This window comes from Pleurodeles waltl, chromosome 10, assembly GCF_031143425.1.
Source record: "Pleurodeles waltl isolate 20211129_DDA chromosome 10, aPleWal1.hap1.20221129, whole genome shotgun sequence".
NCBI lineage: Eukaryota > Metazoa > Chordata > Amphibia > Caudata > Salamandridae > Pleurodeles > Pleurodeles waltl.
In genome coordinates, this window is record NC_090449.1 from 156,694,447 (window position 1) to 156,838,625 (window position 144,179).

At 46.5% G+C, this 144,179-nt stretch overlaps 1 protein-coding gene and 1 long non-coding RNA gene across 2 annotated transcripts; both read right to left on the reverse strand.

Moving 5' to 3' along the window:
- Positions 1-14,395: 14,395 nt before the first annotated feature.
- LOC138262395 (vomeronasal type-2 receptor 26-like) lies at positions 14,396-64,941 on the reverse strand. Its single transcript, XM_069212297.1, has 3 exons — positions 64,921-64,941; positions 27,633-27,756; positions 14,396-15,291 (listed from the first exon to the last, which is right to left on the reverse strand). The coding sequence occupies exons 1-3, from the start codon at positions 64,939-64,941 to the stop codon at positions 14,396-14,398; spliced, it is 1,041 nt and encodes a 346-aa protein (XP_069068398.1).
- Positions 64,942-83,820: 18,879 nt separating this feature from the next.
- LOC138260730 (uncharacterized) lies at positions 83,821-101,516 on the reverse strand. The gene is made up of 3 exons (XR_011198946.1): positions 101,394-101,516; positions 85,116-85,212; positions 83,821-83,974 (listed from the first exon to the last, which is right to left on the reverse strand). It is a non-coding gene; the product is annotated as an uncharacterized lncRNA (long non-coding RNA).
- Positions 101,517-144,179: the final 42,663 nt, after the last annotated feature.

Below are 144,179 nucleotides of genomic sequence, written 5' to 3' on the forward strand. Positions count from 1 at the left end.
TAGCCATAGGTAGTTGTGTGTTTCTGTGTAACTGAGTTAGCACTGAGAGAGCGCATCCCTCCCTCTCACTGCAATTCAAAGTAAAACAGTTGTGATCAGGCATACCCAGAGCAGGGGCATGTTAGACCTGACAGCCTTAGGGTGGTCACCCCTAACTTTTTGCCTGTCTCCCTCCACTTTTTAGATACAGGTTTTGCTGGTTTTTAGACTCTGCACACTTTACTACTGCTAACCAGTGCTAAAGTGCATATGCTTTCTCCCTTTAAACATGGTAACATTGGATCATAACCAATTGGACTATTTAATTTACTTATAAGTCCCTAGTAGAGTACACTATGTGTGCCCAGGGCCTGTAGATTAAATGCTACTAATGGGCCTGCAGCACTGATTGTGCCTCCCACTTAAGTAGCCCCTTAACCTTGTCTCAAGCCTGCCATTACAAGGCCTGTGTGTGCAGTTTCACTGCCAATTCCACTTAGCATTTAAAAGTACTTGCCAAGCCTAAATCTTCCCTTTTTCTACATATAAGACACCCCTAAGGTATGCTCTAGGTAACCCATAGGACAGGGTGCTGTGTAGGCAAAAGGCAGGACATGTACCTGGGTAGTTTACATGTACTGTTAGTGTAAAACTCCTAAATTCGTTTTTACACTGCTGTGAGGCCTGCTCCCTTCATAGGCTAACATTGGGGCTGCCCTCATACATTGTTTGAGTGGTAGCTGCTGATCTGAAAGGAATAGGAAGGTCATATTTAGTATGGGCAGAATGGTGATATAAAATCCTGCTGACTGGTGAAGTTGGATTTAATATTACTATTTTAGAAATGCCACTTTTAGAAAGTGAGCATTTCTCTGCACTTAAATCTTTCTATGCTTTACAATCCATGTCTGGCTGGGTTTAGTTGACCGCGCCTTGTGCATTCACTCAGACACACCCCAAACACAGGATACTCAGCCTCACTTGCATACATCTGCATTTTGAATGGGTCTTCCTGGGCTGGGAGAGTGGGGGGTCTGCTCTCACACAAAAGACTGCCACACCCCCTACTGGGACCCTGGCAAGCAGAATTGAGCTGAAAGGGGACCAGGTGCACTTCCAAGCCACCCTTTGAAGTCCCCCTCACTTCAAAGGCACATTTGGGTATTTAAACAGGGCCTCTGCCCCTACCAACTCAGACACTTCCTGGAGAAGAAACCTGTAACCAGAACCTGCATCCTGCCAAGAAGAACTGCCTGGCTGCCCAAAGGACTCACCTGACTGCTTTCTGTGAAGGACTGCTTCCTTGCTGTTGCCCTGCTGCCTTGCTGCTCTGGTGAAGAAGTGCTCTCCAAGGGCTTGGATAGAGCTTGCCTCCTGTTCCCTGAAGTCTCAGGATCAAAAAGACTTCATCTCTTCAAGAAGGACTCCTTGTGCGGCAAAGTTCGCCGCACAGCCTGCCAGAACCGCCGCACAGCCTGCCCCGTGGTGAAAATGTTACCACACGCCGAACTGGAATGACGCAGCCCGACTTTGAAACGAGAAGATCGATGCAGCGCCAGCATAGATAACGGAAATTCGATGCGTGGCCCACTGGATTGACGCACAGCCGACCCAGAACAACGCAGCCCGACTTCCAGAGAGGAATCTACGCAGCGCCTGCTGTGCAGGAGAAAATTCGACGCAACACCCACTGGATCGACGTAGCTCCTGTGACTTTGTCCTGCCAACGCCAGGATTCATGACCGAGCGACGGAAATCAGTGCACAGCCGCCTTGCATGAAAACTAAATGACACATTGCCGTATGCGGCCTGAGAAATCAGCGCACACCCCTTTGTTTCCACGCATCTCCTCCTCTGCGGTTCTTTGCGGATATTTTTTTTTACGTGAACCTGGTACTTTGGTGTTCATGCTGGCAGTCAAAACACTGACCGCCAGCGACCCCGGAACCCCGCCGGTCACATTTTGAACATTTCTGTGGGCCGGCGGGCGGAAACAATGTTTCCGCCCGCTGGCTCACAGAAAGGCCCGGCCGGGACATTGACAGCGGCTCCACATAGAGCCGCCGTCAATGCCTCTGTGCGGCAAGTGCAGTCGCACAGGAAAAGGCTGGCAGCAATGGGAATATTATCCGTAGGGTAGCGCAGCTACCCTGTCGGATAGTGTTTCCACTCTCCGCCAGGCTGCCTGACGGCGGAAGCCTGGCGGTGAGTCGGCGGCCCTCACCCTGTTCCAAATATGGCGGGATGGCCCGCCATGCCGGCTGGTGGATTCAGCCGCCAATGCCGGCATGGTGGACCAACCCGCCATGTTCGTAATGAGGGCTTTTGTGCTTGAAAGAGACTTTGTTTGCTTTTAAAAGACTTAAGACAGTTTATATCACTTTTCAGTGATATCTCAACATATACTTATTGCATTTTAATCATTTTGACCTGCATTTAACCAGATAAATATTATATATTGTTCTAAACACTGTGTGGTGTATTTTTGTGGTGCTTTATGGTGTTATTGTATGATTCATTGCACAAATACTTTACGCATTGCCTTCTAAGTTAAGCCTGACTTGTCAGTGCCAAGCTACCAGAGGGTGGGCACAGGATAATTTGGATTGGGTGTGACTTACCCTGACTAGAGTGAGGGTCCTTGCTTGGACAGGGGGTAACCTGACTGCCAACCAATCACCCCATTTCTAACAGGGCACAACATAGATTTTCTCTCAGCTCTGTGAAGACACACATGCAGTTGTCATCTAATGGTACTGGATCCTTGAGTGTCAGCCTCTGTAAAGGTTGGCCATAAGGGAAAAGTTTGGACTCCACTGACGACAGTAGCCAACCATTCCCAAGAACTTCCTGAGTTTTGGGGGAGATATTTTCAGAATTGCTGAAATTCTCTTTTGTGACACCTTCCTTTCACCTTTCTCAATATGATGTCCAAGGTACAAGACTTATTTCTTACAGTACTGCAATTTGGTTGGGGCGACTTTATGTCCATTCTCAGCTAAGTGGTTTAATGGTGCAATTGTATCATAATTTCAATCTTCTTTAGTGTTTGATGCCACCAGTAGGTCGTCAATGTATTGCACCAAAACTGAATGGAAGGGAATCTCCAGGTACTCCAAATTCTTCTTCAGAGTCTGCTTGAAAATGGAAGGGCTCTCCATATACCCTTGTGGGACTCGTCACCTTGCCAAAACACAACTGTCTAGCTGAAACGCAAAGAGAAACTGTCTCTCCTCATGCAACGGTATGGACAAAAATGCTTGGCATAAGCCAGTCACAGTAAACCACTCTGCTTCACATGGAATCTAAAACAAAATCACTGCTGGATTCGGTACCACAGGACAACAAGGAATTACAATCTCACTCACCTTCCTAAAGTCCTGGAAAATACAGTACTTTCTGTTGGGCTTCCACAGTCCCATAATGGAAGAGTTACATGGATTCCCCACTATCTCCTTTAAAATCCCTTGCTGAACCATTAAATTAATCAATGGGGTAATTTCCACAATTGTCTCAGGAGTCAAATTGTACTGCAGGGTTTTTGGATGCACATCATTTGTTTTCACTGATATCTGTCTGGGCTCAGCACCTTTGATGAGACCTATATATTTCCCAGAGAAATCATAGACACCAGATAACACTGTGACTTTCAGATCTGTGGACAAATCTTCTCAAGTTAACATAGGATAGAATGTGACACCAGGTGTTCAAGTTATCATTGTGAAAACCCATTTGTCTTCATAAGTCTGAATCTTTATGTCGCGTGGGGTGCAACAGTTGAGTTTATATATTAAGTCAAATCCAAGTAGACTCACAGGACTTGAATCACACTCTTAAAATTGGTGCCTGTCTTCAAAGGATCCTATTTTTACAGATACAGCTTCAGTAACCGGGCTAGTTAACTGTTTGTTTGCAACACCTACAACTTGGATTTGTCTTCCCGAGAAAGCACCTTTCTGCATAAGATTATTATTCGGATTAATAGGACACTACCTTTTCCAAAGGGCCAACTTGCTGCATAGGTGACATGGAGTAGTTCTTCTCAAAGTCATCACATCCATATCTGTACTCAGGTCAGTTTGAACAACACGTCCTCTACCCTGCTGCTGGAAACCATTACCTTGAAAACCATTACTTCTTTGCATCATCAGAACTCCCTACTGATACACTCCCTGCATACCACCAGTATTCCCTGAAAACTGTGTATTCTGACTACTTTGTGCAGCATTCATCTGAATTATCATCAGGTTTTCTTTTAACTTTGTGTGCCTTAATTCCAATTTGTTGCTGCGGTATTTTGCATAGTGCAGGATCTCATCAGTTTGTTCTGCCAACAAATCAAATGCTGCTGAATCATGTTATTTTTTTATCTGGTTTCAATCCCTGTAAAAATCTGAACAGAAAATGACCTATATCCTTCGCCTCAATAGTTTCTGTACCATTGAAATCTTTGAAATCCTTCAACAATCTCTCATAATAGACATGAACTGATTCTTTAGTTTCTTGAGTCTTTCTATCACTCTTCAACCAATCATCATCCCTAGGGGACACCTTTTCCTTCAATTATGCAATAACTTTGTGATACTTTGTCATCAACTTGGGAGACTGTCCCATAGTCACTCGATCTCTCCTGGGTTCTTTGTCGGGCAAATCGACAGCGATTTACACTCAGCCCATTAGCCACTTGGAACAACAGTATCAAACAATACATTAAAACTTTCCCACAATACTTTTGAAAGTTTCACAAATCTCTCAACCTGTCCGTACCATTCTGAAGGGTTCTCTCTCAATTTCGGGAAATCACCTCAACTCCATGGGACAAACCCTCCATCAGGAACTTCTCCCATTGGAAGCATGCATACATCTTCCTTACTCTCCTCTGCTCCACCAGGAGGCTTTTCTATTCCCACTTTCCTTTGATCCTTCTTCTTTGCCCATTGACCTTCCCATCTGTCTAAATCACTCCACTTTTCAATGCAACCAAATATTTCTTTAGTCTGTATTTTCATTTCTGGAGCTCTCATGTTGACAATATTTTTATCTGTGAAGCTCAAATGATAATTCCTCTGTAAAGCTTTAGGCTTGCTCAAGTCAACCACATATGTTTGAGCCAAATTAGCTAATTTATCATGAATATGTCCTGCATGTTTAGTAATGTCCCTGTATATGCACCGTAGTTCATCCTCCCTATAAGTGTCTAACTGGAATGAATCAAGCATGCCTAATATCATTTTGTTCAATTTGAATGACAATCTGGAAGCATTTAAGGGTTTTTCTCTTTCTGGGACTTGAAATGTTCTTCCACTAAGTCCTTCTTCACGTCAGTCTTATAAAGCTTTCATCTAACCCTGAACTGAAACCTCACCCCTTTCCTGGTGTGTTAAGTATTATCTCTCTTCCTGAACCGATTGAATTTGCATGATCTGGAGTGTTTGCAATGGACATCTCTTATTCTGACAAATATACTAGTAATCTTCTATTAGAGGTACTACAGCTATCATATGAGGTAGTATCATCTTGGGGCAGGGAAAACGTAGGTGATCCTTCAGGAAGCCTTGCATTGGGAGAAAATCCTATTCAATTAGTGGTCGGGTTTTAATTTTGTGTGTGTAGGGGTTATCTGTCTCAGGACAGTGGAAAGTCTTCTGATTGTGAAGTTACTTGAATAATTTTGATTAACTGGGGTATTGCTTGTCATAGGGACAGCTGAAACTGGTAAACAATGTGTATTAGTTCCTCTTGATCCTTGGTCATATAATGGAACAATGGGACCTATTGTCATTGAATCTGTCAGTGCATCTGGAGTGGACAACGAATCATGAGGAATTGTCATTCCTAAGGCCTGTCCTGTCTGACTTGTATTTGGTTGTACTGGTGCAGTAGATATGTCAGATGTCTCATCTTTAACTGTCACATTTTCTGATCCTGTCTGTATTGTGTTATATGGTAGTGGACAACTCAATGACAATTCATTTATAAATTAATTGTCCGAATTACTCTCCAAATTGTCATTCTTGTTCTCACTATCACCTGTTGTTTCCTTCTCTTTCTTTTCCTTTGGTTTGGGTTTTCCCTCATTTTCCTTTACTAGGGCAGAATATAATCTAGTTCCTTCAACTATGTCAGATCTCTAAGTTTTGCTGAGCATCTCATTTAGCCTCTCCAAAAGTCCTTACTGCTTTCTTCATTCTTCCCTCATGCTTCTATCTCTGTCTCTGGTGTGCCATGGGTTCCCAAGTATTAAGTGCCTCAAACTGTGCAGGGCTAGGAGCTGGTTTCATCTCAAATAAAATTAGTCTCAACCACTCAATTATTCTAAAATTAAAGGTTTCCATGTGGGAATGCTAACGCAACCTCTTTCTCAGTAATCTTATGCCATTGTTCAAGCCATGAACATGCAAGGAGACCTACATGATAACCTGGCACACCCTCTGGGGGAGACTCCACTCCCTCTCTAACCGGAAAAACGCCTCACCTTTCATCAAACTTTTCATTGCATTAAAGAATTTAATTTTTTCAATCCAATTTACCACAGTTGACTTTTCATTTACAAAGCAGGAAGTAATTCTACACCCACAATCCTCTGCTCGATGTTCACAGCCAATGCCAGTGCGGTTTTACACCAACCAACCTAATCAAGCGTGACACAGTGTGACATCAGTCTCACTACTTGCAGCAGCTCACCCTCCTTTAAAATTTCTCTTGTATTCACTTTCTCACTCAAACCTAAATGCAAAATATGAAAAGGCAAGCGTTTTCAACAGCAACCTTCATCTGCTTCACTAAAGGTTCAGGACAGAAAATGTATGGAGCTCACTTTCCGACTTACTCTCTCTCACACTCACTTTTGTTTGGGACTCGACCAGCAGATCTCGCTTGCATTGATCCAGATCTTCCATGTACACTCAGGATTCACTAATACCAACCTCTCAGAATCATACTTAGAAAATACTGATACTGTTGACGACATCTCAAGACCAAGCCCGCATACACAGCAGACAACAATAAATTAGCCAAATGTCTTCTCCACTTGTGCATTATCCCGGGATCCTAGGCCATGTCAGACCCGTTTATCAATTTCTTAGCAGCAAGCGACACATTCACACAAAAGCTTTGAAAACTCTGCAGAACACTTCACAGCAATCTTAAGCACAAGCTATGCAAAGCACAACTGCATTAAAACTCACACATACGCTGCATAGGACTGACGCTGAAACACCATTAATCCTCTGAACTAACAATGGACTCAGAATTTGGTCTGAGACAAAATCTTGATGGGACAACCTAAATTCCCTAGCTTTATCTCCCTAAGGACTGAACCGTCCTCAGCTACCAGCTCTGATGGACCATTTACCTGTTATGCTTTAAACTAGGTTGCCAGTCTTGAAATCCTGCAAAGGGCTAAAACTAGAAATAGGAAACAAATCCATTCAACATTAATCAAATATTAAACAATGCTATCAATTTCGCCACACATTGAAAACCCTAGTAGAAAATCAAGTTAAAGTTTTTTGTTACACTTTAACACTCAGGTTAATGTAAATGATTTTCAAAAAGATCCTGTAAAGGTACACAATGACAATAGGACATCCATAACACCTGGAAGAACTGTAAGTGTGCTAACATAAGGCAGACTAATAGTTCAGAGACAGCAACGTGGAATATCAACAACAAAATCTGGTGCTTGGACAACAAACGCTGGTGCAATCTGTCACACATTAGGGCAACTGTATATCTTCTGATTAAATAAGCTAAGGGGATCAGGAATTTCCTAAAGGAACCTAAGAATACATATATTCCAATCTAATGGACACAAGGATAAAGAGTGAAAAGCCAAATTAGAACAAAAATAATTTGGAAAAATGTCATCAAGAGCAAAAGGAAAATAACTAAAAAAGGCAAAAATTGGGAAACAAGGAAGGTGTCAGCACATCAGAAGCTCGGTCAAGAGCTTTCTTAGGGAATCCAGTGTTAGCCTAAGCCACACTCAGCAGGCATGGGGTAAGGGAATTAGAGGACTATACCTCTCAAAGTCCTGGTAAATCTGTGTTTAGGCTTGTCAGCATAATTCTTCCCTGGGGGTCAGGATGGGTCTGCCCCATTCATAAGTGAAAGTCCTAATTAAAACCAAAAGTTTCATTGCTTATGCCTCCTATGATCAGGAAAATTCCAGTTCCAGCCTCTCATCGCCTTACGGGCGCTCTGTAACATCCACATTCTTTCCCAAGACCATCCTGGGAAGGTAAACGTCCTTGGGTTTCCGTATGACTTTGTAACATGATTGAATCAGGACAGTCACATTTATTTTCAGTCTCTGGGAGTAACTTTTAAGGCTATTTTCTAAAGCTCTCTATGAATGAGACAATAGCATATCTATTTCCAAGCCAACATTTCTCTGTATGAAATACCTAAAAGAAATGTCTTGTTAGCAAAAATAGAAAACTATTTCTTACATTCAGGGGACTATAGTTATTGAGGCCTAGTTCAGCTAAAATAAAGAAATACATTCATAGCACATTTAATTTAAATTACACTAAAATCTGTCAAGATAATGTTTTCAACATAAAATGTTAATCCAACCCTCATCAGTCCAAACTCCATGTTACAGGCAAATGCAAAATGAAATAAATTGTTAACACATGTAAATGAATATCACGAGGAACTACATTTCCTCAATGTTAAGCAATGTTTTCAACATACATGTTAAAAAATCTGTTATTGTTTCAGGGTAAATCACTTTTAAACAAGTAGAGGATAGCTGCAGAACCACCATAAATTATTACAATTTGATCAATTGTGTTATGCCATAGGGCTTTGGTTTTCTACACTACAGTGAATGCACCGCATAAAACGTATCAAATATAACACTTTACAATTAGCAAACTATTAGTTCAAACATTTCATTCGATAATATAATAATATCAATAAATAAAGTCACTGTGGGCATTCATGACTGATCCTCCTTTACACCCCACTGGCAGGGTGAGAACCATAATGATTAGGAACACCTAAGCCTCTTTGGAGAATTTATATATGAAGCGTAACAGGACAGGGGCTTATTGGGCAGAAATATCACAACGTTGTTTTTTTTAAACAGAAGCTGTTTTTCGTGTGCCATAGAACAAGTAGCAAGAAATGTTCTCCTGACCACCCTTCATGGTATGAGTGAATATACATCAGGGTAGTACAGTGTTTCAGGTTTATACATGGGGTTCCCCCCTAGAACTATTGTATGACAACATGATAATCAAGTTTTTTTTTTTTATCAAAAATTATATTTGCTATAGTGATATACAGAAAAAGTTATACAGTGAATAAAATGTTTTGTAAACATCTTTGAAGGATAGGCCGTATTGTGAATACAATCTTAAATTAAAACCAAAGAAAATTGTAATGTAATTCTATTTTATTTGCATTTGGTGTGTCAAAAACAAATAAAATCTAGACAATATTAATGTACGTAACATGCACTGCCTCGTCTGATAACTCACTATGTTTATAAATGGGTCAGGAATCAATAGAGGAATCTGTGAGAAATTTAGTACATGGACATCCTTTCTAGTCCTGAAAAGAAGCTGGTACTCTGAATGATGCTGCTTTTCTCAAGTTTCTCCTCTCCCTCTGGGCCACAGATTTGTTCTTCGAGGAGCCTCCTGATAACTCTGCTGATCAGAATTACACAATGGACAGACCCTTTCCTGGTGACATTCTTTCTTAAGATCTGTGGACAAGCCCTGGTCCCTGGAGCAACTTTGCCTCCTGCCAGTTGAAGGAGTAATCTGTGCTGCCTGGAGCAGAGCAGGCCTCCTGGCCAACATGAAAACCAGCCAAGGCCCAGGTGGCTGTGCCTGTGTTTGGAGGGCATCTCAGTAGAAGGAGATACCCAGGAGTCACAAAACCATTGCTGTCCATATGACAAAAGAGTCCAGGAATGAACAGATCAGCAGAGATTGAGGAGCTGCAGAGACATTCTCTAGGAAGACATCTGTATTGAGCCTACATTGCCCAACCTCACAAGTATCATACAGTGACCCATGTTTTTCTGTCCAGCAGAATACAGACAGTAAAACTCTTCTATTAATCATCATTTTTGGGGTTATGTTCTGAGGAATGCATCCAGTTGTTTTTAAAATCTGGAATCTGTTGTAACCTGTGATATAAGCTAGTAGATGAAAATGTGTTTTCCTTGTTTAGGGGTTTTAAGTTTTTTTTCAAAAGTGAAAAACTTATATTTGTTGGAAAATGCATACATTTCCAGAAACTGTTATGTAGATGCGGGGAAACACAATGGGTGCGTTTTCAAAATATAGTTATGAAAGATGAATTTGTACCCATATATACATATAAAGCAACATACTGCTGTCCTAAAACTAAGATGACAGACAAGACAAGGAACATGGATAAAGGAATCAATATGAGGGGCCCAAGCGGACGAGTTGCTGGTGAAGGACAGACATGGAGGAAAGCTGGACCAGTAAATGGGAGAGATGAGTTTAAGAAATGGAGTGCAAAAGACGTATGCCTCTTGGATGCATGAGGTGCAGGGATAAAGTTGGCGGCAGGAATATAGTCCTGCAAGGTGAGAGAAATAATTGACATTGTAGGAGAATGGAATGATAGACTCCGTTTGGGAAGGGCTAGTGACTAGGTGGTTGCACAGTGGAGTGAAATAGTTAATGAGTAGGTTATATTAGTGAAGTTGGAGGTGTAAGGAGGAAGTGTAGGGACTCCTTTCTTTAGAGTCTGGCCACTAGGAGTTTACACTGTAGCAAGGTGTTGCTTGAAGCCGTAAGCCTTCGCTCTTTCCCCAGTGGATGAGAGCTATTTGAAGCTGAAATGTAAAAATCACCCAAAGTTTGGAAAACTCATTACAGATGTCTTATTGGTGCTAGAGGCCGCTTCCTGCTATTTCCTCTAATGTCATGACTAGTGTATGAGCATTTCATCAACAACTATACTCAATAATAACTATATGACATTATGAGTACTGCTTCCTGAGGCATGAGCGTGTAATATTGGTGTAATCTGTCATGTAAACTGTGAGGTCTGTGTAAACTGAGTGTGACATCATTAGAATGAACATTTAAACTTTGCCTTATTTTGCTGTGTGTGGCTTCAGATTGTGAAATCTGTGCAATTTTTAGGTCGAGCACGCAAGCTCTTGACCTGTTGTAAGTATTGTGGGCTTTTAACCACACCCGCATGCCCATCACTTTCACTCGTTTGTGGGCTTGCCTTTCCAAAATCCTTTGCTATTGGTAAATGTTTAAGTTTGTTCCTCTTTGGGGCGGTTTTGTTACTGCCTTGCATTCTGCCCCTGTTACATGGATAATTGCACGATTGCTGATACTTTGACTGCAAGCAAACTTCTCTTTCTTTTTGTGTCCCTCCTACGCGCTCATGGCGGCCATGGCACTTTGAATCGACTCGCTTATGTCAACTGTTTTACTTTTCATTTTCAATGTAATTGGCAAGAAAATTCCAGTTAGGAATTTACAACGCTAATAGCTGTAACTCAAGCAAATGCGAGACCCATTACATTGCAAATGCTTGTTCATTTTTCCACCCTGATCCCTTCAAGTAGATATTTTGCATAAACTCCTGACTTCAATTCTACTACTTGGGGGAGGTAAGTTGAAAGATGAAAGGAAAAAGGTATGTAGGAAGATGATACTTAAGTTTTAAAAATGCTACGCTATGTGAAATTGCACACACAGATTTTTTTCGAAGTTGGATTGAAGAAGGGAGACATCTAACATCCTTGGAAGGGCAGACCTCTTTGGCACCCCGAGAAAGGATTGCAGTTTTTCAGTAGTGCCACATAAAAACGCATGGTATTGGAGCCGATTTAGTATAAAGAAGGCTCTTAAAATACTCTAATTTGCTCCATTTTTACATTGTTTCCCTAAAGAACAGCCAACAAAACCGCCTTCCAGGAATTCAGGCTTGTCGATTGGCTTAATGCGATTTAGGGCAGTATTTACACCACACAACTTTACAGTTTCATCAACAGCCAATTATGTCCCACCATCTTGAATGCTCAACAGCCACCAGTAACTATGGTCTCCAATTACTAGACCAAAGCCTGCTTCTGCCTCTATATATATAGTGCAACGGTATTTTGGTGAGGGTATATACCAGCACTTCCACCTTTACTAATTGTCACTATGCACTATCAAGTATGAACCCTCTTACAGTCTACAGTCAGACTTGAGCATTCCTATTTTTACCTAATGGCTTGAAACAGGGGATGGGCTCTCATTATCTGTTACCTCAGGTCAAGTCGACCTAAACTCTTGGAACCTATATGTTAACCGACAGAGGAATGCAGGGAATATACAATTTCATAGTAAACTTTTATATTTATATAATAGCGCCTGCATGATGAGTATATCTACAAACGTTTTATTCTATAAAAATGGCAATTTGCACGCACATACGAAATATCATGATTCACTTTAATAAAATACTGCCCGGCCCTGGAGTGGGTGTAAGACATTATGGCCCAGATTTAAGCGGGCCTACAGCCACCTTGCGTCACATTAGCATTATTTATTTTGAGCTAATGTGGCAGAACAAGGCCAAAAATCGCCACACCGTACATTGCGCCACTTTGTAACCCCTTGTGCCACATTATGCCTGTGCCAGGCATAATGTATGCAAGGGGGGTGCCAACAAAAATGGTGCAAAGCAGGCGTTAAAAAGGGGCACACCATTATTTATAATGGGCCCCTATGTATTGTTCAGGGGTTTACGCCAAAATCTTGGCGCTAACCCTGAACAGTACATCAATAGCGTCAAAACTGACGCTATTGCCACCTACCCTGAGCCATGGTGCGCTGTATTTCAAAAACGGCACACGCATGGTGGCGGAAGGGGGGGCGCTAAGGGGTGCAAGAAAAGAGGCACTGCACTGGGTGTAGTGCCACTTTTCTTAAATCTACCCATACGTTTTTTATTTAACTTATAAACAGGTGTTGCATCATTTAGAAAGAAAGATTGTGCTAAACTCCATGTTCTATTACATACTATAGATGTAATGGATTTATGCGTGGCACTATTGGGGTTTATGAATCATTGAAAAGTTATTCCGCTGAAGGTAAAAACATATTGGGTATGTTTAAAAAAAGGAAACCTTCTTGGAATGTAATTCCCTTGCAGTACTGTATTTTATTTAATAAATGATGTTGAGATTCCCTCATTCCATAGATTCACATTCTTTCTGAGCTGCAGTGACTCCTTTTACTCGACCTCCTACATGGCAGTACGTTTTTTTTGGAACCCGCACACTTTTTCTGTTCTCTGAAAGTAAATACACCACCGTCGCACTCGTTCAGTTATTCTTCGCTTTCTCTCTCCTCCCTGATTTGGCTGCCACATCAAGGACAAAGCAGGGAAATACATTTGCTTCTGTTCTGACATTAATTGGAACCTGAGGCCCATATTTATACTTTTTAGCGCCGCGGTTGCGCCGCTTTTTGACGCAAAAACGGCGCAAACCTACAAAACACAATTGTATTTTGCAAGTTTGCACCGCTTTTGCGTCAAAAAATGACGCAAATGCGGCGCTAAAAAAGTATAAATATGGGTGTGAGTTCGTCCTTCAAACTGCAGAGTTTAAACTGGAGAGAGAGGGCGGTCACTGAAACACTGTTTATGGTCTCATCTCAGGTGTGTCTCTAAGGGTAAATCTGAGACAGGTCCTGGGTAGTGCTCTGCTTAAGAGCTGCCCAGCTCCACCTGTAAAGGGGCATCTTCAGGGTCATTGTCAAATTAAACACAGCTCCTGACCTCCACTCCTACTCTCTCCGGCTCTTAACTCCCCGCTGACAAAGCGTTCTCCCTTAGTTCTGCACAGCTCCACATTCCATATGGCAGGAGGCTTCAGCTCTGCTGCCGGCAGAACAGAACAGAAGCCTCTCCCACGTCATGCAGATAAAACAAGCATACAGACCTGTGAAATGTGCTCCCGCTCAGAAACCGTAGAGTGGCGTCATTCTGTCCACGCTAGTAGACTCTAGTATCAGATCTGCTAAAGGACTCCAAGTCAAGGGTGGTTTTCATTAACTTTATATAAGCACTGCACCTTCCTGAAGCAAAGTGATTAATGTCAGATCACGTAAGGTCAGTTAGGACGTGGAAGATCAGGAGCTCTGTGTGTGCATGCTACTGCGTTTCATTGAAGTTTAAGTAAAAAAAAAAGAGAAGGCAAGTTCATTGGGGCACATACACAATGAAGCTACATTTCATTGGCAGTTAGGATGTTAGGGGAATTAATGAACATAGTTTTCATTTTTTGGAGTTAGATTTTATTTATGAGACACTGTTAAAATTTATTTTCTATGGAAGAAGATGCTAATTACCTTATAGGGTAAGAATCAATAGTTAAGGTATATTTTAATGAGTGAAAAACTGTTCACTTTTTGCCAACAAGAAACTCTTTCGTGTTACGATCCGGTCTTAGTAAAATAATGTAGCACTTGGGAATGAATATACAACCCAGGAGTCCTGCAGTGGAGGCCAGGATGGCGAAAATCTCCACAGCCACCATGTATTTGCCCTTGGTGCTCAGGTAGGCAGGGATGAAGGCCACCCACACACTGCAGAAGACCATCATACTAAATGTAATGAGCTGAGCCTCGTTAAAAGAGTCCGGCAACCTTCTGGCAAAGAACGCCAAAAGAAAGCTCAGGAGAGCCAAAACTCCAATGTAGCCAATAACAAGGTATAGAGCAACAGCAGAGCCATCATTGCACTGCAGAATCATCTTCCCCATTTCAGAGGTGTCGACTTCTGGGAAAGGTGGAGCAAGGATGATCCACACGATACATATTATACCTTCCCCCAAAGATAAGAAGATGACTATAGAGTTTCCGAGTTTTGGTCCAACCCACTTCCTCAGCTGGCTGTCTGGCTTTGTGGCATTGAAGGCCAACACTACTGTGACGGTTTTTGCCAGAACAGTAGAAACAGCAATGGTAAAAACAATGGAAAAGCTTGTTTGTCGTAGAAGGCATGTTAGTTTTACAGGACGGCCGATGAATATTAAGCAACAGAGGAAGGAAAGTATTAGAGAAATAAGGAGGATGTAGCTCAGGTCTCGGTTGTTGGCTTTTACAAGAGCTGTGTGATGGTGTTTTATAAAGTTTGCTAGAACAACAACTCCTACTACAGAAAACAAAACTGAGGTGGATGCTAATGTGACACCCAGTGGATCCTCATAAGACAAAAGCTCCAAGGTCCTTGGAATGCAGGTATCCTTCTTCTCATTCGGCCATTGATCTCCGGGGCACCTCAAGCAATTCTCCATGTCTAGTAAGAAAAGAAAAAGAAATTAAAAAGAAAGAACGTCTTGCCACGCTGCCAGAAAATCTAAGTAGGTGAAAAACACCAGTGGACTTAATATTGCTATGGTTCTCATATAGTTTTTGGGGAAGGCACATTCAAAGCATAGGTATTGTGATTTCTCACAGGAGACCCCCAGGAATAACTACAGCATTCCCCATATCCATTTGCCTCCCTCCACCCCACATCAGGTGCTCTCCTCGCCTGTCCCTTAATATGCCCACTATTTTCCCCATGTTGTGGAGTGTTTCTTGGGGCACCCACATGCCACATATATGGGCTCCTTTAATTTCACACAACTGTCCATCCCTGCTCTCCATTCCCACAATCAGGAGGTGAGGGAGTGGACATTGGCACCTTTTAGTATTTAGCAACATACATTTGTGCCAGTTTTGTCCCAAGTCCATCCGTTTGGTCGTCCCTTGGGTCCCCCCAGTTCATCCAGAATGCCCAGTGTGAGAAATTGTGTTGTTGGTTGACTGGGGAGTGAACCCTGGTCAAGCAACAGCCAAAATCCAATCCCTTGCAGAGTGAACTATGAAAAGTCACTAAAGTAACCTATGCTTAACCCTGTGTAGTCTGGCACAAAATGCAGTCAGGCTTAACTTAGAGGCAATGTGTAACGTATTCATGCAGCACACAAACAGTAATACAGTAAAAACATAACAGAAGAAAAAACCCAAACCAATTTAGAAAATAAATTATAATGAATTATTTGACACCAAAACATCCAATCAGTAGAACCAGAGTAATGTTTTTTTTAAAGTTTTAAATGAAGTCTAGTGCCTAAAAGATCAAAGAGGCAACTGCAAACATCTAGTTGAACGAGAATGGCTCAAAGTCAAACGTTAAGGCCGATCGCGATGGAGCACAGTTCAGATACAAGAAGTTGATAGGGCTTAACATAGAAAAATTCTTGAAGAAAAATGTCTGAGAAGGTAAATTTCTATGGGGCAAGGCTGCAGGAGTTGTCAGAGGAGGGAGCGTCATTGTCAGATGTCCTTGGGTCAAAGCAGCGATGACGTTTTCTATGTTCAGACTTAGTGGCAGAAATGGAAGTAAAAAAACTCCAGCGGGACAAAGCAGAGGGTTGTAGCGAAGACAGTTGCACTCTTTGTCAGACATCCGCTTGGTAAAGGACAGCTAAAATGATTTTGCTGCTGCAGAGAAGAACATAGTGGAAGAAACCACAAAGTCAATCTGACCGGCGATGCACCTTAGGCAGATAGGTAAGGAGATTGGTCCCAGTCTTCTCCTGGTTCTCATGGCACTTTTTTGGCCAAATATTGTCATCAGTTTTGGAAATTAGCAAACTGAGCACCTTTAGCACCACAGCCAAGGGTCCAAGAATAGTGGGACACCTCAGAAAGGGGTTCAGGACTCACTTGGGATAAGTGGTAGTATGGTCCATCTGCCTAAGTCTTCCAGGGTTGCAGGGGTGAGTGGCCAAAGGTTCAAGCTCCAGGATCGCCCAGGATCCCAGGCCATGTGGATTCCCAGGTAGCAGGTGCTCAAGGGATGGTTAGGGAGAGTAGGATGCCAGGTTTTGTCCCATCAGTCTCCGATCATGTGGACCAGGAGAGACTTAGGCCAGTTCACTTGCGGACAAGCCACTGACCCAAATGTTTCCTAGGATATGAATGAGACACAGCCCTGTTGCATCTGAAAGGGCTATGAAAAGAAATACATTGTCGGCATAGAGGGCTATCCTGTCCTCTAGTGCCATTCCCCAGTCAAATCCCCAGAACAAGGTGTCGTAATGCACCAAGGTTGCCAATGGTTCTATTGCCAGAGAAAAAGGAGGGTAAGACAAGGAGCACCCCAGCCTTATTCCCCACTGGATTTTAAGTTGAGGAGATATAGCCCCATTTACCCACACTTGTCTTGTGACCAAGTATATAAAATGCGTATGTAGGACAGAAAGTGTGCACCAAGTCCCACTGTATCTAGTACCATGTGTTGGAAAACCCAGTCCAAAGGATCAAAGGCTTTCTCGAAGTCAAGGAACATGAGCACTGTTGAGCAAAGCAGGGTTTGGAGTCAGGCCTGGGCCCAGTGTACTCTTTGGATGCAATGGAGTGTGCATGTTTGGGGCTGAATCCCCGTTGATCTGGGTAGACTAGACAGCACAGCACGCAGATAAGGAGTCTCGCCAGGACCTTAGCAAACAGCTTGACCTCAGTATTGGTAAGGGAGATAGGCTGATGCAAGGCGCATTTGTTAACTGGCTTGTCCAGTTTCGGCTGCACCACTATGGTGGCCAGGTTTATCTTTGCATGAAAGTGGCTTAAGGCATTGATTCGGGATACATATTTAGAATGGGTGGCAGCATAGTTTGGTGAAGTCTGCAATAGTATTCCCTTGAGAATTAATCTGGTCTGAGGGTTTTTTCAGAGTTCAGATCCAAGAGCGCCTCATTGATCTCCTGTATGATCAGTGGCTGATCAAGTTCCTCTCATTTAGTGGGGTCAGTCTGGGCAGTAGGATGTCCGCAACTAGTGATGGCTGGTTTTCAGCTGGTGGGTGTTCATATTCAGCATAAAGAGAGCCATAGTACTGTGCAACGGCTATCTTGGAGGTGATCAAGGCTTGCCGTCTGTTTGTTTTAGTGATGCGGTGCATCTCTTTAGACTCCATATCTTTAGTAGCAAACCAGTGTAGATGCTTGCTGGATTTTTCACCCCATTCATACACTCTCCTAGTCGAGACCTCCCACCACCACTGGGCCTCATTCAGGCACAGCTGGCGCAATGAGGCCCTCTCTCCTACCAGGTGACAGCTCACCATTTCTGGTAAGTTGCCCTGATTCCTGTTCTCTAATATTACAATAGATGTGTCTAATTCTGAAATTCTGGGGTGTGTCTTGCGGGATTTACTTCTAATGTAGGATCAAGCCACCCCATACATGGTGGCTTTACAGGCTTCCCACTGTGTCCCGGGTGAATCCACTGCCCTCTTTTTGGTACGTAGGAAAGCCTTTAGTTGAGCATCGATGGGACCCGAAGGGGGCCAAGATATCATAGAAGTCTCCAACCATGAATGCCTTACCTGGGGGTAGGGACAGTATAAGATCACTAAGTGTCAGTAGTGTAGCTCCCCAGGAAGCCACTGGAGATCTGGGAGTCCACAATTGGCGGGGACGTATTGAACAGAATGGCTACTCCTCTGCTGATGTGCCTTAATCACACATGATACACTTTATTATAGCCATACCTGGCCGAGAATGTGGAGTTGGCCCCTAGAAGGAGGGCCTCTTGTAGTATCACAATTTGCCCAGTATGCAGCGTAGGAATTCCATGACCGCCCAATGTTTAAAGGAGTCTAAGAGACCTTTTGCATTCCATGTCATTACTGTAAAATGAGTCATGGCGATCTGCATGGGGAGCAATGCGGAGGGGTAAGAAATGTAGTGTGGCCTCTCCAAGTCCCTCGGAAAACCCTATGGACTCCTCTGTATCAGCTCCCATCAAATTGGGGCTATGGTCCCTGTGGTAATATAGGTCATTTGGGCTGCGGAATGTGCCTAGTGGACTAATAACAGAAAATGCAACATAACAGTTTAACCAAACCCCCTTCCACCCAACTTCTCCCACTCTAACCTCCCCCCGGCAGAAGCATCTAATTCCCCAACTTTTTACTAGGCAGTAACATTAGCCATCCTTGTCCCCCTCTCCCAGTTTATCCAGCCTTCAAGGGCTCTGTGAAGGCTATATTGGTACAAGTGTGCATTAAATTGTTAATTCATACAGATCATACCCTCTTTATATGCTTAATGGTCCATCTTTGTGGGGAGCGGGCCCTCTACAGTCTCAGTCTTCAGTTGGTCTTGGGTACCTACCCACTCGCTCTCCAAATCCAATATCGCCTGGGCCTCCCAGTGACCCAATTGCCTTTTGCAGACCTCTTCCACAAGTCTGAGGCCCCTTTGTCTATCTCCTGGTGTTCCTCGGCCTCCAGGCCTAGGGTGCCTGTGCCATGATGGTGGATGGTTTGTCTGTAGTGGCTTCCTCTGGGGTCTTGAAAAAGTGTGATTTTCCCTTGTGGATCACTCATAGTCGTGCCACAAATAGGGGCATGTACTGTAGTTCCATGGCCTTCAGTTTTTGTTTGACATGATCATATGTCATTTGGACTTGATGAGTATAGTCCGGGAATATCATCATGCATCCAGATGGGTACATGAGTTGGCCCTTCTCTCTCATTCCACGAAGGGTGAGATCGCAATCTCAATAGTTGTGCATTCTGGCAATCATGGGGCGAGGTGAGGCCCTGGGGGCAGAAGAGGAGTTGTGCAAAAACCACTCTATGTACCTGTGTGATGATAAAGCATGGTGAGAGTAGAATATTATCTATCCATGATTTAATCCACTGCTTCAGGAACTATTTTGGTAATGATCCCTCCACACCCTCTGGGAATCCAATGAAACAGGGGTTACTTCTGTAGACTCTGTTTTTTGCGTCCGCAGCCTGGTCGGTAAGGGACTTAGAACTAGAGGCCAGGGAGGACAACTCAAGGGCTCGCATTGTATCGTCCAGTTTAGAGATGCGACCCTCTGCTTTGGAGACTCTATCTGTGGTATTGCAGAGATCTTGCTGCAGAAGGCCCATATCCACCCATACTTCTCCTATTTCAGATTAGAGGGAGGATAAAGAATCTTGTATCGCTTGCAGGATTACTGTAGTATCTCATGCTCCCTGTATGCTGTCAACTTGGAGCTCTCCTCCAGTTGCCTCTCCCTGGCTTCTGGTCTTCTTAATCTTAGTTTGGGCCAGGTTTGCAGGTGTATTGTTGCATCCTACTTCCACCCCGGGACACCTGATGGGCCGCTGGCTCCGACAATCCCCTGGGTGTCGTAGGCAGCGCACAGCTTTGCTTGCCTGACTGCCTCAAAGAATTCCAGTCACAAGCAGCACGTGGGATCCAAGTTCTGTTTTGAAAATAGGTGGGGTCTTCAGCTATACCAGAGGTGGTCAGGCTCCGGTGTGATTGTGGGGGAAGGGGAGGAGGTGGGGGATGCATCTGTGGGACTAACCGCCAGGTCCCTGCGCTGTGCAGTGTGTTGTCTTTTGTTTGGTGTTACATGTGCCCTCTGGGTCCTACCTCAGAGACATTGTATATTCCTAGGCCCCTTCTGGCTCATCCAGGACCCAGAAGTGGATCTGATTACCTTTGACCTAAATTAGCTGGATGCTAAGAATCACCGGATTGGGGCAGGGTGTGGCCAAAAGAAACAATGCACATCTCTGGAGTGCAGAACAGGTACCCACAACTATTGGAATGGAAGAGGAATATGGACTGGTGTATACAGGCGGAAAAAGGAGTGTACGAGGACCGGGGATGCTCCCAGAAATGGACTAAAATTTGAGGCCACTGGAATAAATATCAAGGTTTTATCTGTGACTTTTTTGATCCAGGCACAGGGGAAAGTTTTGTGTCTGAAAACTTGGGATAGAATTCAACTATTGTCCGTGCAGCGGATAAGGGAAGAGATCATGGCCCTCATTACAACCCTGGCGGTCAAAGACCGCCAGGGCTGTTTTGGCGGTTGCACTGCCAACAGGCTGGCAGTGCAAACCTTGGGATTACTACCGCGGTGGAAGCGCCGCGGTTTACCGCCACATTGGTCCCGGCGGTTTACTGCCACGTTGGTCCCAGCGGTTTTAATCTGCCAGGGCAGCGCTGCAAGCAGCGCTGCCCAGGGGATTACGAGTCCCCCTCCCACCAGCCTTTTCATGGCGGTAATATCTGCCATGAAAAGGCTGGCGGAAAGGGGAGTCGCGGGGCCCCCTGCCACGGCGCCCTGCCACGGCCCCATGGAGCTTTTCACTGTCTGCATAGCAGACAGTGAAAAGTGCAACGGGTGCAACTGCACCCGTCGCACCACCGCAGCACCGCCGGCTCCATTTGGAGCTGGCTCCCATGTTGCGGCCGACATCCCCGCTGGGCCGGCGGGCAGAAACTAGGTTCCCGCCCGCGGCCCAGCGGGGATGTCTTAATGGCCACCGCAGGAGTGCAGCCGCATTGGTGGCCGCATGGCATTTACGACTTGGTGGGCGGCGGTTGCTGCCGCCAATGTCGTAATGAGGGCCCATGTTCTTATTGATGTATGCTGAGATGTTAATATTATTTTCAAATTTGTTGATGCACGACCAGATTCTTTTTGTTTTTCCTACAATAATATTATTATAAAGATATATCAAAAATAAAAAAATAAACTTCTAGGCCCCGGGGACATCCAGGGTCATCCTGCTACAGGCACGTGGTCGAGAGCTGGTTCCCACTGTGGGGCCCTTGACTGATATTCTGCGGGTCTTTCAGTCACTCATCTAATGGTCCCGGGCATACGGGTCCCGTCCATGCACATCAGGCCGATGTGCCCCCTCTAAGGGGTCGCCGGTAGCAGCAATGGTTAGGGGTCCCCTCGGGCAGTAGCATAGTCGGTGTTTGCTGGTCATTGTGGATCAGAAGGCTTTCACTGCCTGTACAGCCAGGAGTCAATGCGCACCTCCACCCGCCTTCCTCTCACTGGCACCGCAGTCCCGCCCCATTAGGTTGTGCTAGGGTCTCTCCACTCCACTGCCAACTCTGTCATTCCAAGGTGTCTTCCGAGAACAATTTGTCCCCACTCCCTGTGGTTCAGACCATAGGCTGCCCTGGGCAGCAAGTCAGGGGAGTTTTCTCCAGCTTCCCCAGTCTCAGTATCCCCAGAGAAAGGAAAGAGTGTGTACCGCAGCTTGTGCAGCCGGGAGTCAATGCCTGGCTATTGCTGCCATCTTAAAGCGAGCGCCAGGCTCCTGGTCCGCGTGGTGAGTGTTTGGGGCAACTGTATGGTGTTCTTGTGACCGGCCACACTTCTCTCTGTGATGGTGATGGGTTTGGAGTGTCCTAGCTCTGCCCCCAGGTTCTCTCAAATTTATGTTTTACAAATGCATATGTTTTATACTGAAACACAAATGTATTTAAAATAATCTGTCTGTAGTGTTGTTTACTCTCTTCCCACTACTGACGGTTCTGATCCTGGTCAATGCACGTGACTCCTTTAACAACACTCTTCAGTCAGCCTTTGAATCCCACTTTCCTATTCACACTATCACTCCTGCTGCATCACATTCCAACTATCAACTCTTTGAGAAGCTGATGTTCATCCATCTATATAGATCCAGAAAATGCCAGACCTCATAGTACCTCAACAATTAAAGCCCTGAGTCCCACCACAACAGCTCTTTAAACAGCTTAGCTTCCCTCTTACTTTGAGCTTATTTTCTGCACAATAAACTTTCGTTTTTCTATCTCTGCAGTAACCTAACCTGTCCACTAACTGTACCTACTACTTCTTTAAAATATACCTTATCAGGGACACACACAACACATTCCTCAATGCCTCCGGTACACTTACACAGGCCACCACAGCCCCCTTCCAGTTAGCCCAAATCACTTATATACCTTCTTCAAAACTTGTCTTTTTATAATTTATATGATTGCAACAAACGTTTTCCCATTATATTTCAAACCTTTTTATTTTAAAAAGTGTTTTCTTGTAGAAAGGTTTCACAAAAACGGGGTTGGTGGCAACATTTCCCCCAACAAGAGAAAATTGGGAAGAGAAGTGAAAATTAGCACAACCTCAAATCTATCCTCGGGCATCAGAGGGGAAGGTGATTTATTACTAGCCAGAGTAGCAAGCATGTCCATGAGCCAAGTGTGTATTGTGTTGTGTTTATGTTTAATTTCGTGTTATTTGGAGATTTTTTGTTTAGTATCCACACCACTTTACAGTCATCTCAGAGGTCATCAAGGAACTATGTAAGGGGACAAGCAGTTGGGTGTTCAGGCAGTCAATGATTCCTTGGTCATATGACTATTGTGGACAAATAGGTCACTGTGAGGAAGCAATGCCTTAGATCAACAAGAGCAGGGGGTTTCGGTCCAAAAATAAACGTAGAGGTCACGTAAATTAGTTGTGCTAAGGAGACTCTAGAGATAAACCTCCTGAGCGGAGGAGTCTACTCCCATTTGGTGCACCTAAATCCACCATACCTTAAACAACTCATTTGCAGGAGTGGGCAGGGCTGGCTTTAGGAGGGTGCGACCGGTGAAGCAGCACTGGGCGCTGTTCTGGGGTGGGGAGTGGTGTTTAGCAATAATGTACGATTTTAAAGCACCTGGTGCAGAGTTCCTTGTGCCATACAGCCTTCAGGCAGCGATAAAAATATCAAGATAACTCTTGTGACTAATGTTCCTGTTAGAGAGAGAGATCGAAGTTTTGTGTGGTGGCAGTTTTGACTCACCATAAAGTAACGCAGAGGGTTAATATGCCCGCTCCAAAGAACAGATTTGAATTTTACATGGCCAGTTGAGTGGAACAATAAACCCAGCCTTTACAAGCACTGTAAATCAAATGAAATGTATGTGAGGGGGCTATGGAGAGATGAGGGGCATTTTTGCAAGGAAGAGGTCAGGGGGATGAGTGGAGCCAAAAAGATTGTTGAACCTGGTGCCACCAGCTCTCAATACGGGGGTGGCCCAACAACTGTTGAACTCTTTCACCAGATGACATAAGACGTGAAAAAGAGTTGAGCCCTTCAAAAAAACATTTTTTAAACTAGCTTTTTCAACCAGGACATAATCTACAAAGCCATCATGACCAGCACTTCACTTATGTAGTTCTTGGCAGACCCCCTGCCAGAACACCTGCAGCAGCAGCAGCAGGTTTATATCATCTAGGCACCCTTAATGTGGAACAACATCCCCATATCCATCAGGACCATCCCAATTGTCAAATATACAGCAACACTGAAAAGAGCTCTAACACCCAATCTGGGTAGAGCAGTGCTACATAAGACCCATAAATAAGCAAAATCACTGAGCTAAAATCAAGTCAGTTGTGGGCCATCAAACCTGGGTGCCTTGGGAGTACGAAGAGTATACACCTTTTCCTAATTTAGTGAAGGCCGCAGCCACGCAGTGATTTTTGATGATGCACTACCTTGAACTGTACCTTGCCTTTTATCAGACATCTGTTTCTGGTTTCCAAGGTTTGTGTGATGTGGTCTGTTTGGTATAATCCGAGGATGGAATTGGCTGCATTGTTCTGGCTTCTTATAATTTCTGGACTCTTGTAGACTCAGCACTTGACACCAGTCACACTGGTGTTCGAGAGCAAACATTATTAATAAAATATGAGTATCTAAATTATAATATATAATGTGTACTAAAAGAGCCTAATTAGAGAAATGTGTGTTAGAAAAATAAAACATGCATGTTTAAAATGTGGTTGACATGATGTCTGCCACTTTGAATTCTATGTGAACAATTAAGTTACTGTGAAAATGTATTTTGATGAATCATAATTACAAGTACTGACACAAGATGATAATATTAATGAGCAAAACTAATTACGTGAAATTTATGTTAAAGTTGTTTTATTTTTCATGTGTTTGCATTAGTGAAAAGGCCTACATTTTAGTATTTTTCCAGAAGTGCAATGTTGAAATGTTATTCTGACTTTAATGAAATGTTTTTGCAAACGTTGTTTATTAGACATCCCATTAAAATCTGACAGTGGAAATCTACTGTCTTCTCATTCTGTACTTCCTTGTGATAAATATGATAAATTTTGAAAGTTTTAACAATGGGCTTCAGTTTCTGGAAGAAAAGTAATGTCAGCTAAATGTCATGTTCTGTGCTCTTTTTTTTACAACGTTAATATTATGAGGAAACTGCAGACCGGAAAGGGGCATCAACATGAGGATATCTTGAAGACGGAATGAAGAAAGATACAACTGAAGCTCATGTGATATTCAATTGGTTGCTCACTATCACACCTCGTAGTGTTGTCCAATAGAAGCTTAGTGATTTTGGGACCTTAATTTATCAACATTTTAGGTGTTGCAAGTCAGTTCCAGTTCTGTTTCTTTCCAGTTCAGTTCTTTGCAGTTTTAATTCTGTGCGGCTGTTATTTCCAGTTATTTATGATTTTAAAAGTTCAGCTACTTTAGGCCCATCATTACTGCACTGTTGCCCTTTCAATGCTCCTGATGCTGACTGCTGAAGACCTAATGTTCCTGTGCTCAGCTGATGAAGACTCCGCTAGCTGCTGTCTCATTTAGTAGAGGTATAACTAATGTGCATTTGTTTTTCTTTGGCACGTTCTCCCTTAGAAATCCAACTGCATTTTTTGTTAGCGCCATAGTTAGATGTTTTCCAAATTAATTTTTGTCATATTGTTAATTAGTGTTTAATGGTATTTGCTCTTATAAGATTGAGATTCTTCAGACTTGGACAGTCTGTGCTGTTTCTGTATTGCTATCATTTGGTTTTAGGCTTCATTTACGTGACCTTAGCATTGTTAATATAAGCGCAATAAATATTAAAACTTTACTAAATTGGTGTGTATAAATTACTGACCCCTCATTGAATGTTGTTGTATATGGCTATTGGTTCTCATTGTTTGATTTGATGATCTTATTACTCCTGTCTGAGTCAAATGATTTGAGTTGACCTCTGAGGGTAGTAGATGCCACTGCCCTATAATGTGTCACATTAGCCTAATTTAGGAGGTCACATGTCCACACTGGTCAGCTTTGGGTGTTGTGTCACATTTGTATGCAGGCGCTTCTACTATTGAAGGAAGTGATTTGGCAGAAACTCACTTTTGCACGTTTTTGTTCCTCTAAACACTAGGATCTTGTTCTTTTACACAATACTCTACCCCTCATTTAAAGGGCAGTAGTAATGTGAGAAATGTGCAATAACTACCCCATTTACTGATTTATTTGTAATTGTTTACTACTGCATAAGAAATGCTGTAATACTCCAAGGTAATTCAGGTAGTATCCCTCCGATACACGGCCCAAACCTCAATGTGCCCACTATGCTCCACAAATTTAGCCCTGTATAATGGAATTCCTTCCATCTGCATCACAGGATTACGCGCACCCTACTGTTTTCAAGACATGTACCTCTTTCATCAGGAATCTCTTCAGCACCGTCAGATTTAATGATGGCCATTGTCGTCTCTCCATCATTTTTGTAGTCATGCGTTATATAAACATAAAATGAACTTCCTCTGTTCGGACACTATGGGGGTCATTTTGACCCTGGCGGTACGAGACCGCCAGGGCTAAAATGACGGAAGCACCGGCAACAGGCTGGCAGTGCTTCCTGGCCTATTACGACGCCGCGGTCGCAGCGCTACCCAGGGGATTACGAGTCCTCTTTCTGCCAACCACCAGGAAAAGGCTGGCGGAAAGGGGAGTCGCGGGTCCCCTGGGGGCCCTTGCACTGCCCATGCCACCAGCATGGGCAGTGCAGTGGCCCCCTGACAGGGCCCCATGGAGCTTTTCTGAAAAGCACAACGGGTGCAACTGCACCCGTCGCACAGCCACAACACCACCAGCTCCATTTGGAGCCGGCTCCTGTGTTGCGGCCGAGATGCCCGCTGGGCCGGCGGACGGAAACCAGGTTTCCGCCCGCCGGCCCAGCGGGGATCTCCAAATGGCCACAGCAGGAGTGTGGCTGCATTGGCGGCTACCCGGCGGTCCGATCTTGGCAGGCGGCTGATGCCGCCCGCCAAGGTCGTAATGACCCCATATATATTGTAATGGTATTTATAGCCTTGTTTCTCTCCAATCACCTCACAATACCTTTTTGGAATATGTGAGGACTTTCTTGGGAGGCCTCAGACAAAAGAGGTCGCTTACCACCGCAAATTTTAAAAGATGACCCCTTTCGTACTCAAATCTCAGGGCAGTGAGGGCACAGCAGTCCAACACTCCTTCAGGGAGGGAATGTGAGTCGGAAACACAGAACTCAGTAACTCATTTAATAACACAAATATATCGTGCAATAAGTGATTTTACTTATAAAAAATTGATTAGTATTTTAATGCACACAAAGCTGAATACCGCACATAGAATCACATATGCACATATGCAATAAGCAGTTGGCAAAACAATATTTGAAATAGTATACAGATTCTTTGGTGACCCTAAAGATTTGCGAAATACCTAGTGAGAAATTCCTGGTCCTAAAATGAAAACCCACTATAGCCCTGCCTAGAAGTATTGCAAAAACCTGGCCCCTTCTTGATCAACATAGTCTTTAAATAAATAAATTAATAAAAAACGAATATGGAATCTTTTCCAAGTTTTACATCATTATTGATCTATGTATTATCGTTGATGCATACAGTGGTACGAGCCAGTGAACCCTTATTTAATGCCAGAACCCCCAAAATGGTAAATCATATCATAAACATTTTCAAAAGACATAGATCGGGCTCTTAGTTTGTGTGAAATGTGCATACCTGTTTGATTTGAAATTTCCCCTTCTCCACACGGGGTGCACGAGTAACAACATATTTGTTTCTGTGGTTCAGGGATTTTTCTGAATCCGGGCAAGCAGCTTGGATTGCAAACTGAGATAGGAGTCTGCGAGGTGAAATGTAAGACATTTCAAGAAGAGTAACACATTAAGGTGGTTTCATGATACGTTCCAGAGTCTCACCAATACGTTGAGCAAAAAGCAGGCTGATGTATTTATTTAATGATTTCCTTTGTTGTCATATTGCAAACATACATGATAATTGTGGCCAAATAGAATATGAAAACACCAAGTCAGGTTAAATACGTTCATCATGGAAAACTAAAACTATCAACGTCAAGCAGAGGAATAACTAAGTTTATCGATCTGCGACAGGCAATAAAATGGAACGTTTATAGAAAAACAGGAAACAAACAATATTGAAAAATAGCAAACTAAACGTATTGCACCTAATATTACAATCGCTTTTGAGAACATAGCCTAAAAAGTCCTCCTAAACATTGTGTCACGATCCTTTCACTTATGTAACACTCCTCCAAAGACATAAGATGTCGATCTCCTAGGTCGAAAGGCCATATCCAATTTAGTCTTGCAGTTATTTGATGCTCTTCCAAACTATGAAAGTGTGCACGGGTCAAAGCTTCTAACCTAGAAGTAGATCCATAACATGAGTGATATCATTAAAAACAACTGCCAATTGCTTTGTTACAGTATTAAAGAAAACCACAACAAACAAGGTAAATCTTAACAAAGAACACTACAACAAACAAGGTAAATCTTAACAAAAATACCCCCCCCCCACTCCAGAAGGTCTCACCACTGCAAATGATGCCAACACATGAAGAAAGACTGTCTGATCCTCTTCATACCAATTGAATCTATATGCAGAAAAGTGTTTTGGATTTTTTTTTTTTTTACTGTGAATACTGGTATTTCAATAGCTGGCGAGTTAGGGCCTGATATGCAAAAAAATGCCATATTTAAGACTTCGATTAGTCAGTTATAAATTGTGCAAAGGTCACATTTTGGGGGCTAAGCCTTCAGGAAAATTCCCCAACTTATACCTGAATCAGAACTGCATCATAGGCATTCAAATGGCCACTGGGCAGCCGGCTAGATTAAACTCTTCTGTCAGTCAACTGTAAGTGTGCATTACAATGTTAAGCACAGACTCTTTTTGTTTGTATCTGGAATTTAGACATTTTTCAGGACTGGCACTGGAATGAGGTCCACAAATTATATAGCCGATATTTCCAATTCACAGCCTGTTTCAACCAAAGTTCAACATTTGGAAGGGGATGAGATAATGGAGGCACTGGTTTGGAAATTATGCCAACAACAGCCAGTGATCGCTTCAATTCCATAATCTTGATTGGACAATGGGACAAAAAATACTTATTAGCATCTTGCAAACAAACTTGTATTAAGAATCAGAGCAAGAACGAGTATGCCATCAGATTACCTATCGCCTGGCTGGGTATTGACGTGCCTGATTCTACCAGATAACAGACTCAAAGCGAGAACACCGAGGAAAGGAAGCTGTCACCTGTGAGCTACCACTTAGTGCCTCTATCCTACCGCTAGTGCTATTCATTTCATTTAGCAGTGTTCTTTAAAAGACAACATTTGTGCGTCCATGAACACTGACTGTGTGCAGGCCTCTCTGGAATGCTGTGGACAGGATGAGAATGCTTACTATGAGTTCTGTCCAACTTTTCGTAATTTGCCTTCAGTGTCCTCGTATGTTCAAAATTACTTCCAATGGTAGCTGTAGGAAGTTGGCTCTGTATATACTATCTCAAAGTGAGAGATAGTGTGCACAGAGTCCAAGGGTTCCCCTTAGAGGTAAGATAGTGGCAAAATTAGATAATTCTAATGCTCTATTTTGTGGTAGTGTGGTCGAGCAGTAGGCTTATCAGAGGGTAGTGTTAAGCATTTGTTGTACACACACAGGCAATAAACGAGGAACACACACTCGAAGACTTAACTCCAGGACAATAGTTTTTATATATAAAATATCTTTCCTTCATTTATTTTTAGAACCAAAAGTTCAGGATTTGAAGTATACACATAAAATGCAGGGTACTCCACACAGGTAAGTTAGGAACTTTGAATTAGAGCAATACCATACACAGTTTTAGTTAAAATGTCAATAAGCTATTTTTAAAGTGGACACAGTGCAAAAATCAACAGTTCCTGGGGGAGCTAAGTAATAGTTAATTTGTTAGGTAAGTAAGGCACTTACAAGTCTAAGTTGCTGGGCATAGGCAGCCCACCGTTGGGAATTCAAGGCAACCCCAAAGTTACCACACCAGCAGCACAGAGCCGGTCAGGTGCAGAGGTCAAAGAGGAGCCCAAAACACATAGGTGCCTATGAAGAACAGGGGTGCTCTGGTTCCAGTCTGCCAGCAGGTAAGTACCCGCGTCCTCGGAGGGCAGACCAGGGGGGTTTGTAGAGCACTGGGGGCGACACAAGTAGGCATACAAAACACACCCTCAGCGGCACAGAGGCGGCCGGGTGCAGTGTGCAAAGCAGGCATCGGGTTTTGTATCACTCGAGGGCAGGGAACAGGGGGGCTTCTCGGGCCAACCACCGACTGGGCTAGGCAGAGGGTCATCTGAGGGTCACTCCTGCACTGAGGTACAGTTCCTTCTGGTCCTGGGGGCTGCGGGTGCAGTGCTTGGTCCAGATATCGGTTTCTTTGTTACAGGCAGTCGCGGTCAGGGGGTGCCTCTGAATTCTCTCTGCATGCGATGCTGTGGGAGTTCAGGGGGGTCGTCTCGGGCTACTCACGAGGTCGCAGTCACCTGGGAGTCCTCCCTGTGGTGTTGGTTCTTTGGAGCTCAAGCCGGGGGCTTCCGGTGCAGAGGGAGAAGTCTCACGCTTCCGGCGGAAAGAGTGAGGTCTTTAAAAGTTTCAAGAAAGTTGCAAAGTTGTTGCTGTTGGTGAACAGAGCCACTGTTCACTGGAGTTTCTTGGTCCTTTGGTTCAGGGCAGTCTGGAAGTGGCAGGCTGGAAGAAACTGGTCAGCCTAACACTAGAAGTCGGACTGGTATTCAGGGGGCATCTCTAAGATGCCCTCTGGGTGCATTTTACAAAAAATCTACACTGGCATCAGTGTGCATTTATTGTGCTGAGAAGTTTGATACCAAACTTCCCAGATTTCAGTGTAGCCATTATGGAACTATGGAGTTCATGTTTGACAAACTCCCAGACCATATACTCTTTATGTCTACCCTGCACTTACAATGTCTAAGGTTTTGCTTAGACACTGTATGGGCATACTGCTCATGCACATATGCCCTCACCTGTGGTATAGTGCACCCTGCCTTAGGGGTGTAAGGCCTGTTAGAGGGGGTGACTTACCTATGCCACAGGCAGTGTGAGGTTGGCATGGCACTGTGAGGGGAGTGCCATGTTGACTAAGTCATTTCCCCCCCACCAGCACACACAAGCTGTGAGGCAGTGTGCATGTGCTGAGTGAGGGGTCCCCAGGGTGGCATAAGAACCTGGAAAGGCCATCAGCATTGGCATGGGCAGTCCCAGGTCTTTTACAACCATTCTAGTGGTAGTAGACAGCCTTACCAACTATGCTCACTTCTTTGCCTGTAAAGGGCCTCCAACTTCCGACACCTTAGCGACTATCATCTTAGAAAATATAGTTTGTGTTCACGGACTTCCAAGAGTTATATTCTCTGATAGAGGGACACAATTTTATGCACGTTTTTGGCAACAATGGTGCAAAGCTTTATGAATTGATTCAACTTTATCTACTAGTTATCATCCACAAACGGATGGTCAAGCAGAGAGACTAACCCAACCTCTGAAACAATATTTACGATGTTACGCAACAAAGTCTCCTAAAACCTGGCTGGATCTTTTGTGGCTTGCAGAACTGGCTTATAATAACTCTCACCACTCTTCAATAAACTCAACTCCTTTCTATGGTCTATATGGGCGTCATCCGCACATTTTGCCAGTTATGTTACCTGCCTCTACTCAAACCACTCCAGCAGTTATGGACATGCTAACATACATGAAAAAGGTACATTCACAATTGCAAACAAATCTTCATCAAGCAAAGAAAAAATATAAAATGCAATATGTCAAAAAACACCAGCCTAGTCCTCACTATACAAACAAAGATAGAGTTTGGTTATCCACGAAAAACGTTGTATTCAAAACTAAAAATATGTTTCATCCAAAATTCATAGGGCCCTATGAAGTACTACGACAAGTAAACGCAGTAACATATAAGCTAAAATTACCATCGTCTTTGAAAAGTCATCCAGTGTTTCACACTTCGCATCTTAAACCTGCTTGGCCCTCAAGCTCCTCTGTTAGTCCAAGGTCATTGGGAGTATGAGGTGCGATCTATTTTAGACTCTAAATATAGGGTGCCTTCCCTTTGGTACTTGGTGTCCTGGAAAGGGTACGGACCAGAAAATGACTCTTGGGAACCTGCAAGAAATGTTCATGCACCACGCTTGGTGCGACAATTTCACCTCCTCCATCCTGGTAAACCGGGACCTGGACCGCGCCTGGGAGAGGGATGTGATATCAGGAATAAGGCCATGCGCTGTCCAGGTCCCGCCCGAAACTCCGCTGTGCGGCTCTGCGGCGCTTTATGTGCACCACTTGTCATCCCCTCATGTTCTAAAAGTGGTCATCAGCGTCGTCTGCCCTGTGGCAAAGCTCATAGAGCTGCAGGTTCAGGACATTGGTGGACAAGATGCACTTATCAGTGCTATTCCATGAAAGGACTACAATTCCCATGTTTTTAGAAGCAGCAGCCATCTTGGGGTGTGGCAGGCCTATAAAGCCCAGCCACACCCAAGTTTATTATTGTTCGATGATGATCATAGTCCAAAGCTCTTGCCATTTCTTGGTTCTGAAGTTGTAGTTTATTCTTGTTCCATGATTCAAAGAAGGGCTTTGCCCTCATTTCAAAAGGGGTCCCCATCTGATATCGGAGCTGCATTTAGTCAAGAGTCTATTGATGAGTTATATTTCTATAAATGAGTAAGTGCATATTTGTTCTAACCTTTTCTTTTCAGATCTCTCTCCCTGCTGTTCCCTACCCTAATTCCCTTCCCCCGACTGGCTTCATCGTAACTCTGTGCTATAATAGCTTTCTGAGTTGGTGATGCCGGAAGGTGGGCCTTTTGTTCAGAAATGTGCAGATCCAGAGGAAAGGACACTGTGACACAGTCAAGCCAAGGAATGCCCTGACTTGAGTCTGGTTTTTTGGAGCTACCCAGTCCAGAATAGTCTGGATCTTGGGTTGGAGAGGCTGAACTTGGCCTCCACCTACAAGGTGTCCCAAGTAAACCACAGTACCCTGCCCTATCTGACATTTAAATGCCTTGATAGAGAGGCCTGCTGATTACAGGGCCTGCAAAACCTTCTTCAGGTGGACCAGGTGATCCTGCCAGTAAGAGCGAAAGACAGCAATATCATCAAGATAAGGTGCACTAAAGGACTCCAAGCCAGGAAGGACTTAATTCACCAACCTTTGGAAGGCGGCAGGGACATTTTTTAAGCAGAAGGGCTTCACAGTAAACTGGTAGTACCCATCAGGTGTAGAGAATGCTGTTTTCTCTTTTGTTCCAGGAGCCATTTTTATTTGCCAGTACCCTGCTGTCAAGTCAAAGGTACTCAAGTATTTGGCAGCACCTAATTTATCTATGAGCTCATCTGCTCTTAGGATGGGGTGAGCATCTGTCTTGGTGACAGAGTTAAGCCTTCTGTAGTCCACACAAAACCTCATCTCTCTCTCTTACCATCTTTTGTGTGAGGTTTAGGGACCAAGACCACTGGGCTAGCCCAGGGAACGTCAGAATGCTCAATCACTCCCAACTCCAGCATATTGTGGACTTCCACTTTGATGCTTTCTTTAACTTGGTCAGACTGTCTAAATATTTTGTGTTTGACAGGCACACTGTCTCCGGTGTCCACATCATGGGTGCACAGGTGTGTCTGACCAGGGGTTAAGGAAAGGAGATCAGCAAACTGCTGGAAGACTTGCCTGCAGTCAGCCTGCTGTTGGCCAGAGAGGGTGTCTGAATAGATCACTCCATCTACTGAGCCATCTTTAGGGTCAGTGGAGAGGAGATCAGGGAGAGGTTCACTCTCAGCTTCCTGGTCCTCACCTGTAACCATTAACATGTTTACATCTGCGCTATCATGAAAGAGTTTGAGGCGGTTCACATGGATCACCGTCTTGAGGGTCCTCCTAGTGCCTAGGTCCACCAGGTAGGTGACCTGACAATTTTTCTCAAGAACTGGGTAAGGGCCACTTCATCTGTCCTAAAGTGCCCTTGGAGCCACAGGCCCCAGAACCAAGACTTCCTGCCCTGGCTGAAACTCAACCATAGCAGCCTTTTGGTCATACCACATCTTCTGGAGCTGTTGGCTGGCCTCAAGGTTTTTGCTTGCCTTTTCCATTTACTCTGCCATCCTTGAACGTAGGCCTAGTACATAGTCTACAACATCTTGTTTAGGCTCATGAAGAGGTCTCTCCCAGCCTTCTTTTACAAGTGCTAGTGGTCCCCTAACAGGATGGCCAAACAAAAGTTTGAAGGGTGAAAACTCTACTCCCTTCTGTGGCACCTCCCTGTAGGCAAAAAGCAGACATGGCAAGAGGACATCCCATCTCCTTTTGAGTTTTTCAGGGAGCCCCATGATCATGCCCTTCAATGTCTTGTTACATCTCTCAAAAGGCCATTGGTTTGTGGATGGTATGGTGTGGTGAATTTGTAAGTCACCCCACACTCATTCCACATATGTTTCAGGTAAGCTGACATGAAGTTGGCACCTCTGTCAGAAACTACCTCCTTAGGAAATGCCAATGAGTGCTTTGCCTACTGCAGGGGCAGTAGTGGACCTAAGGGGAATTGCTTCAGGGTACCTAGTAGCATGATCCACTACTACTAGGGTATACTGGTTCCCTGAGGCTGTGGGAGGTTCAAGTGGACCCACCATGTCCACTCCCACTCTTTCAAAGGGGACCCCCACCACTGGAAGTGGAATGAGGGGGGCCTTTGGATGGCCACCTGTCTTACCACTGGCTTGACACGTGACACAGGAGATGCAAAACTCCTTCACCTTCTGGGACATATTAGGCCAGTAGAAATAGTTGACTAATCTCTCCCATGTCTTGGTTTGTCCCAAATGCCCAGCAAAGGGAAAGTCATGGGCTAAGGTCAGAATGAACTCCCTAAACTCCTGAGCAACTACCACTCTCCTAGTGATACCAGGTTTGGGATCTCTTGCCTCAGTGTAAAGGAGTCCATCTTCCCAATAGACCCTGTGAGTTCCACTGACATTTCCTTTTTCTTGCTCAGCTGTTTGCTGTCTTAGGCCTTCAAAAGAGGGACAAGTTTCTTGCCCCTTACACAGCTGTTCCCTTGAGGGTCCCCCTGGGCCCAAGAGCTCAACCTGGTAAGGCTCCAACTCCATGGACTCAGTTCCCTCAGGGGATAGAACATCTTCCTGGGAAGAGAGGTTCTGTTTCTTGTGCTGTGATGAAGCTGGTTCCCCAGCCTTCTTTCCTTTTCTCTTGGAAGGTTGGGTCATTATTCCAGACTCCAACAACACTTCTTTTTCAGCCTGAGCCCTGCACTGTGCCCTTGTCTTGACACACACCAGTTCAGGGATACCCATCATGGCTACATGGGTCATGAGTTCTACCTCAGCCCCTGCTGAGGACTCCATAGCATTTCCTAGCAGACATTCTACTGGTATTGCAGGAGAGACTACCACCTGTTTCAGGCCAGTGACCTCTCCCCTTTCTAAAGTTACCATTGACATGGGATGGACTTTAGTCTGATTGTCAGCATTTGTGACTGGATATGTCTGTCCAGCCAGGTACTGTCCTGGGGAAGCCAGTTTGTCTATCACCTTAGTGACACTGGCCCCTGTATCCCTCGGGGCTTCTACTCTAGTCCCATTGATTAAGAGCTGCTGGCTGTATTTTTGCATATTAGGCGGCCAGGCAGCAAGTGTGGCTAGGTCCACCCCTCCCTCAGGGACTAATGTAGCTTAAGTGTGAACCCTGATTTGCTCTAGGCACACTGTTGATCCCACCTGGAGACTGGCTATTCCAGTGCTAACTGGAATAGTATTTGTTGTGGGACTTTTCTTGGGACAGGCCTTGTCTCCAGTTTGGTGTCCATGCTGAGTATAGATGCGAAACCAGGCCTTCTTGGGTTCAAATGTTTTACCCTTACACCCATTTGAGGACTGTGAAGAGTTTCTGGGCCCACCCTCCTGAGCAGGTTTTTGGGGCCCTGTAGAAGACTCTTTACCTTTTTCCCTTGGATGTCTCAACACCCTTCCCCAGGGGAGGCTTTGTGACCCCTTTCTTTTGGTCACCCCCTGTGGAAGTCTTGGTCACCCTAGTCTTGACCCAATGGTCTGCCTTCTTTCCCAATTCTTGGGTGAAATTGGACCTAGGTCTGCCAGATGCTGATGCAGTTTGTCATTGAAACAATTACTTAACAGATGTTCTTTCATAAACAAGCTATGCAGCCCATCATAATCATTTACACCACTGCCAGTACTCCAACCATCTAGTGTTTTGCCTGAGAAGTCAACAAAATCAACCCAGGTCTGGCTTGAGGATTTTTGAGCCCCCCTGAAACTAATCCCGTACTCCTCAGTTGAGAATCCAAAACCCTCAATCAGGGTAGCCTTCATGAGGTCATAGGATTCTGCATCTTTACCAGAGAGTGTGAGGAGTCTATCCCTATACTTTCCAGTGAACATTTCCCAAAGGAGAGCACCCCAGTGAGATCTGTTTACTTTTCTGGTTGCACAAGCCCTCTCAAAAGCTGTGAACCATTTGGTGATGTCATCACCATCTTCATATTTTGCTACAATCCCTTTGGGGATTTTTAGGATGTCAGTATCTTCTCTGACCCTAGTTATGTTGCTGTCACCATAGATGGGATCTAAACCCATCTCTTTTCTTTCCCTCTCTACGGCTAGGAGCTGTCTCTCTAAAGCCAATCTTCTGGCCATCCTGGCTAACAGGAGGTCATCTTCATTGAGGCTGCCCTCAATGCTTCCAGAGTTACTGGTCTCCCCTGTGGAAGAACCAGTTTCTTTGACTATTATTTGTGGAGACAGGGTTTGAAGGACCCTGTTCTCCCTAGTTAGGACAAGAGGGAGAGAATCATCCTCCTGGTCACTAACTTCCCCATCTGCAGGATTATCCTCAGAGGGGTGGTCCTTTGCAAACTCTGCCAAAAGCTCCTGGAGCTTTACTTTGGTAGGGTTGGACCCAGTCTTTATATTGTTTAGCTTACAGAGAGTCCTTAACTCTGACATCCCTAGTTGCAGGTAAGGGGTGAGGTTGAGTTCCACCACCATCTCATCTGTGCTAGACATTATGGCCCTCATTACAACATTGGCGGCAAAAGCAGTTTAACGCCGTGCAGAAGACCGCCAACACACGACCGCGGCAGTGGAATTCCGCCACGGTCATTTTGACCCACTGCTTGGAATCCGCCAAAATTCAGACACCCACACAAGTCTGCCACACCAAAGGTCAGTGATAAACTGGTGAAAACAAAACCTTCACCGCCACGCCAACAGAAATACGTCCACACTATCACGACACACGAATCCACGCGGCGGTCTTTCAACCTCGGTATTCCATTGGCGGTACACACCGCCGCGCTCAACGTACACACACTCTTACAAAACACAGACACATTGGGCAAATCGAAATACACACACCTGATACACATACACACACCACTCCCACACACCCATTACAATATAAAACACCCACCCACATCACCCACAAACCCCTATGACAAAATTACAGAGAGAAGGCCAGAGAGAGACACTACAAACAACTACCAAGCATCCACATGCACACAATACCATCACCCACATAACTTCCACACACCTCACACAACACACCACTAAATATCACCCCACTTATCACTACACACCCCACCCCACACACCACCCCATGGCACGGCAAAGACACCCCAGGTTCTCTGAGGAAGAGCTCAGGGTCATGGTGGAGGAAATCGTCCGGGTAGAGCCACAGGTCTTCGCATCACAGGTGCAGCACACCTCCATAGCTAGGAAGATGGAGCTATGGTGCAGAATAGTGGACAGGGTCAACGCAGTGGGACAGCACCCAAAAAATATGGATGACATCAGGAAGAGATGGAATGACCTACAGGGAAGGTGCGTTCCGTGGTCTCTAGACACCACCTTGCAGTACAGAGGACTGGCGGCGGACCCCCACCTCCTCCCCAACAACTAACAACATGGGAGGAGCAAGTCTTGGCAATTCTGCATCCTGAGGGCCTCGCAGGAGTAGATGGAGGAATGGACTCTGGTAAGTCAAATCTTAACTATTACATCCCCCACCCTACTTGCATGCTATCACATACCCCCAGCATCACCCTCACCCCCATCACTCCAACTCCTCACAAATGTCCCAACATCAAAAACCACACATCCTAACACCAAGCCCTGCATGCAACAACAAAGCATGGACACCCATCACCAAAGCATGGCCACTGCACATACACATACATCCCCCTAAACCACCATCACACAAGGACCCACACAGGAATGGAAGCACTGGGGTACACGGTCACCCACCCATTGCACACCATGGCACACACAGATGTAATAAACATCCTTTTATACCCCTGCAGGACCCATTACCCAACGTCACCGGACAGGAGGGTCCACACATGTCCACAACACCAACAGAAGAGGCCCATAGTGATGACAACAGCTCTGTCCAACTGGATCTAGATGGCCAGCCCGGCCCATCTGGGACCTTGGTACAGTTGGTTCCCCTCACACAGTCACAGGCCACCACAGAGCTTTGCCCCCTCTGGAAACACCAGCACAGCACCCACCCAGTGGGCCCATACCTCTGTCCCCAGGACACGTCAATCAGCAGTGTGTCCACCACTCCAGGGAACCCAGGCTAACCCACCACCCCAACAACAACAGGGACCTGGGGGCAGTGGCAGTGGGCACACGGTCCAGGGGACGGAGGCCCAGGAACACAGGGGAACTGGAAGGGCTGCTGTGCGACTGGGGGAGGACAGGCCAAGGGAACCCACTCTCCACGAGGCCCTCTCCAACATCATGCGAGCCTACCACCATTCCCAGGAGATGATGGCAACGGTACTGGCCAAGTTTCAGGAGACCCAGCGCCTGCAGGAGGAACAGTATATGGGCTTCAGGGAGGAACTCAGATCCATCAGTTCCACCCTGGGCACCCTCGTAGGGGTGCTGAAGGAAGTCCTCAACACCAGGAGGGACACTGTGGCACTACAAGGGGCCCCTGACACTAGCCTGGACGATGAACTGCCCACCACCTCCGCCGGCGCTAGTGGACAGGAGGCACCACCACAGGACCACAACACCAGCACCCCTACCCCTGCAGATGGAGAACCACCCGCAAGCGGTCCCTGAGATCCAGGACAAAGACAGAGAACAATGCCAAGACCCCCGCCAAGAAATGGGATCACCATGATTGTCATCCTTTTGTCCCACCTTGTCACCCTGTCCATCCTCAAACTGCCCCAGCTCCACTTCCTGTGCACATTTGGGCAATGCACCTGTGAGACTAATAGACTGGACTCTGCCTTGGACATTCCTCCACCATCACCCCTCACCATTTCACAACCCCCTCCAATATTGAGCACAGAAATAAACACCCTTAAAGTACAAAACAATCTGGAGTCTGTCTGTGATTTCGAAATAGTGTATTAGCAATTACAGTGACAAAATGCTCTTACAATTGTAATGTCAACATTCCTATGTCACACAGCTCTCGTCCATGAGGAAACAAAGCAGATGTCACACAGTGGGACCCACATCTGTGAAATCGTAAGGGAAAGTGAAAACTCAGTGACCATACACTGGGTGAAAAGGACAGACAGTAGAGAGGTAGTAGTGTTAAAGTACATGTAGTAGGCATGTTTGTATTCTTACCTGTGTGTCACTGGAAGTATTGCAGGATAACCGAGTTCCTGTTGTCGATGTCCTCTTCTTCTGCTTCCTCGTCTTCACTGTCCACAGGCTCCACAGCTGCCACAACACCACCATCTGGACCATTCTCCTACAGAAAAGGCACCTGTCGTCGCAAAGTTAAGTTGTGAAGCATACAGCAGGCCACGATGATCTGGCACACCTTCTTTGGTGAGTAGAATAGGGATCCACCTGTCATATGGAGGCCCCGGAACCTGGCATTCAGGAGGCCGAAGGTCCGCTCTATAATCCTCCTAGTTCACCCATGGGCCTCATTGTAGCGTTCCTCTGCCCTTGTCCTGGGATTCCTCACTGGGGTCAGTAGCCATGACAGGTTGGGGTAACCAGAGTCACCTGCAACCTGCAAATGGCGAGGGCAACTGTTAGACACACACTAACCTGTAGGGATATTCCCAGACCCAGAAAACCATTCCCACTGACTTGCTTCCAGGTGCTCAACTAATAGCCACACACAGTGCCTCTGGAGTTGACCCATCACATAAGGGATGCTGCTATTCTTCAGGATGTAAGCGTCATGCACTGAGCCAGGGAATTTGGCATTAACATGGGAGATGTACTGGTCTGCCAAACACACCATCTGCACATTCATGGAATGACAACTCTTCCGGTTTCTGTACACCTGTTCACTTCTGCGGGGGGTACCAAAGCCACATGTATCCCATCAATGGCACCTATGATGTTGGGGATATGTCCCAGGGCATAGAAGTCACCTTCCACTGTAAGCAAATCCTCCACCTGAGGGAAAACGATGTAGCTCCGCATGTGTTTCAGCAGGGCAGACAACACTCTGGACAACACGTTGGAAAACATAGGCTGGGACATCCCTGATGCTATGGCCACTGTTGCTTGAAATTACCCACTTGCAAGGAAATGAAGTACTGACAGCACCTGCACTAGAGGGGGGATTCCTGTGGGATGGCGGATAGCTGACATCAGGTCTGGCTGTAGCTGGGCACACAGTTCCAGGATTGTGGCACAATCAAGCCTGTAGGTGATGATCACATGTCTTTCCTCCATTGTCAACAGGTCCAGCAGCGGTCTGTACACCGGAGGATGCCGCCATCTCCTCACATGTCCCAGCGGACGGTGCCTATGAAGGACAACAGCGAGCACAGAGTCAACCAAGTCAGAGGTACGTACCCACAGCTTACACAGAACACAAATCATAATCCGAAATTTGGCCTGTGTGAGTGTTGAGGCAAGGCCTAGGTATGTGTGACGCAGTTAAAAATTAAGCCATGTGGGCCCCTGAAATGGCTCTGCCTGACCTGTAAAGTGGGACAATGGGATGTGAGGTAACTGCGCTGGCGTTGTACACTGTCGTGGTAGGCGGTCGAAGACCGCAGCACAATTCTGCATTGGTTAACATTGGACCCTATGGGTCCCAGGAGCCAATGACAATGTGCGCCGGCGGTGATGGTACGCACCGCTGCGGACGTGACCGCCATTTTCTATCTGTTCAATCACTCGATATCTGATCTTCGACAGGAGAGGACCTACACTGCAAGTGCTGCTGTGACCTCGGTCTGGAAGAGACAATGGCTCGTGCGTCTGGGGAAAGGGCCCCTGCCTTCACATCGGAGGAGTTGGAGAAACTCGTGGATGGGGTCCTCCCCCAGTACACACTACTCTACGGTCCTCCAGACAAACAGGTAAGTACACTGGGAGCATGCTGTATGGGCTATGCCTGTGTGGAGTGGGGTGGATGAAAGATGGGGGGGGAGATTGAGGCGTGCATCAAACGACGGTGAGTGCATGTGCCACATGGCAAGGGTAGGGATGGTGACCAATGACTGTGACGGTGCAGTTGGTAATAACTTTTCTTTTCCCCCTGTACAATTCATGTAGGTCAGCACCCACCAGAAAAAGGATATTTGGCGTGTCATCGCCAAGGACGTCCGGACCCTGGGGGTCTACCACAGACGGAGCACCCACTGCCGTAAGAGATGGGAGGACATTCGCCGCTGGAGCAAGAAGACGGCAGAGGCCCTTCTGGGTATGGCCTCTCAACGTGGGAGGGGTGCCTGTCGCACCATGACCCCCCTGATTTTCAGGATCCTGGCAGTGGCGTACCCGGAGTTGGATGGGTGCTTGAGGGCATCACAGCAGCCACAAGAGGGTGAGTACAGTCACATTCTGCTGATTTTGCGCACAGTGGAGGTGTCTGGGTGGGGGAGGTGGGCTGTGGGTTTCCCTAGGCCAGGGCGAGTGTGCTAGTTAGGTCCTCTTGTTCTGCCAGACCCTGTGGCTCCCCACCCCACCTGTGTACAGTGCAAAGGACTCCTAGTCAGGCTCCTGTGACATCCATGTGTGCAGATGTCTGCCACAGCCTTGTAGGCCATGTCCCAGGGATTGAACAGTGGAGCCCAAGTGCGCGGCGTAGTGCAGGGGGCTTCTGTGTATGCCGTGTCCGCCAACGGTAGCGGTAATGCATGCACTCAACATGTCTTTCTTCTGTTGTTCCCCCCCTTTCTGTCGTCTCCCTGTTCTTGTGTGCATTAGCATCATCAGGCGGAGGAGCAGTGGCACTGGAGCAGGAGGGAAATGCATCCTACATGGCCCTGGAGGGCGAGACTACGGACTCGGAGTTCACCAGTGGGACGGAGGGCGATGGGAGCTCCACGGCGGGGACAGGAGCTGAGACCAGTGATACGGACTCGTCCTCTGATGGGAGCTTCCTTGTGGTGGCGGCAACATCTGTGCCCTCCGCATCTACATGTACAGCCACCACCCCCCCCACCAGCACCGCCCTCCCAGCAGCCCCTCCGCCTTTGCCCTGTGCCCGCTCACCCAGGAGGGTGGGCATCACCGTTGCCCCAGGCACCTAAGGCCCTACCCCAGTCACCCCTGCTGCCCTCAGTGAGGAGGCCATTGACCTCCTCAGGTCCCTCACTGTTGGGCAGTCTACCATTTTGAATGCCATCCAGGGTGTAGAAAGGCAGTTGCAACAAACAAATGCATTCCTGGAGGGCATTCATTCTGGTCAGGCGGCCCTCAGCGAGCTTTTCAGACTCTGTCCTCAGCACTGATGGCAGCTATTGTCCCTGTCTCTAGCCTCCCCCCTTCAACTTCCTCTACCCAGACCCAATCCCCTTTACCCCAGCCTATCCCAAGCACACCTTCAGACCAGCCCACCCAACAGCCATCCCCCTCACGACAGCCTCCAGCGCATGCACCTTCACCCAAAGTCACCAAGCAAACACCTCCTACAACCACAACCTCTTCCTCCACTCCCAAACCCCCTCCAGCTACCCATCCCAGTGTTCCCAAGAAACGTTTCCTGTCCAACCTTGACCTCTTTCCGTCACCTCCCCATCCCGTCAGTCTCCTAGGGCCCGACTCTCCAGGTCCCAACCTAGCACCTCAGCCACAACATCTCCGGGACTAGTGGTGCCTGTAGTCACCGGAATCTGGAGTGCACCGGGCAGCAGGGCAGCCAGTGTGGCACAGAGCCACAGCAAAGACAGTCCCCCACCTGTGAAGCATCAAAAGTTGGCCAGTGCCCAGCGGGAGAGGGGGAAGACTCCAGCCACCAAAGCCGCTCCCAGGGGTACAGGTGGGAGTGTGGAGTCAGGTGCGACACCATCCAAGGTGGGGAAGGGCCACAAGAAACTCAGCAAATCTGGGAAGAACAGCACGGCGGAGAAGACCACCATCATCCCCGCTGCCCAGGAGCCACCGCCATCATCCCCGCTGCCCACGAGGCCACCACCATCATCCCTGCTGCCCAGGAGGCCACCGCCAGCACCAGCCCTGCTGCCCAGGAGGCCACCGCCAGCACCAGCCCAGCTGCCCAGGAGGCCACCGCCAGCACCAGCCCAGCTGCCCAGGAGGCCACCGCCAGCACCAGCCCTTCTGCCCAGGAGGCCACCGCCAGCCCAGCTGCCCAGGACAGGACCGCCAGCCCTGCTGCCCAGGACAGGACCGCCAGCACCAGCCCCGCTGGGCCATAAAGGACCGCCAGCCCCAGCCCCGCTGGGCCAGACAGGACCACCGGCAGCTGAGTCACTGCTAAGGACCCCGCCACCACAAGCACCGCTGAAAAGGACACTGCCGCCACAAGCACCGCTGAACAGGACACTGCCACCACACAAGCACCGCTGAACAGGACACCGCCGCCACAAGCACCGCTGAACAGGACACTGCCGCCACAAGCACCGCTGGCAAGGACACCACCGTAACAAGCACTGGTGGCCCATGAGCACCAAGGGCACTGACGCTACTGAGTCCGTCACGAGCAGGATGAAGCACTCTGGGCATGAGGCCCCCTCCAGAACCAGTGGAGAGATACAGTCACTACCTCTGTCCTTGGCAGGATGAAGCACTCTGGGCACAAGGCCCCCTCCAGAACCAGTGGAGTAAGGCATCCACTACCTCTGTCCTTGGCAGAATGAAGCACTCTGGGCAATATGCCTCCTCCAGAACCAGTGGAGACTGTTATCCACTTGAGAGACTGTGGCTTTGCACTCCCCAGGATGGAACAGTGGGCAACCCACCCACTGTAGAGACTTGAGAGACTGTGGCTTTGCACTCCCCATGATGGAACAGTGGGCAACCCACCCACTGTAGAGACTTGAGAGACTGTGGTTTTGCACTCCCCAGGATAAAGCAGTGGGAAAACCACCCACTGTAGAGAGTTGAGAGACTGGGGCTTTGCACTCCCCAGGATGGAACAGTGGGCAATCCACCCACTGTAGAGACTTGAGAGACTGTGGCTTTGCACTCCCCAGGATTGAACAGTGGGTATGTGGCCCCCTCGTGGATTTGGCGTCATTCACTCAACCGGCTGAGGTGCCCACCCTTTCCCTTCCCCCTGAGGTGCCTGTTTTATTGCTATACGATGCCCCTGCAGTGTTTCTCTCCGTCATGTTCGGGGATTGAGTGTGGGCCTCGCCCATGCCGTGTAGGGCCAGTGTTCCACGGACTTCAATGGAGCACTACCTGGACTACTATTCTTGGTGTATATATTTGTTTATAGTGGATATATATTTTTGCGTACTGGATTTTAATATATTACAATGGCTACACTCATTTGCTTTTGACTTTGCATTCTTCCGGGGGGTTTAGGGAGTGTAACTGTAATGTATTGTGCTGTATTAGTGTGTGTGTTGTGGTGGGTGAGGGTGAGGGTGGGGGTGGGGGTGTTGCATGTGTGTGTCCCAGTTCTTTCCCTCGCCCCTCCCCTGTGTCGTAGGTGCAGTACTCACCGTGGTCTTCGCCGCCAGTTTCGTGCTCCTGGTAGAGGAGCAAGAAGATAAGGGCTGGCAGGATCTGGAGCTCGGGTTCCATGGCGTCTGGATTCCTCGTGGGATGTGTAGAGGTGAGCGTTTTCCCTTCGAAGTCCTGTTTCCGCCGTGTTTTTGTTCTCGGTGAATCCGCCCCGGAAAAGGTGGCGGATTGGTAGGTTGTGATACTGTGGGCGGTACATTGTCCTCCGCCTGTCTGTTGGTGGTGACCGCTGCGCTGTTTGTTTGTACCGCCGTGGCGGTCGGAGTGTTAAAGTGGCTGTCTTTGTTGGCAGTTTCCGCCACGGTCGTGATTCCATTTTTTTTTTCCGCCGGCCTGTTGGCGGTCTTACCGCCGTTTAACTCCGACCGCCAGGGTTGTAATGACCACCTATTTCTCTAAAAGTTGGGATAACTTTTAAAAAATCTAAAAACTACTTCTAGAACTTAAATCCAAACTTTTACACTTTTTTAGACTCTAAAGGAAATGCTAACAGGGACTTACACAAGGCCCTAACAGGACTTTTAAAAATTTAGAAAAATAGTTCAAATTGCAAAAATCAGTTTCTAATGACAATTTTGGGAATTTAGTTGTGTGATCAGGTATTGGCTGAGTAGTCCAGCAAATGCAGTCTTAGACACCACCGCTGATCCACCAATGTAGGAAGTTGGCTCTGTACATACTATCTCAAAGTGAGAGATAGCGTGCACAGAGTTCCCCCTAGAGGTAAGATAGTGGCAAAATTAGATAATTCTAGTGCTCTATTTTGTGGTAGTGTGGTCGAGCAGTAGGCTTATCAGAGGGTAGTGTTAAGCATTTGTTGTACGCACACAGGCAATAAATGAGGAACACACACTCAAAGACTTAACTCCAAGCCAATAGTTTTTATATAGAAAAATATATTTTCTTAATTTATTTTTAGAACCACAAGTTCAAAATTTGACGTAAATACATAAAATGCAAGTTACTCCACACAGGTAATTTAGAAACTTTGAATTAGAGCAATACCACACACAGTTTCAGTTAAAATGTCAATAAGCTAATTTAAAAGTGGACACAGTGCAAAAATCAACAGTTCCTGGGGGAGGTAAGTAATGGTTAGTTTGTCAGGTAAGTAAGGCACTTACAAGTCTAAGTTCCTGGGCATAGGCAGCCCACCATTGAGAGTTCAAGGAAACCCCAAAGTTACCACACCAGCAGCACAGGGCTGGTCAGGTGCAGAGGTCAAAGAGGAGCCCAAAACAAATAGGCGCCTTTGAAGAACAGGGGTGCTCCGGTTCCAGTCTGCCAGCAGGGCAGGCCAGGGATTTTTGTAGAGCACTTGGGGGGACACAAGTAAGCACAATAAACACACCTTCAGCGGCACAGGGACGGCCAGGTGCAGTGTGCAAAGCAGTCCTCGGGTTTTGTATTGGACTCAATGGAGGGACCCTGGGGACACTCGAGCGGTTCAGGCAGGGCATAGGGGGGCTTCTCTGGCCAGCCAACGACTGGGCTAGGCCGAGGGTAGCTGGAGGGTCACTCCTGCACTGAGGTTTGGTTCCTTCTGGTCCTGGGGGCTGCGGGTGCAGTCCTTGGTCCAGGCGTCAGGTTCCTTGTTACAGGCAGTCGCGGTCAGGGGGAGCCTCTGGATTCTCTCTGCATGCGTCGCTGTGGGGCTCCAGGGGGGCTGTCTCGAGCTACTCACGAGGTTGCAGTTACCTGGGAGTCCTCCCTGTGTTGTTGGTTCTCTGGAGCTCAAGCGTCCAGTGCAGAGGGTGAAGTCTCACGCTTCCGGAGGGAAGAGTGATATTTTTTAAAGTTGCAAGAAAGTTGCAAAGTTGTTGCTGTTGTTGAACAGAGCCGCCGTTCATGGGAGTTTCTTGGTCCTTTGGTTCAGGGCAGTCTTTTGAGGCTTCAGAGGTCACTGGTCCCAGTTGGATGCATCGATGTTGCAGTTTTATTCGAGTCAGGAGACAGGCCGGTAGGGCTGGGGACAAAGCAGTTGTCGTCTCCATATTCTCTGCTGGGCTTTCAGGTCAGCAGTCCTTCTTCTTGGTACAGGTTGCAGGAATCTGATTTCCTGGGTTCTGGGGTGCCTCTAAATACTAAATTTAGAGGTGTGTTTAGGTCTGGGGGGCAGTAGCCAATGGGTACTGTCCTGAAGGGCGGCTACACCCTCTTTGTGCCTCCTCCCTGAGGGGAGGGGGGCACATCCCTAATCCTATTGGGAGAATCCTCCAATCTCAAGATGGAGGATTTCTAAATGCAGGGGTCACCTCAGCTCAGGACACCTTAGGGGCTGTCCTGACTGGTGGGTGACTCCTTGTTTTTCTCATTATCTCCTCCAGCCTTGCCGTCAAAAGTGGAGGCAGTGGCTGGAGGGGTGGGCATCTCCACTAGCTGGAATGCCCTGGGTCGCTGTAACAAAAGGGGTAAGCCTTTGAGGCTCACCGCCAGATGTTACAGTTCCTGCAGGGGGAGGTGAGAAGCACCTCCACCCAGTACATGCTTTGTTCCTGGCCACAGAGTGACAAAGTCACTCTCCCCATGTGGCTAGCAGCTTGTCTGGTTGTGGCAGGCTGACAGAAACTGGTCAGGCTAGCACTAGGAGTCGGGCTGGTATTCAGGTGGCATCTCTAAGATGCCCTCTGGGTGCATTTTACAATACATCCCACACTGGCATCAGTGTGCATTTATTGTGCTGAGAAGTTTGATACCAAACTTCCCAGATTTCAGTGTAGCCATTATGGAACTGTGGATTTCATGTTTGACAAACTCCCAGACCATATACTCTTTATGGCTACCCTGCACTTACAATGTCTAAGGTTTTGCTTAGACACTGTAGGGACATACGGCTCATGCACATATGCCCTCATCTGTGGTATAGTGCACCCTCCCTTAGGGCTGTAAGGCTGGCTAGAGGGTGACTTACCTATGCTACAGGCAGTGTGAGGTTGGCATGCCACTCTGACTTAGTCATTTTCTCCCCACCAGCACACACAAGCTGTGAGGCAGTGTGCATGTGCTGAGTGAGGGGTCCCCAGGGTTGCATAAGACATGCTGCAGCCCTTAGAGACCTTCCCTGGCATCAGGGCCCTTGCTACCAGGGGTACCATTTACAAGGGACTTGCCTGAGTGCCCGGGCTGTGCCAATTGTGGAAGCAAAGGTAAACTTTAGGGAAAGAACACTGGTGCTGGGGCCTGGTTAGCAGGGTCCCAGAACACTTTCAATCATAACTGGCAGAAGCAAAAGGCAAAAAGTCAGGGGGTAACCATGCCAAGGAGCCCTTTCCTTACACACACACGCCCAAATGAAAGAGGATGAGACTAACCTTTCCCAAGAGAGTCTTCATTTTCTAAGTGGAAGAACCTAGAAAGGCCATCAGCTTTGGCACGGGCAGTCCCAGGTCTTTGTTCCACTACAAAGTCCATTCTTTGTAGGGATATGGACCAACTCAACAGTTTAGGGTTTTCTCCTTTCATTTGCCTTAACTATCTGAGATTCTGTGGTCAGTTTGAACTATAAAGCGAGTACCAAAAAAGTATGGTCTCAACTTCTTCAGGGACGAAACCACAACAAAGGCCTCCCTCTCAATGGCACTCCAACACAGCTCCCTGGGGAGTAACCTCCTGCTAATAAAAGCAACAGGCTGGTTGAGACCATCATCATTTGTTTGGGACAGGACTGCTCCTATCCCATGCTCAGAGGCATCTGCCTGCACAATGAACTGCTTAGAGTAATCTGGAGCTTTCAAAACCGGTGCTGTACACATAGCTTGCTTCAGGGTGTCAAAGGCTTTTTGACAGTCCACAGTCCGGTTCACTTTCTTGGGCATTTTCTTAGAGGTCAGTTCTGTGAGGGGTGTCACTATTGATCCATATCCCTTCACAAACCTCCTACAGTACCCAGTCTTGCCAAGGAATGCCCTGACTTGAGTCTGGGTTTTTGGAGCTACCCAGTCCAGAATAGTCTGGATCTTGGGTTGGAGTGGCTGAACTTGGCCTCCACCTACAATGTGTCCCAAGTAAACCACAGTACCCTGCCCTATCTGACATGTAAATGCCTTGATAGAGAGGCCTGCTGCTTGCAGGGTATGCAAAACCTTCTTCAGGTGGACCAGGTGATCCTGCCAGTTAGAGCCAAAGACAGCAATATCATCAAGATAAGGTGCACTAAAGGACCTTCCCTGGCATCAGGGCCCTTGGTACCAGGGGTTCCATTGACAAGGGACTTATCTGAGTGCCAGAGCTGTGTCAATTGTGGAAGCAAAGGTACAGTTTAGGGAAAGAGCACTGGTTGCTGCGGTCTGGTTAGCAGGGTCCCAGCACACTTTCAATCATAACTGGCATCAGCAAAAGGCAAAAAGTCAGGGGGTAAACATGCCAAGGAGGCATTTCCTTACAGTAGCGTTTTGTCATGGGTACCCCCTTATGCCAATAGTGACATACAACATGCCAGAACCAGAATGTCACTGACGCTGCCCATACCATGGGTGACCCCATAAGTCAGAAATGACATCCAGTAGGTCGGAACCAGAAATTCTGATTTTTTTTTTCACCAACCCTACACCTATCCAATATGCATGGTTGCCCTCTCTGAGGCCAGAAATTACCCTCCAATATGTCAGATATCAGCATTTTGCCTTAGGTGTTCACGAATGGCAAACCTTACTTTCAATGTGTCAGGGTCTTCAGTTTGCCATGGCTGTCCTCTCTTATGGATAGAATAATCCCAATATTATCTCCAATATGCCAATGACAGCCTGTTACCCTGGGTGTCCCATAGGCCAATAATTACCTAGAGTATGATAAGGCCAGCAGCAGACACCCATGCACAAAACATGCGAACAAACACACTGTTCCTCTCTCTCATTCTCACTCCCTTTTTCATTCACTAGTTCTACCCTCACTCTAAGTCACGCTCCCTCTCTCACTCACTCTGACTCATACTCAGTCCCACTCACACACGTGTACTCACACACTCACTGAATTTCACTCACATTCACAAACACTGTTCCACACACTCTTTAACATTCACTGACTCTCACCCACCGCTGATGGTATACAGGGGGATGCTTTGGATTCCTGGTGTACAGGTGCTCTGCTTTAATAATTATGGGTCAGAAGGCCTCTCCATCCTTTGAGACCTGATGCAAATACACCTGCCACACAATTGACAGTTAAGCATGACTTGCTCCCGCGCCCTCTCATGCTCTCCCTTCTCTTGTTCATCTTAACTCACACTCTTTTACTCATTTTATCATGCACCCACTCTCTCTCACTAGTCCTCACTCACTTTCACTCTCATTATCACTCTCACTCTCACTCATAAATACACTCAGCAACACATAACTCCTGTATTCACAGAAAAACAACAGAGAGGTTTATTTTTTATTTACCTTACTTCCTTTGCTGGAAACTCTTCTGTGAAAGCAGGGCAGTAACCCAGCACTGGACACTGGAACCAGCAAGACATGATTCTCAATGAGAAGCCAGAGAGAGCAGCAGGATCAGGAATGAGGGGCAGTCCCACCTGAAGCTCTCTATCAGCTTTTTGATAGGACTGTAAGGACAGCCCTATCTAAAGCTGGTTCAGTGCTTAGGATCCTGCCCTGCTGTGCTCGTTCAATCTTCATTGGCCTATGGGATGCTCTTATGTCTACTGTGGCACTCTAACAGATGTACTATGCTACCTAAGGCATGTCTGCTAAATAAAATGTCTTGCGTCTGAGTGAAGGACTCATAGGGGGTGATTCTGACCCCGGCGGTCAGCTAGGGTCGGCGGGAGCACCGCCAACAGGCTGGCGGTGCCCCGCAGGGCATTCTGACCGCGGCGGTTTGGCCGCGGTCAGAACAGGAAAACCGGCGGTCTCCCGCCGGTTTTCCGCTGCCCTTCGGAATCCTCCATAGCGGCGCAGCTCGCTGCGCCGCCATGGGGATTCAGACACCCCATACCGCCATCCTGTTCCTGGCGGTTCGCCCGCCAGGAACAGGATGGCGGTATGGGGTGTCGTGGGGCCCCTGGGGGCCCCTGCAGTGCCCATGCCAATGGCATGGGCACTGCAGGGGCCCCCGTAAGAGGGCCCCACAAAGAATTTCAGTGTCTCCTTTGCAGACACTGAAATTCGCGACGGGTGCAACTGCACCCGTCGCACATCCTCCACTCCGCCGGCTCCATTCGGAGCCGGCATCCTCATGGAGGGTTGTTTCCCACTGGGCTGGCGGGCGGCCTTTTGGCGGTCGCCCGCCAGCCCAGTGGGAAACCCAGAATCACCGCGGCGGTCTCCTGACCGCAGAGCGGTGTTCTGGAGGGGGGAACGGCCGCCCGCCAGAGTTAGAATCACCCCCATAGTTCAATTACACCCCTCAGGCATGTGTATTCCAGGCATCAAACTACCATTTGCCATGTTTTAAACAGCACTCTGTAGCTAGATCATGGCTCAGCCCTACTCTGCTTCTCTTCCTCCACCTCCTGTCATCAGGAGTCTAGGGAGCTGTCCTTTGCACTGGCAGTGTTCATGCATGCACATAAGCTGTTTTTCATGAGCATTACTAAATTAAAAAAAATAGCAGGGGGCAACAGACAAGGGGCATTGTGTGGCGGCACAACGGTGGTAGGTCTCCATCTTGATGTTCTTGCTTATTAGCTGCCTCTGGTATTGAGGAGGGAGGCAGGAAAACCAAGGAAAGAATGCACAAGTGTGCCAGAGGAATCTGTGAACCTTGTGTGAACCAAAGAGAGCACAAGGTCAAATGATGAACTAGCCATAAGCGAAGTAAGATGAAAGAACTGGAATATGTTGCCGGGTACCTTCCTAGTTCCTATGTGAGTCTTATGAAGGAGTTCTATCCCTATCACCACAGAAGTCCTTCCTGTAACCCCGAAGTGAGGTATTACATAGTTCTCATAGTAGTTTCTATGTCCCCTCTATTCCACGTCAGAATCCTGGATATTGGAATGTACACAGTATAGTCTGTCGCTCTTCCTTCTTAATCCCATCAATTATTTTCTTATCTGCATGTAAAATGGGCTTAGGAGCTACACTTTAAGTTATTCTTAAAGAAATAGGGGGTGATTCTAACTCTGGCGGGCGGCGGAGGCCGCCCCCCAGAGTTCCTTCCTCCAGAACACCGCTCCGCGGTCAGGAGACCGCCGCGGTGATTCTGGGTTTCCCACTGGGCTGGCGGGCGACCGCCAAAAGGCCGCCCGCCAGCCCAGTGGGAAACAACCCTCCATGAGGATGCCGGTTCCGAATGGAGCCGGCGGAGTGGAGGATGTGCGACGGGTGCAGTTGCACCCGTCGCGAATTTCAGTGTCTGCGAAGCAGACACTGAAATTCTTTGTGGGGCCCTCTTACGGGAGCCCCTGCAGTGCCCATGCCATTTGCATGGGCACTGCAGGGGCCCCCAGGGGCCCCACCACACCCCATACCGCCATCCTGTTCCTGGCGGGCGAACCGCCAGGAACAGGATGGCGGTATGGGGTGTCTGAATCCCCATGGCGGCGCAGCGAGCTGCGCCGCCATGGAGGATTCAGAAGGGCAGCGGAAAACCGGCGGGAGACCGCCGGTTTTCCTGTTCTGACTGCGGCCAAACCGCCGCGGTCAGAATACCCTGCGGGGCACCGCCAGCCTGTTGGCGGTGCTCCCGCCGACCCTGGCCCCGGCGGTCAAGGACCGCCGGGGTCAGAATCACCCCCATAGTGTTGATTAAAACATCTAATCGCTAACAGCTGTCACAAAACAAAAAGAGAAAAACAATGTTTTACAGTGTGAATTTATGACATAATCCTATCCAACGCCTGAACATCTGTTAGAAATTGGGTTTCTGGTTGTCAGAGTATGCACCCTATACAAGCAGGCACCACAATCCTAGTCCAGGTCACTCAGAAACACACTAAAAGATAACCTGTGCTCACCCTCTGGTACCCCAGCACAGAGCAGTCAGGCTAATCTAAAGAGGCAATGTGTAAAGTATTTGTGCATCGCAACACACAGTAGCACAATGAAAACACCACAAAAAGCCTCCACACCAGGTTAGACAAAAAGACAATCATTTTATAAATAAATCAAAACCAAAATGACAAAAATCCAATAAGAAGATGTCAATTTATGAATTTCTAAAGAATAAGAAGAATTCTCTTCCTTTGGAGCAATAAGCACCAATGGAGCTTATCTAGACACACTGGCACAGGGCAGGCCAGGGTCAAGAGCCATGCAGGCCTGGTAAACAGAGTCAGAGTACCTTGATCCTGGTCAGAACAGCGAGATGTGGGATGCAGGTGAGCGATGCATTGATCAATGCGTCAAGACTGGATCCACCGTTGAGGTGATGCATTGATTTTCTTCACACAGTGGTGAGGATTTGTCCGTTCCTATAGACCGGGGTTGAGCTGAGAAGTTTCTTGCCCAGAGGAGAGTATGCGTTGTTTCTCCAAGCTGCTGTGGCATCGCTGCTCTGCTCTGAGCATTGTGCTCTCGACGAGGAGTGTTGGTTCTGAGAGTGATGCACTGGTCCTACTCCTGCAACAGGGTTGATACACTGGTTCTACTTCAAGCAGACTGAAGATGCGTTGATTTCTCTGGTGCAAGAATCTGGGTTCATTTCCAGTTAACCAGACACAGGCGCAGTGGTAGAGAATTTGATATCCCTAAGTCACAAGCAAAAGGAAGCAAGCCAGCAAGCCCTTGGAGACCACTTCAGTTGCAAGGCAGAGTCCAGCTCTCCCTCAGCAGGGTCAGAGAGCAGCGGGCAGCAGGGCAGCACAGCAGAAAAACAGTCCTTCCAAGTCAGCAGTCCAACAGAGTAACAGTCCTTGATGCAGCACAGCAGTTCTTCCAACAGAGTCGAGTTGTGGGTCATAAAGTGTCTAATTTGGTGGGGTCAGAGACCCAGTACTTATACCCAGTTGTCCTTTTGAAGTGGCGGTGACTTCAAAGAAGAGTCTTTAAAGTGTGCAGAGGCCCTTTCTCCCCATCCCAGACTGTCAGTAGGGGGTAATCAGCCCTCTGTGTGGGGACAGGCACTGCCTATTCAAGTTTGTCAGCCCCTCCATCCCTTTCTGCCCAGGAAGAGCCATAAGAATGTATATGAGTGCTCAGCCACACCTAACCTCCATGTGTTAGTGACTGTCTAAAGGGGATGCACAAAGTGTAGCTGTCACCTACCTCAGATGTTGATAATTGTCTTGGTCATGGATTTTGTTGGAACAAATTCAGCTGGTGTAGAAACTGCTGTCCATGTGAAACCAACAGTCATCTTTGGAAGACCAATTTATATAAGCTATGTCTAGTTTCTTAGTCCTGCTTATCATCATACATCCTTAAGAGTCAGGTCAACTGTCTGGGCATTCCTTTATAGCTCCCTGAAGACCTTGATTGCTTGCTCCAGTGGCTGGCTTCCATTTTGTCCATTTACAGGTGCCTCTTGCACTGGACCCCAAAAAAAGAATGACATTAAGGGCCCGATTCACAAAGGTAAAGTTAGACCTAAAGTATAACTTAGACCAAAGGTCTAACTTTACTACTTTTTGGGATTCGTAAAGGGACGTTTGAGTAGAATCTGCACTCCTGAGGAGGTTGCACACTTGGGGTGGAATTTCGCAATCAGTGTGGAATCTCTGCCTCAGTGTGGAATCTCCACAATCAGGGCAGATTCTCCACACTCTGGGTTGAAAGTCCTCACCCGCGGCAGACTACAACACTGTGAAATAGCAGTGCAAACATTGATGTATGCCACAACACATATGCCTAGATTCACAGATTATCTAATTGTACAACCAACATAGTACAGATTGTCTCACTTTAAAATTGAAAAAAGCTGTGTAGAGGCACTGGACTGTTACATATGCATATGTGTAGGACATGTAGGTAACAGTACAGTATGACAACATGTTACTAAACATTGGATTACACAATGAGTGAGGGTCAGTCGTTACTTGGAGGTAAAAAAACAAAAGCTGTGGACCAAATGTGATGGGAGTAGGCCCAGTTAACTATAAAGGGAGTGTATTGGAGGGGTAATTGTTGCTTGAAATGTGACAGAGTGATATGAGAAGGAAGAGGAGAACTGAGAGGATCTTCAGACAAAGGATCAACCTCTTTGGGGTGCCCAGCCAAGATGTTACCTGCACCTGTCTGCAGATTCTGTTTTCTCCCTGATGTTATCTTGGGCATGGTTTGTGAGTAGGAGCAGGATATTGACTCTGAGGCATGTCATTCCCACACCATCCCAGCCTTTGTCAAGAACCAAGCAGCTCTACATTTCTTTGCTAAGGAGTCATTCCAGAGGGTGCCCAGTGACTTTGAGGGCATTTCTCAGACAAGCCAGTTTGTTGCTTGGGTCAGTTATGAGGTGCATAAATAGGATTATGCATCTCTGCATAAGAATGCCACATACACGGTCAGGAAGGCAAAGGGTTGCTACGGATTTCTACCTCTTTTCCTGCTTCCTACTTGTGGTAGGTGCAATTCATTATACTCAATGTGGCACTTCAGCCACCTAACCACACTCCACAATGCACATATCTTCAGCAACAGACACCGCTAGCACTCCAGCAACATGCAGGGTGTATGTGATGTTATTGGCTGCTTTACTGATGTGTATGCAGTGTTCCCAGGCAGAACACATGACAGCTACATATTCCACAGATCACTTTTTGTTAGGCAGCTGGAAGCAGAAGAATTTCGAAACGTTGCTTCTGGGCAAGTACTCAAGCAGCATACAAGTCGGATATATGTAAATGTTTGAATATCCACAACCATTACAAATGACTAATTCTCATGACACATACTTGACCACAACAGACACTGCCGGTACCATTTCATACATGATGATACTACAGATGCAAAAGGGACATGTACAGTTGTTTTCTTCTCATTTTCCTCCTCTCGGATGCTGCATATACACTCTCTCCTCATCGCCTCACTCCATTCAGACGAGCAATCACAATACCTCAGCGTAGGTACAGTAGGACACAAATTTATACACAAGCCATCATACAACTCACTTTTGGTCTCCTAAAGTCACAGTTCAGATGTCTTGATGGCACAGGGGTTGCTGCTATACTCTCCTGAAGTTGTGTACAAGATAATAGTAGCCTGTTGTGTTTTGCACAACATTGCAGTCCATCTAGGCTTACACATACCTATGAACCCTCACCAAGGTCTGAATCCAGAGTACTGGGGCATTGTCCCAAACACAGGGCAGAATATGCAGGTGCATGTCCAGGTAGTTTACTTTTTTTCTCTTGAGCCACCAGTTGTGTTATGGCCTTTATGTGGTTTCACAGTCTGTTGACAATTATGATTCATGGACATTTAACACTCTGTCCATAAATCCCATCCTCAGACTACTCTGTGAGCAATACATGATGTATAAAAATATCAGTTGTTGTCAAGAGTCAACAAATAGGCCATGCAGCACATTTCTTGTATATGATAGTAATTAGCATGGGCAAAGTCCCAAAGTATTCCATTGCCCTAGTGGCGTAAATGTCACTGCATGTGCGAGATCGCCCTAAACAGTAGGCATCAGAAAATCTGTCTGCGCAAGTTTCACAATGAGTCATGTCTATGCAAAGAGCCAGTGAGGACTGTCATTGTGTATAAGATGGAAACCTACAGGTATATGTAAAACCAATGAGATTAAACATACGGGTCATCTTTTGAATTTTGGGTAACACATACTAAAAGCAATCATGCCTTACCCATAGCTTATATGTGGCTTGCTTTGTGGCACTCTGTACTTTGTACAATGGCCTTTACTGACATTTGTTACATGGGGTGACAAGCAGTGATGAAAACTTATTAGTCCACTCACTATACATTTTAGGACAACTAATAGTGAAAATTAGTAGCAATACATTTTGTCCCCGCCAGTGGAGATGGCAGAATTTTGGCCACTCCTCATTACGCTTGTAACGTAAAGTTCAGTCCAAATTTCACTAATCGCTGTGTGGTGGAGTTTGTACTTGTGTACGGCTTGCCAACGCTAAGTTGGTAAGTGTGAGCGAGCATTGGTGTTTCAATGCACAATTTTCAGGCACTGGGGTGCATTCTGCAAGATTTTCTCACTGTGAACAGTCACGGGCAGTCGTGACCGTTTCTGGTGAGAAAGCTGTGAGTCGAATACAAAATCTACTCGAGCCGCAGCAGCATCATCTTAATCAGCAGTGCTCTCTGGCACGCCACGTGGTGCCGAGCTCCCTGCACTAAAAAGGAGCGTAACATAATGATTTCCACCCATTCGTGGAATTCTGCAAAATCTTGCAGCGTTTTCATGTAACTCCATGGAATTCCCCGAAGTGAAACTCCGCTAGTTCTGCCCACCTCTAGTCACAATGTAACAAATTACATACTGTTAATTACATTTTGAACTAAATCTCAGTGTTGGAGGTATAGTACTTGTAGCACTGACCTAGTGAGGCTAGGAATGTTTAACTCCTTAGCTGTCTGTCCTTTTCCCCCTCCGGTGCCAAGCCTTTTTTGGCTATTTGAGGCAGTTCACGCTTAGGCCCTCATAACTTTTTGTCCATATAAGCTACACACACCAAATTTACGTCCTTTTTTCCAACATCCTAGGGATTCTAGAGGTACCCAGGGTTTGTAGGTGTCCCTGTAGGAGACCAAGATATTAGCCAAAATACGGCAAAAATTTAGTTTTTTAAAAAACAAAGGGGAAAAAAGGGCTGCAGAAGAAGGCTTGTGGGTTTTTCCCTGAAAATAGCATCAACAAAGGGTTTGTGGTGCAAAAATCACCATCTTCCCAACTTTCAGGAACAGGCTGACTTGAATCAGAAAACCAAATTTTTCAACACAATTTTGGCATTTTACTGGGACATACCCCATTTTTACTATTTTTTGTGCTTTCAGTCTCCTTCCAGTTAGTGACTGAAATGGGTTGTGAAACCAATACTGGATCCCAGAAAGCTAAACAAAATTCTGAATTCACAAAGGGGTCATTTGTGTAATTCCTAAAAGGTTTCCCTTCAGACAATAACAGCTGAAATAGAAAAATATTGAAATTGAGGTGAAAAAACAGCCTTTTTTCTTCACGTTTTACTCTGTAACCTTTTCCTGCAATGTCATATTTTTGAAAGCAATAAACCGTTAAGTCTGCTGGACTCTTCTGGTTGCGGGGATATATAGGGCTTGTAGGTTCATCAAGAACCCTAGATACACAGAGCCAATAAATGCGCTGCACCTTGCAATGGGTTTTCATTCTATATCAGGGATACAGCAATTCATTTGCTGAAATATAAAGAGTGAAAAATAGGTATCAAGAAAACCTTTGTAATTCCAAAATGAACACAAGATAAGGTGTTGAGAAGCAGTGGTTATTTGCACATCTCTGAATTCCGGGGTCCCCATATTAGCATGTGAATTGCAGGGCATTTCTCAAATAGATGTCTTTTTTACACACAGTCTTACATTTGGAGGGAAATAATTTTGAGAAAGACAAGACACTTGTTCTTCTATTCTGTGTTCCCCCAAGTCTCCCATTAAAAATGGTATCTCACTTGCGTGGGTAGGCCTAGTGCCTGTGACAGGAAAAGCAACATGGACACATCACATGTTTACATTGAAATCTGACACGTTTTTTGCAAAGTGCCTAGCTGTGGATTTTGCCCTCTAGCTCAGCCGGCACCTGGGTAACCCTACCAAACCCGTGCATTTTTTAAAACTAGACACCTAGTGGAATCCAGGATGAGATGACTTGTGGGGCTCTCACCAGGTTCTATTACACAGAATCCTTTGCAAACCTGAAAATATGGCCAAAAAACACTTTTTCCTCACATTTTGGTGACAGAATGTTCTGGAATCTGAGAGGAGCCACTAATTTCCTTCCACCAAGCATTTCCCCAAGTCTTCAGATAAAAATGGTACCTCACTTGTGGGGGTAGGACTAGTGCCCGCGACAGGAAATGCCCCAAAACACAATGTGGACACATCACATTTTCCCAAAGAAAACAGAGCTGTTTTTTTGCAGAGTGCCTAGCTGTGAATTTTGGCCTCTACCTCAGCTGGCACCTAGAGAAACCTACCAAACCTGGCATTTTTTAAAACTAGACACCTAGGGGAATTTAAGCTAGGGTGACTTGTGGGGCTCTCACCAGGTTCTGTTATGCAGAATCCTTTGCAAACCTCAGAATGTGGCCAACAAACACTTTTTCCTCACATTTCGGTGACAGAAAGTTCTGGAATCTGAGAGGAGCCACAAATTTCCTTCAACACAGCTTTTCCCCAAGTCTCCCGATAAAAACAGTACCTCTCTTGTATGGGTAGGCCTAGTGTCTGCGACAGGAAATGCTCCAAAACACAACGTAGACACATCTCATTTTTCCCAAAGAAAACAGAGCAATTGTTTGCAAAGTACCTAGCTGTGGATTTTGGCCTCTAGCTTAGCCGGCACCTAGGGAAACCTACCAAACCTGTGCATTTTTTAAAACTAGACACCTAGGGGAATCCAGGATGGGGTGACTTGTGGGGCTCTCACCAGGTTCTGGTACCCTGAATCCTTTGCAAACCTCAAAATTTGGCCAGAAAACACCTTTTCCTCACATTTCAGTGACAGCAAGTCCTGGAATCTGAGAGGAGACACACATTTCTTTCCACCCAGCACTCCCCCAAGTCTCCCGGTAAAAATGATACCTCACTTGTGTAGGTGGGCCAAGTGCCTGTTACAGGGAAGAGCCAAAAACATGTTGAAAATAAAGGGAGACCAAAGTGGGTCCAAAAGGGCAGTTTGCAAAATAATGTTTTTACGCTGACAAGTGGGGCAGAATTTTTATCGGTATAGACGCAACAATGCTGGGTGGTAGGACTTATGTGGATTCCTGCAGATTCCGGAAGGTTCCATCACAAAAATGTGGGAGAAATATGTGATTTCCGCTGATACCCCTTCCAGCCCTGTCCTGGGGGGATGGGGGGAGGCCCTCGGGGAGCGCTAGAGCTTCCCCTGAGGGCTGGTCCCAGGACGTAATGGTTACGTCTGTGGCGCCTCAGCGAGGCAGCCACAGACGTAACCATTACGGCCATGGCTGGGAAGGGGTTAAAAACTTCTTGGGCATTACCTATTGTTTCCCAATGTTGCATAATGATGTGTGGCATGATGCAATAGTAACATAATGGTAAGTATCTGTTTGGTGTTTGTGTTTAGGAATAGAAATATTAAACACATGTACCGTACAGGTACAGAAATAAATAAATATATATATATATATATATATATATATATATATATATATATATATATATATATATATATATAATTGATTTATTGTTTAGAGAAATGCACTTGTATAATCATGACTAGTGAACTAAGGTCCTTAGAACTGTTGTATGCTATGTGGAAAGAATGGGTTAAATGTCCATTGTTGGTATATTAGTATTTGTGTGTTGTAGGTTGTAGCATATATGCTTTTTGTGTGGGTTGTTTGTCATTAATACTAATGCTTGTTGTAAAATAAAGTAAAGGCTAACATTGTGTGACTTGTCTCACTCAAAATGATACATATGTGTACTAAATGAACACACATCCTGGAAAGTGGCATGTATGTAATTTCCAATGTATATGTAGCTGTACTAAATAAGGAGATATGATTAACAGTGTATAGCACAAACAACGCAGTCTTGTTATGCAAAATGTGGCTCTATACCATCTACAGTGGCTGATGTTTCCATGAAACATACGAAACATTTGAATCACATCTTTAGACAGGTTATTTCTAAGGCCTTGTTTGTATGGGTACAACAAACTTAGCAAGTTTTGTGTGTTTCTCTGTGCTACAGATGACAGTTGATATTAAAAGTAAGACTGTTGAGACTGCGCATTAGAGGCTGAGAACTCCACACATAAAAGGATACACCTGGATCCACTGCTAGGTGTGGAGATCTCAATTCTGACGGTGTACTATCACCACTTGTAAAATAACATTGGAAGATTACTATGTAAAAATGCCAGGAACCTCACCTTGCACTAAAGTTGAAGGTTAGGTTGGTATTATACTGATTATAGATTATAGATTATACTGTCCTTAATTGGGAATTAGTTTTTTCTTAAATTAATTTCTTGACATTACAGTGACCTTACATCTACTTTTGGATTCTAACCACATATTATTGGTCAGTCATACCAAGGAACAAGAATGTCAGCACTTGCTTTATGGTGTCTCTATCTTTATTAGAAATTGTACACCATCCACTTGATTGTTTGTTTTCATTTTCAGTGGACTGGGCCGGTCAAGTACCATATGGGCAGGACCAGGGGCAGACCAGGACATCTTTGGCTCATTGGCGTGCATGTTCTCGAGCTACCACAAGTGAGGAGGAGGGGGACCTAGCAACAAGCATTGGTAGTAGGCCCACTTGGACAGAGACATTGCCAACGACATCAACAGCCCAGGTAGAGACTTAGCGGACTGGTTGGGGGGACATTAAGAGGGACACCACCAGCCAGGGGGGTGATGAATGTGGGTCTCCACTGGCCTACAAGAACTAGAAATGGAGAGGGTTCCCCAGAGCAGGCCTCAACACATGTGTGCCTGCCACCGACCCCTCCCTAACATTTGAGGACCCAATTCCATCTGGGCTAACAGCTGCACCCCCTGCTACTTCTCCGCAAACCAAGTGCCTACCAAGAAAGGCTGAGGGAGACATCCGCCTCCAACACTCCACACCCCTTCGACCTCCATGTGTGGTTGCTCCTGTGACTGCATACCAGGGAGTGATTGTGGCAGATGATGATGTCCAGACTGTTTTCTCTTGGGGCTCTGTTTTTTTACTGAGAGTTACAGTCCAGACTTTTGGTCCATACCTTTGGAGAACATCAATGCCTCTGTCACTTCCTTAGATGCAGCCACATTGTCTGTGTTGTCTTAAAAATCCATCTAGATGACTGTTCTTGTGTTTCTTAGTGTGTCTTCTCTTGTTGTTTCCCCTGCAACCACTAAAATTAAAAATCATGTGTGGTGTTGGGTCCGTCATCGGCCAGCCACTTTCAGTCCACAGCTTTGGAGGATGTCAATTTGGTCATGAAAGTGGACAGTGAGGATGCTAGTGATTCTGTCTTCCCAAGTCTGGACACTTGTAGAGAAATTACATGTGGCTTAGGGGGTGGGTATTATTTTTTATGTTGACCATGGACTTTTCTGTTAGGACAATGTTTTGACTATGGACTTCATTTTATTTAAACTTGTACATAGACTAGCTTCCCTTGCACAGGCACAACCCACCCTGCACCCTGTACATAGACTGGCGGCTCTGAGGCTTTCTATTCTGTTGCCCAACCTCCTCCGAGATCCATTGTCCACCTTGTTTGAAGAATTTGTTTGTTCCTTTTTCCTTTTCTATTAGACAGTATTTATTTTTTAAGGAATCATTTAGCAACTAAGATTTTGAGCAAAATATAAAGGGCCTCATTACAACCCTGGTGGTCAAAGACCGCCAGGGCTGTTTTGGGGATTGCACTGGCGGTGCAATCTTGCCTATTACGACCACCATGCCTGTCCTGGTGGTTTTAATCCTCCAGGGCAGCGCTGCTTGCGGCACTGCCCAGGGGATTACAAGTTCCCTTCCTGCCAGCCTGTCCCTGGCAGTAGAGACCGCCATGGAAAGGCTGGCAGGAAGGGGAGTCGTGGAGCCCCTGGGGGCCCCTGCACTGCCCATGTACTTGCCATGGGCAGAGCAGTGACCCTCAGGCACTGTCCCACACTGCTTTTAACTGTCTGCACAGCAGACAGTGAAAAGCGCAACGGGTGCAGCTGTACCCATCGCACGGCCGCAACACCGGCGGCTCCATTAAGAGCCGGCTCCCATGTTGCGGCCAACATCCCCGCTGGGCCGGGGGGCGGAATCTCTGTTTCCACCCGCCGGCCCAGCGGGGATCTCAAAATGGTCACGGCGGGAATGGCATTGGCGGCCGCACGGTGATTAAACCTTGACTGGCGGCGGAGGCCGCCCGCCAAGGTTGTAATGAGGCCCAAAGTATTGTTCCAAACCTTCTCTCTTATATATATTGGATTCAAAGTAGTGAAGTCTACATATGTATGAGTTTTGTTATGCTTTAATCGTAATATACCTAGTAAAAGAGATGGTCCTACAAATCAACATGTAGCACTCACACACATCTGTAGTCATGTATATGTCCTGCACCCATAGTGACCATTTTAACATGATTACATTTTAATAAGTTCAGAATAGAAACATTTATTTGTACAAAATTTTATGTTTATTTACATATCTTTTGAGTATTTACATATTTACAGTGGTCACAGGGGATGTCTCTTGAGCTTTGCAAATGTGGGGTGGTGAGGATCTCTGTGAGTTAGTGCGCATTCTGGGTTGCTGCTGATGGGTTGGTTGGTGTGTGGCTTCTGTCTGTGCAGGTGGAATAGCTTGCTCAGCTGAGGAGCGGGTGCCTGTACAGGTGGGAGATGCCTGTACGGGGGACAAGCTTGTACAAGTGGGGGAGCACCTATAGAGAGGGGAGGGCTCCTGTGCAGAAGAGGATTGTGTGCCTGTATAGGTGGGGGCTGCACCTGTAGTGACGGTGTGGGTGCCTGTACAGGTGTGGGATGCCTGTACTAGGTGGATGCCTGTAGAGGTGAGGGGAAGTGTGCAGGGTGTTTTTTGCCTGTGCAGGTTGTGGCACAGGTGGCTTGGTGGAGTGGGGTACGGATTGGTGTGTTGGATTCACTCCATGTGTTGACCACGAAGGAAGACTTTCAAACATTTTCAACAAGCCAAGGCATAGTGCCTTCCCTATAGAATGATATTTGGTTATGGTGTATCCTTGACATGTCTTGGGAACATTTCACAACATTGTCCAAGATACAGGTTTGCTTGTCAATCATCTGAGGGATTTCCTGTAGTGATTCTGAAATGTGAGACAGAGCAGCCCCTATTACAAAAATATACTTCCTCCAGAACTACAGACAAAGATGGCAGTTTGCTAAAACAGCTTCCGCTGTTCACTTGCCCAGTATCCTAACATCTGTCCTAGAATCCCTCTTCAGCAACATCAGTGTGGCTGATTTAATCACTGGGGAATCCAGAGATACAGAAGTGTGTTTTCCCTGAGTCCAGCAATGAAGGGAGCCTGAGTGAGCAGTCTGGAGCTTGCAGAGCGTGTTAAGCTGTGGCCCCAATTACCGAAACTACCCCGGCAGAGACGCGAGGTGACGGCGGGAGTGATGTGTGACTGAGCCTGCATCAGAAATACTGGTCTGTGTCTGTACTGCAGACTGGACAGAAAGCCAACATTGAAGTGAATGGTGAGAAGCCCTGGCAGTGTTGCGGTGGCGCACGCCCTGGGCGAGGCCTGAAACAGGAGTTGAGGCGGAGGACTGGAGTGAGATTTGCCTCTGGCAAGAACTGGCAGCGGGACAAGTGCAGTGAGGAGCTGCTCCCGATTGCCTTGTAGGAGAGATGGCCCTAGTGGGGAGTGAGGACAAGTGATTGCGGCCACTGAGGCAGCCTGGGGCAGTGAAAAGCAACCTGACAGACAGATTGTGGTGCGGGACAAGGCATTCTTGGACACCTCGCTGGGAAGGACTTGATGTGCCGGGGGCACCTATAATAACATTGCTAATTGGTGGAGTCCTGTGGAGTGATATGGGGCACTGGTGGGCACGTGGGACGAAGAGAACTTAGCAATTCATGAGGCTGGGGTCATCACCATCAACCTAGTAATGGCAACAGTTAAAGCCTGAGTCACACCACTGAATCTAATGCGAGGTATATGAATATGGTGATATGGCCCATATGCTGACCCATGGATATCTGTTGAAACGCTCACACTCCTCCCCCTACCAGCCCACCCTACTACTGAGGGACTGCAGCACCACAACGAACGCCGGTGCTGCAGAGGTTTGATTCCCATGGGGGCATCTTCAGACACCTTGAATTAAAGCCCTTCGCACTTCTATGTTGGCCTCGAAGGGGACATTATTCTAACTGTGGTGCAACAAAGATGCAGAGCGCCTGGCTGCAGCAAACAACCACAAGCCTGTGACCCTCACAACTGGCTCCAAGGCTCGCATAGTGCTTACTGCTTCACCCTGTGAGCTGCCTGCTGGCTGGCCGGTATAACTAGGGAGGCCACAGTGAGAAAACCTACAGTCCGTGGGAGTAACCCACATCAACAATCAGTTCCTGGTAGATGGCGGCGAGTGCCACAGCACCTCCATACCAAATTGGGTGTGCAGCAGATATGACCGGGGTATGTGGCGCACTTGGAGTACACCAGACAAAGCTGGTCAAGTTTGCCCTCCCCCACGAAAACCCCAACAAAACACTACTGGATGAGCTACAGATCCTGGAGAAGCAAGCTCACCACGAAGAGAGCGCACCTACACTCAAAGACATTATGACAGTTATTCAGGTGATCTGGGGATCCCTAGAAATGAAGACTGATTTGATCTCAGCAGAGGTCACTCTAATCGACATGGAAAATATGAGTGACAGAGTGAAGGAAACTGAGGACGCAATCACATTCTTCAGTGCTGAAACCATTAACATGAAACAACAGGTCAAAGAGCTGAGAGCAACCACAGAGGTCCTGGGTGCGAAATTTGAAGACTTTGAGGGTCGCTCAAGACGAAATAACATTTGCATGGTAGGAGTCCTGGAAAAGGCTGAAGGTCTAGCATCTAATCTCTTTATTAAAGAAATTGTTCTCAAATTGTTACACCCTTGAGGTCTATCCAACTACTTCTCTGTTCAACAGGTCCAAAGGGTGTCAAAGCCCAGCTCACCTGAGTTCTTGTTCAGTTCTGATGGAGGTTGAAGACAATCCGACCCCACCCTGAAACTGCTTGTTCCAGCACACTAGTTTTTAACACAGTGCACTAAGAACAGAAGCTCAAGGGTACGGGGGAAGTGGATAAAATAAAAAAAAGAGAGACAACACCGTTCTTGCGTTTCCACTGTTGAAGTGCTGCACAAATCTGCGGCCCTTTCTGACTTCTGTAGAAACTGGTGCCTAATGAAACATAAACAAAGAACAGATAAGTGCAACCTATTCCTAAATGGGTTCCTGACTATCCCTTTATTTATTAGAAATTCTCTTCTAAAAGTACCTCTTGGATCCTGGTCTCGAGTTTCCAGGTTTGGAATGTGTTACTGCTCTGGGATGTGCTTTCTATTACTGTAAAGCTTCTAAAACATTAAACAAATACCGTTATCAGAATTACCAATATCAAACATTCATCTTAATATAACTAAAGCCTAAATTCCCAATAGCAGACTCACTTTTCCCATATCTCCAGAATCTTTTGGAAAACAAATACTGTACTTTTACATCAAAATACAGCATGTAATTTGTGCAAGTCCTTGATTTACTGTTTGCCTTGCTGTTAATGGTTTCCACTGTTCGATTCTTAAAAGTTCCATAAAAAAAAAACAATGTTTGTTTCACAAAGCTCCGCAAGGTATTCTTGCAACAAAGAGCCTGAATCACAATGTTCGTGGAAGGTATCTTGCTTCAAACCGTCCACACACGAATCCAGAAATTGTTGTCAAAGTTCCTTCAGGTAACAAAAAGTTTTGCACTTACTTGTTGCTGGCAAGAGATACTGATCAGTCTAACCTTGTCTTCTTTCTCTTTTGCAGGTTGTTTGTAGGAGAGAGGCTGAGGCAAGGAGGAACCGGAAACCAGAAGAAGGAAGAGCCAGCAGCTGCGCCCATTGAAGCCAATGAAAGTCTGTAGAGAGCAGGAGTGCCAGCGCCGAGGGATCTGTTCTCAGGTAAGCGGGAGGTAGACGAGCACAAGCACTGGGTGAGGCTCGGGGGCTGCCTTTTATAGACAGGGCTGGGTGTGGTTCGAAGAGCTGGGTGTGGTTTGAAGGGCTGGGTGTGGTCCTCACATGCTGCACATGTTCTTGAAAGGTGAGCAGAGCTGGGTGTGGTTTGAAGGGCTGGGTGTGGTCCTCACATGCTGCACATGTTCTTGAAAGGTGTGCAGAGTTTCAGTTATTATGCAAATGAGTTGAATTAACACAAGGCCTAGGGAGGAGTGTTTTAAAGAAGCCTTGGTAAAAGCAAGGCCCAATGTGTAAACAAAACAGCACATTAAACAACATACACAGAAGCCTAAGGGGGGGGGGAAGGTGAGATAACAAGAAAGGGTTTGAATAGTAAGTTTAAAAGGGAGCTATTACAGAACCCACTAGTGCAGTGAGAGGGGACATGCTCTTTGCTGTGCACAAACCCTAACAGTTGCCCCCCTCAAAGGCCCTCCTACAGGACGGGGTTTTCCTGGGTTTTTTAAATAAAACCGTCTAATCAGCTGTGGGGCATGTACATATGATGCTGGTTCCCATGAATTCTCAGATTCATCATATCCTTTCCATTCTACTAAATAAAACAGACGTCCACTAATTCTTTTTGAGTCTTTTATGCTTTTCACTTCATATTCTAGATTTCCCTTAATTGGTATGGGTGGAGGTGGTGGTTCAGGTCGGGTTTTTGGGTTGTACGGCTTAAGCAAGGACACATGGAATGTAGTATGTACTGGATATTCTTTTGGTAAATCTAATTTTACTGTTACCGGGTTTACTATGGCAGTTATACTAAAGGGTCCAATGAAACGTGGTTGCAGCTTTCGGGATCCCTCTATGTTTAGGTTCTTTGTGGAGAGCCATACCTTGTCACCAATTTTATACATTGGGGCCTCAGATCTGTGTTTGTCTGCTTGTCTTTTCATGCTTTCCTTGTACTTTAATAAATGTTTCCTGGCTTTGTCTTGTATGTCACCTAACCTCGTTAGTCTATCCGTTACTGTAGGCAACAGGGACTCTTCTAACAAAATGGGTATAGCTCTTGGATGATACCCCTGCAAGAAATAGAATGGTGAGCAAAGTAGAGCTGAATGCTCAGTATTATTATAAACAAACTCCGCTACAGGGAGAGCTTCCAACCATTCACTAGAATAATCAGCCAATAAACAACGTAGCGTTTGAAGTAAGGTTTGGTTCAGTCGTTCAGTCTGTCCATCTGTCTCTGGGTGGAAAGCAGTGGATAATGCCACATCTATTTTCAGTTTTTCACATAATTTTTTCCAAAATCTAGAGTTGAACTGGCTCCCTCGATCTGACACCACTTTGCTTGGCAAACCATGTAAACGCACAATTTCCCTTATAAAAATATCGGCAAATTCTGCCGCCGTGGGTAATTTCCGTAATGGTACAAAATGTGCCATTTTAGATAAAAAATCCACTATAACCAACACTGTTGTGAAGGATTTTACAGGTGGTAAGCCTACAATAAAGTCTACGCTCACAGTGTGCCAAGGTTGCTTGGGTGTTGGCATTGGTATTAACAAGCCGTCAGGGGCCTTATGAGAAGATTTATGTCTTGCACAAATTGGACAGGTAGTGACAAATTGCTTAATGTCCTTTCTTATAGTGTCCCACCAAAAGTGTTTTTGCACATTTTCCAGGGTTTTTACCCAACCAGGATGACCTGCCAACGGTGAGGTGTGATGCCAAATTATCACCTGTGTTTGTAATTCAGAGGTGGGCACTAACAGCATGTTGTCGTGATACAATAAACCTTGTTGTATTGTGTTATGGGAATCCTTTAACCAATCCTGAGGTGCTATTTGCATGTGTGCATTATATAGATCTGTGATGAAATCCTTCTGTTGTACTGGTGCCAAAAACTTTTGGGGAGGAATAATGGGTTCTCCTATTTTATCTTGTTTCATGTCTGAGGTATGTCCGTATCTAGATAACACATCAGATTGAATTTGTTGTGCACCTGGTCTATAGGTTATAACAAAGTCAAATGTGCTAAAAAAATTTAACCAGCGCATCTGACGTGGTGTTAGTGCTTTAAGTGATCCAAAAAACTGTAGGTTCTTATGGTCAGAAAAGATTGTAACTGGGTACTTGGCTCCCATTAAATGATGCCTCCATTCTGAAAAGGCTACTTTGACAGCTAGTAGTTCCCTTTCAGCCACAGTGTAATTTTGTTCAGCTGGTAATAACTTTTTGGAATAGAAGGCTATAGGATGTAACTGGCCATCTACTATATCTCGTTGAGAGAGAACTCCTCCTAAAGCTACTTGTGAAGCATCCGCTTAAAAAAAAAAGGGCAAGTCAGGATCAGGATGTTTCAGAATTGGGGCTGAAGTGAACTTTTGTTTTAGGAGTTGAAAGGCGTGTGCCGCCTCATCAGTCCAAAGAAATCGTTGCCCTTTCCGCAACAAGGTAGTTATTGGGGCCGCAATGTCTGCAAAATGTGCAATAAACCTCCTATAAAAATTGGCGAAACCCAGAAATTTCTGAATATCTTTTACAGAGGATGGTTCTGGCCAATCAGCAATAGCACTGATTTTCTTTACATCCATAGTTATTCCTTGAGGTGACAGGCAGTATCCTAAAAAGTCCACCTTGCTGACATTAAAAGTACACTTTTCTAACTTAGCAAAAAGATGATTTTCTTTTAACTTTGATAATACTGCACGAACATGTTGGGTATGTTCTTCTGAGTTCTTAGAGTAAATGAGGATGTCGTCTATGTATACTATGACACAAACGTCCAGGAATTCGTGTAGGACCTCATTTATAAAGAACTGAAAGGCCGCAGGGGCATTACATAACCCAAAGGGCATTACTGTGTACTCAAATAAACCAAACTTTGTCTTGAAAGCTGTCTTCCACTCATCCCCCTCTTTTACTCGGACCAGGTGGTAAGCTCCCCGCAGATCTAGTTTAGTGTATACAGTAGAATGTCTTAATTGATCCAACAACACAGGTATTAGAGGAAGAGGATATTTATTCTTTATTGTAGCCTTATTTAGTCCTCTATAATCGATACACGCGCGCAGGGATTTATCCGGCTTCGGGATAAAAAAGAGTGGAGATGATACCGGAGATGTGGAATGACGGATGAACCCAGACTGTAGTAGGTCATCTAGGTAGGTTCTTAAGTATTTGGTTTCTTCGTCAGTCAAAGCATATACTCTGTTATTAGGTAAAGGGGCCCCTGGGATAAGATCTATACGGCAGTCATAGGACCGATGTGGGGGCAGCACACTAGCCTTTACTGGATCAAAGACGTCTTTAAAGTCAGAATATTCAGGAGGGAGACTTGGTTCATCTTGTGTAACACTAGCACAGTGTAATACTGTGCTCTGTTCTGTACCTGCTTCTTGATAGCAATTGGTTCTACAGAAAGAGGAATCCAAAGTAACAGTTCTATTCACCCAGTCAATTTTTTGGGTTATGAGTTGTTAACCAGGGTACCCCGAGAATCAAACCAAAATTAGGAGTATCTATCAGATCAAAGCTAATCACCTCTGTGTGCCCGTTCTGACAGACCATAACAAGTGGACTTGTTTGTTTTGTGATTAATCCAGAGGTCAATTCTGACCCATCCACTGCACATACTGCTTCTGGACAAGGCTTTAGGCACATAGGAAGTCCTAAGTTTTCAGCTAACTTATTATCCACAAAATTTCCTGTCGCGCCTGAGTCCAGTAGGACAGGGAGAGAATGCCTCACTTGGGTAGTAACAATTAAAACGACCTGAATTATGAAATGTCTAGGTATGTGCGGTACCATGAAGGCTGCAGCATTAGAGGTTTGATTAAAATGTTTTCTCGAACAAGTAACCTCTCCCCTTGTCGAGCTTAATCGTTTCCCGATTCAGTTGAGGAGGTGGAGGAAACAGCACCCTTTTGTGGAGTTTTAGGCTTTACTGGACATTCTCTGGCAAAGTGACCTGCCCTGCCACAATATAAACATAATTGAAGTTTTCTCCTTCTTTCTTTTTCCTCTGATGTGAGTGGACCTCTGAGTGTCCCTATTTGCATAGGCTCAGGTTCAGGGAGTTTATTATCTGTGTCTTTCTTCTCGTGTTTAATTAAAGTTAACCGTGATTCCAGTTTGTATTTATCTCCCTTTCTTTCTCCTAGTCTATGTTCTAATTTCACAACTAAATCTACAAAGTCCGAATAGTCTTCTGGCAAATCAACAATATGAGCCAGCGCGTCTTTTAACTCGTCTCTCAAACCTTTATAAAAAAGGGAGACACGCTTTCCTTCTGGCCACTGTGTCTCGGTGAGTAAACGATTAAAACTAGTGAGATAGGTCAATAAATCCTTGTTACCTTGTTTAAGATTTAAAAGCTCATTATCACTTGCCTGCATGAAAGTGTGTTTTGCAAAAAGGCTGGTCATGGTACGTTTAAATTGATTCCAATTATGGAGGATGGGATCATCTCTATCCACGAAAGGAATTGACCAATTGGCTGCTGTGCCACCCAAATAAGACAAGACGAATGCCACTTTCGTAGCATCAGTAGGGAACTGTTGTGGCTTACAAACGAAGTGTAATTGACATTGATGGATAAAAACATGGAATTTGTTACTATCTCCATGAAAACGTTCAGGTGCTGCTAAGGGCACAGCATTAGGAACATTAACAGTAACCTCAACTGGGGGAGGCAAAGTTGTATGTTTTGATGGCGCCCCTGTCTCTGAGGTGGTTTTAAACAAAGGCGTAAAAGCTGTGTTCCACTGAGATCCCCTAAATTTATACCTGCTTAAATCCTGTTTTAAAGAGGTATTCTCCATCTTTAATCCCTCTACTTCCTCTTGCATATGTTGTAAGATGCCAGACACTGATTTATTATGAGCCAAGTCCTCATTTAGGGCCTGCGCCATATCCGTGACGTCAATGCCCTCTATTTCTTCCCCGGTATTCATCGTCCACCAGAACTGAAATTTTTTAAGGCTTGTGCTTCTGTCAAAGCCCAGCTCACCTGAGTTCTTGTTCAGTTCTGATGGAGGTTGAAGACAATCCGACCCCACCCTGAAACTGCTTGTTCCAGCACACTAGTTTTTAACACAGTGCACTAAGAACAGAAGCTCAAGGGTACGGGGGAAGTGGATAAAATAAAAAAAAGAGAGACAACACCGTTCTTGCGATTCCACTGTTGAAGTGCTGCACAAATCTGCGGCCCTTTCTGACTTCTGTAGAAACTGGTGCCTAATGAAACATAAACAAAGAACAGATAAGTGCAACCTATTCCTAAATGGGTTCCTGACTATCCCTTTATTTATTAGAAATTCTCTTCTAAAAGTACCTCTTGGATCCTGGTCTCGAGTTTCCAGGTTTGGAATGTGTTACTGCTCTGGGATGTGCTTTCTATTACTGTAAAGCTTCTAAAACATTAAACAAATACCGTTATCAGAATTACCAATATCAAACATTCATCTTAATATAACTAAAGCCTAAATTCCCAATAGCAGACTCACTTTTCCCATATCTCCAGAATCTTTTGGAAAACAAATACTGTACTTTTACATCAAAATACAGCATGTAATTTGTGCAAGTCCTTGATTTACTGTTTGCCTTGCTGTTAATGGTTTCCACTGTTCGATTCTTAAAAGTTCCATAAAAAAAAACAATGTTTGTTTCACAAAGCTCCGCAAGGTATTCTTGCAACAAAGAGCCTGAATCACAATGTTCGTGGAAGGTATCTTGCTTCAAACCGTCCACACACAAATCCAGAAATTGTTGTCAAAGTTCCTTCAGGTAATAAAAAGTTTTGCACTTACTTGTTGCTGGCAAGAGATACTGATCAGTCTAACCTTGTCTTCTTTCTCTTTTGCAGGTTGTTTGTAGGAGAGAGGCTGAGGCAAGGAAGAACCGGAAACCAGAAGAAGGAAGAGCCAGCAGCTGCACCCATTGAAGCCAATGAAAGTCTGTAGAGAGCAGGAGTGCCAGCGCCGAGGGATCTGTTCTCAGGTAAGCGGGAGGTAGACGAGCACAAGCACTGGGTGAGGCTCGGGGGCTGCCTTTTATAGACAGGGCTGGGTGTGGTTCGAAGAGCTGGGTGTGGTTTGAAGGGCTGGGTGTGGTCCTCACATGCTGCACATGTTCTTGAAAGGTGAGCAGAGCTGGGTGTGGTTTGAAGGGCTGGGTGTGGTCCTCACATGCTGCACATGTTCTTGAAAGGTGTGCAGAGTTTCAGTTATTATGCAAATGAGTTGAATTAACACAAGGCCTAGGGAGGAGTGTTTTAAAGAAGCCTTGGTAAAAGCAAGGCCCAATGTGTAAACAAAACAGCACATTAAACAACATACACAGAAGCCTAAGGGGGGGGGAAGGTGAGATAACAAGAAAGGGTTTGAATAGTAAGTTTAAAAGGGAGCTATTACAGAACCCACTAGTGCAGTGAGAGGGGACATGCTCTTTGCTGTGCACAAACCCTAACAAAGGGTCCCAAACCAGGAGCGCCACTGCACTAGATAATAGTCTGCTTTTTCAACTTCAGAGACTGAATTGTAATTCTCCAGGCAGCCCACTGGGTTCTCCCAGTTAAGTATGAAAACACAGTCATTAATTTTTTTCCAGACTTTATGCTCAGAGTCCAACTACTCTACCGCGACCTTGCTGAGATGTAAAGGGCTGTGCAGGAGCAAACGCTGAATTACTAATCAATACTATCTCTGGCACAACTGAAAGTGGCAGCCTAAGGAAACACCTGGCACTTTGCAACTTCAGAAAAGGCTTAGGAGTAGCTCAATGGCTGGCGGACAGCAGAAGGAGCGTGACAGAAGAACAGCTCAGAACAACAGCGAAGCGAACCTACCTCCGTAGACAGCAGAAACAAAAGCAACATGGTAAGCAACAAGAAACGGTTGACACAGCCAACTGAAACCCAGGGGATTGCGCCATTGCAGGACTGGTTAAATGAAGTGGATTGACACTGACTACAATACATACTAACTTCACCACTGTCCACTGAAGACACAAACTGCACTTCATGACTTATGACGGCCATTTCTAGAACGCTGCTGCAGTCTATATACGAATGGCTGTGCCAGTTCACTTCTGGTCATGTAAGAAATTTCAAGGGGGGAGTGAGATGGGCACCTACTGAGAATAGCCACTGTCTTCCACTGTTTAAGTACTGGTTATGGACGACAGTCACACTGCAATGTTGGGAGAGCAAGCAGTTTCAGTCTGCTATGCAGGGAGGTGGGGTGAGATTCTGGGTTTTATTGTTTTCACTTTAAGGCACTGACATTGCACTTTGGAACTGATCAACTCTTTGTCCCTCTGTCCCATTCTCCAGGCTGGCTACCGGCCCTGAGAGGCAGCAGCATTGCCTTGTCCACAAGCACAGATGGATGGAAGAGTTGATCAACCGGTTATCCAGCTGTTATCCTGGAACATAAATAGCCTATGTGGCAAAATTAAAACAGTTTTTTTAATGCAATATCTCAAGCGACAGGCCCCTGATGTGGCCCTCCTTCAGGAGACTCACCTGAAGGATAAAACTTACAAAGGTGTTGGTAGATGGGGTTATAAAATGGTGGCCAGCGTGGCTTACAGCACTGTTCATGCTCGGTTGGGATTCTGATGAGAAGTGGCTCCCATTTATTGTGCATGATATTACGCTGGATACCCATGGGTAGTATGTGGCCCTCACTGGAAGCTGGGAGGATTAGACGATTAACATATGCTCAGTCTCTGTCCTGCAGCACCTCCGTGACGTGGTGCTCTGAGGGGTGACTTCAACTGGGCAATATGTGAGGAAAACAAAAGATAGCCAGTAGGACAGGCAAATTCCTCCCACTACCAGCTATTTGGATCCTTACAGCTGTAAGTTGACTGACATTTGGTCTTCACATAATCCCAGGGAACAACAATTCACATTCCACTCCTGGGTACATGGCAGTCTCTTCTGTATAAACTATGGACCATTCCCCCATGTGGGCGGTATTTGGCCTGGATAGAAACACTACAAGGTGAGCTGTATCAAATTATCCCTAGTATCTTAAACTACAAAAAGGTCATAGAGAGGCTGATAAGCACCACTAAACACAACTTTGCAGAAAACAAGTCATCCGTTGGCTCCTAACGGACCCTCTAGGAGGGGTATAAGGTGATGATTAGGAGACAGGCACTCTCCTTCATAGCAGTACATAAGAAAGACGGCCCAACTTGAATTGATGGAACACAAAATGTGCATTCTAGACAGAGACCTGGTTTCACAGCACAGTAGTGACACCAAACACCCACTCCTTATGAAGCAAAGGGAATACAGAGGCATGACTGCTAATGCCACATGTCTGAGTCATAAGACAGTGCTTATATGAGGTTAGTAAAAAGGCGGGTAAGCTACGGGACTGTTTCGATAGTAGGGGCCGTTGGGTATCGAATGTGAGGACACTGGATGGCAACTTAGTAAAAGATAGACAAAGCGTGGTGGATGTGTTTGCTGCCTATTACACCCAGTTATAACTCCCTGCAGTCACGATCACAGAGGAGGAATCCTGAGAGCTTCTGGTTGACATCCATCCCCCAACTCTCCCCACTTCAGATCACACTCTCCTGGAAGAGGAGATACCAAAAAGACAAAGTAACAACAGCCATGAGATTTGTCTTTGGGCAAAGCGGATGGCCCCAACGGGATACGGATCGAGCTGTATAAACTGTTGGGTCGGGACCTAGCCCCTCATTTGCGGCATATGTTTAAGGAGACCCACCAATGGGGCTCGCTGCCCTGAGACCATACAGTAGAATGGCTACGGTAGTGGTCATCCCAAAAGAAGGGAAACCCTGTGACAACTGTGCCTCGTAAAGGCCAATCTTCTTCCTTAATGTTGAAGCTAAGGGTGCAAGGGGCAGAGCCAAGATGGCAGACGGCTAGGGTGGGCGATAGCGCCTCTCCCCTCCCTCCTTTGGGGAATCCCTCGCCCGTGTGATGCTATTAATTGTGTTTGACCAATGACTTTGTGTTTCACCACTGCGCATATTAGTTGCTCAATGTTCACCAATAGCACATTGTATGTTTTGTTCAGTTTAGCCGCCTATTGGCTTTGACATGGCATTAGCCATTACATTTTGTATTCAGCTCAGCTGCCTATTGGCTTTGACATGGCATTAGCCATTACTTTCTGTATTCAGTTTAGTTGCCAATTGGCTTTGACATGACATTAGACATTACATTTGATATTTAGGTTAGCTGCCTATTGGCTTTAAAGTGGGGTTAGACATTGCAGTTGAGACATTGCAGAGATGTCTGTGTTTTTTTCCAAGCTGTGTTTTTCCATAAGATGGACCAAGCTGTTTTCTTCACACCAGACCTTAGCTGATAAGAGCACTTAGATTTTGTGTTTACCTGGCAATCCAGTCTGAGAGCGGAATGGCTCAGGAGAACTGGCCACTCTCCAAGGTTGTTTGGATCTCACACTGAGTTTACTTTTAAGGATGACACTGGGCTACAGTGAGTTAGATTTGAATCTGCTTGACTTCAGGCTGGAGCTTGACGTCAGTTGCCAGTCTCCCGTTTGGGTGGATAATCTCTTTCTCGCAGTTGACTGGAGTCATCAACTTGCAGACCCCAGAAAGATGAAGCTGAATTAGGCCCTACCGCCTTGCCCATACGGTGATGAATTTGACTTTTATGCTTCGCTTTGCAGTTATGATATATATTTGCTGTGTACATTGCAATTGAGAAGTACTGTGATATATTTTGCTTCCATTGCTGGGACTACTTTTAAACGTGTGCTTGAAATCTACTAATTTCGTCTCTCAAGAACTTGTGGGTGGGTGAGAATTAACAACAATAAAGGTCTTCTTTGAAGTCAGAAGTGCATTCCAGAGAGGTTCTGTAAGCTCCGATAGGAGATATGTAGGAAAGCAGAACAGCCCGTTCGCCCTAGGGGTGAAAATTGCATGGCCACTGCGCCCCTAGCATCCAGGACTCACCCCACAAGTTACAGGGGTGAGTGAAGCAGTTGCCCACTGGCCCCGGAGATCAAAACACATGGGCCTAAGGCCCGGATCGACACAAGATGGCTGCGCCCTCAGAGCATTAGATATGCCACAGGCAGCAGCGGTCCAGGCGGGCTTGTCCCACATTGGGGGACCTTGGAGAGGGACGTGCACTGTCAGGCAGAGGAGCGGTGAGACTGGCCCACGGGGGCGAGGCGCCAGGAGCGGCGCAAGGGGTGGGGGAGGAATTCGGTGGAGCCCCCCCGGGACTCGGAGGTAGGGGCGGACTGAGGCGGGGCCTGCCTGCTGGCTTGGCGAGAGAGAGCGGTGGGTGGAGAGCCCCCAGGGCTGGCAGGGAGGAGAGGGCCCCGGGTCCGGGACCTCGGCGCCCCTGACACTCGGGCCGCATCCAGAGCGTCAAGGGGCGAGCGCAGAAGGTGATAGCCAGCGTGGATGGGGCCACCCCGGGCCCGTCACTCACTGAGCAATCCCGAGGGGTGACAAAAGTGACCAGACTGAGGAGCGGTGCGTCCATGCCCTGGGAGGGACGACGCAAGGAGCAGCACTGGGATTGACGGAGCGGCCGGGAGGCACCACTGGGACTTGGTAATGAGCTTGGTCAGCAATGGGGCCTGTCTGCCTGCGCAGTGAGTGAGGGCGGCGACCCCAGGGACAGCAGTGGAGGATCGAGTGGATTGAGTAGGCCCATCCTGGACCCTGGCATATGAGATGGGGGGCCCGACCCACTACAACGCAGCGGGCCACACAAGGGCCCAGAAAAAGCGGCTAGAGGTTCCCTGCCCCCATGGAGGCGGGCCTGGGGGAGCCCCTGTTCGTGGTGACCCCCTGCCTGAGCAGGACTGGAAAGTGGGAGCCTCCCGCACCGGATAGCGATGACTAGCTGGAAGCTGGGGCCCCACGCCCACTGCGGATAACAGAGCTGGACTGAGCATGGTGAGCCCAAGGGGGAGCGGCAGACCTGAGAAGGTGCCCGGTTAGCATTGGGTGTGCATGTTTGGCCCGGCCCCGGGTTGGGTGGTCGACGGGGTACTCAAGTGAGCTGCTGAGCCCTGGGTGCATGGCTTTGAGCGACCGGCACGCCCACCACGAAGAAGAGAGTAGAGCGGCGTCTGACAGGAAAAACAAAGGGAGAAAATGGCGGTCACACAACCTAAAAAGGATAGATCTGTCAAGGACATGTTGAACAAGCCGACCAACTAGAACAAGAAGTAATTTGGCTGTAGGACCAACAAATCGAACTCCAGGCACATGCGGAGGACTTAGAGAACCGGTTGAGGTGGAAAAACATCCGCATTAGGGGAGCAACAACCGGGGCTGAAAAGGAGGACATACTGGCTTATGTACAGGCCCTCTTCCACCAAATTCTAGGGGAGTCCTCGGACAGGGAGGTACTCATAGACAGGGTCCACAGAGTGGGGCCACCGAGGCCACCGAGGCCACCGAGGCCACCTCACATACCACCTGCAGATATCGTAGCCTGCGTCCACGACTTCCCCCTGAAAGAATGCATATTTCGGATGGCAAGGGAGCAACATCCCCTGAACTTCCGGGGCGTCTGTATCAGGACCTGGCTGCCGTCCCGATTCAAAAACTGAGAGACTTTCAACCAATCACCTCCCACCCTAGGGATAAAAGTGTCCCCTACTCCTGGGGTCATCCCTTCCGACTAATTTTTTGATGGGAAGATAAATTGCACCAACTACGCTCACTGAAGGAGGCTTACAACGTTATGGAACTGGAGGAGCCCTTGGAGGGGAATCAGGGCCCACCCAAGACGGAACACAGGAACTGGAGACGCATACATTGGCAGACTGTACTGCATTGAAGCACCAATCCATGCCGAGAGACTATGGCATCAGAAAGAAGAGCAGACCTGGAGTCCCTAAATGGGGACAGAAAGAAGGCAGATAAGGACAAGGGGTGAGGACCTTGGGCCTGGAAGACAAGTAGGGTAGGGTAGGGGAGGGCAGTGGAGGGGTGTCCAATGAAGACTGGACCGCTTGGGGCACTAGCACCTGGAACTTATGTTTACCCTCAGGACTATGCTGGCCCACCCCAGCTCTTCTTCGCAGGGTTGTTTGACTACGTTGTTTAAATATGTTTGGTTTAAGGGGGGATGGGTGTGCGATACTCATACGCAGTTATCGTAGCCACGCGGACGGGACCTGTATCCATACTGAGACTCACTTACTTGAGGGAGGAGATAAAGGGGCTGGCATGGGGACATAGTGGCTGCTGATACTCCACTCATACTGCTCACATGACTGTTCAAATAGTCACACTCAATATAAAGGGGTTGAATTACCCAATCAAGCGCAGAGCGAGCCTTTCGTATCTAGAACACAGTGGAGCCGACTTATGCCTCCTGCAGGAGACCCGACTAATCCCCGCAGATCGGCATAGAATGCGGTCCAGATCTTTCCCTACACAACACTTCTCTAAATGCAGGACCAAGGTAGCAGGGGTGGCATTTCTGGCATCACTCTCCTTCCAGCGGAGGGTGGGTGGCAAGGTTTCCAAAATAGATGGATGCCTGCTGGCTGATAGAATACACTTGGGGGTACTCAAGTGCAATAGCATCTATTTACGCCCCCAACGAGGGTCAGGAAGGATTCATTCAGAAAGCGCTCGCAGAGGTCATGACTACACACGACAGGCAGGTGCTCATAGGGGGAGAGTCTAACACAGTTTTGCACGAGGAATAGGACAGATCCGCTTCCAGATATGGTAGGAAAAGGGCTCTATCTGCAAGAGAATTGGGGAGGCTGGAGGAAGTAGGGCTCCGGGACCTCTGAAGGGACAGGCACCCTACCACTAGAGACTACACCTTCTATTCCCACGCACATCAGACCTATGTCTGTATAGACCTTTTCTTGGGGTCTAAGGAAATTGCACAGACAATGGGTGACATAGATATTGAGCCCTGTGCACTGTTGGACCACACAGTGGTTGCCCTCACGCTCAACATCCCCCTCTGGGCTGAAGGCCCCAACCCTTGACGAATGAGGACCACACTCCTGATGAGGCCAGAGATGTTCGCCCAGATAACCAAAACTATCACTACCTACCTAGAATTTAATGACATGGCTGACACTCCGATCTCCCTACTGGGGCCATGCTGAAAGCAGTAATTAGAAGGGAATTTCTAGCGATATTGGCATCGGATTATAAAATCAGATGTGAGAAAAGGGCACACCTAGAGCAGCAGGTGACCAAACCTGAGAGGATACACAACAGGACAGGGGCCCGAATAGGTTGGAGACAACTCAGTGCAGCTAGGACCCAATTTGCGGGACTCGACATGGATAGGGCAGAATACGCAGCTCTCCGACTCCGTCATTCCTATTACGTGGGCGGCAACAAATACGGTCGCCTCTTGGCTGACAGGCTTAGGGCTCAGAGGCAGTCAACAGCTGTGGCAGTGATTAGGCATCCAGAGGGATCAGAGGTAACGAGCGACACTCAGATCACCTTGGCCTTCCATACTTTTTATCAGGCTCTTTACTCTTCCCAACAGGCAGATTTGGGCACCTTACTGCAATATCTCAAACAGGCCCACACAACTAAACTGACTCCCACAGAGGCAGCCCCACTTGAGGCCCCCATTAGGTTAGAGGAGGTAATCTCAGCAATTGCTTGATTGCCGGCCTCAAAATCCCCGGGACCAGACGGTTTTCCCAGCTCTTTCTACAAAACATTCTGTAGCAGCTTGGCGCCGATCCTAACCCGACTTTTTAACAATATCACAGGCCGGGGGAAATGCCATCATCTATGCTGGGCGCAGCTATAGTGGCAATCCCGAAGCCTGGGAAGGACCCCGCTGGGTGTGGTTCCTATAGACCTATCTCATTGCTAAACATCGACTTCAAGTTGCTTATGGGTATTCTTGCTGCTCGCCTGAACCCCGCTGATGCCTGGATTGATAGATCCTGACCAGGCAGGTTTCATCCGAATCAACAGTGTGGAGATAACACCAAATGGCTACTGCACACATTAGACAAAGCCCAGCGAGCAGGGAGGAAACTGATGCTGCTCAGCATAGAAGCAGCAAAAGTGTTTGATTGAGTCTACTGGCCGCACCTTGAGTTCTGCTTTTCTTTTTTTTTCTACACTGAAAACCCATAATAGAGAAATTTGAACAATGTTAAAGCTAAGATCCTGACTAAGGTCCTGGCCGCCTGATTCATCAAAGTGATCAAGGACCTTGTCCACCAAAACTAGTTGGGTTTTATGCCGGATCGTAGCACCACCCTTAAGCTGAGGTGCCTTTATGGCATACTGAGCCAAACCCCTCCCCCCCCATATGGAGGAACGAGCGCTGGTGCTTTTCTTGGATGCCAGAATGGCTTTGCTTCAACTGTTGGGTGGGACTCCTATATGTTGACCCACTGCCAAAGATAAAAGTAAATAGGGGGATGTCGCAAAAACGTGGCACGTGAAAGGCTTGCCCCTTATGGCCCTAATATTCTCTTTAGCACTGGAGCCCATGGCTGCCTCGATCAGACAGGATACACTGGTCCGCGGAATGCAACGGCCTGACCATTGGGAAGATTAGATGTCCCTGTACTCAGATGATGTCCTACTTTATGTGACAGATCCCAAGAGCACCTTGGACAGAATAATGCAGATCCTTACCATCTTTGGCCACTATTCGGGTACACTATAAACTGGTGTAAATCTCAAATATGTATTTTGCATGGTCCATGGCCAAAATTGCCCTGTGACTGTGCAGCGGAAATAGTCACTGAGGGCTTCTGCTACCTGAATCTTTCTGTAACCACTGACCCTGACTCATTCTTCCACAACAAGCTGTCATCAGCCCTAGAGAGACTGAAGTGGAATGTCCAGCAATGGAGGGCTCTCCCACTATCACTCCTGGGCAAAGTGGCACTTTTTAAAAAGCTGTCCCTACCTTGTTTTCTCTCTGCCCTGCAAAACTCACTATACGCCATTCCCAGTTTGTATTTTCTGATAATCAAGAGCTCTGGGACGGAGGCCCGTGCAGATAGCACATCACAAATTGACAAGAGGATGGTATAACAGGGGAGTGTCAATACCAGACATCCAGGAATATTATTAGGCAGCGCAGCTGACCACTATCAATGGGTGGGTTTTTTACGCTGCAGAGGAACCACCCTACCGAATGGATGCACCCGGGGGAACATCTTAGGGCTCTCAATGGTACCTCCCAACACCTTCATCTTCAGGGCCCGAATGCAACGGTGGTAAATATTTGGTATATGGCCACATATCCTTTGGGCTGGACAGGAAAGATCACGCAGGCTACCCCCATGGGACACAGCAGCACTGGGTAAGCTGGGGCCTTTGCCTGGCTTTGACAAATGGGACCTGATTCCCGGGTGGGTGACTTGTGGACCTAGGGATATATTACTTCCTTACAGGCTTACAGTGTGACTATCACCTGGCAACCACCAAAACATACCACTACCTACAAGTCTGTCACGCCCTGAGGGTGGGGTTGCCACGTGGAATGGTGCTTCCAGAGTCTTCGCCTTTAGGGGACAGGTTTTTAGATGAGTACATGCCACGCAAACCCACATCTCTGATGTACCAGAAGTTGCTTAACAATACTCTGGATGCAGTGAAGCAACTGAAAGAGCACTGGGTTGAGGACTTGGGAGACCTAGAAGGCAAAGACTGGGCAGAGGCCCTAGCATCCCCCAGGGAGGTGGCCATAAGGTCTGGTTTTCACTTAGCCCAATTGAAGAGCCTCCACCACTCCTATTACGCACAGATCACACTGGTTAAAATGGGCAGGGCACTGACTGATATCTGCAGAAGGGGTTGTGGTTGTACCAGCACTTTTTATAATGATTTGGGACTGCCCAGCACTACAGGCTTCTGGGTGGCAGTGATAGCCAGTCTGAGCGAGGTATGTGGGGCGCCCCTCTCCACCTCAATGAGATTGTGTCTCTTAAATATCTGAGAGGAAACAGAGTTGCTCCGTGTGGAATGGATATGGATCACCCTGGGGTTGGTGGTGGCAAAAAGGAATGTGGCTCAGCTGTGGGGTATGTATTGGGTGCCACAGTTGGGAGACTGGAAGCATGATAAGTACTAGTGCATGCTATCTGACATGGTGGTGTGTGAAGGCCAAGGTTGCCCTCAAAACTGGACAAAACTTTGAGGATACTAGAAGTAATGTAGACATATGTGGAGGCCAGCAGCCACCATCCTTTCAGATCTTTAGCCAAAGACATCTTCAATGGGCTGGGTGGCAGGTGGGGCTTGGGAATGGGGAGTGGTGGGATGTGCAGTGGTCTGACGTGACTATGATAATATTGTTGGAGGATGTCACAGTGCACAGTTATGTTCTGCGTCTAACTTCATTGCAAATGAAAAAACTTGTTAAAAATGTGCTGTCTCAGATCAGACTGTTGGAAAAAAACCTTCCTACCACTGGCCAACATGAGTGTCTGCCAACCCCCTCCACTTGAGACCCCCTCTGATATGACCTTAAGGACCACTAGCACAGGTAGGGGTGGCACTTGGCAGGCTGTGGGGAAGAGGTTCATGCCTAATGACTACCTGTTCCTCACCAGACGTGTTATGTCATTCACATATTTGAGAAAAGGCCTGGGATGCACTGTCATGGGAGGAGGAAGTAGATAAATCAACACAACAACCTTGGATTTGATGGCTGTGAGGAGGTGATGGTTTGGTGGGAGAGGTGAACTCTGTGGTAGTTGGCTGACTGCTGGGAACGGACAATCCTGAGAAGGGAAGTGGGAGGCACATTGCTGGCTGGACCTGATTTTGTCTGCAGTCTTCTGGCCAGTAGTTCATCAATGCACTCCCCCTCATCCATGTCCTCCTCTGCACCGAGCACCTGCTCATCTTCTTTCCTATGCTCGTCTTGTTGAGCACTGCTTGCTGCTGACATCGTGCTTGGAGGAGAATCATGTTCTCTCCTCCACTTGTTGGTGGATGGCTCCACTTCATCAAGGGACTTATAGTCCCCAGCACCTAAAAGACAGAGGTTGGAACATATACATATTTGTCATAGAATATGTTGTGTATGTCAGGAGACATGTGCTTCAATCCAGCAGTTGTGAAAGAAGTTACACCTTTAATTAATGTTCAGCATGAATAATAAGTGAACATGCAAAATAAACACATACAACATTGATGATATTGGGAATATATCACACACCAACATTAGATGCTTAGAAAAAGTGGCTATATCTGCAAAATTACTTTCAAAATGAATTGGTAATTGTGAACTCTTTGGGAAATAAGTCTCCCAAATCCCTGGATGAGGTACTTTGGATGATTGAGATACTTCTGACAGCAGCTGTAATGAAACAAACATTTCCATATTACAATACAAATTGAAATGTGTATTATTTACATGCATGTGAACTCACCAGGGTTTACCATCTGCCCTGTGTGTGGTGCCTGATTATTTGTCACATCTGTGCATGCAGCAGAGGTTGCTTTATTATGTATTGTCCTGGCTAGCGTCACAGGGTCTAAAATTATAAGAGTTTAATTATCAATCTAGTTGACACATGTTAAAACCAACATATGCTAGCTAGGATCTACAAGGACACATGCGTTTTGCAGCCCCCCTACTTTTTGTCCCCTTTTGGCCTACTACCTGCTGGTGTTGACGTCAATGCCATTTTTCAAACTACTTACAAAGTGTATGACGAATTGGCTATTGAAAATCTGTAAGTACTGACTTACTTATAAGTCCCAAAAATATGGTAAACAGAGTATCAAACGCATGTAAGGCAGAGTGTCCATCCAGGGCTGCAGCACTGATTGTGTGTCAAAGTACAAAATGGCTCCCAGCCTCCCACAGTAGACTGCAAGAGCAGTGGTCACACTGCTAGTTCGACTTTGCCATTCATTCAAATGGGAAAGCCACCACTTCCCTTAACCCTATATGTAAGTCTCCCCCAAGGAAGCCCCACGGAGCCCTAAGGCAAGGAGCTATATATTGTTTAGTAGGAAATGTATGTTCATATCTTAGCAGCAAAACCGCTAAATTGTTGTGTTGTGTGGAATGGCTAGCAATCCCATTGGCTAACACAGAGTTACCAGCTGACCCCCACAGACCGACTAACTTCTGAATGGGACTGCCTAGCTGGGTACTGCGAGGTGCACAAGTCGGTTTATTGTTACTATTAGTGAAATGCAGCTTTTAGGAAGTTGCCACTCTATGACCCAGCTGGCCCAGTAGCCTCACACGGGCACTGACCCACAGACAGCTTTCTGCCCTCCTGGGCAGTAATGTGAATGACTCCCAAGCTAAGAAACCATAGCAGCCCACTTCAGGCAGAGGTGTCACCTCCACCTTTCAGGAATCCAATGAGGGTGTGAGGCCAAAAGTCAAGCATCAAAACAAATGATGGTTAAGCTTAAGAAAAAGGTCTATAGGTTGTATGATATTAATGTAGTACACAGGACCCACTTCTAGGCTTACTTACTTAACAGTTTCTGCCTATGGTAGTAGCTGATCTGCCCCATTATGTTGCCTTCGTGCAAGTGCGGGAACATCTGCTCATGTGGGTAGATCCACTCTGGCTGTATGTGGAAATTAAATTAAATAGTCAATAGACAAATACAACAAATGATGCTTGTGTACAACTTTTAACATAGTTACTCAATTGCATTTACAGTGCAACTATGATGTTTACTAATTCATGCACAATTTTATGTACCAGTTGCAAAACTTAATTTATACCACTAGCAGAGATGGTCAACTGTTTCTGAAGAAGAAATTGGAACTAAAGGGTTGCAGTACATAGGATTCTGGGACTTGTAGTGTGATAGAAAAAATGAAACACATGAAAGTAGAATACCATAAATATCTGCACAAGCTTGAAGTTATTTCCATAGCCACATTTCCACTTCATACTAAACATTTTTCTAATATAGTCATTGGGCCTGATTCACAAAGAGCTTCTGCAGTCATGGCAGAATCTGCAGTGCAAAGATTCTGCCATGACTGCAGAAGCTCTTTGTGATTTTGGGTCATTGTTTAACCATCACATCCTACCTGACACAATAAGGTTGTTAGTTACAGGCAGCCCATGCAGCAGGTGGGGTTGCATGGTGAAGGTGATGTCCTTCTCAGGTGTTGTAAGATGTAGACTGGTTACACTTTGTCCATCAGGGACAGGTCTGACCACCTCTATCCTGGTGAACATCTCCTTCCCCGACTCCTGTCATCCAGCCAGTTGTTTGTTATGTCAGTGGTGGTCTGGACATTTTTCCCCAATGCACTGACTGCATTAGTCAACTGCTATCTTCTGTGTTGCACTGGTGAGGTAGAGAGATAAACAATAGCTTGTTTTGTAGTTCTCCACTACAAATGTGACTACCGATAGGGTCTCCTCCTTTGTTACTTTTTTCTTCCTCCTCACATTCAACATACTAACACTTCACAGGTTAGAACGACAAGACAAGGCACAGAGCAGCCAGGTGAAGAATGTGCTTGGAAAAAACAGAGACATGGATGTGTGTTGCTTTCATGTGCGTGGGTTGTAGGTGGCATTAATTGTCTGCAAGTGTGTGTGTAATTACATTTCCCCGCCCCAAGTACGGACCTTCTGTCCCAAGTGTGCAGGTTCCACCCAAAGTGACTAACCTCTGCCTGAGAGCAGAACCTCCTCAGGCGTAAACATACTACTTATACAACCCTTTGTGAACACCGAAAAATAGTAAAGTTAGAGTTTTGGTCAAAGTTAGACTTTAGGTCTTTTACCTTGTGAATCAGGCACCCAGTAAGTAAGGAAGCAATTACTCTTTAAGGGTATTCACCAGACACTGGTGCCATCTCTGCTTCTCAGCACCAGTTGTCTGCAAAATCTGCTTCTGCCTTGAATCGAATCTGCGGCACAATCTTTTCAGCGACCCTGTACAATCAGGGGACATCCTTAAATGTATCCAATTCTTTGCATTACCGTACAAGATAACTTATGTATTTGGAGTTAATGTCTGCACTTCTGTAACCCTCATACTCAATTGGGAACATTATGTTTTGGTATCAAAGCCTGTCTACTGTTGTTAGTAGATAGAGGTTTGCGTCAAAATCATGAGTGGTTGCATAGGAACACCCATGTACCATCCATAGAACACCCGCTTGATGCAGAGCAACACAAAGTAGTTTGTTGCTTTTCTTTGAGAAACATTTCCTTTTTTAAATATTTTATTGCATATTTTATCCATTTTGCACAAAAGAAGAAAATAAAACAAAAGTATTCCATTACTATGTCTAAAAACATTACTTGCCATTTATAACCAAGAAATACAAGAATTAAAACCACAGTCAAGAGAGAGAAAGAGCCTATTGTGCTTAATCCACTGATCCCTCATAATGCCTGAGTCTGGGGACATGAATAATACCATACTCTCAAACCCACTACTGAGAGTCAGTCCGTTCCCACAGTGGCGACCATATCTATATCCCCTTTTCCCCTGGCATTCCGGCCCTAACACGAATATATCGCCCTTTCCAGGCTGGATAACACAAGTGGTCTCGCAGCAGTACGGGACTCGGATCCAGCCAGTCCAAGACAATACATAAACACATCACTGCCACAGCAATAAACACGTAACACTGGTAAGGCATTGAAACAACATCATTATGTACCCCTAAAAGAGCTCACTGAGGGGTTTGCGTTATCTTGATGTTTAAGTATTGCTAAAATCCTCAATATCTCCCATTTAAGTGGCTCAAGCAGAGGGCAAGTACAAAAGATATGAGTCAGATCTGCATCTGGATGCCGACAATGTCGGCAGCATGTTCCAGCTGCGACCCCCATCCCCGATTTTGAAATTGTGGCCAGGTTATAGTACAGATCAAATGTAGTTTTCTAGTGCTGTGCTTGCATGCCAGCAGAATGTATTACTGTTTGGGAAAGTTCCAGAGACTCATGGAAAGAGGGATCAGGAGTACCCAGTTTCTTCTGCTGCTTCTCTAGATCATCTGTGGACAGATAATTTCGAAAGATATAAATTTTACTAATTGAACATTCCTCCCTTCGCTCTAAATAATCCAGCAGCACTACTTTAGGAGAGACCCTAGAGCATCCCCTTCCTATGAAGAAAATCCTGGATCTGCAAATATTTATAGAATTCTCGTTGTTCAACTTCATATTTCCCCCGCAGCTCCTCAAATGAAATTATGCTGTTACCCAAATAAAAATCTCCCAGCCTCTTTAATCCCAATCTTTCCCAAGCTGACACACACCCCTCCCTAAACATTTTGGGAAGTGTAGGATTCCTTTGTAAAAGGGTGTAGTAGTTTAGCCGCCCCAAACCACCTCCCTGTGTAGTGCTGTCCAGATCATATAAGTGGCGTTAAGAGTCCTAAATTGGACCTTCTTATAATAGTTTGGCTCAAGTTGTTTTAGAAAAAAGCCTCTTCTTCAATCAGAGCTGAAAGATGGAGGTGGAACATAGCGTTTCTACCAGTCGAGTCTAACCACCCCCAGTACTAATATAGATAAATACTGAGGTGCTGCTGACCAATGACAAAGTTTGAAGTTCGGAACAAACCAACCCCCTCTTTCTCTCTTGAGTGTTAAATAATTCAGGGATCTTCTAGAGTTTGCATATGCCTGTATAAATTTACTAACCAAATTCTCCAAGATCTTGAACCAGCGATATTCAAATGCAAGTAGGATGGCCCTAAAAAAATACAAAACTTTCGGTAGAAACAACATTTTAATAATATTGCTATACCCAAAAATAGACAAGTGCAAATTATCCATTCTCTGAAAATCAGAGTTGGCCTTATGAATAAATGTTGCAAGATTGGCCTTTACCAACTGATCTAAGTCCGCAGTATTTAAAACCCCCAGATACGTATCCTTCTCTACCACCCGTGCATCATTAGATCATGGTGGTCATTACGACCTCGGCGGTCTTGGAACAAGACCGCCGAGGCCGCGGGAGACAGAATACCGCCATTGCCGGCGGTATTCCTGTCTCCCTATTATGACATTTCCGCTGGGCAAGCGGATGGTAACAGTGTTAACGTCCGCTGGCCCAGCGGAAATGTCACATCAACATTGCAGCCGGCTCGTAATAGAGCCGGCGGCAATGCTGATGTGCTGCGGGTGCAGTAGCACCCGCCGCGCACTTCACTGCCCGAAATTCGGGCAGTGAAATACGCAACGGGGCTATGCCTGGGGGCCCCTGCACTGCCCATGCCAAGTGCATGGGCAGTACAGGGGCTCCCAGGGGCACCCCAAGTCCCCTCACCGCCAGTCTTTCAATGGCGGTGTTACCGCCACCTTACCACCGGCCGCCAGGGTCGTAATGACCCCCCATATGTTTATTAAGCACAGCTTGGGTTTTGCCCTGCTTCAATGAAAATCCTAAGATCTTTTCAAATGTTACCACCTCCTGTTCAATCTCTTTCAGAGCCATAGCAAGGTAAAATATGAGGATGGCTACATTGTCTGCGTGTGCCGAAACCTTAGTGTCCCAACCCTGCGACCACACAGGTGCTATTATTTGATTAGACTCTAGCCTCCTCAATAGGGGATCGATATATAGGGCAAAGAGCAGAGGAGAACGGGGGTATGCCTGCGCAGTACCTCTCAGGATCTGGGTTAGTCCAGATTGACCCCCACAATTATTGGCATTCTTGCAGTGGATTTATGGTGCACAGCTCTTACTGCACTAATAAAGCCATTTCTGATCCTGAACCACTGCTCAGCCGCCCATAAAGAAATCCCAGGAGACCCTATCGAATGATTTTGCTACATCTAATAAAATAATGCCACAGGGGGTCCTGTATAGGCCGCTGCACCAAAAAGACTAATGACCCATTGAATATGATCAGTTGTCCCACATCCTGGGATAAAGCTGTGTTGCCACTGTGATACTACCCTCCCCCCATTATTCAGCTTAACCTTGAGGTGAAAACTTTCTAATATAATTTAGTATCACTATTAATTAGCATAATTGGCCTATAAAACCCAGGTTCCTGCCGTGGTTTGCCCTTCTTTAAGAAGATAACAATTTACCATAGACCATGATTGTGGAACCAATTGCCCTTACCGGACCTGTAAAAACAATGCAGCCATAACTGACCTGAGCGAGGGGAAAAAGACTTTATAAAGCTCAAGAGGAATTTTATCTGTACCCACTGCTTTCCTTGTGGCCAAGGCTTTGAGGGTAGATTTGATTTCTTCAGCATCCTATTGTAGCATCCTATTGTAATATGGTAATCCAAAGCCTCTCAATCTTCAATTATTCCATTCAATGACGATGAGTCTAAATATTGCCAGCAACTCTTGCTTTTTCGCTGTTCATTTTGATATAGCTTCTCACGGAACTCTCGGAGAACTTGCCTGATTGCACCTCGACCCTTTACCAAAAGACCCTGGTTACCCCAGATTCCTACAGTTTCCCCTCGAACCTTCCTTTGCCTAGATCTAATAGCCAATAGGTGCCCCAGGTGTTCGCTAAACACATGGCAGTCACGTTTCCAAACTAAAAACGTCTCTGCAGCTTGCCTCGAAGAAATACCATTAATTGCCGATTTAGCTATGGCCACCGCATTCTGTTCTTTCTCCAAATCAGTTCCCTCAATGGCATCAAGAACTAATGGAGTCTCTACCCTTTCTAATTCCCTATGTAATTCCACAACCTGTGACATTGTCTTTTCTGCCTTGTTACGACTATAGCTAAGTGTCTTCCCCCCCTTACACCAGCCTTGAATGTATTCCAGACCACTCCGGGAGCAGCACTCCCTATATTGAAACTAAAAAATTCTGTTATCCACCTGTTCATATATTGGATACACTCTTTATCCAAAAGTAGCGCCCTTTCAAATGTCCAGTTATATTACCTCCCATCTGGATCCTCCAGAGGGATCTCCAGTACTAGGGAATTCTGATCGGACATAACCCTAGGGAATTTATCAGTCTTATGCCCCTGTAACAAATTGCGGCAAGTTAAAAAATAGTCAAGTTGGACATGCTTTGGATGTAGTGTGGAAAAGATTTGAAGCCAGGGTCAGGAGATTTCATTCTATGTCATGCGTCAATAAATCCATGATTATTTCCCAGCTTAACCAATGAACTGAATACTTTAGCCTTTTTGCCAGAGTAAGAATTGACCCCTGCCTCTAGGAGCCACCCGAAGCATGTTGATTTTGAGGTCCACCAAAATTATAATCAGGGTTGGCCAGAGTGCTAACTCACTTGTTAGCCAATCCAAAACTGCAGGCTCATCCAGAGTCAACCCATATATGGAACACAGAGTAAAAAAGCCTTTTGAACTGTGATATTGGGCAATAATCCATCATCAAAATCTGTCAGCCAAACAATTGCCACTCCCCGTGTCCTGACTGCTTGCAAAGTCTGCACTGCAAGAGAGAAGCACAAAGATTCAAGGAAATGCCTTCTGGTTATCTCCAAGTGCATGTCCGGGAAACACAGTATGTCTGCCTGAAAAGCTTTAGGTCAGGGGTAACATTTTGACTTTTGGTGCTATTGTTCAGTCCACAAATGTTTATAGGTGCTATGCGTAAACGTGCCATTGATATTGGTATGAGTTAGGATGAAGCCACTCCCGTACAATCTACCATTCAATACACCTGAATCCCATAAATCCTGGTGTACTTTAAAGTAGACAAACTCAACTCCTGTTGTGCAAAAGCCCTATTTCTCTCCTTCCCCCCACAGCTCACATCCACATCCTCCTCTCCCACCCTATTTACCACCCACCCTCTTCCCTCTAGCCCCCATCCTGCCCCCCAACCCTGTCAATCTCCTGAAGCAGTCAGACCCTTGAAGGCCTGGTCAGCCCCTCCACTGCCCCACCCTATCCCAGCAGTCAATACAGTACCGTACAATGGCTGACAAGAGGGACAACCTTATATGAGAAAACATGGCAGCAAATCTCAACATTAATCTCAATTCCCATATCAGCCTTGATCAGCCAATTGCTAATTTCCCTCATTGCAGCATACAACATACTTCCATGTATACATCATGTATCCCCAAAAGTAATTCTAATATCAAAATACCAAATCCCTGTTTCTGAGAGCCCAGAACCAACATCATCATCTCTATTAAATTCTATTAATGTATCCCATGATCAAAGAAATAAAAAAGAAAAGAAATTGATGAATGATTATAATCAAGCGTTTAACAATGCTTAGCTCCATGCCAATAATTAGTTGGCTTTAATTTCAGATGTGAAAGAGCGTGTCTTCCCCTTAAAACTGACCTTCAAACAAGCCAGACGAATTAAGGAAATCCTCCACCCTGCACCTTGAAATGACTTTATAAGCATCCTTAAGCGCCAGCTACTTTGAACCGTTGCGTAGCAAAAGTCAGGTTTTACAAAGAAAGATTGTCCAATAAAATAATGGGTGGCGTCTGGGTGGGCTTTTTCAAAGATGGGCTGTCTAAGCAAGTAGTTGCCAAAATAAACTAAGATCGCCCTGGGTTTATCCCCTGATGTCAAATCTTGCTTCCTAAGCATTTGAGGGAATTGATGTACCCTTTGTATTTCCAAATCCCAGTTCCAGGAGGTCAGCTCGGGGAAGGCGCTCCTAAGAATAGACAGCATGAATGTTCGAATGTCATTTCCTTCTGCTCCTTTGGTAATTCCAAAAAATCTCAAGTTGTTCCATTATTGTCTATTTTCAAAGTCTTCTAGCTTCCAAATGTCATCCACCAACAGCGATTCTTGGGCCTCTTTATGACCTTTGACAGCCCCAACGTCCCTTTCAAGCACCATTGCTCTGTCTTCAGTTGCCAAAATCCTTGCCCCAATTTCTGTACACATCTTATTTATCTTTCTGATTGCTCCCTGCAATCGTTTCATGGCAACTGGTGCCCTGCAGCTGTCATTATCAGAATTGTCTTGCAGCTGTATTTTCAAATTATATATAAGGCTCAATGACGGCTAATCAGAATCCATGACCTGGGTTCTTAGCTTGGTTTGCACAAGAGGGGCCATTACCTACTCCTTCCGAAGCTCCTGAATCTCCCCATACACATATTGCATTTCAGAAAAGTCCCACTTAAGAAAATGGGTGGGGGGAGTTACAGGCCTCTACCTTCACCCATAGCATTAGCTTGACATTTAGGTCTCTTCATTCATCTGACCCACCTGACTGTGGTACTTGAACCTTCGAGAGGTCCCAAATGGGTCTTCAGATGAGTTTCAGTAATGGCCCCAGAGATTAATGACTGTAGATTACCAGAGTCGCTTAGTGTAAGGTTAGAGGCATCTGCCTCATCCTTGAGAGAAAATAATTTATCACCTTGATTCAGGAGATCTAATCCCACCACAGTCGCATCGGTCCCTTTAATGTGGCCTTTGGCCCCCTGAGAGATCTGGGGGCAGTTTTTGTATGGACAACTCATTCACTTTCCACTTCCACCAGGGGTACCTCTACAGTTTGTGGAGGATTCTGTCCTTCCACCAAATGCCACTCCGTCTCCCCCACACTTGGGCAGCCACTTTGAATAGTGTCATGCATGCTCCATAGTGTTGTGCCAGTCTCCCCCTCTTGACACTGAGCACATCCATCCTTGCCCCCAGCGTGCTGTGCAGTGACCTGTAGGATATCCTGTGAGTTGTCACCTGAGCCTGTTTTGTATTTGACATGAGGGTCCTGCGAAGTGGCAGGTAAAGTACCCTTACACATCAAGCTTGTCTGAATTGCTATCTTAGGTGAAGTAATGCTGCCTTTGGGCTCGGATCTATAGACCATGTCCGCTGCCATACCTTCCAGACTGTTGCTTTCTGCCATCATCCTCCTTCCACAGGGGTTCCAATGTCAACCCACTCAGTCTGTACTTCAGGAACAGCTTCTACCCTAGGGACAGAGACAGGGTCTGGCATGTGTGTTGTAGCACAGAAGCCAGTTATTATTGAGAGGTACATAACAAACGCTCTTTGTAACCCCCTGTTGACTTTCCTGCTTGAAAGCCTTTCTCTGGGTCATGCCGGGAAGTTAAGTCCTGAGCTGCCCCAACCACCTTTCAGGTGGGTCAGAGCCCACCTTAAGTGGCTGGAGTTTCATCTCATCAGCCTGCTCCCGAACTGTTTTTGCTTTAGGCTGCATGACTCGCAGGTGCAACAGGTACGGCAACCAATAGGTCGGCCCTGAGGTTTTCTGATTCCTCCAGAGCACCTGAACCCCACCTGCCTTCCAGTCTCATGTACCCCTCGAGGCGTCCCCTGGGACACCAACACCACAATAACCGCCTGTAACCAAACTGCAGCCCCGTGGTCACCACAAGTCAGGTATTTCACTCTCAGAGCATCAGCCTGCATTCTGCGTCAATTGCCAACATTGGTACCCTCCCCCTGGTCACACAGTAGAGCTACTGCTGAGGCTGAGCGGAGCGACCACAAGGAATTCCTACGTAGTCGCCATCGTGCTTTCTTTGAGGCACATTTCCAGTGTAAAGCAAGTTTTGATCAGGAAAGTCAACAAAAAATGTCGCAAAGGTTTGTGTCACTTTTGTGATGCAAACCCAGCGCAACATGTTTGTAAATCTGGGCTTCTATGTATTAATTACTATTAAATAGTTGTCTCTATCTCTATGCAGCAGCCCATTAGTATTGGAGAGCATTAATTGATTGTTCCACAAGAAGAGTGACAGAGTCCACAGAAAAGATGAGTGGTGCATTTTTCACCCAACGATTCCAATTTGACGAAGCGATAATAGTCCTGAGAAGGCAAAGTGTTTCCACATTGTTTGTGCAGGCAGACAGCCTAGACAAAAGGGTATTAGTCTGGCCCTGAGACAAAGTGCACAGTGTAAAAAGATTCTGACTTAATAAGCCTTCCTATCTGTTGAGCCAATACACAGGCCGCATTTCCCCTGGCAATGATTGCCATTGCAAAAGTTGGGTTTGATGGAAACACCCATGCAGAATCGGAGGAACACTTCAATGCCTCCGTGTGAGCAAAAGCTGAAGCAGGAGTGGGGTTTTTCTATGATCGTCTGGAGGCAGAAGCAGGGTGGCCCTGGCCAGAGTTTTGATTGAGAAAGTTGGAAAAATCAAATCAAAGTCTAGAACTACAGTTCTGGGGAATGGTAGCACAAATCACAGGGGAAGTGCATTTACACATTGTGAGACAAGAACTGGGGTACAACGCAGTAAAACCTAATTGTGGACAGTATAAAAACTTCAGTTTAATTTGCTGACGGGCCATATTCATTTGGCTGGTATTAAGGTAAACTTTTAAAAAATATGGAGAAATTACAAGGGAAAGACTTTTCTAATATTTTCTAAATATTGGGACTTCAATTTTTTTTACATTTCTGGAGAGCCGAGAAAACTTGCCAGGGTTATTTGAAGAAGACGAGCTTTGGTGGCTACTTTTACCTGATTTGTCCATTCTGACCTTTTCAGCATGACTTTCAAGGCAATCGCAATTCTATGAAAAAGAAATATCTGGTTTGTGGAGCCTTATTGATCCTCAGCTTTCTGATCTGCCCTACTGATGATTTTGGACCTGAATCGTTCCCTGATCTTCCTCCATTGTCGGTTGGCCACAAAGATCCTACATTTCAGTCCATTATAACTCCACCCTCAGGAGCGTAGCTTGGTCAGTAAGATTGGTAGGGTGGGTGTGAGATTCAGATTTTCCAACAATCATACTAGCATATAATATTAAAATGCATTATATGACAAGCAGGGCACTTGAGACGGGTTTAAAAGGCAGTGGAAAAGGAGAGGTATGGAGTTTGGTAGGGGTACTAAGTGAAAGAAAATACATTATTTTGTAAAATAACAAACACTTGTGAAGACTTTCAAAACACAAAGTTGGAGGAAGTGTGTATGGGTTTTTGTCCTTCTTTGTAAAAACCCACCAGACACCTTTCCATACCCGAATTAAATCACCTGTACCCAACTATTTACCAGAAAATACATTGGTTAGGGGAGTGTAACACCCCACAAATCCCCCCCTGAAGCTATGTCCCTGGCCACCCCATACCCAAAGGTCAACCACATCGAGTTTTGTTGTATTTTGAGTTCATATTATTTCCTATGAAACATTCTATTTTCAGCCCACTCGTTCTGAGAATACTAAATAAAGGACATCTTGCCAGCTGTCCAACTAGGCCTTTTTCTGTTGCAAATGAAACAGAGACTGTCCCAAAACAGAGAATACATACACACTAGCAGATTAAAAACCTTCCTTATCTTTATGTTTGTGGCTTGCACAAAATCACATACACCATTTCATATCTCACTTACTTTAGAATATATTGTGCAAACAAATATTTTTACTAAATATGTGATATTCAATGAACACCTAATGAGGTGTCCCTGTCAAAAGTAATGAAACAGAACACCTAAGATGATGCAGAAAAAGCCTGATGGTATTTGTCAAGCCAGACAAAACCCAAACCACTTTTAAGTAAACAATTAGGAATCAGCCTGGGAGGAACTGGGTTCTGGCTTGCATAAAAGCTCCCACCCACAGAATAAGCTGGCTATGGCATGTGCGGGCCTTATAATGTAATTGGGCATAAAAAATATCCTTTTTTTTTGTTTACTAAAGTATAAGTCCGCAGTGCTTAAAGGAAAATATCCTAGCAATCGTTGCAGAAAGTTTCACTTCTGTTCAGGACACACAGGTGAGGATTATGCTTAGTTGGATCTCATTTAGCCTTTTCAATCCAGGAGAGTGAAAAACCCCAACATTTTTCCTTTCATCACTTCCTTTTTTAATAAACAAAACCACAATCAATTAAAACAAGAAGTCCCCAGAGCAGATCTAACTCCAAAGCACTATCTTCTCCGCCAATAGAGTGGCTGCAGGCCACTGACATTGTCAACTTCTCCTGTTTATTTCATGCAAAAATAAAAGAGGTTAAAAGCAATTGCAACATCTCTACTGTTTCTGATCCGAACCTGTCAGATGGGAAAGAAAACCAAAGTAAGCCAAAAAGCCTTACACATATGCTCATCAAATAACCAAGAACAGCACTTGATCAAAATATCAATGAGAAAACCGTATACAGCAAGAAGGGTCCTCCTGAACCCCAGAGCTATTGGGTGGGTGGGGGGGGGGGGTTGGTTACTCCTAGCCTCCATCTCCCTAACATAATTGAAACTTTCCATTAGTTTAGCTAGAAAATGTTTAATTTTGTGTTAGGGCAGCAGGCAACGATTATGCATGTTCAAAGCATGATCACCACCAGAGAAGTTATCCTTGTCAAGAGCTTAGAGCAAGATTTCTTGAAGGTCCATTCCATCGACTGCCTTCATGATGCCCTCCAATTTTCCACAGAGGGAGAAGGCTTTTGGCGCCATAGCACCCCTCACTGATTGGATTCCAAAGAAAAAAAATGGACTACTTTCTGACATAGCACAATATAACCAGCTGGCTATTGTTGGAGAAAAATACGCTCATAGGATTTCCTGATCGAAATCTTAAAGTGCGCACCTCTGCAGGGTGGAATTCTGCTGTGAAGTCCTCATATGTCCAAAGGCAATGTACCACACAGAGCTTAGGAACTTCAATGAAAGCTGTTTAGACACTGTACATGTGTCAGACTTAGGGGCGTGTTTAAGAAAAGTGGAGCAGCACACAGTGCAGCTTCACTTGTCTTGCACCCCCCTAATGCCACCATGTGGGTGTCGTATTTAAAATACGCCACACCATGACGGTAGTTAAGGGACTAGCGTCAAAAAAATGTATGCTAGTCCGGAGCGTTGCAGCATTAGTGTACAAAGTGCTGACACTAATCCTGCAAAGCTCATTGAGGCTCACTGTAATCAATGGTGTGCCTCATTTTAATGCCTGCTCTGAGTAGGCGTTAAAAGTGCCAAAAAATGATGCACAGAAATCTGTTAGATTTCTTTGCACCATTTTTTTGGCCCCCTAATGGGCAGAGGCATAATGTACCGAAAAGGGTTACAAAGTGGCGCAATGCATGCATTGTGCCACTTTGTAAATATGGACTAGTTTGACCACATTAGCGTAAAAAAATGACGCTATTGTGGCGCAAGGAGAGGCTGTGAAATATGCCCCTTAGTTTTACCTGGAATTGCAAAAAACACTCCATCCAGAGTGCACATTCTTCCAGACAAACTCAGCCGGTGTCTAAGGCCCTCTTACAAAAGATCAAGCAGAGCAAGCTGGAGAACTTAGCTGCAATTTCCTTCCTGGATAGGAGTGCCTGGCCCAGACAAAAAGAGGCTGAGCACTAACTTCATGTCCCAAAGGACTGAATATTTGAAACCTGGTGGCTTAGGTAACCTGATATCTCTAAACAACTTGTACACCAGTGGGTGTTCCTTTGCGGGTGCTCCATCCAAGGGGAAATGCCACGCTGTAACAGCTGAACAAAAGGAATCAATTACCTTTAGGCTAGACCAGCCAATACTAACTCTGTCAGAAGATTTATAATATGGAGTGGTCCATCTCCCACACGATCCAGACTTCATTCCACACACAAGTGGACCACCTTTCCCAGGCAGAGCTGTACCTTTTGTATGTGCTGTCTGACCAAATACTCCTAATACGTGTCTCAACTTGTTCCAAAAGGCATTCAATCAACCAACGGTCCCTGGAACCCTCCACACCATGAGACAAAGAGACCCTTCCAAAATCAGTTGGTTTGGGTTGCCCCTGACAGCCTCTCCCCATGTTCTAAGTGAGGGAATTAAGGATTGGGAAAACCGGGAAAAGTTGAAATGGAAACCAAACTTGGGCTCTCCACTAGGGTGTCACCAAGTCCATTTCCGTCTCTTTCCTCCTCATCTGGGACACTGTCCTTGTTACCATGCTGAATAGAGTAAATGCATTAATGCAGTGGAGTCCCCAATGCTGCAGGAAGGTGTCCACCATCAGTGCCGCTAGGTGCGGGTGCCCGCTGATATATTTCTCGAGATGATGACTGAGGTGTGCGGCAAACTGATCGTCAGTCCATGAGCACTCAAAAGACCTTCAGGTCTATCTTTCGCTGGCATTCCCCAGGTGTCTGGAATTTTTGTCTGCCACCACAATTCGAGGTACCCAGGAAGTATTCCACCACCATAAGTAACTGTCCAGGCAGAAGTGCCAAAAGTCTTTGGCTAAATCCACTAGCATCTGGGACTTGGTACCTCCAAGACGGTTGATACACCTGCATGTTAACAGGTTGTCTATGCAAAAAAAGGACATAGCAAGAAATTGGACCTGGATAGGAGTGCTAGTCAGACAGAATTTTGAGCTCATCTAGGGCCAGATGTGGCAAAATTGGAAATTGCGACTTGCAATTTGCGAGTCTTTCCGACTCGCAAATTGCAAGTCGCAATTTCCAATGCAGAACGGTGTCTCAGACACCGTCTGCGAGTCGGTTTGGGGTCGCAAAGACCCACCTCATTAATTTTAATGAGGTGGGTCGCAAATTGCGGCCCCCATAGCGACTATGGGCACTCGCAAACAGTAGTCAGCAGACCTCCATGTTCGTGACTGCTTTTAAATAAAGCAGTTTTTTTTTTTTAAGTGTAGCCCGAAAACGAGCTGCACTTAAAAAAAAATCCGAAACCTTTAGTTTCGGTATTTTTTCAGGGCAGGTAGTGGTCCCTTGGACCACTACCTACCCTGAAAAAATAATTTGTGGTCCATTCACAAAGGGGAAGGGGTCCCATGGGGACCCCTTCCAATTTGCGAGTGGGTTACCATCCACTTCAAGTGGATGGTAACTGCGACACCATTTGCGACCGCATATGCGGTCGCAAATGGTATTGCATACCACTGCGAATCGCAAATAGGAAGGGAACACCCCTTCCTATTTGCGATTCGGAAATGCATTTTGCGAGTCGGTCCTGACTCGCAAAATGCATTTCTGCATAGGAAAATGCGAGTTGCGACTCGCAAACGGCAATTTTTGCCGTTTACGACTCGCAAATCCTTTCCTACCCCTGGCCCCTACTTCCCACAGTCATCTGCAGAAATGTCTTCAGAGTGTGACCCTAGCCAGCTGTGTTGGATGTGGTATTGATGGTGATACGTTATTGCTTGAGCCATTGGTGGTGTTAATGTGGTAATGGAATAATATTATATTGGTGTTGGGTCTACTGTGATTGTGATGGTATTGACAAATTTGATAACTGTGGCGGTGTAGGACTGGTAGGGATGGTATTGGTGGTTTGGGAATTGTTGTATGCATTAGTGATTATGGGGGTGGTATTCCTGGAAGTATTGTTTGTGTAGGTACCATTTTTAGCAGGAGACTTGGGGGAACATAGAATAGCAAAACAAGTGTTATTGCCCCTTGTCTTTCTCTACATTTTTTTCCTTCCAAATACAAGACAGTGTGTAAAAAAGATATCTATTTGAGAAATGCCCTGTAATTCACATGCTAGTATGGGCACCCCGGAATTTAGAGATGTGCAAATAACCACTACACCTCAACACCTTATCTTGTGCCCATTTTGGAAATACAAAGGTTTTCTTGATACCTATTTTTCACTCTTTATATTTCAGCAAATGAATTGCTGTATACCCGCTATAGGATGAAAACCCACTGCAAGGTGCAGCTCATTTATTGGCTCTGGGTGCCTAGGGTTCTTGATGAACCTGCAAGCCCTATATATCCCCGCAACCAGAAGAGTCCAGCAGATGTAACAGTATATTGCTTTCAAAAATCTGACATCGCAGGAAAAAGTTACATAGTAAAACGTAGAGAAAAATGGCTGTTTTTTTCACCTCAATTTCAATATTTTGTCTACTTTTCTGAAATGTTTAAGATTCTGGGATCCAGCATTGGTTTCACACCTTTTTCTGTCACTGACTAGAAGGAGACAGAAAGCACAAAAAATCGTAAAAATGGGGAATGTCCCAGTAAAATGCCAAGATTGTGTTGAAAAATTGGGTTTTCTGATTCCACTCTGCCTGTTCCTGAAAGCTGGGAAGCTGGTGATTTTAGCACCGCAAATCCTTTGGGGATGCTATTTTCAGGGGAAAATACCACAAGCCTTCTTCTGTAGCCCTTTTTTCCCATTATTTTTTTAAAAAACAACATTTTAACTGTACTTTGGCTAATTTTGTGGTCTCCTTCAGGGGAACCCACAAAGTCTGGATACCTCTAGAATCCCTAGGATGTTGAAAAAAAAGGACGCAAATTTGGCGTGGGTAGCTTATGTAGACAAAACGTTATGAGGGCCTACGCGCACCGTGCCCCAAATAGCGAAAAAAAGGCCTGGCACCTGAGGGGGAAAAGGCCTGGCAGAGAAGGGGTTAAGCTGCCTGGCGATAGGTTGGAGGGCATCTGCCAGAGCTCGGTTGAGAGATTGTGCGATGGAGGCATCCAGGACATGGACAATGCCCTCAGCGAGGAGTAAATCCTCCTGTTCATTAAAGAAGGCTGCATCCTCTGACTTCTGTCGCTCACTCATGGTGGTCAGAGTGTACAGATCTGAGCAAGAAAGTTCCCTTGCAAGAGGGAAATGGCTTGTATGGCCGTATAGGAGGCAAAAATAAGGTATAAGCAGTAGCTTCTATAACCTCTCTCAAAGAGGTGTATATATAACAAGTAGATATATATAAAAACGTGTGATAGCAAAATGTCAGCCTTGGCGAGTGGGGGTGTGGGGAACACGCTGCTCGACCGTGTATTGACGTGGGAGCTGACCTGATTACAGTCAGAATCTGAAACTGACGGAAGCCCGCAGCGCGAGGAGCGCGTGTGTGAGGTAGAAAGAGGACTACAGTCCTCGTGCTGCAAGCGCTCGCTTCCCTTTGCCTTCTGGCACCCGCAGGGTGCGATTACCTCAAAAACGTCAGATCACGTGCCGGTTGCCAGCCCTGAGCAGGGCATGCACTGTACGCTGATTATTCCGGCAGCAGCGACATTGCTGTAAATAAAAACGTTAATGTAATCGTAGGAAGGAAATAATGGTACCCATCTCGTTCCGAAGCAGCAAAGAAAGAGGAACGAGTATGGCGGTTATCGAAGATATGTGATAGTATGGACGTCGATTGGTGGTGATGCTTGATGCCATGTTTATGGGATTTGTGGTTTTTGTAAAAGTTATATTTTATTGACTGCTGTGTTTTTTGTGAATAATAAAACAGCGAAGGAGAAGCATAATATGAGCCTCCGGTCCTGATATAAAATCCAAGGTGCTGCGGGAGCTGGGAATGGTATAGTCCGTCGCTCCCCGGAGTTACTGTGAGAGTGGTTCAGCCCTGGGGTATACTGCATTTCAGCGAGTCATGTAGGGTGAGTGCACTGCTCTCTGAATGAGTTGTTGTGAGTGCCCGGTCTCCTTTGGTTGTAAGTCTTGTGCTGCTTGCAGCTATTCACAGCCACTCAGCAACTCTCTAGTTTCTGTAGGAAAAAGTAAAAGGAATGTCTGTGAACGTATCCAGCACAAAAACAGAATCACTGATTAAAAATGGGCATAGCAGCAGCATCTGTGTGGGAGTCCACTTTACAGACCCTCTGATGCTAACGGCATGTGCAAATAGGGGCACCTGCTGCCATTTTCCCACAGACCAGTAAGAAAGGCGCCTCTATGGGGTAAGCTGTTATAACTTTGGAATCTTCTGTGATTGCAATACTTCTCCCGTTTCCCTTCTCTTCCTCTTGTTTGCAGGCTATTGGTGGTGAAGTCGTATTCTGGTCGCAATTGAATGGGAATGGAGGGGCCCGCGGAGAGAGAGACTCGCTCTAGTCTCTTCGCGGGAACGTTCGGGAAAGGACAGGAAGTGGCGTGAGGAAGCAGGATTGGAGGCAGGAAAGTGGGGGTGGGTTTTAGCTTAGGGCTTAAAAGGGGGATGGGATACTAGGGTCGGCCGTTGACCTGCTCAGGCCTGGGGTTCAAAACCAGGCCTGGGTAAGAAAGACACGGCCGACGCGGGCCGTGTCCAGCCGGGTAGCAGCTGCAATTGGTGCATGTCAATCCCTTGATTCTGATGGCGACAGGGAGGGGAGGGGGGCCCAAGAACAGCAGGAAAATGCGAGGGAGGGGGCGCGAAGCACTCCCAGCCCCCAGAATTTCACAGATGACGAGGATGGCAAGGGAGAAGGGGCAGAGGGGGTTCTGGGGGACATTTGCTAAGGCCCAACACAGGAGGGGCCCCAGGCAAAAAAGGGGACACAGAGAGGGGGGAGACCCCGGAAAGGCAGGCAGAGAGGGAAGTGCAGCACATGCCCGGGCCCAGCTGTGGTTATGCCCCCTTAGATTTGTCATGCCCCAAGGGAGGGCCCGCTTCCACAGGGGTCCCGGGGCCCCATCCAGGAAACAAGGAAAATATACGGGCAAAGCTGGGAGGGGGGGCGGCTAAAGCCAAGGCAGCCCCAAGACAGGCCAGACAAATGAAGTACAGGGCAGGCGGGGAGGTGGGGGTCCCTGGGCCCCCGGGCCCCTGCAGGCAGGCAGGGTAGGACCAAGCAGAGGCGTGGGACTTGGAGGCTAGGATTGGAGCAACGCAGGGTCGTTGCGGAGACTGAGGCCAGATGGGCACAGCTGTGTGAGGTCTGGGAGGAGTTAGGAGCCCAGGGAGAAGTGAGCAGGAGGGCCACAGAGGTATCGGTTGCCGGGGGGCCACAGCCATCCAGTTCTGCAGCAGGGAGTTGGGTCTGGGTACCACAGGCTGAAGGGGGGGACAGGAGGCTAGTGCGGCCGAAGGGCAGGTCAGCGCTGGAAGCCCTGGTGGCGCACACGGCCATGGGGAGAGAAGCAAGACAATGCCAACAGCTGAGGTTGGCAGAAGAAAGGTGACGCCAACGGGGCGCAACACGGCCCTAGCACGTTGGTCTGAAGCACTAGAAGGGCATGCGGCGGCCTTCTCTACACCGCGGGAACGTGGGTACCAAACTGATGGTTCGCGCCATAAGGGACAAGAAACAACTGCTGCAACAACGGCAAAGCCACGGGGTATGTGGCGAGCAGGTATGAGTGGGAAGGCGATGAGGAGGTGGAGCTGGATTATGAGGAAGAAGGGGATGATTGGGAAGAAGGAGAGATTCAGGAGGCGGAGGTGAGCGGTGTCACAAGGGGGGACGAGGGCGAAAGTGCGGCGCAACCTCTTCCTCTGCTTTTGTTTTACAGGACACCGTTTTGGCGGAAGGGCCATCAGGAGTGCGGCAAATTACATCACAGGGAAGGTTATTGAGGAAAACGCCGCAGAATATGGGGGCAATGGACAGAGGTAAGGGGAGATGGTGGTCATTTTGGGGTGAACGGGGGCACCAAGGGCTCATGCACACACAAGTCCATTGATGTCGGGGATGGATCAGTTTTAGAGACACCCGGGGTTGGTATGGGTCAGGAGGGGGATGCGAACAAGAATAAGGAGGCTCTGCCCGCAGCAGTTACAGAGCCAGGCAGTCAGAAGACAGGGGATGACACAGGAGCAGAAGACAATGAAGGGGGAAGCCATAAGAAGCAGCTCCCGTATATGGGATTAGCCATGCCCCTGGGGTCACATGTGGCTGACAAAATGAAAGCGAGAATTTAGAGGCATGAATATGTAGATGTTTTTAAGCTTTTACAAAGGGATACTCAGGCCAAGGAGGGATCCAAGAAGGAAGAATGGTAACTAGCACACAGGCCCAGGGTTCCTATCACAATGGATAATTGGACATCTGCTTTCCTGAAATTCGCCAGTATATATTGTGAGAAATATCCTGACAGTGCCATAGCGCTTTTCAAATACAGGGACATCATAAGGAAGGCACAGTTGCATTTTGGGGGCTTTGCATGGCTGAGCTATGACGAGGAGTTCAGGGCCAGGGTAAGTGTAAATCCGGAAAAACCATGGGGGGATGTGGACCCTGAACTATGGATGCAATGGATGGCATTGGTCCAATCCTCGTTCTCCACACATACGCCGAAAGGACTGCAAGTAGTTTACAAGCCTTTTCAGTCTCGTCCCGCCCAGGGAGGGGCGGGCGCAGTCAACAAAACCCACCACGGGGGCTTGTTGGAATTTCAATAAAGGGTTCCGCTCTCAACAACAGTGTGGGTTCAAGCATGATTGCTCCAAGTGCAGGGGCCGTCATCCAGTCACTCATTGTTTTTCCCTAGCCAGTCCAGCGGAACAATGGAGGGCGTCCAGAGGACAGGGCACACAGGGCGCTACTGCGCCAAAGGGGTCCTACGCTGGTTAGGCTGGAGATTCTGTTGCCTTGGTTACACAGCTATCCAGATGCTGATAAGGCCTGTCAGTTGGAGTGGGGGTTTCGTGAAGGTTTTCGGGTGGTATACCAGGGTCCCCGGTATAGGAGGTGGGCAGACAACTTGTGGTCCGCAAAAGAACAGCCTCAGGTGGTACGCGACAAATTGGCGAAGGAGGAGGCACTGGATAGAATAGCAGGGCCATTCTATGACTGGCCAAGTGATAATTTAATGATATCACCCTTGGAAGTCGTGCCCAAAAAAGCACCAGGTGAGTTCCGGTTAATCCACCATTTGTCATGGCCTGAGGGAACGTCTGTAAGCGATTTTATCGCACACGAGGACTCCAAAGTTGTCTATGCCTCGGTGGACGATGCCGTGAGGTTAGTTTTGAAGTGTGGGCGTGAGGCAGAAATAGCAAAATGTGACATACAATCGGCCTTCAGGTTATTACCCATTCATCCAGCAAATTTTGACCTCCTGGGTATGCAGTTGGACGGAGCCATTTATGTGGACCGGGTGCTACCCATGGGCTGTGCTATCTCATGCACACTTTTTTAAACCTTTAGTACCTTTTTGCAGAGGGTTTTTGTTAAAATGAGTGGACACCGGACGGTGACTCACTACCTGGATGATTTCCTATTTGTAGGAACGGCCACATCTGGGGCCTGTGCCTGGGCTTTGGCAGACTTTCAGAGACTAGCTCAGCAGACAGGAGTGCCTTTGGCCCCAGAAAGACAGAGGACCCGTTATCAGTGCTGACCTATTTGGGCATTGAATTGGACGCAACTGCGTTGGTGGCCAGATTGCCAGCGACAAAAGTCACAGAGATTCTAGAGTTTCTGGCCATGGTGCGGGTGCTTCGCAAGATGGATTTGCGAACGGCCCAAAAGCTATTAATACCTTAATTTTGCTTGCAGGGTTGTGAGGGGAGGAAGGACCTTTTGTAGGCGTTTGGGGTTATCCATGTCAGGAGCAGTACTCCCACACCACAGGATACAGGTTTATTTGGCCCTGAGAGCGGACATTAAGGTTTGGGAAACCTTTCTGAAAGATTTCAATGGGGTACACATGTCTTTTGGGGACACTGATATGGTGTGGCAGGTTCAAAAATGTTCTAATGCAGTGGGAGCCTCGGGTTTCGGTCTGTATTGGGATGGGAGGTGGTGCGCTGAGACATGGCCCCAGCAAGGGAGGAGCATTACCTTCCTCGAGTTCTTCCCACTTTTTGTGTCACCGGCAGTCAGGGGGCAGGAACTGGCCAACAGGACAGTGGTTTTCCAGGTGGACAACATGACGGTTGTGGAACTAGTCAACAGGCAGCGGGCTAGGGACCTTAGAGTGTAGCGCTTATTGCGCCAGTTTATGCTTCAATGTTTATCTCTAAATGTTATTTTTAAAGCTGCACACATACCTGGGATTTACAACGAGATTGCAGACTCCCTGTCTCGTTCACAGTGGCAGCGTTTCCGCGAGTTGGCACCAGAAGCGGAATGGAGCAAGACTGCAGTCCCGGCAGACATTTGGGAGTGGGGGGGGGCGTGATGATCACGGGGCTGGTGGAGATGTCTTTAGCAGTGTCCACTCGGAGGAGTTACAGGCTTGCATGGTTGGAGTTTCAATCTTTTGAGTTGTTTGTGGGAAATATTTGGGCACAAGGATCGCAGGATCTCGAGGCTCGCGCACTGCGTTTTGTGCTTTTTCTGATTGAGAAGGGTTTATCTCCTGCAACAATTGGGGGGGAACTGGCTGGGGTTTCGTTTTATGGGAAACTGTTCTTTGGTACTGATCCACCGCGTAATGATTTGTTAGGAAGAATGTTGAAAGGTTGGGGTAGGGTTAGGTCCACTGCAGGAAAACCAACCAGAGAACCCATCAGTTTTGAAATACTTATTGAGTTATTACATGTGTTGCCAGTATGCTGCTCTGATGAGTATGAAGTGGGCTTATTTCGTCTGTGTATGGTTTGGATGTTTTTTCGTGCATTCCGAGTGTCTGAATTGTTGGGGATAGGGAAAGAGATTGGGGTGAAGGTAAAGGAGGTGTGCATGCATGGGGACCGGTTGGGCATTTGGCTCAGACGCTCGAAGACAGACCAGTTGGGGAAGGGAAAATGGGTATGGCTGGACGGGGGGGATGAGTTGGCATGCCAGGTGAGGGAATGGATGGCGTTTAAGCAAAGGCTGCGCAGGCCGGGGGAGAATGGGGTGTTTGTCCATGGAACAGGGGTGAAGCTTACTAGTTATCAGCTGCTGCAGGTTTTGAGAATGGCTCTTGGGTGAACAGGCCGGCGCTCGATGGACTTTGGCACACATTCATTTTGGATTGGCGCAGCTACAGCGGCAGCTCATTTAGGTTGGGACTGGGCTAGAATTAAGGCCATAGGTATATGGAAATCCAGATGCTGCTAGCATTATGTGAGGCCGTGATACAGTCCTGGTTCAAGAGGTCGGTTTGATTAACTGAGTTGTATGGGGTGGGGGGGTTAGGTTTTCATGACAGCCTCTACAGTGTTTTTTCTTTGCAGGATGCGTGGCTGGGCCACAGAAAGACAAGATGGTGACATGGCTGGTCGGCCATTCCTTCGTTCACTGGGCAGCGAAGTTTGCAGAGAAGCAAATTTACGGCAGGGCGATGGGACACCCTAGCAGACACCACTAAGTTTTTTGGTGGGGGAAGAGTGGCATGAGGTGGGGAAGTTTGCTTCCATTTATCACTGCTAGTTTGCCGGAATGGGGATGTCCTGATTTACTTCTGATTCACCTGGGGGAAAATGACCTTGTGAAGCTATCAGGGCTCACACTTATACAGCAAATCGAGAGAGACTTAGAACTTTTGAAAGAAAGGTTACACAGCACATGCCTGGTGTGGACAGAATTTGTGCCCAGACGAGTGTGGAGGGGGGCAGTTAATCATGGAGCCATCAAGCAGGCTCGCAGAAAATTGAACAGGGCCATGAGGGTATTTTGTTGGGCTCAGGGGATCAAGATCCTTAAGCACGAGGACATCAAGGAGCAAGACGAGACACTGTTCAGGGGTGACGGGGTACACTTGTCACAGTTGGGAAATGCATACTATTTGACAGAGTTGAGGCTGCTGTTAGGTGAGCTATGGGGTGAGAAGCTGTGGTTCAGGGAACAAGCTTAAGAGTATATATAAAAAAAAGGGGACCTGAAGAAGGTTTGTTTTTCCTGGGGTGGGGCAGCAAAACGCCAAGTGGGTTTTGCTGGATGGCAGAAGATGGGGGAGGGTGGGACCCAGATGCGTGCTTGTCCACCCTTCCAAGGGGAATTACAAGGAGGTGAAGGATCAGAGTGGGGGGGTATGCTCAAAGCAAGTAGGGCATGAGAGGAATAGGGGAGTGTCTGGGGAGGAGAAGCAAAGAGAGGTTTGGAAGAGAGAGAGATGATCAAAGAAAATCTGGAAGTTGGGGTTTCGTTAATGTTGGGGTATACACTCGAAGTTTAATGTTATTTATGTTTAAATCTTGTCCTAAATAAATGACCTTTTGCACTAATGAGGGTGTCACTGTATGTGTGTGTCCCGATGGAGGGGCCTGCGGAGAGAGAGACTCGCTCTAGTCTCTCTGCGGGCACGTTCGGGAAAGGACAGGAAGTGGCGTGAGGAAGCAGGATTGGCAGCAGGTAAGTGGGGGTGGGTTTTAGCTTAGGGTTTAAAAGGGGGATGGGAGGGAGGGTCAGCCTCTTTCCACGCCGACCGTTGTTAGGAAGGAGCGGAGTTTGACCACACATTCACCCGGCACCTTAAGAAAGTTAGGAAGGGAATGGAGACATTGGGGGGGCTATAGAGAGAGGGGACGACGGAAGGGGTTTTAGAGTCAGTTAGGGCAGGTGGCATTTGAGGGTACAGCAGAAGATGGGGGAGGGTGGAGAGCCAGATGCGGGCTTGTCCACCCTTCCAAGGGGAATTACAAGGAGGTGAAGGATCAGAGTGGGGGGGGGTATGCTCGAAGCACGTAGGGCATGAGAGGAATAGGGGAGTGTCTAGGGGAGGAGAAGCGAAGAGAGGTTTGGAAGAGAGAGAGATGATCAAAGAAAATCTGGAAGTTGGGGTTTCGTGAATGTTGGGGTATACACTCGAAGTTTAATGTTGTTTATGTTTAAATCCTGTCATAAATAAATGACCTTTTGCACTAATGAGGGTGTCACTGTATGTGTGTGTCCCGAGGGATGAACAGAGAAATTGTATGGGGTGAGAGGGAAAGGAGCAATAGAAACTTCCTTAGAACCATATTGTGTGGAGGCAGTACTCTCTGTGTCAGATCAAGTGCTGCGGGTTGAGCTTGGGCTTTGGGCGAGCTGCAGAGGCCAGAAAGTCCCCGGTGCTAGTGAATGAATGACTGGGAGGCCTGGGCTGGAGGATGCAGTGTGGATCCCTCTGGAGCTCACACACAGGACTCAGTGTGAAAGCTGGGCGTTGCGCGCATCAACAGGAGGTAAAGTGAGGTCATGAAACTGGAGGCCCCCCCCCCACACAGAACAAGGAGGGTCCCCCTCGCCAGACTCATGCAGTCAAGCTGCTGTGCTGAGGGTCCCCCTGGAGCTCAACCCTGCACCACAGGGGTTGCGGGGCCTTTGTTACGCCACCTCGGAGGTGCCAGTCCCAGGGCTGTCATCCTGCCGGCACTGACCGCCTACAGACTTAAATGGGTAAAGCGTACACCCCACCATATGCCTGTTATTAGTTTTAATGCCATCCGTCTGTGCCGCCCAGTACAGTGAACAGCCTGTTCTTTATCACTTTAAAAACACCCACAGTACCCTACCAAACACACCAGTGTATTACTTAAGTGACTCTTATTTGTTAGGAACGATCCTCAATTTTTAGTGGAAACAGCAATGTTCCTTGTGTGATGTATCCCCCTCTGTTGTATGTATGCAGCCTAAGGCGTCTGAATGGAAGGTTCGTGTTGGAGCAGCATGTGCGCGTCGGAGCACTTTGAGTGCAGAATGACAGACTCATTTTGTGTACAGTTCACAGTGTTCCGTTCCCGTTTTTCACTACATTTGTCACATGAACTTTCCTACACTAACTAGTACCTTCCAGGAGTTGTGGTCCAGCTGCCAGCGCTACCGACCTTATAACTGGTGGACCAGGTTCAAGTCCCGCCGACTGATCAACATGCTGTGAGTCAGGGCAAAACTGCCTAAAAATAAATCTGACCTCATGTAATGTAATCAGGTGCTCTTTTAAGGCGATACAATGCAATTCGGCCAAGTTTGCACTTTTTAAAATTGCAAAAGTAAATTTTGCATTTATGTTTACACAGCCTTACAACCCACTGTGTGCCGAACAGGTTGCAGGATGCTACCCAGGACCCCAGACTGGAATGAAGAAAATGGGGAAACGATGACTGGTCAAGCCAGGCTGACCAATTTATGTTGCAAGAAAAATCCAGTTATGAATTTACAATGCCAAGCAAATGTGAGACCTACTGCATTGCAAAGGCTTGTTTTTAGTGTTGCAATTACACCGGATAGACAAAATTACTTTATATTCCTGTTCGTGAAATATCCAAAGGTACCTGTGTGAAGTTAGAGCTCCAGGAGATGTTGCTTTCTTCCAGGAAGATATCTTGAATACTATTGGCTGAGAAAGAATGCCCAACTTTCTTATAACTGACTGTTAAATTTGGTGACACAACAAAGTTTAAAATATCGAAGTGACTTGGAAGGCTGCCAGTTTCATCAAAGTAAATGTCATCTCCGCCAGTAGAGTTGAAACGAACAGTTTTCATATATTTGTTCAGCTGAAGAAAAACGCACAGAGACAGCAAAAACATTGGCATTCTTTAGTATGGAATACTTTAGCCAAGAAAATAATACACTTTACTATGGAAATCATCACTTTATTTGTTTCAATACAGTCATCAAAATGAATAAAATGAGAACGCGTACCAGTTCACTCACTGGACATGGAAACTGGCATCACAAGCACTTACCATGAACCCCGAACAATATTAGATTTTATTTTATCCCTAGGGCCTTGATTACGAGTTGTGAGCAAATTCGCATCTAAGTATTGCACCAGTTAAATAACGATGTTGTGGAGTAAATATCGTGTGACTGTGAATTGTTTCCCTACCTTGCTCTATCGTTATTTAACGGGTGCGCGAATCGGTGCATGTGCTAAATTATGCATCATAGTAATTGTTATTTACCACGTGTGATATTGAGGTCATGTGTAAAATATCGCACGAAGAAAGCTATGTGCACGTGCTAAATTAAAGAAAGTAGCCATTTCACGAGCCACGGAGCGTTGAGTATTTCCAATTACTTATTTGTTTGAGAATTTTCAATATGACAACAAAGCAGTTTTACTGACATTCCTAGCATTACGAAGGCACATAGGGCCACATGTACGAAGATCCGTTTTTGTAACTCGCAAAGTGCGAGTCTTAGCGATACTGTCTGTGATTCACAATGGGGTTGCAAATGACCCACCTCCTGAATATTCATGAGGTAGGTCGCAATTCGCGACCCCATTGACAATCGCAGCACTCAAAGGGATGGTGGCCTGCTGGTGTCAGCAATCATGTCTGTGACTGCTTTTAAATAAAGCAGTATTTTTTTTAAAAATGCAACCCGTTTTCCTTAAAGGAAATCGGAATGTATTTCGAAAACAAAAATGAAAATTTTTCTTTTCATTTTTTCAGAGCAGGCAGCGGTCTGTGGGACCACTGCCTGCTCTGAAAACATGTTTTCGCATGCATTCTGAAAGGGTCCCATGGGGAACGCTTCCCTTTTGCGAATGGGTTAGCACCAATTTGAAATAGGTGCTAACTGCGATTGTTTTGCGACCGCATTTGCAGTCACAAAACAATCATACATACCATTTCGATTCAGTATAATGAAGGGACACCCTTGACACGCCCCTTCCTAATACCAAATCTCAAAACCCAAACTGTGGTTCGGTAATAAGTTACAGAATCGCAGTTTGGGTTTGTACATCCCAAAAAGCATTTTTCTAGTCGCAAACTGGCCGATTCTGCAAATCGGCTCCTTTGCGACTAGAAAAATGCTTCGTACATCTAGCCCATATTACCTACGACAGGAATTAACTGCTCTTCCTGCTAGCAAGGGGTTAAAGTTCAAGCCATCTTCTTTTCATCTCTTCTACTGTTGCATTCTCAATTAATGAACTATAATAACCCCTCCCCCAATTTAAAACATTCGGGCCAGATGTATGATCATTTAATTTTGCGAGTTTTTAATTGCGACTTTTTGTGAGTCGCAATTAGAGACTCGCAAAATTAAATGACCAAGGGCCACATGTACAAAGATCTGGTTTTGCGACTCGCAAACTGCGAGTCGCAAAACCGGATGTACAACAGTGTACTTTACACTATTTGCAATTCCCAAGTGGGTTGCAAATGACCTACCTCATGAATATTCATAAGGTAGGTCGCAATTTGCGACCCCATTGTGAATGGCTGCCCTCACAGGGATGCTGGCCTGCTGGAGACAGCAGACCACCATGTCTGTGACTGCTTTTAAATAAAGCATTTTTTTTTAATGAAATGCGGCCCATTTTCCCTAGGAAAACGAGATGCATTTCAAAAACAAAAATGAAAAGTTTTCTTTTCAATTTTTCAGAGCAGGCAGTGTTCCATGGGACCACTGCCGGCTCTGAAAAAATATTTTCGCTGCCATTCACAAAGGGGAAGGTTGGCGAATGGGTTAGCACCAGTTTGAAACTGGTGCTAACTGCAATTGTTTTGTGACTGCATTCACGGTCACAAAACAATGGTACAGTGCACTGCGACTCGCAATTAGGAAGGGAATGCCCCTTTCTAATTGTGACACGAAACCTATTTTGTGATTCGGAAAATAGATTACCGAATCACAAAATAAGCTCTCTACATACAAAAATGTTTTTTCCCTGGCGCAAACGGTCCGATTCTGCGAATTGGGCAGTTAGCAACATGAAAAATGGTACGTACATGTGCCCCCAAATGTGTCTCAGACACATTCAGCGATTCCCAATGAGGTCCCAAAGACCTACCTCATCAATATTCATGAGCGAGGTCGTAATTTGCAACTCCATTTGGAATGGCCACACTCACAAGAACGTTGGCCTGCTGGGGACAGCAGACCATTATGACTGTGAGTGCTTTTTAAATAAAGCAGTTTGTTTAAAATTCATCCCATTTTCCTTAAAGGTCGTCAACGACCCTGATTGGCAAAAGGATTTCATCCATCTGGCCCTCGGTGCCCTGTGATTGGGCTATCCACACACTACTGTTAGCAATTTAAATACACATCCCCTCTACAGAACACCTCTCCCATGAGCAATGTATTTGTCTAATTGTCTCCTGCTTCCTGAGCAGTGTAGCACCTTCCCTCTATGGCACTGTCTGTGGCACTAAGGGTGGTTTTGTCAGGGAGCTGCTGCAGGGTAATCACAGGCGTCCCTCAGCCCATCAGTCATGCCTATATCCCTCCCCTTCACCAAATGTTGTAAATACAGCCACCAGCGTATTCCTCTCATCTCCTCAGCTCTTAGCGTAGTGCCCTCTGCCAGCAACCAGCTCTCTAACATTCTTCGCAACCTGCAATGCGATGGTCCATCTCTCGACTGCCAATACAGCTAAATATGTTTCTGAGGGTCACCACGAGTGCTAGATCTAGAAATCTATTCCCCACTTTCTTCTCCAGCCTGCAGGAGTATAAAGCAAGCAGGCATATTTCAATCTTCAAAAAAGTCATGCCAAGCAAGTGTGCGTTCCATGTGTTGGGCCACCTTGGTCCAGAACTGTCCCACTTTGGGGCAACTCCACACTATACGGATAAAATCAGAATCTGGGAGCAGGTGGCCCGGGCATCTCATAGTGTAAATTTGCATCATTACATTGAGCTTGTGTGGGGTGAGATACGTTACACAGAGGTAAATAAATTAGGTAAACTTAAGCCTGGTCTTCCCAGATACCCTGCATATCTGTCCTGTGATGAGTTCCTATATCCTACCCCTGAACACCCTCCCTACTAATTAGCCCTCCCACTGAAATTGATGAGTCATTATTAAAAATGTCTTGCAGATCTGGGTGATCAGTGGGTGCCCTCCGCCAAAGGAGAGGAGAGCCTGGAAGTGGTTATGCGTTAACAGCCCTACAGTATTCAGTTCCCACAGTTGGGTTAGCACTATATGTAGTGCTCCGTTTGTCAGGATCAATGGCCCACGCAAAACATCATTCTTCCTCATCACCTCAAAGTGCGAAGATGTCCTTCTTCATAGCAGTCTCCCTCTGTCTCTATCACCTGCTTTGCTCCACTCTCGTAGCCATGCCTCCGTGAAGTATCCCCCTCTAGTAGTTGGCAGCATCACTAAAGGATTGCTGGTGTGTATAGTTAATGTTAATTCATTTTGGTGACTGCTGGCATCCAGGTGCGAAGTACCACTGTTAGAAGAGCAGGTCTGCTAACCAGAGTCAACTTGATATCCATTAATAGTTCCGTAATGGCCCCTTTTTGGGACAGGTGTCCGACACCTCCCATTTCTTCCACTTGGAGTTCCACCAGCCATCTGGCCAGCCTCTGCAGTTGCGCCAATAAGAAATATATCTTCTAAGCCCCCTTAAGTCATCAGTTGCCTCAATATGTCCAATGAAGTCCGGTGCCTATTGCTGTCCCATGTCAGCTCCCGCGACAGCACATTCAGCTCTTGAAACCAAGCCTGCAGAAACCACATTGGTAGGTTTTGTGAAATAATAAAGAACTTTCTGCAGCATCACCATCTTTGATAGTACAATTCTCACCATTATGGGGAGTTTTAATGACTCTTAGAAGTGCACACCACCCCTCAGGGCTCTCAGTGCTCTTCCCTGGTTTCCCTCCGTTGTGTCAGTCTCGGTGTGGGATACTTTAATTCCCAGGTATTGCAGCACTCTGGCCTCCAACCTGATGTAAATTTGTGTCACCACTCTTGGCGGGTCTTGCATGTCAGCGATCATAGGGAAGGCACAGAGTTTGCCCCTGTTAGTGTAAAGGCCCACAGCTTGTCCCAGTTCCTCCAGCAGCACAATGCTCCATGGTATCCTGAGCTCAGTATCACTAAGGCACAAGATCATGTCATCAGCATACAACACATGCTCCCTACTCTGTCCATCCTAGCCAAGCAGGCCCATGGCTCAATTTCCAAAGCAAAGAGCATTGGGTCCAGGGACAACCCTGCTGTGTGCTGCAGTGGACTCCAAACGCCTCAGATATGCACTGTCCCATCCATGGAGATCATGGCTGTGACCTCTATGTAGAGTAGAGTCACCCATTTGTCCCATCCATGTCTTAGGGTCATATGCTCCATCACAGCTCTGAGATTGTCTCAGCAGATGGTGTCAAACACTTTCCTTATATCAACTGAAAGAAAAAGGGATATGTCATGGAGGTGCTTGTGAATTTCGTTCATCACCTTAAACAGTTGTCTTATGTTTTGTGAGGTCTTATACTGGGGAATGAAACCGCACTGATCTTTATGGATCAGTGTTAGATAAGTGTGGTCTTGAGCGGGTGGGCAGTATTTTGCTAGGGATCTTATAGTCCAAATTGAGCATGGGCAGGGGTCTGTACGCAAGATTAGTAGGGCCTCCCCGGTGGAATCCGGCAGCATCCCTTTCTCCATGGCTACCCTGTACATCTCGCCCAACTGGGATAGCAGGCTGTTTTGGTAGGCAAGGTAGAATTCCACCAGCAGCACATCTGTCCCTGGTGTCTTGCCTCTCACTAGTTCCAATAGCTCCCTTGATTTAAGCCTCAGTATTGGGCTCTCCCAGGCTCTCCAGAGTCTGATAGTCCAGTTGGGGTAGCGGAGCCATCCCAGGAAAAGTTATATTTATTCCACCAGGATTGGCAGTTGATAATGTTGTACAAATACTTCATGTATTTTAGCTTGCAACAGCACAAAATCACCCCAGCGTTCCTGACACGGGTAATAGGGCATTTATTTCCTAACTGAACCAACCAGGCCAAGAGGAAGCCCACTCTCCCTCCCTCAACATAGTTAGTGTTTAGATATTCTCAGTATGTCTGGGCTCTTGAGGTCTCCTGTACCATAGCATGTTTTTCTTTGGCTGCCATCCACCATTGGCACATCAAGGGATACCTAAGAAGAGATTTTTCTAACTCCAGGATGGTGCCCATCTGCTTCTCTAACACAGACTCAATAGAGTTTTTCAAATTTCAACCTACTGGCCCCCAAAAAAGCCCTGCACCTTCACCTTAAATGCCTCCCAATCGGTGGGAGTATGATGTGCCATGCCCTGATTCATTTGGAAGTATTTTAAAATAGCAGATCCAAGTGGGGGGTGGAATAGCTCTTCGTCCAGATACAAGGGCTGAAACCTCCATATTGGGATAGCAGTCCTGCGACTTCCCCATGTGAACCCCATTAGAAGTAGGTTGTGGTATGAGAACGTAAGGTGGAAATATTCCGTTTGGACAATGTCAATTTAGAGACCCTCTGTACAGAGTGTATTGTCTAGGCAGATGTGCAAATCATGCACTGTGGAGTAAAATGAGTATTCCCATTTGTCTGTGTTTCTAGATCCCCAAACATCCATCAGGCTTCACCTCCCAATCCAGTCGCTAATGTCCCTAGCCACTTTGGTCACAGGGGCACCTGCTAATGGGGGAAGTGATCTATCAATGTCTACATCTGCTACACAATTGTAGTCTCGCTCTACAATCATATGGTTCTCGCCCATTAGGGATACCACTGGGGGTAGATGCTCCCTACTAGGACCATAAGCCTGTTGAGGTGAGCCCACACTAAAATATAGGCCCTCATTATAACCCTGGCGGTTGGTGTTAAATCGGCGGTAATACGGCCAACATGCCGACGGTAAAAAAAATGGGATCCGCCAACACAGACAGCCACTTTAACACACCGACTGCCACGGCGGTAGCAACAAACACCGCGGTGGTCACCGCCAACAGACAGGTGGAAGACAATGTACCGCCCACCCCATTACAACCCGGCAAACCTCCAGCTTTTCCGGGGCAGTACCAACGCCATCAAAAGCACAGCGGAAACAGTCTTTGGAAGGGAAACCCCTCACCTTTCGACACTCAACGAAGAACCAGGACGCTATGGAGCCCGAGCTGCAGGTCCTGCCGATGCTGGTCTACCTCCTAATACACGACGAATATCAAAGGCGGCGGTGATGACCATGGTGAGTACTGCACCTGGCACACAGGGGAGGGGTGGAGGAAAAAGAGAGTGACACACACGCAACACGCAACACCCCCACCCCCAACCCCATACACACAAACACATGCAACAACAGTACATTGACACCCCGTTACCCCCTGGAAGAACACAAGGACAAAAGGAATTGATTTAAATCAGTGTTAATTTTAAATATGCAGATAGACTTAACAAATATAGAAAAACAGTATATACAAATATTTACGAAATGTACAGAAGGCCGTACACATGTCTGTGGGCCACTTGGCCAAAAATCAGGGGCCAAGCCCACACTTGACTCCTGCCTCAATACGGAGAGAACACTGCAGGGGCATCAGGTTGTAAACACACAGGCACCTCAGGGGGGGCGGGGAAAGGGGGCACCTCAGCCGGAAGATGGTACAATGCCACTGCTCCTCGAGGGGGTTCCATGCCCACTGCTTGGTCCTGGGGAGTGCAAAGCCACAGTCCCTCAAGTCTCTCAAGTGGGTGGTTAGCCCACTGAATGGTCCTGGGGAGTGCAATGCCACAGTCTTTCAAGTGGGTGGGTTGCCCACTGCTTGGTCCTGGGGCGTGCAAAGCCACAGTCTCTCAAGTCTCTCAAGTGGGTGGTTTGCCCACTGCATGGTCCTAGGGAGTGCAAAGCCACAGTCTCTCAAGTGGGTGGGTTGCCCACTGCATGGTCCTGGGGAGTGCAAAGCCGCAGTCTCTCAAGTGGGTGGTTTGCCTACTGCTTGGTCCTGGGGAGTACAAAGCCACAGTCTCTCAAGTATCTCAAGTTGGTGGTTTGCCCACTGCATGGTCCTGGGGAGTGCAAAGCCACAGTCTCTCAACGAGGGTGGTTTGCCCACTGCTTCGTCCTGGGGAGTGCAAAGCCACAGTCTCTCAACTGGGTGAATTGCCCACTGCTTGGTCCTGGGGAGTTAAAAATCACAGTCTCTCAAGTCAGTGGTTTGCCCACTGCCTGGTCCTGGGGAGTGCAAAGCCACAGTCTCTCAAGTGGGTGGTTTGCCCACTGGTTCTGGAGGGGGCTTTGTGCCCAGTGTGCTTCATCCTGCCAATGATTGGGTGAGTGAATGCATTTCTCCACTGGTTCTGGAGGGGGTTTTGTGCCCAGTGTGCTTCATCCTGCCAAGAACTGGGTGAGTGGATGCCTTTCTCCACTGGTTCTGGAGGGAGCTTTGTGCCTAGTGTGCTTCATCCTGCCAAGGATTGGGTGAGGGGATGCATTTCTCCACTGGTTCTGGAGGGGGCTTTGTGCCCCGTGTGCTTCATCCTGCCAAGGACTGGGTGAGTGGATGCCTTTCTCCACTGGTTCTGGCGGGAGCTTTGTGCCCAGTGTGCTTCATCCTGCCAAGGATTGGGTGAGTGGATGGATTTCTCCACTGCTTCTGGAAGGGGCTTTGTGCCCATTGACGCAGCACCTGGGGTGTGGCAGTTCACATTCCCCCACCTGGGTGCCTGAGGCATGGAATTTGCAGGGAACAGGTTTCATGATACTTCATGGAGGCAGGGTCAAACTCCATCCTGCGGCGACTAAGGCTGCAAACTGGTGGTAGTGCTGGTGCTCATGGGGGTGCTGGTAGTGGTGGAGGGAGGCCCCAGGCCATCTCCTGCAACTTCGGAAAGCTGCCCACTGGGGATGCGGCTGCTGACAGCGGACGTGGCAGCGGCGGGGCAGGTGGCGGTGCAGGTGGCGGTGCTTGTGGGGGTGCTTGCAGTGGGGATGCTGGTGGTGCTGACTGTGGTGCTGGTAGTGGTGGAGGGAGGCACCAGCCTGTCTCCTGCAGCCTCGGACGGCTTGTCGCGGTACAGGTGGCGGGGCTGTCGGTTCTGATAGTGGCCACCAGGCCCTCACCTGGAGCCCTTGAGGCCTGAAGTGCCGTGCCCTGGCTTTTCTGCCCCTTTCTTACCTTGGCAGATGCTGCTGGGACCCTGGCACTGGCAGCTGGAGTTCTGGAGGAGGCCTTGCTTGGTGGGTTGTGCTCCTTGGCCATGCTGCATGCTGGCCCCTTCTTCACCTTGGCAGGTGGCGGATTGGGTTGGTCCTTTGCAGGGGTTGGTGGCACACTGGCTGGCCTGACGGGTGCCCCCTTTGATCCTCTTGGAGTTGCAGGTACCACAGCGTCCGCCGACTTGGTGGCTGAGGTGCTGGCCTGGGACCTGGACACCATGGCCCGAGGGGAAGGACGGGGGCGTAGGGAAGAGGTCAATGTTAGCCAGGAACAGTTTTTTAGACACACTGGGACGGGAAGATGGAGAGGGTTTGGGAATGGAGGAAGAGGGAGTGGTTGTAGGAGGTGTCTGTCTGCTGAGTTTGGGTGAAGGTGCATGGGCTGGATGCTGTTGTGAGGTGGATGGCTGTTGGGTGGGTGGGTGCTTGCGTTTGTGTACTTTGGGAGGAGTGGTCACAGGCACACTGGGAGAGGACACAGGGTGTGTGTGCATGGTTGTGGGGGTGGTGACTGCTCGTGAGGGCTGTGTTGTGATGGGCATGCTGGTGATGGAGGTAGTGGATGAAGATGTAGTGCATGCAGGTGTGAGTGTAGATGCTACTGGGAGGGAGGTGGACGATGAGGAGGAAGGGGACACAGTGGAGGCAGTGGATGTTGTTGTGTTTGCATGGGCATGGTGCTTGTGTGAGGGCCTGTGAGACGAAGTGTGGTGCTTATGTTTACCCGAGCCACTTTTGTGTGGTGATTTGGGTGAATGCTGGTCTGAAGGTGTGCTTGGGATAGGCTGAGGTTGAGGGGTTTGGGTGTGGGTAGAGAAAGTTGGAGGGGGAGGCTGGACACAGGAACAAGGGCTGCCATCAGTGCTGAGGCCAGAGCCTGAAATGCTCTCTGTTGGGCCACCACGCCAGAGTGAATGCCCTCCAGGTATGCATTTGTTGGTTTCAAATGCCTATCGACACCCTGGATGGCATTCAGAATGGTTGACTGCCCAACAGTGAGGGATCTCAGGAGGTCAACAGCCTCCTCACTGAGGGCAGCAGGGCTGACTGGGGCAGGGCCTGAGGTGCCTGGGGCGAAGGAGATGCCCACCCTTCTGGGTGAACAAGCACGGGAAACACGCCGAGGGGCTGCTGGGAGGGCGGTGCTGGTGGGGGAGTGGCGGCTGTACCTGTTGTTTGGGTGGGCACAGAGGTGTCCCCCACCGCCAGGGAGCTTCCATCGGAGGAGGAGGAGTCGATATCTGTGGTCTCCCCGCCTGTCCCTGTCGTGTTGCTCCCCTCGCCCTCTATCCCACTGGTGCCTTCACTCTCGGTGGATTTGGCCTCCAGGGCCATGTGGGATGCAGCTCCCTCCATCGCCGGTACCTCTGCCCCTCCGCCAGATGACGCTAATGCACACAAGGACAGGGTGGCGGCTGTAGCTGTTGTTTGAGTGGGCACAGAGGTGTCCCCCACCGCCAGGGAGCTTCCATCGGAGGAGGAGGAGTCGCTATCTGTGGTCTCCCCGCCTGTCCCTGTCGTGTTGCTCCCCTCACCCTCTATCCCACTGGTGCCTTCACCCTCGGTGGATTTGGCCTCCAGGGCCATGTGGGATGCAGCTCCCTCCATCGCCGGTACCTCTGCCCCTCTGCCAGATGACGCTAATGCACACAAGGACAGGGTGACAAAACAAAAATGGAGGGGAAGAGACAGAGGATACACTTGGTCAATGCCAGCGATAACACCACCGTTGGCCTCCACTACACACAGGGATCAGCCCTATGCACTAGGCCATAGCCAACTATTTATGGAGACAGTCACCAGCCCATGGGGTACAATGCCTAACGCCAGCATCTGCACACCAGATACCCACGAGACCCTGCCCAATGGTAGATGGCCACTTACACCATTGGGGTAGGAGTACTACAGAGCCTGCCCAACAAAGGACCTACCCTGCCATGACCGCCCTGGCATAGGGGCACCCACAGCCCACATCCCCCACCCAGCTAACTCCTAACACGTGCAAAGTCAGCTTTCAGATTCTGTACTCACCCCCTTGTGGCTGCTGTCACGCCCTCAAGCACCCATCCAACTCAGGATAGGCCACCGCCAGGATGTGGAAAATCGGGGGGGTCATGGTGCGACTGGCACCCCTTCCACGTTGGGAGGCCTGCCCCAGCTGGGCCTCCGCCATCTTCTTTGACCAGCGGCACAGATCCTCCCATCTATTGCAGCAGTGGGTGCTCCGCCTGTGAAAGACACCCATGGTCCGCACCTCCTTAGCGATGGCACGCTAAATACCCTTCTTCTGGTTGGCGCTGACCTGGAGGGATAAGACAGCAGAAAAGTAATTTACTCACCTGTCCGAACCGTCATACTCTTTGCCCACCAGTTCCCACCCATGCCCTTATGCACATACACTAACCATGTTACATGCTGCACTCTGGCCAGGACTCCTCAGCACCCTCCAACATGTGGCTTACATCCACAGCACTCCAAACATTCATGGCCCACGCATCAGGCTCACAGTGTGCTCACCTGTTTGTCTGGAGGACCGTAGAGTAATGTGTACTGGGGTAGGACCCTATCCACCAGTTTCTCCAACTCCTCTGCAGTGAAGGCAGGGGCCCTTTCCCCAGACACTGAGCCATTGTCGCTCCAGACACAGGTCACTGCAGCACTTGCAGTGTAGGTCCTCCCCTGTTGAAGGTCAGTTAGCAAGTGAGTGAATAGTTAGAAAATGGCGGCGAAGTCCGCGGCGGTATGTACCGTCACCTCCGGCGTACATTGCTATTGGCTCCTGGAACCCATAGGGCCCAATAATAACCAATGCGAAGTTGCGCGGCGGTCACGCCAGTACATTTTCCTCATTTCCACTTGTCCCTCCTCACAGGACAGGCAGCCCCCATTTCAGGGGGGCACAGGCCATGGCAACTATATCTGCGTCACAGCAGACATTGGCACATCAACTGACTCTTGAGTTCACATACTGATTCTGTAAAGTAAATGAATCTACATTAGTGCAATAGATGTTTAAATATGACCCTCTACTCACCGTTCTCTTCCATAGGCATCAACCGTTGAGGCAGAATATTAGATGGCGGTATCCTCCGGTGTACAGACCCCTGGTGGACCTTGCGACAATGGAGGACAGACACATTATCATCACATACAGACTTGATTGTGCCACAATCCTAGAACTGTGTGCCCAATTGGAGCCAGACCTGATGTCAGCTATCCGCCAGCCCACAGGAATCCCTCCTCTAGTGCAGGTCCTCTCAGTGCTCCATTTCTGGCAAGTGGTTCCTTCCAGACAGCAGTGGCCGTGGCATCAGGGATGTCTCAGCCAATGTTCTCTAACGTGTTGACCAGAGTGTTGTCAGCCCTGCTGAAACACATGCACAGCTATATCGTGTTCCCCCAGGTGGAAGATTTGGCCACAGTGAAAGCTGAATTTATGCCCTTGGACATATCCCCAACATCATTGATGCCATTGATGGTACACATGCAGGCGTGCAGAGCTGCTGTCGTCACTGTGGGACTCTTCTGGGGGGAACTGGATGTAGCTGGCACCTCCGGTGACGTTGAGTAGGGGTCCTGTGGATATGCAAATGCAGTGTTAGTGTATCTGCGTTGTGCATGGGTGTGTTTCCCTGTATGGTTGTGATTTCACTGTCAGCTTTGGCTTGTGTGCATGGTAATTGTGAGGGCTGGGTGAGTCTCTCTACTGGGCATGCTGTGGTGATGGGTGTCCATGCAGGTCTGTGATGGGGGTCCATGCATTGGTGTTACATGCAAGGCTTAGTTTTGGGTTGGGTGGGTTGTGATAGCGGGTATTTGTGAGGTGGTGGAGTGATGGGGTGAGGGTAGGGGTAGGATTTTGCGATAGAATGCAGGTAGGGTGGGGGATATAGTAGTAAAGATTGGACTTACCAGAGTCCAGTCCTCCTGCTACTCCTGCGAGGCCCTTAGGATGCATGATTGCCAAGACTTGCTCCTCCGATGTTGTTAGTTGTGGGGGAGGAGGTGGGGTCCACCACCAGTCCTATGTACAGCAATCTGGTGTCTTGCAAATACGGAATGCACCTTCCCCCATAGGACGTTCCACCTCTTCCTGATGTCATCCCTGGTTCTTGGGTGTTGTCACGCGGCGTTGACCCTGTCCACGACTCTCCGCCATAGCTCCATCTTCCTTGCAATGGACGTCTGCTGCACATGTGATCCAAATAGCTGTGGCTCTACCAGGATGATTTCCTCCACCATGACCCTTAGCTCCTCCTCAGAAAACCTGGGGTGTCTTTGGGGTACCATGGATATGGTGTGAGTGATATGTGTGAGGATGTGTGGGGTGATGTGTGGGGTGATGTATTGTGGTGTATGCTGTGATGTGCGTGAATGGTGTATGGGTGATGGAGTTCTGTGCCTATGATTGAGTGGGTGCTCCTTGCTTGTCTCTCTGTGCTTGCTCTCTTTTTTTTCACTGTAAGGGGTTGTGGGTAGTGTGTTTTATATTGGTGTGAGTGTGTTAGTGTGGTGTGTGTATGTGTGTCAGGTGTTTTTTTTAAATTGTCCAATGTAGTGTAGTTTTGTAAGTGTGTGTGTATTTTGAGCGCAGCGGTGGGTACCGCCAGTGGTTTACCGCGGTTGAAAGATCGCAGCGGCGATTCGTGGGTCGTGATACTGTGGGCATATTCCTGTTGGCGTGATGGTGTGGGTTTTGCTATTGCCAGTTTATCACTGACCTTTAGTCTGACGGACTTGTGTGGGTGTCTGTATAGTGGCGTATTTCTCTGTGTGGGTCATAATACCCTTAGCGGAATACTGCCGCGCTCACGGTATGTTGGCGGTCGTCAGCACAGCGGTAGGCAGCATTTACCGCCAGGGTTGTAATGAGGGCCATAGTGTCCCTCCTTGTCTATGTGCGTCACTATGTGTTGAACGTGGCCCCTCGGTTGAATCCATATCAGGAAGCCTACCTATGCTTAGAGGCTTCTTATGCTATGTGTGTCTCTTGGAGAAATGTAATATCCACAGCCCTGCACCTCAAATGTGTCAATATTTTTTGCTTCTCACTCATGGCTTCCATGCCTCTCACGTATCATGTGAGCATTCTTAGGCATGCTGTGGTTTGAAGGCCCTCATCCGGCTTCCATGACACCGTTGCCCTCACATCGCTTCTCCTTAAGCCTGGACCAGTCGTCAGAGCCACGTCCTTGACAATACTTCTCCAGCCAGTCCCATACCGATTCAGGTGTTTCAAAGAATTCTGCCCAGTCATCCAATATGACCCTAAAGCTGGCTGGAAATGTAACGGTGTAGCATTCCTCTGCCGCCCTCAATTCTTGTTTGACCAGAAAATAAGCGTACTGGCACTATACCTCCATCATTTAGTCAGGGATCAGCATTTAACACCTTTAATGTGGCCCAATGTGTGCGCTCTTTGTAGGATATGACCTCTGTCCTTGTATAATAGACGTGCCACTACTGGCCACAGCTGCACCCCCGGAGGTGGAGCTCACGCTGGGACCCTATGAATACTCTTCAGTGCATAAAAGGGGGTCACTCCCACTGGGGCTACCTCCATGTTGAGTCACTTCTCCAAGTAAGTCGCTATGTCAGGTCCTTCTACTTTTTCTGGGAGTCCTACAATTCTAATAATATTGTGGCAGCTGTGCCCCTCATTGTCCTCTGCTTGCTTGTCCAGTAGGTTCACCTGGTGCTCTAGCCACTAAGCTTGTCCTTGTAATGGCGGCAAATCCGGGTGTAGCCCCACCAGTGTCCCCTCGAAGCCTGTCACGGTGTACTTACAATGCTCATCGTGTAGAACCCCCAGGCCAATGGTGACTTACTCAATTTTGTGCTGAAGGACCTCTCTGGTTTTATTGACAGCTTCAAGTATCAGGCTCAGGGACACATTAGCCTCTTTCTCCTGTGGGGCATATCTACGATGGCTTTGTACTGCCCATTTTGTGCAGTGGGGTTTCATCCATACCTGACCGAATACCGAACCAGGCACTCTTAGTGGTTCGCAGGCTACGATCTTCGGATATAAATGTCATTCAGGTGCTGGAAGTGTCTTGCAATGGACAACTCCGCCATCTGGGGCCAGGACTCTTGTGATTGTGCACCCAAGGTATTCCATGGCCTTCTGCACTCACTCAGTAGCACTCCAGGCCCTGAATACTGCTCACTGGTCACTTCGCTCCTCAGGCATGCATTTTGTGCTCCCACAGTGTCTCAGCAATATTGTTGCTCCCCTGGAAAGCAGCAATTCAGTGCTCAGCTTAGCAACCGCAGGGGTCCTGATCCCACTTCTCCTGACATACAATGTTGCACCCATGCAGCATGTCACTGTATCGGCCTTCCTGCTCCAAATGCCCTCTCGCTGCTTCTCTTCTCCTGCCAGGATCAGTTATGCAGTCCCACCTGCTTGAATAGAGAATCTTTTGCACACAGTACCGAGGTTATGCAGCCCCCTCACCATACCTGAGAGTCGCCATGCGGTCAGTTTATTAGGAGATTCATTATTCCTCTGGCACCAGCACTGTTCGTAGTACCAGGTCAAGGAGGGGGCCCCATTCAGGTCTTGGAGCATGGACCAGCCACAGCCTCTCATCTACTCCTCACTTGTCACAATGACACTGACAGCCCCCTAAGTGGCCCCTGATCTCGGCCCTGCCACAGCGGATCGGCTTCTCCGTGGGGATCAATATCGGTCACCCCTGGTCCCAGGTATGGGAGCTTTGGCCATGCTACAGGCTTCCACACATGTCCCACATTCTCCTCCTCGCTCCATCAACAGCCCCAGTCTCAAAACCCCTTACTCTAGGGTACAGTCGCCATGTAGTACTGCAGTGACAGCAAGGGAAGGGCTCAGGATGAAGCAAGTTTCTTGTAGGGGAGGAAGGAGCTGTCTTGATTCACACCCTGTCAGCCATCTTGGGTGGCCACACCCCCCCAGAGAATTTCCTATTAAAAAGATGTTTCTAGAACAATAGAAGTCATACAGGCGTACCGCCTGCACAAGTATCTCAAAATGAATGGAGAGACCATAGTGAAAGGAGGCAATGATTTGGTTTACTTATTGACAATAAAAGTAGTGGATTTGAAATCTACATTATCATTCACGAGGATTCTTCCCTTCTTCGAATGAAAGACATATGTTAAGATGATGGATGGCAACAGGCATTGTAAAAATAAAATTTCAGAGCCAGTGCTTGAAGCACTTGCTGATGGGGTAGTACATTTTGGAGCACCTTACACTAAAACACATCCCAAAGTCCCTATCCATTTTTGGAAAGAAATCACGGACCAAGTTATGCAGTGTCATCATTTCCATGTGAGGCGGAGGATATGAAGAAATGTTATCAGAACCTGAAGCGGTGGGTATGTGAAATTGTGGTGCAGAAGAAGGATGCCATGGCATGGTGGTCCCCCTAATATAATACTCTTTAAAACCCTCGGAGGAGAAAGTACTTTTTACATCAAGATGTCAGATCTCGAAGGTATCAATTGTGGTTTAGAGGTTGGAGTCTACAAAGAAAATCCAAGTATGATAAGGTCTTAACGGTAAAAAAAATAATGTATGGATGCTTTTATGTATGGATGTTCAACTTTATACCAACTATTATGCATTCAAATTTGCTTTCATGGTTGCTGAGGGTACTCTGTTTACATTTAGTAATTATGAGTTATTTTAGACTTGCATAAGGTAGGCATTTTTTGTTGTTATATTTTTAGTGCAAAATATATAAATGCATTTAGCATATAATTTACATTTGCACATCATCACAAACTGTCTAGTCACATGCAACATGGCACAATATGTGTTATTTCCTCAGGTCACAAATGGAATGGGTATGACTTGTTGCTTGACAAATTCCATTTCATCCAAAGCATTTCATGGTATTTAAAACGTTACTTTACCGTTTAATGCAATGAATATCAGTTAAATTCAAATATATATATTTATACATTCTACTCAAACGAATGTGTTTTAGAAGTAGGGGTCACAGTTGGTGTAGCATTAGGTGAGGAGTTTCCTTCCCAAACTCAATAAAAAATGCTCTAATTGTTTATATGTAAATTACTTTCAATGGCAATAGTTCTTTTACATTTGAAAGTTGCCTGAAAGAATGCAAATCATCTATTTCCTCTGTGTTGTACAGCGTTTGTGTGGACATTGTGGGGGTCATTCCTACCCTGGCGGTCATGGACCGCCAGGGCAGGGGACGGAGGAAGCACCGCCAACAGGCTGGCGGTGCTTCAGGGGCCATTCTGACCGCGGCGGTAAAGCCACGGTCAGAAAAGGGAAACCTGCGGTTTCCCGCCGGTTTTCCCCTGCCCCAGGGAATCCTCCACGGCGGCGCTGCAAGCAGCGCCGCCATGGGGATTCCGACCCCCTTCCCGCCATCCTGTTTCTGGCGGTTTTCACCGCCAGAAACAGGATGGCGGGAACGGGTGTCGTGGGGCCCCCTAACAGGGCCCCATTGAGATTTTCAGTGTCTGCAAAGCAGACACTGAAAATCGCGACGGGTGCAACTGCACCCGTCGCACACCAGCAACTCCGCCGGCTCCATTCGGAGCCGGCTTCATCGTTGCTGGGGCTTTCCCGCTGGGCGGGCGGGCGGCCTTTTGGCGGTCGCCCGCCAGCCCAGCGGGAAAGTCAAAATGACCGCCTGGTCTTTTGGCGGTCACCGCCTGGCGGGCGGCGCCCGCCACCCGCCGGGGTAGGAATGACCCCCTGTATATTTTAGTGGTGAAGTAAGCAGTACTGTACAAGATCACACTCCTTTGGTGTATGGAACAAAGATGAGTGTGCGATGCTGAGGGTTGTGGTTTAATCATTGAGAATTGGGGGTGTCACATTTTTCAACTAAAAAAGCTGTGGGCTATAGGATGGAGGGGTGAGATGACTAAGGTCCAGGACGGACTGTTTCCATGATGAACAGGTTCGGTACTGATTAGCATTCTGTCCAGAGTGACACAGTGGGTGAAAAACGATGGGTTGGAATGTTACCCCAAACAATGAAACTGGGTAGGCTTTATGCAAGCATTCACTCCATCACCTTTTGCGTGTTTGATTGCCAACACTATGCCTTGAAACTTGAGACTGGTGCAGCTTTCCAAGACTACTACTGCCAACGTTTGTGAATTCCAAACAGTAGTACACTTGCAACCATTCAAGAAGTACTTCTGTGGTTGCAGATGTACTACATTTTTGGTAAACTGGTCATTATAGATATTTAAGTTCCAACTCCAACATAAGTTAAAACTGCTTAGTGAATGAGAATAATGAGAAAAAAACATAAACATAAGTGAACCCACTCAAGGACCCAAATTCAACTACCAAACCAACAATGGACTTGAGGAGTTTCACACCTCAAACACCCCTTGCCCGTGCCTCTTGTGCCTAGTAGTTCTCCTTGGGAACTCATGATTATGGTCAGGTACAACATAATGGCCTGGAGTCTCTGACCTGGGATCATCTAATTTAAGTACATGCTATCTTCTTCGTCTCTGCTATAAGATGCCTTGATGGTAGGGTTTTACAAATAATTTGTGACTGATGCAGCAATGTGCTCAGCCTGAATCTCAAATAGAGGAGGGCACACAAGCAAATTAATAAGGCGAGCTGAGCCTGAAGGTCTGGCTAAGTTCTAATCCCAGCCATGAAAACGTTTAGCATGCATGTTATACAACAAACATAATATAAATATTTTAAACAGTCTCTTCAGAATTCCAAAAAGTGTATTTCTTTAACATCAGATTAAATCACTGTATAGACAGACATTTATTCATATTGATCATTTTTAGAAACCCTCATGACTTGCACCTCGCCTCATGGCAATGCCATTAGTGAACTAAAAGGCAAGTCAGTAGCCATGTAACCTCTAAATGTGGACTAGATTCTTTTTAGAGATGGAGCAACATTACAGTTTAGTAAATGAAAAATAAGAGGTGCAACCCTGACCTCATATGTCATATTAAAGAAAATGGAAGCTCTGTGAAGTAAAATACTTGCCTAGGACCACACAGTTTGGACTAGCAGGAAAGCCGGTATTGGTTCTGGGTTGTCTGGTTTACATTTCGAAACTCAGACACCAGACCAGATAGGTATCTCTGACTCTCTCTCCTGTTCACATCAAAGGTCACTGTGTTGTCTTTAACTCTTGGCTCACAACAAGAAAAAAACCAAAGAGATAGAAGACCTGAATGAGGGCCCCGCAGACTGAACTACCAAGCCAAGAATGCTTTTATTTGGAAGGTGTTGAGCCTCAAAAACTGACCTCACCGCCATCCCCGAAGCTATGCCCCTGGTGGAACTAGGCAAAATGATTATTCATCATTGATAGTGAGGAAGTACAACAGTGTCATATGCTAGTATATATGGAGCAGTCTCCTATTCCTCTCAAACAGCATAGTGTTACCCAGCAACTTCATTAGCTGTGTTGCATAGTGTGTGCACTTTGAATATTTGGCCTTAGCCCCTTTCCTCTTCTGTAAATAGGCTCCTTCAGAAAAAAAGATGGTCCAATATTTATAGTACTGTAATGGGTTCTTTATCCCGAAACAAATAAAAGGGATATTGGAATAATGTGACAGGCGCAGAAGGTGAGGGTTTAGTTAATTTATTTGTGCTTCGGTTTTAAGGATGTCGCTTTTTATCCTATGTTCCTGGCTCACAAGGATAAAGCACCTGTAGTCCAAAAGAAAATTAACAAAGTTCCCTTTTTCTTTTCTTTCAGGGTTTTGAGTGATAGTCCATAAGTGGCCGGGTCCAGCTTTGGGAAGGTCTCCGATCTTCCTCTACGTCAGTGGGCCAGGCTCTCCGAAACAAAAATAGAAGAAGGACAACAAAACAGGTAAGTGGGATATATATATTGTAAGGATATAAGGTTAGTAGGGTGGTGGGGGAATAGGCATAAGTGAAGGGAGGTGAGGGTACAACAGTCCTCTAGGTTGTGGTTCTATTTATAGGTGTTCTCAGGCATTCCTTTCTGTCTAGAAATCTTCTGACTGTCGGTATCTTGGTGAGGTTAGGTTTACTTTTAGGATCTTCTGCTAGATGGTCTCCCCTTCCCTGCAGGATCTCCCTCTCTTTCCCTTGTCCCCCCCTATTCCTAACAGCCACCCTCTCGTAAAACCCCAGCTGTGGTACAAACGTACCTGAGTTGGCCACGCCCCTCCGGGGACGCGGCCGGCGCTTTCGCAGTCTCCCGGCTTCTCACTGACGGGGGCGGGAGGGCCCCTGTGGCTTTCCTTCTCTTTCCGATCCTCCGCTCCTTCGACGGTTTCCTTCCTCTCGGTCTCCGGCGTCCGGGCTTCCTTTTCTCCTGGTCGCGTTCAGCGAGAGTCTTCTTCCGTCTCTCTCTCCCCGTTTCCTCTTGGTCCGTCTTTTCTTTCTGTCTTCGTCCAGACGCCGAAGGCGTCTGACGTCATAGGGTGGCGTCCCCCTCGAGTGTGTCGGGGGCCGTCAATCGCGGCCGTCGTAATATTTTGAATATCGGCGTCCGGAGCCGTCCGGTTACACATCCCCTCCCTTGAATGGGGCTGTTCGAGCCCCAAAGGTCCCGGGAACCGGGATAAATAGTCAGCTTGTCCCATAAGATCACCAGGGAGATGGCAAACCTGGAAGGAGAAAGGTTGAAGCTCCATAAACCATCTCAATATGCGACTGTTAGTATCTTTATATCTTGAGAGCCAGGTGAGGGGGGCGTGATCCGTATATAATAGAAAGGACCTTCCTAGGAGGTAGTATTGGAGGCTTTCAATCGCCCACTTGATGGCCAGACATTCTCGCTCTATAATGGGATATTTTTGCTCCCTGGGAAAAAGTTTACGACTAATAAAGACCACGGGGTGACTAATATCTCTCTCATCTTTCTGAAAAAGTACGGCCCCCAGGCCCACGTCTGAGGCATCCGTTTGGAGGTGAAAGGGGACAGTGAAGTCAGGACATTTTAAAATTGGTTGGGTAGTGAGATATCTTTGTAGGGTATGGTAACTAAGGGATTGTACTGGGTTTAAATTCGTGATATTTTTGGGCTGGCCTTTCCTCAAGAGATCGGTTAGGGGAGCGGCCACGGTGGAATAATGGGGTATAAATCTTCGATAATACCCTACCAAGCCTAAGAATGACCGGACCTCCTTTTTCGTTGTGGGTGTCTCTATCCGTAGGATGGCTTCAACTTTATTCATTTGTGGTTTAAGTATACCTTTCCCTATATGATATCCTAGATACGAGATCTCATTGAATGCCAACCGGCTTTTGGAGGCGTTGACTGTTAATCCAGCCCCTCGTAATGCTGTAAAGATTTTATTTAAATGTGTCAAGTGGTCCTCCCAAGTCTCGCTGTGGATAACGATATCATCCAGATACGTGGCAGCGTACCTGGTATGAGGTCGTAGAATGGTGTCGATGAGACGCTGGAAGGTGGCGGGTGCCCCATGTAACCCGAAAGGGAGAACATTAAAATGATATAGTCCCGAGGGAGTAGAGAAGGCCGTTTTCTCTTTATCTTCTGGCGTCAAAGGAATCTGCCAGTAGCCTTTGGTCAAGTCGAGTGTAGACATGTACTTAGCTTTTCCCAACTTCTCTAACAGTTCGTCCACCCGTGGAAGAGGATATGTGTCAAACTGGGATATAGAATTGACTCGTCTAAAGTCAATACAGAAACGAATAGACCCATCTGGTTTTGGTACTAATACCACCGGTGAACACCAGGGACTCTGGGAAGGGTCTATAATACCTAGGTCTAACATCTTTTCTATTTCGTTTTCTACCAGGATCTTTCTAGCTTCAGGGATACGATATGGTCGTAACCGTATGACCTTGCCAGGTGGGGTTATGATTTGATGATGTACTAACTTGGTCCGGCCTGGTATCACGGAGAATACATGGGCCTGATCATGGAGGAGCTGGGTTAACTGCTCCCTCTGTTGGATCGAGATTTCGCTATTTATGGGAGGCACCTCGTTTCCGCTAGGATGCTCAGTGGGACACCACCCTATCTCCAGTTCCTTAACGGTGTTAACTAGGCATCCCCTGGTTGGTTCTCCCTGTGGCTCTTCCCACTTTTTTAATAGATTAACATGAAAGATCTGTGACCGGTTGGAATTGTCTGTGAGCTGGACCTTATAGGTCACTGGTGTTACTACCCCTATCACTTTATAGGGTCCCTGCCACTTTGCCAGCAGCTTGTTGTCTGAACTGGGGAGAAGCACTAACACCCTATCACCTAGGGAAAAGGTCCTTAATTGAGTATTCCTGTCGTAATATCTTTTCTGCTTTTCTTGGGCCTTCTCCATATGTTCCCGTACGTTCTCCCACACATTTTGGATGTTGGATTTTAACTCCTGGGTATATTCTAAGAGGGATTTTTCTCCATCCTCCTCTTCCCATAACTCTGCAGCCATATCTAGCAAGGTCCTGGGTTGTCGTCCGAACAATAATTCAAATGGACTATGGCCCGTGGAGGCTTGCTCATGGGTCCTGATAGCGTATAACACTAATGGGAGTTTTCTATCCCAGTCCTTACCTGTCTCTGAAATAGATTTCTTTAACAGAGTTTTCAGAGTACGGTTATACCTTTCCACCAAACCATCCGTTTGAGGATGATAAACCGCTGTCCGCAACTGTTTGATCCCCAGAAGCTGACATATTTGTGACATCAAGGTGGACATGAACTGGGTACCTTGGTCTGTTAAGATTTCTCGGGGAAAGCCTATTCGGGAGAAGAACCCTATCATGGCATGGGCTACGCTCTTGGAGTTAATAGTGCTGAGTGGGATGGCTTCTGGGTATCTAGTGGCATAATCTACTAATACTAGTATATAACGGTATCCCCTAGAAGAAGGTAGGAGAGGGCCTACAATGTCCATTCCTATTCTTGAAAAGGGGATGTCTATTATGGGAAGCGGTTGCAAGGGAGCCCTTCCTTTGGGACCAGGATCAACCATTTGACATTTAGGACATTGCTGACAGAACCTCCTAATTTGTGAAAAGACCCCCGGCCAGTAGAATTTCCTCAACAGATACTCCTCTGTTTTCTCTCTTCCATAGTGACCCCCCCCTGGCTGGCTATGGGCTAGGTGTAGGACTTGTGGTCTATAAGGTTCGGGAACTAATAGCTGTTTCTTTTCTTCTCGGTTATTACCAGTGACACGGTATAAGAGGTTTTTGATTATGGTGAAAGAAGGGCTTTTGTCTTGGGGTTTCCGGGTTCGTGCACTTTTCCAGGCATGGATCAAACTCGGGTCTTCTCTCTGACAACTACGGAATGGGGGAAGGTCAGTAAGGGTAAGGACCTTTGTAATTACCCGATTTGGACTCATGTTTCCTTGGGCGTAGACTTTTCTAGTTTCTCTTTTTTCCTTTCGGGAGGGTCTGTATCTAACCACCGGTGGGGTTATAGTCGTACTAGAAAAGGGAGCTCTTTTCCACCATACACTCATGTCCTCAGAGTCTTTTGTACTGTCAAGAAGCTCCGAAAAGTCAGGGAAGTCGGTTCCTATGATAGCTTCTTCGACTAACCGTTCTACCACCCCCATCCTTATGGGGACTTCTTTTCCATCCCAGGACAGGGTCGTCCAGATTAGGGGGTATTCTCTTGTATCTCCATGAATACAACATATGGATACCGTAAGTCCGGAAGTAAAGGTTTTTTTTTCCAGTAAATCAGCACGTATCACAGACTGACTGCAACCTGAGTCGATAAGTGCCACTGTGGTTCTTCCATTGATAACAAGTCTCTTCCTGTATCGGGTTTCCTTTCCCCCTGTATAGAAGACTCTCCCCCTAGTGACTCCTATTTCCATCGGTTCTGATTTTTCCGTTTTCAGCGGGCCAACCCGGGCGATATGTCCCCACTCTCCACAGCTAAAACACTGTGGTTGTTGTGTATAGGGTCTTTCTAGTCCTCGCATTTTCCCCGGATCCTCGGTTGGTTTTCGCCCTAGGGATGGGGAGGGTCCGGGGTTCTGTCGGATGGGGTTAAGTGTTGGCCGTACGGGAGGGATTTTGAACTCGAGGGAGCGGTGAAAGGCACAGGCTAATTCAATAGTGGTGTTTGTATCTGGACTTGGGTGTTGCTTAATCCAATTACGGGTATTGGTAGGTAGGGCGTCTAGATACTGTTCTAAGAGAATAATCTCAATGATATCCTCCCTATTGGTCCCAATGGGACCTAGCCATTTGAGTCCCAAGTCCTTAATCCGGAAATACAGGGCCCGGGGATTCTCGGAGGGCACCCATTTGGCTTTCCTAAACCGGACCCGGTAGTGTTCTGTATCAAACCCCACTCGCTCCAGGATACTCTTCTTAATATCCTGATAGGGTGTCGTTCCGCCTGGGTTTACAGCTTGATAAGCCGCTTGGAGAGTTCCTGTTAATAACGGGGCGATATATTGGCCCCATCTATCCTGGGGCCAGGTGGCAGAAGTAGCAACCCGCTCGAAATTGGTGAAAAAGGCATCCGGGTCTTCGCCCTCCTGATATCGCTGCAGGACCGAACTGGGAACGTTCGGATGCACCCGGGTGGCGGCAATAGTGTCCGTGAGGTTTTTGATTGCAGTCTCATGGACCAACTGATTGTTGGCCATGATAGTGGCCTGACTTTTAAGAGCGCTTTGTAGGGACTCCCTTTCCACTTTAGCCTCCTTTTGTTGCTCTTCCCACACTACTTGCAGATGTCTCTGCCCTGCGGCTAGCTGCTGCATCATCTCTGATAGGGTAGGTGTACCCTCCATCGTCTTAGGTTACCTGTCGTTGTTCCAATATCCCACTTCTGACACCACTGTAATGGGTTCTTTATCCCGAAACAAATAAAAGGGATATTGGAATAATGTGACAGGCGCAGAAGGTGAGGGTTTAGTTAATTTATTTGTGCTTCGGTTTTAAGGATGTCGCTTTTTATCCTATGTTCCTGGCTCACAAGGATAAAGCACCTGTAGTCCAAAAGAAAATTAACAAAGTTCCCTTTTTCTTTTCTTTCAGGGTTTTGAGTGATAGTCCATAAGTGGCCGGGTCCAGCTTTGGGAAGGTCTCCGATCTTCCTCTACGTCAGTGGGCCAGGCTCTCCGAAACAAAAATAGAAGAAGGACAACAAAACAGGTAAGTGGGATATATATATTGTAAGGATATAAGGTTAGTAGGGTGGTGGGGGAATAGGCATAAGTGAAGGGAGGTGAGGGTACAACAGTCCTCTAGGTTGTGGTTCTATTTATAGGTGTTCTCAGGCATTCCTTTCTGTCTAGAAATCTTCCGACTGTCGGTATCTTGGTGAGGTTAGGTTTACTTTTAGGATCTTCTGCTAGATGGTCTCCCCTTCCCTGCAGGATCTCCCTCTCTTTCCCTTGTCCCCCCCTATTCCTAACCGCCACCCGCTCGTAAAACCCCAGCTGTGGTACGAACGTACCTGAGTTGGCCACGCCCCTCCGGGGACGCAGCCGGCGCTTTCGCAGTCTCCCGGCTTCTCACTGACGGGGGCGGGAGGGCCCCTGTGGCTTTCCTTCTCTTTCCGATCCTCCGCTCCTTCGACGGTTTCCTTCCTCTCGGTCTCCGGCGTCCGGGCTTCCTTTTCTCCTGGTCGCGTTCGGCGAGAGTCTTCTTCCGTCTCTCTCTCCCCGTTTCCTCTTGGTCCGTCTTTTCTTTCTGTCTTCGTCCAGACGCCGAAGGCGTCTGACGTCATAGGGTGGCGTCCCCCTCGAGTGTGTCGGGGGCCGTCAATCGCGGCCGTCGTAATATTTTGAATATCGGCATCCGGAGCCGTCCGGTTACAAGTACCAACTAATTATCCAGATCATTCAATTTTGTTTTGAAGGTACTTCCAAACCTCAGATATTGAAATCTTTGAGCACTGCTTTCCTATTCTACTCTCATTCATGAGACGTGGTTAGTGCTATATCAACATTTTTATATTGGAATTGGGTTTTATTTACAGCATGTGGAAATTGGGCATACGCACGTGTGTTAAACATCCAATCTGGTAAATAAACCATGCAATAACATTTATAGCAGAATTTTCTGCAAGTTAATTTACACATCTGATAAACAACTTGTGTCTATGTAAATTGGTTAACATATGCTTAGTTTAACAAAACAAGTGCACATATTTACACAACAGAACTTGTAATCAGGCAGTAGGTGTGCTAGCCATTGGTCAAATGCATTTTGCCAATTGAAAACCAGATCCATCATGCATAATCTAGCGGTTTATAAATAGGGCCCTTGGTTTTATGGTATTTATTTTTTCAACATTTCCGTCTGTATTTATCCATTTTATTTTGTATTTACTGTATAAAGGAGGTTACAATTGGTATTTTTCCACATTTATTCAACTAATAAATGTATATTCACACTTGAATGCCTAAAAGGTTTCAGTGGTATACAGTGCAATAGCATTATCTGAAAACACTTACATTGTAGAATAGCATAAGTAACAGTAGATCTGCACTTAGTTAACATTATGTAGGAAATCTATTGGCTTTTTTAATCTCCCAACCTCTTAATCTGTACCCATACTGATCTGGGATTCATGATGACAGAGAAAATCAGCCAAAGAAGGATTATTTTCTGTATTTTTCTGTACAGTATTTATAAATAAATACAGACGGCAAAATAAATAGTTTTCTGTCTGAATTTAATTGCAAATATCAGTAAAAATGGAAAAGCAGGAGTTCTATTTATAAATGTATTGTACGTATCCAACATTACATAAAATTGATCAGTACAAACACTTTCATCATAAAGGTAGCACACAAATATAAAATAGCTCAACAATGTCACACACACAATCTGAGGAAGTCACCTGTCAGACAAGTACAGAAGCATGATATATATATATATATAAGGTCAATATGTACTAGCAAAATTGGTATCTGGTTGAACAAGCAAGGGCACAGTTAATAGGTCTATGACTATTTTACTTTCAGCCATACAGCACATCAGCTGCGTTGTTGTGAAACATAGCTAAAAAACGTTGACAATACTAATAGATATTGCATAGATGAGATTTATTGGCCTTGACAATGCTTATTGTTTCTGGCAGGTGGGTACTGGGGAAGCAGCAATAGGGGAGATGATTGGAGATGGGGCAAGAAATGATGATGGGAAGGGTGCATGGGTATGGGGCAAGCAATGACGGAGGTTGGTGTGGGGATGAAGGCAAGCAAATCAGTGGAATGAGGGAGGGATGGAAGGGACAGGGCAAGCAACACCAACGGAATGTGGGGGGTGGGTGGGAGGGATGGGGCAAGAAACTACATAATGCAGGGGAGGGTGTGAGGGGGCAAGCAACAACGGAATGAGGGAGGGAGGGGGAACAATGGGTGTAGGTGCAAGTACTTCCAAAAGTACATGAGCAGTGGAAAGACTCTGAACACTGAAAGCAAGCAGTACTCGGTCTACACACGTGGAAGGGACAAAGAGGTAGTGAAGCCAGCACCTGCTGGCCAATGAGAAGTAAGGAAATGAGAGTGATGATGAATCCAACCAATGGTAAGTAATAGGTGGGATCGGGCCCCATTTAAGCTAACAATATGTCTCTCAAGTAATAACACATGCAGTGTCTAAAGAGACATATAAAAAGAGAGTCTTCAAGAATCTTAATAGATTTAAAAAGCAAGGTCCTGTTTGATTATTGCATGCAAAGGAAACTGTATATCATTACTATATAGTTTTCATGCAATTCTGTTGTTCATAAAAATGTTTGAGAGCAAAATGTTGGGCACCAAAACAACAAAAGAAATAGTGGAAAGACTCACTGACAACACATTGGACACTGTTGATCCAATCAAGATTCAACAAGTGTTACTGACCTAATGTGGTGTAATATGCACCATTTTGAAAGGGAAGTCTTTTCACTAGTTCCATGAAGGGGCAAAGGAAAAGAAACAGCAAGAAGAAGAAGAGGAGGAGGAGGAAAATGTACATATACAGGCAACATGCATAGACAGCAGTCTGCCCGTCAGACTGGCCTCTGTCCTTTTAGGCAACGTAGGGCTTATGTGGGGACAAGCTGTTTCTTTATTGTGACTTCTGCTGTTGGACATTCATATATGTGCTCTATGTCCTATGTCATGGAATCACAACAATTACAGTTTGGTATGTAGGCATATGACTCACAAACCCACCCGTTGCAAGATCTACAATTAAAGAAAACTAAAAAAAATCTTGAAAAGACAGTTAAAGGTCTTTATTCCAATACAGGACTCACAAACGGACACCAATCAAACCAACTCCACAATGCCAGTGTTCTAAAAGCTACACCACTATATAATAACAATGACATAGAAGGATTCCACAATGGATGGTTTGACAGGTATATGCACAACATTTCCCATACAAATATCTACAGTTCCTTATTACAAATAAGTACAACTCCCATACAATACCACCTCAGAGAGAGGTGATAGATTGGGATGTCCTAAGGGCTCGCAATGATTAGCACATTTCAAAAGGGATTGTTTCCTATGCCTTACTGGTGCAAAAACACATTTGCTAGTTAAGTGTAAAAGAAAGAGAACAGCCTCAATTTACCAACCAAAGAGGTTCTGTGGCACCCCCACCTCACTAGTAAAGGTAAAGGAACTTGGGTATTTGGTTTGAAATAAAACCTTTCTTCGCACCACAGGTAAAATCAATTTAAAAAAGGATAAACCAAAAACTAAACATATGAAGGTAGATACTCCAGTTAGTCAACTCCAATCACTCAGCAGAATAGGTTCTATCACCAAATCTCTTGGAACTGGAAGGTTGTAAACAAGTGTACTTAGGTATTCCCAAAATCAAAATTGAAAAGTTGCAGGTTATGCACAATCAGGAACATCTGAAAGAAGCCAAGCATTTTATCCCAGGCTTGAGAGCACCCCATGGGTTTTGCGTGAACAAAGAATTCTACTGAAGAGTTGTTTAGATGGCCCTAAAGGACTGGCATAAATCTGCATATCAGTGCACTGCCACCTGAATCTCATGCCCATCTTCCCTTCTGTGATTTGTCTGTTGAAGTTCAAAATGAAGAGACTTAGAAGAAGGAACTTCTATTGTGATACAACCTAGTCGTGTCTCTGCTATCCTTATGTTTTATTTATGTTCATGTTTTTCTTCTCTTGGCAAGAAAGCCATAGCAGGACTCCTCACCCTTCCCATTGAACAAAAGTGTTCAGCTGCTAAAATATAAGACTTTTCATCACTTGTCTGAGGCCTCCAGGTCCCACCTTTTGCACAGAGACAGACAAGTGTAATCTTCATGACTACCTCCTGAAGGACAACCTTGGTGATGTACCCCATAACCTTGGGGATACGTGTACTATTAGCACTGCCAAGTGGCTCCACTACTTATTGATACTACTGAATGTGGTGACATAATCTGAAGTTTGTGTATTGTGATGTACACAAATCATTTCCAGATACACACATATATAAATAAGCTGTTTTTTGCCAATTAGACTAATATTTGACATTGCTAAGCTGTTTTCTGTGACTTTCTATTTTTAGGTTTCCCTTGATTGCTTTACCTGTTCACTGGACACCCTGTATATAATACACAATGCAAGCTTTGGATCATCCCCTTTCAGCCATTAGCTTGGTAGGATCAGCCTTCTTCAGCCATTGATTTGAGACAGTGTCTCTCACAAGACCAGAGAGCACTAGTCTGTCAGTGTCATGCAATAGGATTTTGGGACGATTTCCTCTTACTGGAGAGGATGTGGCCTTACTGCCAGAAATCTGGATTTGGGAAGGGGGAACTAAGTATGAGTTGTGGCGCTGGCTCACCTGGCTGTGATTCTGGGCAAATCATTTAGGGCCTGATTCACAGAGATAAACTTACGCTTCCATGAAGTTCATGATTGCTTGCTAATCACAAAGGGATTTACAAGTAGTATCTTTACTAGTATGGAGTCTCAGCACTTAAAAAGGTAGGGCTTTTTTGTGCAGAGACTCCGCACTCGTAAAGATACTACTTGTAAATCTCTTAGTGAATAGCAAACAATTGTAACCTTACATGAAAGTGTAAGTTTACCTTTGTGAATCAGGTCTAAAATCTCCCTAATTCTAAAAATTTGTAAAAATAAATTTGACCCTATGTAATGTAACTGATACTCATGTAAAGTGCTCCAATTCCCTTGGGCTGAGTTTGAGCATTATATAAAACTTTTTCTTAAAAAATCCTAGGAAGTGCCTTTATTGCAATGCATGTGATGCATTGTTTTCAGGAGCAGCATGTTTTGTTTTGCAAAGTCATACATTTGGCAGTGATTTTTGTCCTCACACTCAGCAGTCCTCATGAATCACCTGCAACCCAACAGGTGTGCACTGTCTGGAATGTGCAAGGATATGTGCTGTCTCCTCATGGCATACCAAACCTTAATGTGACCCCTCTCCTGAACCCCAATGGTGCATGTCCAGGCGAAAGGTGTCTGGTTTCTGTACTCACTGTATCGCTTCCCCATCTCTCAGTTCCCTTATCTTTAGTCCTTAGGTCCTTCCATCACCTCACAGTTCCTCAGTGCTCATCAGGGGTTTGCAGCACATGTGGTCCAACTGTACAAATTAATGTACAAGGACTGATATATAGCGTCAAAACTTCTGTTGGCCAAAGCAAGCCAGAATGATTAGGCCTATGGGCTTGTGAAGTATTGTACAAAGGGAGAATTTAGTTGTTGTAGAGCAGGGGTTGCCAACCTTTATTGGAATGAAAGCTACGTCTACAGTTATTCGACACAACATCCAATATAAAAAGAATGAACTACACTAATATCGGCAACAAAATATTGTTTATAAAACTATTGTCACTCTTGACTTAAACAAGAACAACACTAATATTGTCACCAAAAATATTGCCCTTCTAAAAACATTAAAAAACATATTATTAAAAAAAATATATAGTAACACAAAATAGCATGATGCAATCAATTATCTTCAACACAACCAAAATATTGAGAATAATACTGACTACAACAATGTCATCTAAAACAATTTTAAAATTAGTATATTTTAAAAGCAATAAATCACTACTTTAAAGAATCCAGAAATTGACCAAACAAAATTTAAAATATATAAATTAATTTATTCAATATATAAACTCATCATAATATAGTAATTACCTCAAAAAAAATATCTACTCACAATAAAATCCAATTATATACAATATTATAAACAAATTTCATATAAAAATATATATTTAAATCAATTCATACAAATGAGTACATTATTTTGTAATAAATCATTACGTTTTATTTCATAAAATGTAAACAATATATTTTATAACTATACATACACTTAACAATAAACCATAGTCTATAACTAGGATCCACCACATAATAAATAAATTGACAAAAGTGACAAAAAAGCAAACATCACACAAACCAGCAAATAAAATGTAACTTTAATCAAAGTAACCAATCCACATACCTAACTGATTGGATTGACACTATAAAAAGAGCACAAAAACAGCTTTACTTTACAACACAAATGTCAAACCTACATGAAAACCTACATAAAAACAACACTCTGCTGGATTTCAGAGATAAAACGCAGATACAACCAACAAAAAGCCACAATCCTCTTCAAAAAGTAAGGTATATAAACACAGTGGCCCTCATTACAACTTTGCCAGGCGGCAAACGCCGCCCGCCAAGTTGTAACCGCTGCGTGGCCGCCAATGCCGAGTTTCCGCCCGCCGGCCCAGTGGGGATGTCGGCCACAACACGGGAGCCGGCTCCAAATGGAGCCGGCGGTGTTGCAGCGATGCGACGGGTGCAGGGGGCTGTGGCAGGGGGCCCCGCGACTCCCCTTTCTGCCAGCCTTTTTATGGGGGTTCCTACCGCCATGAAAAGGCTAGCGGGAGGGGGACTCGTAATCCCCTGGGCAGCGCTGCAAGCAGCGCTGCCCTGGCGGATTACAACTGCCGGGACCCACGTTGCGGTAAGCCGCCAGGACCAACGTGGCGGTGCGACCGCGGTGCTTCCGCCGCGGTCATAATCCCAACGATCCCATGGAATGCAACCGTCGAAACAGCCCTGGCGGTCTTTGACCGCCAGGGTTGTAATGAGGGCCAATAATTTTATACTAAATTATATTAAATGCTAAACTTTTAACTTAAAAGCAGCCACTAAAAATATTTTTTTCTTTATATCTCTGAACTATATTTAATATAACATTCATCACAAAAATATGAACCTGCAAAACAGAAAAAATACATTTCCAAACAACAAGCTCGACAAATAATGTTTAAAAGTAAGTTAGTGCAATTACATATTTAACAACTTAAGCAATAAAATGAATACACACAAGTCTAACCCTGAATCTACAAAACTAATTTAAAAAAAATATTTAATTAAAACAAATGTTATATTTCCAATAGGCATGAAGTCAACATCTGTCCCTCATCTCGAAAAATCTGAAGAAAACCTGACAAAGAATTCTAAACATTAAAAAAACAGAATGTAAGTATATATGGTAACCATATTGTAATTCATGTAAAAATATTAACACTAATGACATTAATCTGTTAAAACCGCCTAATAAATACTTACAGATGTAATGGCAGAAAGACTCACTTACATCACCCCTCAAAAAGGAAAACAGTTATTGCCACACACTGGATAAACTAACAATAAATAGAACACAAGCAGAGAAATATATACTGGAAATGCACAAAATACTATGCAAATGCCTGTTAAGAGAGGGCAACTACTAAAAATTACTTGGTGATCAAATATGACTGAAAGCGAAGTGAGAAATATTTTGCAAGACCTTAGAGAAGCAAGCACTAGTTCCCAAGAACCTACAGGATTCCTGAGTACACTTCAGAGATCCAAAATGTAAAATGAATAACAGCTCCAGATATGCTACAATAGAAACCCCCACTGCTCCTACACTGACATTAACATTCTAGATCATCTAACTACTGCACATAGTGAAGTATCCTTCATCATGAACGATTTTGTAACCCCATTAGTGCATAGGATGACCTGTTGATTTCCTCCATACTACCTCTGCAATGCGAAGGATGCCAATGGATCATCTTCTTGGGGAGTTGCAGGGGAATCCTCAGTGCTCCCACCACGGGATTCCCTGCATGCTGGTTTCCATGGGTGTTGGGGCAGAGCCATTTCTGTGTCAACCCCTTCCCCCTGCCCATTGCGCCACATGACCACTTGACACCAGGGAGTATCATTTTTAAAGTGTGGGGATCAGCACCTTTGGCCATGATCAACATCCCTCCCTGGGACATTAAATTATACATTTATATTTATCCTTCCCTGGGGTGTATGATCAGCACACTGGGGGATGGGGAAGGATTGCCCACACCCTGGGCAGGGAATATTAATGGCCATTTTGATTTTCTGGTTTGTGCTGCCAGGGCCCTTGCCAGCTTTCCCAGGCAGCACAAAAGGTATAAAGACATTGTTGGGAAGGGGAGCGCTTCCCATTTCCAGTGATGCTTTGTTGAAACAGATCTCAGCTCATGGATCCCGAATGGACTGCAATCCATGACCAGGGATTTGGCTAGAAACCAAGGATTATAATTTTGAAAGTCCCACCCATGATCGACACCCCCAAAGGGCATAAAATTATATATTTATGTTTCCACTTCCCTGGGGTGTGCAATTACCCCTCTACTCCCACTGGAAGGGACAGATTTGTAGCCTTATTGACTTTTAATGTTGTGCTCCCCTTGGCATTTCCAGCTTTCCCTTGCAGCGTTCGCAGTCACAAAGCAATACTGCATTGCATTGCGACTCGCAATTTGGAAGGGGACACCCCTTCCTAATTGCGATCCGCAAACCAGTTTTGTGATTCAGTAGCCAGGTTCCCGAATCGCAAAACGGGTTTTGTGCATTGCAAAGTGCAGTTTGCACGTCGCAAACAGTGAAATTCGCTTTTTGCGACGTGCAAACTGCTTCCTACATCTGGCCCTAACTGTACAGCAAAGAGCTACTGACAAGCTAGACCAGTGTAGAGTGCAGGCAGATACAGTGTCAAGCATGGACAGAGTGCTCACTTGGCAGACTCATAATTTAGTTCAGCGAGTAATTCCCTCATTCACTGGAGATGCTGGAGGTAAGGTCAATGCAGCAATTTTTTTGTCTATTGCCAACTTTCAGCTTTTTTTGGACGCAGATCTCCTTTAGGAAGTTGTGCAGAAAATATTTGTTTGCAGGGGGGGGTTCTTGCCTTAGGGCGCTGGGGCATTGCCCCACAGATATTTTTCCCCCGTGCCCACATTACATGTAAATAGTAAAAACAAACTACTAATGTAAACTTTCCAAATTTATATTTTATTCTCTCACT

Excerpts from the sequence above, each read along its gene's own strand:
- LOC138262395 (XM_069212297.1), bottom strand. The coding sequence starts at position 64,941 with ATGCGAGCCTTGGAGCCAGTT. Across the intron at positions 27,757-64,920 it reads TGCGAGCCTTGGAGCCAGTT|ACTCCTATCTCAGTTTGCAA; the intron begins GTGAGGGTCACA and ends TTCACCTCGCAG. Across the intron at positions 15,292-27,632 it reads GGAAATTTCAAATCAAACAG|ACATGGAGAATTGCTTGAGG; the intron begins GTATGCACATTT and ends TTTTCTTACTAG.